General features: G+C 41.3%; 1 protein-coding gene across 1 annotated transcript; it reads right to left on the minus strand.

The window, feature by feature from the left end:
• Positions 1–47063: 47063 nt before the first annotated feature.
• GCH1 (GTP cyclohydrolase 1) lies at positions 47064–100794 on the minus strand. Its single transcript, XM_036842486.1, has 6 exons — positions 99932–100794; positions 73602–73711; positions 61797–61852; positions 51163–51194; positions 49999–50083; positions 47064–49220 (listed from the first exon to the last, which is right to left on the minus strand). Exons 1-6 carry the CDS (start codon positions 100269–100271, stop codon positions 49094–49096), a joined length of 750 nt encoding a protein of 249 aa, XP_036698381.1. The 5' UTR covers positions 100272–100794; the 3' UTR covers positions 47064–49093.
• Positions 100795–144179: the final 43385 nt, after the last annotated feature.

The raw sequence follows: 144179 nt of genomic DNA on the forward strand, positions 1-144179 counted from the left end.
TTTGTTTGTTTTTTGGTTTTTTTTAATAAATTTATCTATTTTTGGCTGTGTTGGGTCTTCGTTGCTGCACGCAGGCTTTCTCTAGTTGCGGCGAGCAGGGGCTACTCTTCGTTGTGGTGCGTGGGCTTCTAATTGTGGTGGCTTCTCTTGTTGCAGAGCATGGGCTCTAGGCATGCGGGCTTCAGTAGTTATGGAACGAGGGCTCAGTAGTTGTGGCTTGTGGGCTCTAGAGTGCAGGCTCAGTAGTTGTGGTGCATGGGCTTAGTTGCTCCGTGGCATGTGGGATCTTCCCAGACCAGGGATTGAACCCGTGTCCCCTGCATTGGCAGGTGGATTCTTAACCACTGAGCCACCAGGGAAGTCCCAACATTTGTTATTTGTGTTCTTTTTGATGATAGCCATTCTGACAGGTGTGAGGTGATATCTCATTGTGATTTTAATTTGCATTTCTCTGATGATTAATGATGTTGAGCATCTTTTCATTTGCCTGTTGGCCATCTGCTTGTCTTCTTTGGAAAAATGTCTACTTAGATCTTTTGTCCATTTTTAATTGGGTTGTTTGTTTTTTTGTTGTTGAGTTGTATGAGCTGTTTATGTATTTTGGATGTTAACCCTTTACTGTTCATATCATTTGCAAATATTTTCTCCCATTCAGTAGATTGTCTTTTCGTTTTGTCAATGGTTTCCTTTGCTGTGCAAAAGCTTGTAAGTTTAGTTAGGTCCCATTTGTTTATTTTCACTTTTGTATCCTTCACTTTAGGAGACAGATCCAAAAAAATATAGCCATGATTTACGTCAAGGAGTGTTCTGCCTATGTTTTCATCTAGGAGTTTTATGGTTTCCAGTCTTACATTTAGGTCTTTAATCCATTTGGAGTTTATTTTTGTATACAGTGTTAAGAATGTTCTAATTTCGTTCTTTTACATGTAGCTGGCTGCTTATTGAAGAGACTATCTTTTCTCCATTGTATATTCTTGCCTCCTTTGTCATAGATTAATTGACCATAAGTGTGTGGGTTTATTTCTGGGCTCTCTATTCTGTTCCAGTGATCTATGTGTCTGTTTTTGTGCCAGTACCACAGTTTTGCTTACTGTATCCTTGTAATATAGTCTGAAGTCAGGGACCATGATTCCTCCACCTCTGTTCTTTCCCAAGATTGTTTTGGCTATTTGGGTTTTTTTGTGTTTTCATACAAATTTTTAAATTATTTGTTCTAGTTCTGTGGAAAATGCCCTTGGTATTTTTCACAGAAATATTATAGTAAATGACCATATTACCCAAGGCAATATCTATAGATTGCCTTGGGTAATATGGTCATTTTAACAATATTAATTCTTCCAATCCAAGAACACAGAATATCTTTCCATCTGATGGTGCTGTCTTCAATTTCTTTCACCAGTGTCTTACAGTTTTCCAGGTACAGGTCTTTTACCTCCTTAGGTAGGTTTATTCCTAGGTATTTTATTCTTTTTGATGTGATGGTAAATGGGATTGTTTCCTTAATTTCTCTTTCTAATAGTACCTGTTAGTGTATAGAAATGCATCAGATTTCTATATATTAATTTGGTATCCTGCAACTTTACTGAATTCATTGATGAGCTCTAGTAGTTTTCTAGTGGTGTCTTTAGGATTTTCTATGTATAGTATCATGTCATCTGCAAACAGTGACAGTTTTACTTCTTCCTTTCCATTTGGTTTCCTTTTATTTGTTTTTATTCTCAGATTGTTGTGGCTAGGAGTTCCAAAACTATGTTGAATAAAAGTGGTGACAGGGCTTCCCTGGTGGCGCAGTGGTTGAGAATCTGCCTGCTAATGCAGGGGACACGGGTTCGAGCCCTGGTCTGGGAGGATCCCACATGCCGTGGAGCAACTGGGCCCGTGAGCCACAGCTACTGAGCCTGCGCGTCTGGAGCCTGTGCTCCTCAATAGGAGAGGCCGCGATAGAGGCCCGCGCACCGCGATGAAGAGTGGCCCCCGCTTGCCACAACTAGAGAAAGCCCTCGCACAGAAACGAAGACCCAACACAGCCAAAAATAAATAAATAAATTAATTAATTAATTAAAAAAAAAAAAGTAGTACAGTTCGTGAATTTAAAAAAAAAAAAAAGTGGTGACAGTGGGCATCCTTGTCTTGATGCTGATTTTAGAGGTATACTTTCAGTTTTTCACCATTGAGTATGATGTTTGCTGTGGTTTTGGCATATACGGCCTTTATTATGTTGAGGTTTTTTCCCGCTATGCCCATTTTCTGAAGAGTTTTTATCATAAATAAATGTTGAATTTTATGAAAAGCTTTTTCTGCATCTATTGAGATGATTATATGATTTTTTTTCTTCAGCTTGTTAATGTGGTGTATCACACTGATTGATTTGCAGATATTGAAGAATCCTTGCATCCTTGGATAAATCCCACTTGATCATGTTTATGATCCTTTTAATGTATTGTTGGATTTGATTTGCTAGTATTTTGTTGAGGACTTTTGCATGAATGTTCATCAGTGATATTGGCCTATAATTTTCTTTTTTTGTGATATCTTTGTCTGGGTTTGGTATCAGGGTGATGGTGGCCTCATAGAATACGTTCAGAAGTGTTCCTCCCTCTGCAAATTTTTGGAATAGTTTCAAAAGGATAAGTGTTAACTATTCTCTAAATGTTTGGTAAAATTAACCTGTGAAGCAATATTGCTCTGGACTTTTGTTTGTTGGGAGTTTTTAAATTACTGATTCAATTTCAGTACTGGTAATTGTTCTGTTCATAGTTTCTATTTCTTCCTGGTTCAGTCTTGGGAGATTGTACCTTTCTAGGAATTTGTCCATTTCTTCTAGGTTGTCCATTTTGTTGGTGTATAGTTGTTCATAGTAGTCTCTTATGATCCTTTGTATTTCTGTGGCATGGGTTGTAACTTCTCTTTTTTCATTTCTGATTTTATTGATGTGGGCCCTCTTTTTTTCTTGATGAGTCTAGCTAAAGGTTTATCAATTCTGTTTATATTTTCAAAGAACCAGCTCTTAGTTTCATTGATCTTTTCTACTGTTTTTTCAGTCTCTATTTCATTTATTTCTACTCTGTTCCTTATGATTTCTTTCCTTTAATTAACTTTGGGTTTTGTTTGTTCCTCTTTCTCTAGTTGCTTTAGGTGTAATGTTAAGTTGTTTATTTGAGATTTTTCTTGTTTCCTGAGGTAGGATTGTAGTGCTACAAACTTCCCTCTTAGAACTGCTTTTGCTGCGTCCCATAGATTTTGGATCGTTGTGTTTTCATTTTCATTTGTCTCCAGGTATTTTTAAATTTCCCTTTGATTTCTTCAGTGACCCATTGGTTGTTAAGTAGCATATTGTTAATCCTCCACGTATTTGTGCTTTTGCAGTATTTTTCTTTTAGTTGATTTCTAGTCTTATAGCGTTGTGGTCGGAAAAGATGCTTGATATGATTTCAATTTTCTTAAATTTACTGAGGCTTGTTTTGTGGCCTAGCATGTGATCTATCCTGGAGAATGTTCCATGTGCACTTGAAAAGAATGTATTCTGCTGCTTTCAGATGGAATTTTCTCTATATATCTATTAAGTCCATCTGGTCTAATGTATCATTTAAGGCCAGTGTTTCCTTTTTTTTTTTTCTTTTTGTTAAAAATTTGTTCAGTTTTTTTTTTTAAAACATCTTTATTGGAGTATAATTGCTTTACAATGGTGTGTTAGTTTCCGCTTTATAACAAAGTGAATCAGTTATACATATACATATATCCCCATATCTCTTCCCTCTTGCATCTCCCTCCCCACCACCCTCCATATCCTACCCCTCTAGGTGGTCACAAAACACTGAGCTGATCTCCCTGTGCTATGCGGCTGCTTCCCACTAGCTATCTATTTTACATTTGGTAGTGTATATATGTCCATGCCACTCTCTCACTTTGTCCTAGCTTACCCTTCCCCCTCCCCGTATCCTCAAGTCCATTCTCTAGTAGATCTGCGTCTTTATTCCCGTCTTGCCCTTAGGTTCTTCATGACCATTTTGTTGTTGTTGTTGTTGTTTAGATTCCATATATATGTGTTAGCATACGGTATTTGTTTTTCTCTTTCTGACTTACTTCAAGGCCAGTGTTTCCTTATTGATTTTCTGTCCAGATGATCTTTCCATTGATGTAAGTGGGGTCCCCTACTATTATTGTGTTACTGTTGATTTCTCCCCTTATGTCTGTTAATATTTCCTTTATATATTTAGGTACTCCTATGTTGGGTGCATATATATTTACAATTGTTATATCTTCTTCTTGGATTTATCCCTTGATCATTAGGTAGTATCCTTCTTTGTCTCCTGTAACAGTCTTTATTTTAAAGTCTATTTTATTTGATAGAGGTATGGCTACCCCAGCTTTCTTTTGATTTTCTTTCCATCCCCTCACTTTCAGTCTGCGTATGTTTTTAGATCTGAAGTGAGTCTCTCGTAGGCAGCATATATATGGGTCTTATTTTTGTATCCATTCAGCCACTCCATGTCTTTTGATTGGAGCATTTAGTCCATTTACATTTAAAGTAATTATTGATATATATGTTCTTATTGCCATTTTGTTAATTGTTTGGGGGTTGTTTTTGTAGGTCTATTTTTGTTTCTTTCTTCTTCTTTTGTTCTCTTCTCTTGTGATTTTATGACTATCTTTAGTGTTATGTTTGGATTCCTTTTTCTGTGTGTGTGTGTGTGTATCCAGTATAGGTTTTTGGTGTGTGGTTACCATGAGGTTTTAAGTTGCTGATCTCTTAATTTCAAATGCATTTTAACAACCCCACATTTGTACTGTCCTTCCCTCATGATTACTGTTTTTGATATTATGTTTTACATCTAATTGTTTTGGGTATCCCTTAACTGCTTATTGTGGATCTAGATGATTTTACTACTTTTGTCTTTTAACCTTTCTACTAGCTTTGTGTGTGGATGATTTCCTAACTTTACTGTATGTTTACCAATGGTCTTTTTCCTTTCATAATTTTTGTGTTTCTAGTTGTGGCCTTTTCTTTTTCACTTAGGGAAGTTTCTTAAACATTTCTTGTAAAGCTGATTTGGTGGTGCTGACGTTTTAGCTTTTGCTTATCTGTAAAGCTTTTGATCTCTCCATCAAATCTGAATGAGAGCCTTCCCGGGTAGAGTATTCTTGACTGTAGGTGCTTCCCTTTCATCACTTTAAATATATCATGCCACTCCCTTTTAGCCTGCAGAGTTTTGGCTGAAAAGTCAGCTGATAGCCTTATGCGAATGCCCTTGTGTGTTATTTGTTGCTTTTCCCTTGCTGCTTTTAATATTCTGTCTTTATCCTTAATATTTGTCATTTTAATTACTGTGTGTCTTGGTGTGTTCTTCTTTGATTAATACTGTGTGGGAATCTCTGGGCTTCCTGGACTTGGATGTCTGTTTCCTTTCCCAAGTTAGGGAAGTTTTCAGCTATTATGTCTTCAAATATGTTTTCAACCCCTTTCTCTTTCTCACTTCTCCTTCTGGAACCCCTATAATGCAAATATTTGTGCACTTGATGTTGTCCCAGAGGTCTCTTAAACTGTCCTCATTTCTTTTCATTCTTTTTTTTTTTCTGTTCAGCATCAGTGATTTCCACTACTCTGTCTTCCAGCTCACTGATCCATTCCTCTGTATCATTTAGTCTACTGTTGAGTCTTTCTAGTGTATTTTTTAATTTCAGTTATTGTAGTCTTCATCTCTGTTTGATTTTTCTTTATATTTTCTAATTCTTTGTTGAAAACTTCTAACTTTTCACTCTGTGTATCCATTCTTCTCTTGAGTTCTTTAATCATCTTTACAATCACTACCTTAAATTCCTTCTTGGGTAGATTGCCTATCTCCACTTCACTTAGTTCTTCTTCTGGGGTTTTATCTTCTTCCTTCATCTGGAACATGTTCCTCTGTCACCTCATTTTTCCTAATTTGCTGTTGTATTTTTATGTATCTTGTAGGTTGGTTTTGTCTCCCAACCTTGCAGAAGTGGCCTTTTGTAGGAGATGTCCTATGTGTCCCAGCAGCACACTCCCCTCGTCACCTGAGTTGTATGCCCTAAGGGTTCCCCCTACAAGGGCTGTGTGTGTCCTTCTATTGTGGCGTGCTGACTATGTGGGTGGTCTGGTAGACTTGGCTGGCCCCCATTCCGGTTGGTTGCCAGGCTCTGCCTCCTGTGGAGGCTGCCAGCTGCTGGTGGACACGACCATGTCATGAGGTGGCTGACTACAGAACCCCAGGAGGTGGCTCCAGGGCTAGTGCTGGCTCACTGATGGATGGAGTCAGGGTCCAAAAGACTCTGTTGTTGTTGCCTGCCCACTGGTGGGCAGAGCCAGGTCCTGGGGTTAGTGCTGGCCTACTGGTGGGCAGAGCCAGGTCCTGGGGTTAGTGCTGGCCTACAGGTGGGCAGAGCCAGGTCCTGGTGTCTGGTTTCAAGGCCCAGGGGTCCCCGAGCTGGTGTCAGATTTCTGGGGGTGGGGTAGGGTGGTTCTTGACACAGTTGGGTACAGTGTCTGGGGTGTCTCAAAGCTTGTGTTGACCTGCTAGTGGGCAGGGTCAAGGCCTAGCTGCTCTCAGGGCAGGTTCTGGCCTGCTGGTGGGTAGACTGGGTTCACAGGTTGTGGGATAGTGATTTTCTTGAGTCTGGTGTCTGCCCCCTGATGGTTGAAGCTGGTAGAGGGGCTAGAGCAGGCTTCCTGGAGGGCTGGATCAGGGCCCAGGAGATTCTGGGGCTGGTGCCTACCCACTGTGGGTGGAGCTGGGTCCTGGGCCCTCTGGTGGGCCGGGCCATGTCCAGAGGTGGCTGTGGGCCTGGGGGTCCTAAGGCAGCCTGTCTGCTGATGAGTGGGGCTGTGTCCCCACCAGTTAGTTGCCTGAGGTGTCCCTGCACCAGCACCTACAGGCTGTAGGGCCAAGGCAAGGCTGGGTCCTGGGGTTAATAAGCTAGAGGGAGGATTCTACGATGGCACTTGCCAGCATCAGTGTCCATATGGTAGAACAAGCTCCCAAAATGGCTGCCACCAGTGTCTGTGTCCCCAGGGTGAGCTGCAGTTGCCTCTGCCTCTCCAGGAGACTCTCCAGGATTAGCAGGTAGGTCTGACTCAGGCTCCTATCAAATTTCTTCTGCCCTGGGTCCCAGACAATGTGAGATTTTGTGTGCACCCTTTAAGAGTGAAGTCTCTATTTTGCCCAGCCCCTTGGGACTCCTGAAAGTAAGCCCTGCTGGCCTTCAAAGCCTAATGCTCTGGGGGCTCATCTTCTCAGTGCAGGACCTCCAGGCTGGGGAACCTGATGCAGGACTCAGACTTCTCACTCCTGTGGGAGAACCTCTGCAATGTAATTATTCTCCAGGTTGTGGATCACCCAAGGGGATATGGGAATTGACTATATCGCGAGTCCACCCCTCCGACCTGTCTCATTGTGGTTCCTTCTCTATGTCTTTAGTTGTAGAACATCTTTTCTGGTAGGGTCCGGTCTTTCTCATCAATAGTTGTTCTGCAAATTGTTATGATTTTGGTGTGACCATAAGAGGAGGTGAGCTCAGGGTCTTTCTACTTTGCCATCTTGGCTGATCTCCTGTTGAGGATTTTTTTTTCCAAAAATATTTAATGAGGTAGCTGAGATCAAATATCAAATCCACAGCATGCACAAAGGTGGTTAATAAGTTCTCAGGCATTTTAAAATATATTTTTAAATGCAGACTATGACAGTGCCTAATAAATATGCATTCTTCCCAATTCCTCAAGAGGAATTGCAAAGAGTCCTCTGCAGAATGAGAGCAGCAAGAGTAGGTGAAGCCAGACAGGTGGAGAAAGGAGGGCGCTCTGGGGCATCCAGCTTTGGTGAAGTGGAGTGCTCCCTAGGGAACTAAAATACAGTCGGTGCAAGAGAACAAACACCAAGTAGAACTCAGGGACATGATGGGCTGAGAAGGGGCCTTGACTCCACGCTGTCAGGGACACTTTCATTAAGATTGAGGCAACACTGGGGACTTCCCTTGCGGTCTAGAGGTTAGGGCTCCATGCTTCCACTGCAGGGGGCACAGGTTCTATCCCTGATCAGGGAACTAAGATTCTGTAGGCCGCACGGTGCAGCCAAAAAAAAAAAAAAAAGAGAGAGAGAGATTGAGGCAATGGTCAGTGCAGCTCCCAATTCCCAGGGTGCCTGGAACTGCCCTCAGGAGTTAGTCGGGCCTCCTGCCATCTCCGCCGCGAACACTTTGGCCACTGCTCAGCTGCTCAGCCCCAAGTTCTCCTCACTGTCTGCTCACAGGCACAGGGAAGTGTAACCCTCCCCTGTGCCCAGGTGGGTAAGGTCCTAGGCTCCCTGATTGGCCAGTGTCCTTCCCCACCTGGGCACATTATCAAGACAAACTCTGGTCACTTCATCTAAGTTCACTGTCTCTCTTCGAGCTCTCAAAGTCTGGAGGAGCTCGAAGTGGCCTCATGGGACCAGGTGGTATCCTGAGTGGCCGGTTGACCTCCTGTCCCACCCGTGGCACACCGTAGAATCGCCAGACCTCAGAATCAGACCCAGCCTCACCTTTGTTAAACTCTCCTCCTCTGTCAGCTCCCACTGGACTCTGAGTAGGCCAATTTCTTTTATCGTACGTCTCCAGCTGGGCTGCAACCTGTGGATCACTCCAGGTTCAAAGACTCCAGAGCAGCGGAATTCAATGCTATGAAAAGTGCTTTTATGAGCAGCGGTTCTCACCTTCCAGGCACACTTGAGGCAGCTCTGACTCAGTCTCCCATTCAAAGGTTGGGTTTAATGGAGAGCCAGCAGGAAGCCAGCAACCTGACCGTTTGAGGGACTGACCCAAAAAATAAAATAAAAAGGAACAGGTGCTAGAGAGCAGAAGTACCTGCAGCGGTCTCTTACCCACTTCCACTGGATGTGCCGGGAGTGAAGAGGCTTCAGCTCAACCCCTCCCTGCAGCCAGCGGAGCCCCAGGAGGACGAGCCGCTTCCTACTCCCGCTCTGCCGCCGACAGAGGTGTGGGAGGTGCCTGGTGCCTCCTGTGGTCTCAGATGTCCCTTCAGGGAAGCTGCCCACAGGACCCTGGCCCTGAGCCGGAAAGGGCCTCCAGCTCTCCCAGATGGGCCCCAAATCCCAACTTGGGCACATTTTCAAGACACTTTGCTTTCCATATTTTTTCTGAAGGGGGTATTCCTTGACCAGGATGCCGAGAAGATCCTAGGAACGCAGAAGCTTTGTGCCCATTTTGGAATCTAGTTTCTCTCACCTTGAAAATGGGATTGCTCCATGTCTGGGTACCTTGAAGAAAGTGCTGCAGGACTGAATAGACTGGCTTCAAATCCCTGGGGCTTCAGAGCCCAATTTCCTGAGTTCAGGTCCCAGCTATGCCTCTTACCAGCTCTGTGTCCTTGGGGAAATTACTCTGCCTCTCTGTGCTTCAGTTTCTTCATCTGTGCAATAAGGGTATAATACCCAGTGGGATTCTAAATACATAGTGAGGTAAATATTTAGTCCTCTGTTCAGAGGAGCAAATGAGTTGATGTGTACAGAGCACCTAGAACAGTGCCTGTCACATAGGTTGTGCTTTTATTGACTGTTAGTGGCTAACATTATTATCATTATTACAAACCCCAAGTGCGGTCCAGTCCAAGCCTCACCAGCCAATGGCAAGAGTCATAAGCTACAAAGTCAGAACTCGGGGTTGTTCCCGGCGCTCTTCCCAGCCTAGAAAAACCCACAAACCCAAGCATCCTATGGACTGACCATCTCTTCATTCCCCTCGGAATCTACAGCCGTGGCTGTAGGCTTAGAGACAGGAACCGTGAGCTCCCGCGATGATGCCACCCAGGGACTGCTGAGAGAAAACGTCCTCTAGCCCCTGTATCTCCTGTGAGCAGGCAGGTGGAGGCAAAGGGCGCTGACACAGCCTATTAAGTGCCCCTGCCAGCAAGGGCTGGGGGACGTCATCCTGCAGAGGGAAGAACATTTGGAGTATGATGAACCTGGGACATGGCATTTCCTTGGGGATTCCTTCCTTCTCCTGTCTGGGCAGAGGTTGTTGACAAAGCCACAGGGAGGTGAGAAATGAGGGCGACTCAGAGCCAGGGAGAGGTCGCGGTCCAGGGTGGGATGGTGGGATCTGGGAACGTAGGCATTCTGACTGCTGGGGGCAGAGAGGCGTGGGGCGGCTTGGTCGTTTCCGGGCAGACTTAACCTCCAGGCAGATGCTAACTGACCCAGAACTCACAACCCAGGGTCCTGCACACGCACACACACACACACGTCATACACCTTGCAAGCCCATGCATGCACACACACACACGTCATACACCTTGCAAGCCCATGCACGCACACACACACACGTCATACACCTTGCGAGCCCATGCATGCACACACACACACATACACGTGTCATACACCTTGCAAGCCCATGCACGCACACACACACACACACACACACACACATACGTCATACACCTTGCGAGCCCACGCATGCACACACACACACACACACGTCATACACCTTGCGAGCCCACGCATGCACACACACACACACCCGTCCCCAGGGGTGTTACTCCAGTTCCTGCATCACCTTGGTGACTAGAATCCCCCAGGCCTAAGTGAAACCAATCAGCGTATTCAGTGGACGTAAAAAGGAAGAAAAGCTCACCTTAAATCTTTTCCCTGGCAAACCTCCTGTCACAGTCTGGCGGCTGAAGAAGTGGTTCCCGAAACAGGAGGGGAGGCAGCGCGGCGGCTGATGCCCTCTGGTGGACAGTCTTGGCTCAGCTGTCCGTACATGTGCTTGGGAACAGCACAGCGCAAATCAACAGCACAACTCAAGTCAGCACACGTTTCTGTGCCTGATGGGGGTGCTGCAGAGAAGGCGAGGGTGAGAAAGAGGCGATACTCGCTTCTGAGGTGCCCACAGCCTCCCCCATCATGTCTCTCCTAGCCTGACTTGTTCTCCCCGACCCGGCATCCGGATGGTAACAGCTTAAACATAACCAATAAACAATCATGGAAGCTCCTCTCACTGAATCCCCATTATGTCCACATCCTGCACAAGGCTCTTCTCATCCACCAGTTCTCACTGTGACTTTAATCTTATCTGATTTTACAGACGAGGCTCAGAGCATGTAAGCAACTTGTCCAGAGTTACACAGCCAGCCCATAAATACCAGAGAAATGCCAGAGATTTTATTTACATGTATTTATTTAAAATGCATACACATGGTGCAAAACTCAAATCTTACAAAGGAGTTCACAGTAAAAACACATCTCCCCCACCACTGTCCCCCCCAGGTCACCACCCCAGAGACAACCTCAGTTTTTAGTTTCTTGCAACTTGTCCACAAATATTCTATGCATATCAAAGGAGTCCTTTTTAAAAAGCACAAAAGGTAGCATGCTATACGCTCTTTTCAACCTTGCCTTTTTCACTCAACAATATCACTGAAAGTCATTCTGTAGCAGTAAATGTATAGAGGTGACTCATTCTTTTCAAGAGTCTATTGTATGGAATAACCACAGGTCATTTAATTGCCCATGGATGGGCATTTTGATGTTGCCAGTCTCCTGCTATTACAAATACACCACAATGGGGACTTCCCTGGTGGCGCAGTGGTTAAGAATCCGCCTGCCAGTGCAGGGGACACGGGTTCGAGCCCTGGTCGGGGAAGATCCCACATGCCACGGAGCAACTAAACCTGTGCACCACAACTAAAGAGCCTGCGCTCTAGAGACGGCGAGCCACAACTACCAAGCCCGTGTGCCACAACTACTGAAGCCTGTGCGCCTAGATCCGGTGCTCCGCAACAAGAGAAGCCACCGCCCTGAGAAGCCCGCGCACCGCAACGAAGAGCAGCCCCCGCTCACCGCAACTAGAGAAAGCCCGTGCGCAGCAACGAAGACCCAATGCGACCAAAAATAAAATGAATTTATAAGTGCATCCATTCTTTAAAAAAAAAAAAACAAATACACCACAATGAACCTCCTTGCACGTATGTCCCTTTCACACAAGTGGAATTGCTGCGTCAAAGGATATGTGCATTTGTGATTTTGAGAGATGTCACCATCTTCCCTCCAGTATAGCTGTACCACCTGACCCCAGCCTCCACCACTGGCAGGGAATGGAACCCAGGGCCTCCTGACTCCACGGCCAAGACTGTCTCTCCTACAGCATGCCCCTCCTCGACAAACCCTCAAAGTCACAACTCGGACCCACTGGACAGCCCCTAAACACCTTTGCCAGAGCTCTGCCAGGAGGCTCTCGTGAACCACCTTGGAAGCACGGGGTTCATGGAGGAGGGGGGCCTTCCCGGCTCTAAAGGTAGAATGTCCCTCCAGCCGTAGCTCCTGGACAGACAAGGCCCTTTGGGGACGCACCTCGGTCTCCCCAAGCATCTAAAAGGAGGCAGAGAAGTGACCTCTATCCCCGGACTTCAGAGTCACCAGCCCCTCCCTCGGCCACTCTCCAAGGATCTGCACACACTCCGGCCCCTGCTGAGAGGAAGAGGCTCCGTTACCAGGGAGCCTTTGAGACTTTGGCCTCACTGCACGGTCTTCCACACGGACGAGCCCGTCTTGCTGGATGCTTCTACCACCAAGCAGCATGCGCCTGGGAGGAGAGACGGCAAGAGAAGGCCCTGGCGACTCGCTGCCCCCTCGTGCAGCCTCCCTCACCAGCAAAGCTCCCTCGCCTCTCTCCCGGTCCCCCACTGGAAGCCAGGGACACCTGGTGAGCCAAGGCCAAAGCAGCCTTACTGCTGAGGGGACTGGGAGGTGTGGGCAAGGACACCTTCACCCGCACAGAAGACAGTCCGCCAAGGAGATCCACACCATACACTTGGAGGGTTCCAGAAGGTGGGGAGGTGAAGCAAGAGTCCCAGCAGGACCTGTGCAGCCCACCAGCCCTGGGGGCTCTGGGTGCCAGGGAAGCCCAGCTGGCTCCTACTCAGCACCTGGAGGAAGCCATGACTGGAGATCTGGGCGTGGAGGTGGGGCCTGGACGGGCTCCGGGCTCTGGGGCAGGCGGTGAGCACAGGCAGGCAGGGGAGAACTCTCCCGGCACGCTCCCCTGGCACAGCAGCTACTGTCATTACTTCAGGCACACACCCCCGCCTGCCGACTGGGGCAGTGCTGCCATCCTTATAACACAGACAAGGAAACTACCCAGCCCTTTATACGGCAGAGCCACAAATCAAACCCCGGTTTTCTGACTGGACATTTGAAACCTAGGCTCATGTCAGGGAGCCCGCAGAGTGACATCAGACCGGCAGCCCTCAAGAGACTATCCCCGATGGAACCCAACATCAGCTGCCCTTTAGGTTAAAATACAAAATTCGTCTGAAAAATAACTAGGGGGCTTCGACTACAAGATGACAAGATTCCTGGGCCTGATACTCAGGGACCCTTGTGCAATGCAAGTTGTCAGCCTGACTTTGCTCTATTTTCTCTTGTGAGTGTGGATTTTAAGAAGTCAGGCTCCTGCCAGCTTCCTCTAAAAATGCCAAGCTTCCTCTAACATGTCAGGCATGGCTCCTGCCACCAGAGGATGTGATCTCCCAGTTGGCCTGTGGTCCTCACCCTTGACTCTGCGTTAGAAACACCCAGAAACCATTGCTCATTTTTTTAGGCGTAATAATGATACTATGGTTATGCCTTTAAAAAAAAAAAGTTATCTCTTAGCCATATGTACTGAGCTGTCTATGGATGAAATAATCGGATGTCTGTGACTTGATTCAAAATAACTTGGAGGGGCATGAGTCGGGGTAGAGATGAAACAAGATTGTCATATTGGTAACTCCTGAAGCTGGGCTGTGGGTAGATGGGGGTTCATGATACGATTCTATCTACTTTTGTACATGTTTAAATGTTTCCATAATAAAAAGTAGAAGGAGGAGGAGGGAGCATGCGGAGAGCTTGGTGAAATGCAGCGTCTCAGGCCCATGCCCGGGGTTGCTGAGTGAAGCTGAGGGCGCAGGCATCTGCCCTCACAGACGCCCTGAGAAAGCTCAGGGTTGGAGCCCTGAGCCAGTCGAGGCTGGGAGGCTGGGTGCCCCTGGAGCACCCCTGCAAAGGCCCGTCTTCTGTCAGCCGCCACTCAGGCTACACTCGGCGTCAGTGCCAGGAATGTGAACCGCCTCGGGCTCAGCCTTTACCTGCTTGCCCCACATCACTGTCAAGATCACAATAAGAAGAGTAGCAGAATCTATGCACGGAGCCAGTTTAATCTTTATTAAAATCTTTTTTGCGCACGATGTTCCCAATTTGTTTCTTTGTTCCTGGTGTCTGGAGTCGCACAGCTTCTGATGTTTGTCTTGGAGATGGAGCTAGTTTAAGTAACACAGCGTGGTGGTGGAAAGACCAATGCCAACCAGCAGGAAACATCCCCACAGCCGGGCTGCTGTGCCTGGTCAGCCTCCGGGGGCCTCGGCTCTGCCGCCAGCCTGGAGGGCCCCAAGGAGAGCTCTGGGCACGGCGGGCAGAGATGCGGGCAGCCCAGGCCTGGCCAGTATCACTGCTCCTGTGATCGACTCAGAACTCAACTGAAAGTTAAATCTGATGAAAGCTGACTCAAACTTGTACCTAGAGTGGTGTCATCACTCTGGGCTCCCCTGGGCCCCGGAGCAAACAGAGGCCTTCAGGCTCCACGCACCTCCCCAACCCTTCAGCCAAACTTCTATCTCCTTATCTGCTTTATTTATTGAGGGTGTAGGTATGACCTTTTTTATTTTTTAAGGTTCTGCTTCTTAAAAATATATATCTATTTTTTAAAGTTTGAAAGAACTGACTTTGATATATGGGGAAGACCAGAAAATGTGGCCAAAGCAACTATAAAACTGAACAGGTGGGGACATCGAATGGGACAACCAGGCTGGAAAACAGTTGGCGGTTTCTTACAAAGTTAAGCACACATCTACCCCGTAATCCTTCCATTCTACTCCTATGTATTTGTCCAGCAAAATGAGCCAGTGACGAGGAAGATTTGAGTCTGGACACCTCAAAAATCCTCAGAAGTGCCTATCATCCAATAGGAGCCATGCGCCATTCCCCATTTCTGACCCGTGCAGAGGCAAGATGACTTGGTCCCAGCCCTTGTGCAACCAGGTGGGAAGTACCTTCTCCCCATCTTCACATGCATAAGCACCAAGCTCAGAGGGTCAGGTCCAGCCAAGGTGGGGGAACTCCTCTGAGTGTTAACATCTTTCAAGGTGAGAGAGAGGACCATCACAGGACAATCCCTGTTGTGAAAGTAACCAGTTTCCAACTTGTCAATTGTAAGCTATAAAGTAGCTTATAATAATAAGCATTTATAATAAGCACAACAACAGACATGAAAACTGGCTTTTATTGAGCCCTCAGCAGATTCCAAGAACTCTACAGATATCATCTGATTTAGTAATTCCAGCAATCCTGTAATGTATTATTCCTATTTTACAAATGAGGAAACTGAATCTCAGAGAGGTTAAGTAACTGGCCCAAGGTCACACAGCTGATAAGTAGCAGAGCCAAGAGTTTGAGGACAGCATCTGCTTTTTCAATTCTTGGGGTCCCTTGTGAGAAGTCACTTCTCTGCTGCCTTCAGTGTAGTTGGAGAGATTAATGAAATTCTCAAGGTCAAGTTTCCCATTTGACCTTTTATTTCATGAATTCACAGGCTTGATTATTTTTCCATCAGCCCCCTCCAGAAGTAGATAGAACCATAGCCCTTTCCCCTTAGGCTGTTCACCATGTCCCTGGCAAGGCCATGAAGGTGTAAAATAAGTATTGGTTGGAACCCTGCTTGGAGACAGGGAAACTGTCTAAGGATCCTAGGCTGCCTCCATCTGTGAAATCCAATATTCATGGTCATCATCATTGTCATTATAATAGCTACTATGCATTGAGTGCAAACTCCCTGTGCTAACTGCTCTTTTTTTTAAGGTATTAACTTAGTTAATCTTCACACAATTCCTTGAGATGGATACTATTATTATCTCATTTTACAAATGAGAACTAAGGGCTGGAGAGCTTAAATAACCTGCCAAAAACAGCAAAGACAACAGCTCTCAGGTGAAAGGATCTCTATTCTAGTTACATATACATCCTGGGGCAGAAAACAAGGTCTCAATGCCTACAAGGCGGAGGGAAGCTAAGCCTCCAATGGCATCTACTGTGCTCTGACTCTGTGATCCTGACCCTGCCGTACTCAGCCCCCATCAGAACTGGGGGTCCATGCCCGACTCCTCAAACATGCACTGCCGTGGCTTGGAAAACACACGTAGCTTCCTCAACATGCCTGTTATAAAACTGCCCATCCATGAGGCTGAGCAGTTGGTCAAATACCGACTGAAAAACTGAAATTAAATAACCCTGTGGAAAATATTCTGTATTAGGAAGATCAAACCAGATCTACAAGAAAGCCCTATGAAAAACACAAAGCAGTTTCATGGTGATTAATAATAAATACTGGCACAGTGCTAAGTCTGACCAAATGCCTTCCAGGAGGCAGTTCTCCTCTCCATGGCAGCCAACTGTGTGTGCCACCCATCCTCCCAAAGCCTCTCCTCTGTGCACTCAACACCAAAAGACCCCACGTCCCTTCCCAGCAAGGAGGGCTGATGTACATCCCCGTCACGATGCTCTGATATTCTTAGTCTCTGACCCTCAAAGAACTACGGGGAGTCCAGGATTATCACCTCAGAAGAGTTCAGAGCTTACCTATGCCAAACCTGCTTTTTCCATTGTGAAAAGTCTTCATCCCCATGGCATCATGTCACCTTGCAGGGCCCTTTATGTCAGCCGACTATAGTTAGCTTTGGCCAAGTTACCTGAGAGTCATAACCCAACGTGAAAGATGCAATTTGAATTCCTCTCAGTTTCCAGCGCCTCAGAAACGAGAGGCGTTCGTGTTTAGTTCTCCTACAGGTTGCTTCTCCGAGCTTATTTATGACTATATTGGATTCTGATGACAGGAAATTATACATGAAACCTCCATCCTCTTTCCCACATTCCGGGTAATGATGCAGTTTCTCTCACACCTTGGCAGCTCTTCTGGGAGAACCTGCCGGTTTGGGATGATGGAGGGGCCATTCTAGCCCAGGCTTCACGGGCGTAGCTCACACCACCTGCTTCGGCTGGAGGGAAACCAGCGTCTCCTCAGACTTCCCTGCCTCCCAGGCCTTGGCCACAGCCATTGCTTTTCTCCTCATAAACTCAGTTATTGGAACTGGGGGCAAAACACCTTGTGATTTTGCCATCCAGATCCATCCCTGGACCTTCTAACTAGAATGAGCTGCACTAAAGTTATTTTTGTATCATGAAAAGAGCACAGAGTAGCTACTTTTCCTCAAAGCCCAGCCACACCACCCCAGGACTGCTAGTTCTCCCCACACATTGCTGGTTACATATTACAGATTATAGGTCTGATTCAGAGTGGATCCCATGCCCACAATGACCACCACCTCCCAAATCTGGCTTCCCTGCTCCTACCTCTCCCCTCACCTGGGCCTGAGGACCTGCGTACACAGAAACACCAGAAGCCTGGCATCCATACAGAGCTGGTCCTAAACTACCTGCTCAACAGATTATCCACCAACCTCAGACTCCAAATATCAACCCTGGTCCCAAACACTCTATTTATTTACCCCATCGTCAAGGGAACAGACACCACAAAACACAATGAAAAAATTTTGACATATGATTTTCTGCATGAATGAGGGGAAGAAAAGGGGGAAAGACTGGAGCTGTAGAAAATCAGTCTATTAGTTAGCTAGGCGCCCTGCCTGCATCCCAAAGCCACCCCAAGCCTCTTGCATCCCATATCATGCTCCATCCAGCCCTGCCCTCAGATTAGAAGGCCCACTCAGGGAAGACTGAAAACAGACACTTAGGAAGATTGGTTTTAGGATCTGAAGGCTACTAGCAACTACTTTAACTGCCCTCAGCTCCCTGGCAGCACGCCCCAATTTCATCTTGCTAAGTGATAACTAACGACGCTTAAATTCCATCGTCTGGAAGCAAGGGAGCACAAGATATCTCTGTTAGCCAATTAACCACAAGGAGAATGTTTAACCTCACAGAATCCAAGATATTAAAATTAACAAGGAGATGCTCATTTTTCACCTATAAAATTGACCAGTATATTTTATTTTCTTATTTAAAAAAAATTTTTTTTAACTTTATAAATTTATTTATTTATTTTTGGCTGCGTTGGGTCTTCATTGCTGTGCACAGGCTTTCTCTAGTTGTGGCGAGCAGGGGCTACTCTTCATTACAGTGTGCGGGCTTCTCTTTGAGGTAGATTCTCTTACTGCGGAGCACAGGCTCTAGGTGCATGGGCTCAGTAGTTGTGGCTCGCGGGCTGTAGAGCACAGGCTCAGTAGTTGTGGCGTACAGGCTTAGTTGCTCCGCGGCATGTGGGATCTTCCCGGACCAGGGCTCGAACCTGTGTCTCCTGCATTAGGCAGGTAGATTCCTAACCACTGCGCCACCAGGGAAGTTCCGACAAGTATATTTTAAAATGCAATAAAAAGCGTCTATACACAGCTGGTCAGGAATATGCACTTTCAGAATAATTTAGGAATATCAATCAAAGTCTTTTAAAATGTGCTTAACTTTGACATAAAGAGGAAACCTCAAGGATGTTCATTACAGCCTTGATTATAATGGCAAAAATATATATATTGGAATCAACCTAAAGTCCACCTAACAGGGAACTGGTTAAATAAATCAGAACGTGTTCATATTGTGAACACTAGGCAATCAAAATGATGATGTAGTATAATCTGATGACATGGGAAAATGTTTATAGTACAATATTAAATGGGAAAAGCAGGTGCAAAATAGTATGATCCCATTTTAAAAAATTATATATATACCTATGTAAATATGAGTATATATAGATATATATATTCTGAGGTAAATGTTTCAAAATGTTATTAGTGGTTATCAATGGGTTAACGTTGGGTTATTGGCGATTTTTACATCTTTATAGTGCTTTCCTATTTTTTCAGCATTTTCCCACCATGAATATGCAACCGTTTATGATCTGAATTTTGTAAAATGTTATCACTGTTCAAGGTGAATCACCATCTCTAGGGTTCTTACCAGTCTTCACTTTGAAGGAAAGGAAGGAAGGGTGGGTACCCTAGACTTGGCCAGGATATTCCAACAGCAGTAGTGATGGAAACAATTCTAAATGAGGTGGGACTGTCTCAAGAATGAAAGGCCGCTCCACCAAGGCGCTGCTCTCCACAGGTGAGAGTGATGCCTTGAAGGCCCTCAGAAAATCGGGATGCCCTGAAGCTGCTCTTGTCCTGGCCTGGGACCCTGCCAGTGGGGGCAGGGCCTCTGGTCCCTTCCCCTTGTCCCTTTACCAGCCCAGGCAATTCAGCTGCAGTTGACAATCTTGGAAATGGGCAAGTACATAGACAGGCAGATGTATGTGCTTAGCAACTCACCAGAAGGTCAGCAGAGCCGTGGAGACACTCAGCTTGGAGCCAGCTCACATTTTGGAAGTTTTTCCAGCAGCAGGACAAACAGAAGTCATAAAGGAACCATCCAAGGAAACACGTCTTTGCAACCCAGCAAGTGTCTGCTCTCCAGAGAAATAAAATGGGCGCTGTTTAAATATAGCCAGCATTTTCTTCCATGGAAATAGTGGAAGAGGAGATAGAAATCATGCAGCTCTTTAACTTATTAAGTAGCCAATTAGTAGTGAAAACAGTTGACAAAAATAGTTATATTAGAACTAACCAATGAGACCCAAGTGCCAAGGCGCATTCATATGAAACAAATCACAGTCCACAGCTACACAAGGTTTGCAAAGCTCTGCAAAGCTCTGCGAAATGGGATTTAGCGGTTGACGATTGAATGTCAATATCTAAACTCAATTATTTGTTAAAACAAAAGGCTGAACTGAAATCTGACCCCTGCTTGGTGAAGTGCTTCCTGGTGTGATATGTGAGGGTGGAACAGGGAGATGTCAGAAAAACCTTCAGACCACTGACCGGCCCAGATAGCCCCCCAGGGCAGTCTGGTTCGAGCAAGGACAGCTCTCTTCCCCAGGGAGATGGCTCCAAGACTGCAGCTGGCCAAAAAAGGGGAAAGAATGCATCCTTATGGAAAGTTTGATTGGGAGACATCCCCAATCTGAACGTCTTTGTCCCCGCTGGGCAAGCCAAGTCTCATATCATACAACAAATGCCAGAAGGGATTCTCTTCCACTTTCTTCTGTTTGGCGACACGGGGACTGGCTCGGCCAGATTATCAAGAGCTCAGATCTGACCGCATCCTCTGTGCTGCAGGAATCTCCCTCCAGGGGGCCTACGAGCCCCACCCTCTTCTCAGCAGCCAGAAGTCCTGTGAGGCCCAGCCTATCTGAATGAGTCTTGAAGAATAATCCTCAGCATTGTGGAGAAGACGTGATTTAAAATACAAATTAAGGAGGAGGAATTTCACCCTCCTGCCCCATCCCAGGAGTCCAAATCAGAGAAGATGGAGGGAGTCCTCCCAGAGAGGGGAGCTGGGGAGGGCTCCAGGTGCCCCAAACCTCTGACCACATGGCCCCAAATCGCTGGACAACTTCCCCACCCAGCGTAACTATGGGGTTGCAGAAGAGCTACGTGGGGTGGGTGAAGATACTAAGATGCTAAGTCCCTACCTGCCTGACCTAAGGTGGCCATGGAGCTACCGCCTCACTCTGGAGCTGTGCCCTCAAGCTCTAAACTTGGTGGATCCAGGAGGAGCCAAACCCTGAAATGGACACAGAGGGTTTGACCGGAGAGAAATGAGGAAAGGAAACCCCTGGACCAGCTCAGCTGCCCAAGCATCCAGGATCCCCACTCTGGGCTCGAGGGCTCCGTTGTAGAAAGAGAAAAGCCCCCTAAAGAAAACACTGCCCTGAGGGAGAAATCGCCAGGAATGCTCCCATCACCTTGGGCCACACCCACTGAGAAGTATCCCCAGGAAGAAGGAAGCCAACTGCCACTCTGCAAACACCTCCAGAGGGCCAGTGCCAGACACAGAGGTAGATTTGACCAGGCCCTCATGGCCCAGGGCAGAGGGGTCCTGAGGGCAAGATGGCTGTCTCTGATCTCCCCCCACCCCCAACCTCAGCCTCCATCAGCCGTAAGCTAGTATCTCCAGCACACACGCACACACACACACACAGACCTACACACACAGACTCACACACATACACACACAGACATACATACACACAGACACACATACACAGACACACAGACACACAGACACAGACATACATACACACACACACACAGACACACACACATACATACACAGACACACATACATACACAGACACACATACACACACAGACACACACACACACATACACAGACATACATACACACACATACACACACATACACAGACACACACACACATACACAGACACACACACACATACACAGACATACATACACACACAGACACACATACATACACAGACACACACACACACACACACACACACACACACACACACACACACACCCCTAGCATCTAGGAAGGGAAATTCTATCTCTTGCTTATAACCAAGTTACCCCATTTTCTGACCTTAAAAAAGAACAGCAGGTTTCCTTTGAAGGTTTCAAACCTTATTAGCCACAGTGGGAAATGATGCTTTAATGGGGCTGTGATGGTCTGAGCCTCGGGTGTCTGTGTATGCAGCCATATTACTTAGCAACACCATAGCCGTTTAGGTTTAATTTCCTAGCTTGCCTGATAAGGAGACTGCAAATGTAATTTGTGACGCCACAAGCTGGGCAAACTCACGGGGCTATTAGATGAGTCACCGGGTGATTGAGGCCACTGTGCCGAGCTCGGCGGAAGAAGGGAAATGAACCCTGATCTGTGGGGCCACTGGCGCTCGGGCGGTCACAGTTTTCTGAAGTGTCTGGGAGTTGTGCTGCCTCCTCTCCTGCTTTCTGGTTTGGTGCCATCATTTATTAAGGGAAGCTTCGCTCACCTCTCAACCCCTATCAGAATCCTCTTCCAGCTTTCTGAAATCCTCATTGCTAGCATTACAAACTCAGAGTCCTGTAAGAACGGACAGCTAATAATAACAACAATAGTAATGACAGCAATAAGAGCAAACATTTCTGAACAACTAATAGACACCGTTCTAGTTGTTTTACATGAGTTATCTCCGTTAATTTTCCTAACAACCCCAAGAGGTAGTACTACTGTTATTCCCATTTTCAAATGAGAAGACTGGGCACTGAAAGGGTAGCCTCAGTTGTAAGATAATAGGGAGTAGTGGCGTGACTGCCCACTAGACAGGGCACGCCCTGCCAGAGGGAACAGCTGTCATTCAGGGCCAATCAGCTGTTACCTGGTTGCCGGATCTGCCACTTTTCTAAAAGAGCAGGAAATCCAGATTTTTATATAAAATGCCATGAGTTTTAAACCTCACCAGCTAATTCAGCTGTTTAATAAATACTTTGAGAACCAAACCAAGGACGTCTGCCTGCCAGATTTGGCCCATGGGCCACCAGTTTGCAACTTCTTCCTCATTAGAACAAGTACACTTGTACATCAATAAGTACACTCCAAAATGGATAACCAACAAGGACCTGCTGTATAGCACAGGGAACTCTGCTCAATATTCTGTAACAACCTAACCGGGAAAAGAATTTGAAAAAGAAGAGATACATGTATCTCTCTTCTTTGAAAAAGATGAGAGATACGTGTAAAAAATAAATAAATAAATAGGTGCGCTCCAGTTTTTCAGCCTTGCTTCCATGTGCCTCTGGCCCCCCAGCCCTTGGATCAGCCTCGTTTAGCTGTGTCCCTTCTAGAGCCTCAGCTCCATTCTTCCAGTAGCTCAGGATAACGGTCTTAGTGTCACCCTCGGAACCTTCTCTTTTCTCACATCTCATAGGCAATCTGTCAACAGGTCTTGTGGGCTCTCCCTTACAATTTATCCAGAATCTTCCACTTTTCTCACCCCCACCAAAACCACCCTGGTCCAAGTCACCAACATCTCTTTTTTTTTTTTTTTAAGGGACTTTTATTTTTTATTTTTAAAATTTTTTATTTATTTATTTATTTATTTTTGGCTGCGTTGGGTCTTCGTTGCTGCGCGCGGGCTTTCTCTAGTTGCAGTGAGCGGGGGCTACTCTTCGTTGCGGTGTGCGGGCTTCTCATTGCAGTGGCTTCTCTTGTTGCGGAGTACGGGCTCTAGGCATGCAGCCTTCAGTAGTTGTGGCACGCAGGCTCAGTAGTTGTGGCTCGCGGGCTCTAGAGTGCAGGCTCAGTAGTTGTGGCGCACAGGCTTAGTTGCTCCGCGGCAGGTGGGATCTTCCCGGACCAGGGCTCGAACCCGTGTCCCCTGCATTGGCAGGTGGATTCTTAACCACTGAGCCACCAGGGAAGCCCACCATCATCTCTTACTTGGAAATCATGAGCCAATGAGCCACCAACTATGCCCAGCTTCCCCCCTTACTCCATTCTCCCCAGAACAGCTCCCCGCCCCTGTAAAACCTAAGTCAGATCTGGCCACTTTTCTGATCACCCCCCTCCAATGGCTCCATCTCACTCAGTGAAAGTCCTAAACGGCCCTCGGACTGGTCCCACCTCCCACCTCTCTCTCCCTGGACTGCAGATACATTGCTTCCTCCTTGCTGTAGCTCAAATATACCAGATTCAAATGCGCTCCCACCTCAGGCCCTGGCACTCCTACTCCCTCGGAGTCTCTCCCCACAGGTATCCTCTTATCTCTCATCCTCTCTTCACTCTGTTCAGTTGCCACCTATTTGGAGAGATCTTCCTGGACACTTACCCCAAATAGCAGTCTCCCCATCACTCTCCCTCCCCTTGTCCTTCTCACTGAGCCCTAGGACATGCCATATATCATCTGTTCCTGTTTTCTCTCTTCCCACTAGAAGGCACCCTTCATAAAAGGTGGGAATTTGTTTTCTTCTCTGCTCTACCCCTGGTGTCTAGAACTGTGCCTGGTATATAGTAGACATTCATTAAAGATTTGTTGAATGAATGAAGAAATGAACACAGTGGGCGCTTATGAGAGATGCTCCCTTCTCAGATCGCTATACACACCTTGGCCCCATCTTCTCTACACTCTGCGTGCACCTGGGGGACTGTTGTCTCCACCACGGCTGCTGCTTAACAATCCCAGCTCAGTAGGGTGCCAGATTGATTGACCAGGAGACAGTCCTCGCTCTCGCCCACCTGCCATGTGGAATAGGAGCTGGTGATCTGGGAGCATCTTGCTCTGGATGGAAGGAGCCACGGCTCAGTCACGATGATGATGAATTTTATAATTACTCTGGATGAGACATGGCAGGTTTTGCGTTAGAGTAGAACACTTTAATCCTTAATTACAAGACTAGATAAAAGCTCTTTACTCATTTATCTGCAGAATGTGTGTATTTGCTTGTTGGCCTTAATTTCATTTCATATTTATTTGAAAGCGCATATATTCTAGGAAGGTAGATATGATTCAGTCCTTCACATTTCTTTCACATAGACAGAAACAGAGAATTATAGACTGAATGATTCCAACTCCATCCAAATCCTCTGGAAAGCCTGGACAGAGCTGCAGTAATTCGACACGTGTTCCCTCCATGGACCTCCGTGAACCCAGCACGGCATGGTCAGCCCTCCACAGGATCCCTAGAGGGCAGGGCCCGCCCTGATTAGCCATAGGTGATGTCTTGGATAGTCATCCTTCCTTGGCCACTAAATGCTCCAGCTCAACAAGAAGGTAAGCCAGGACATCAGGATGACTGGCCCCAAATCTCAGGTTTACTTGGGAAGGAAGCCTAGCCAAGAGGCCCAATAAGACATACCCATGTGTGGCAGGGAAAGGCTTCATCTAGCAGCACCAACTCTAAAGCTGATGGAAGAGGATCTAGGAAGGTGTACAGACGTATAGCTTAGTCCTAAGCCATGGGTGGGGGATGCACTGGACCATTTATCATTTTGCTGAGGGACCCAGCATGTGAAAAAAGCATCTCCATTTGGCTACCTTCTCTGTATCCCACAGTCTTGCTCTCTCAACATCTTTTCATCATTGTCTCAGAACTTGCAAGTCCATGTTTTTTCCTTGAATGTTTGTTGAAAAGGCCCCACTTTGGGCATGTATGCCCCACCCATCATCACTACCCTCTCACTCACAGCTGCTCTTCTAAGGATATGATAAGATCTTATCATGAAAGTGTCCACAGCCTTGCCTCCTCTGCCAGCCTGCAAAAGCCAAGCCTGCAAGTGCCAAGAGACTTCCCCTCTGCCTCCCCCTCCCAAACAGGGAGGGTCCTTTCCTCTGGAGGAATGGGTGACAGGAGGGAGAGAGGAGCAGTACTTGGGGAGAGTTTGAATTACAGGGAAGGATGTTCTTGGGCAGTTGGAAACACTGTGCATGTGGTAGATGAAGGCAAGAGGTTTTATCATTGTTTCTGTGATTTATGATTTATTATGTGATTTATGGAATCGTCTGGACAGTTTTATTTTTTTTAATTTATTTTATTGAAGTATAATTGATTTACAACGTTGTGTTAATTTCTGCTGTACAGCAAAGTGATTCAGTTATACACATATATATATTCTTTTCTATTATGGTTTATTATAGGATACTGAATATAGTTCCCTGTGCTATACAGTAGGACCTTGCTGTTTATCCATTCTATATATAATAGTTTGCATCTGCTAATCCCAAGTTCCCAATCCATCCCTCCTCCCAGCCCCCAGCCCCCTGGGCAAACACAAGTCTGTTCGTTATGTTTGTGAGTCTGTTTCGTAGATAAGTTCATTTGTGTCATATTTTTGATTCCACATATAAGTGATATCATATAGAATTTGTCTTTCTTTTTCTGACTTACTTCGCTTAGTATGATAATCTCTAGGTTCATCCATGTTGTTGCAAATGGCATTATTTCATTCTTTTTTATGTCTGAGTAGTATTCCATTGTATATATGTACCACATCTTCTTTATCCATTCATCCGTCGTTGGACATTTAGGTTGTTTCCATGTCTTGGCTATTGTGAATAGTGCTGCTATGCATAGGGGTGCATGTATCTTTTTGGATTATAGTTTTCTCTGGATATATGCCCAGGAGTGGAATTGCTGGATCATATGGCAACTCTATTTTTAGTTTTTTGAGGTACCTCCATACTATTTTCCATAGTGGCTGCACCAATTTACATTCCCACCAACAGTGTAAGAGGGTTTCCTTTTCTCCCCACCCTCTCCCACATTTGTTATTTGTAGACTTTTTTATGATGGCCATTCTGACTGGTGTGAGGTGGTACCTCACTGTAGTTTTGATTTGCATTTCTCTAATAATTAGCGATGTTGAGCATCTTTTCATATGCCTGTTGGCCATCTGTATGTCTTCTTTGGAGAAATGTCTATCTAGGTGTTCTGCCCATTTTTCGATTGCGTTGCTTTTTGTTTTGCTTTGTTTTTTTGTTATTGAGTTATATGAGCTGTTTGTATATTTTGGAAATTAAACCCTTGTTGGTCACATCATTTGCAAATATTTTCTTCCATTCAGTAGGTTGTCTTTTCGTTTTGTTTATGGTTTCTTTTCCTGTGCAAAAGCTTATATGTTTGATTAGGTCCCATTTGTTTATTTTTGCTTTTATTTCTATTGCCTGGGGTAACTGACCTAAGAAAACATTGATACAATTTATGTCAGAGAATGTTTTGGCTATGTTCCCTTCTAGGAGTTTTATGATGTCATGTCTTATATTTAAGTCTTTAAGCCATTTTTAATTTATTTTTGTGTATGGTGAGAGGGTGTGTTCTAACTTCATTGATTTACACATGGCTGTCCAGCTATCCCAAAACCACTTGCTGAAGAGATTGTCTTTTCTCCATTGTATATTCTTGCCTCACTTACTGAAGATTAATTGACTGTAGGTGTGTGGGTTTATTTCTGGGCTCTCTATTCTGTTCCACTGATCCATATGTCTGTTTTTGTGCCAATACCACGCTGTTTTGATTACTGTAGCTTTGTAGTATTGCTCTTGACAGTTGTAAAGAAGGCTAAGCAATGGACTTGAGCTGTTTTTAAGTTGCCTTGGGATCCTGGATACTGTTTCTTTTACCATATCACTCTTCACTTGGGCCCAGGCTTTGAAAGGGTTACAAACAGATTTACTCACTCTGGGATGTTCAAGGAGAAAAGTTTGTCATCAAACCTGCCACTAACAGTTGTGTGACCTGGGACAAGTCAGTCAAGCTCCCCCAGTTTCTTCATCTACAAAATGAGTGACCTGAAAGGAATGAGCTCTGAGGTATCAGCCCTAAAACTTTATGATGCTTGAAAGTTCTATTCTAGGCAGTCAGGGAATGATGGTGATGAGGTAGCATTCACTGAACGTTCATTCTGTGCCAAAATCTTCAAAAGCATCATCTCAAGAAAAAAGGTCTTAAGTTTTTATTCTGGGTACTATAATTACATGAGAAGATGAGTTTCTAAGAATGATGCCCGGCTGCTGGGGTGGAGAATTGGACACCTGAGCAAAGCACAAATGTGCTGATTCTTCCCCAAATTATCATTCTACTGTGATTTCAAGCCCAGAGACTCCTCGGCCCACAGAACCTCTGGACAGCATAATACAGGGATGGGGGGGTGGTAAAAGGGGGGCTCAAGTGGTGCCACAGCCCACTGTTTACTGCATGTTTCGATGCTATTGGCCCAAGATTACTTAGGGGGTCTGCGTTCAAGATTCCCTTCTTTTTTAAGGTGTCTAGTTTGGCCACTGAACCCTTGCTTCAGAAACAGCCAGCCATTTGTAGCAGGGACTTGCCCTGGGCCCCTTCCTGCCCAGAGGGGCTGGGACAAGAATGAGGTAGCCAGGAAGCTGAAGCATCTACTGGTTGGGATGCAGGGGTAGGTAAATGGAAACAGTTGGGTTAATAGCCACAGGTAGGAGTCAGATCAGACTCAGCAGCTATCCTCAGGTAAGAAGACTGCTTTTTAAATATTTAATTTTGGAACGTTTTGAAAGTTCACAGAAGTATTTAGGACTATATGGTGAGCCGCCATTACCCAGCTTCAACGATTATCAATAATTTACTAATCTTGTCTCATCTATCCCAACCCCCCATCCTGACCCCACCCACCAACAGAGTATTTAAAAGCAAATCCCAGACATGAAGTCATCTCACCCAGAAATGCTTCAGTAGGTACCCGGCTCCACCCTTGCTCCCCATACTCATACACCATCAAATGTCTTTGCATTCTTTCCATCCTCTTTCCCATATCCTGCCCACAAGTCATCCCTAAAATAAGTTCTAGACCCTTCCTCCTTCCTTCTCCTTGAGCCCCTAGCCCATCAATAATCCCGTCTCATACCTGTAACCCTCAACATCTCCCTAGAGACTAATTCTTTTCTTTAACCTATGAACCTGGTCAAGACTCTCCTACCTGAATAAGTAGTCCCCTGACTCCTCATCCACTCTAGATATGGCCCCTTTATCTCACTCTCCCTTTAGAACCAACCCTCTTCAAAAAGGAATCTACACTTGCAGCCTCTACCTCCTCTGTTCCCATCCGCTCCTCGAGCAGTGTTGGCGCTACCAGGTTAATGATTTCCCCGGTACTAGACCCAAAGAGCACTTCTGCAGTGTGGTCCTGCCTACTTATATGGGTGTGCTTATCAATGCAATACAAGTTCATGGTATATAATTTGAAAAAGAGAAGAGGTAAATAGGAAAACTTGTATGAGTACTAAATAAATAATAAAATAGAATTTTCTATTACTCACTTTGGTATATTTGCTGCTGATGTTTTACATATACATTTTCATATTTTAACAGCTGCATGGTAGTCTACCATAGGGTCATGTCATGATTTAGTTCCTGTTGTTGGATATTTAAGCAATGTCAACTTTTCAATATTATGAACAACTCCAGAATAAACATCCTCACAGACACATATCTATGCACACATCCATCTTGATTTCCTCACATTCACTCTTTTTGGAAACCCCATCCTTGGCATTGGGCACACCCATCTCTCAGGGTTCCCTGAGTCCCTTTGTGGATGGTCTCTGGGGAGTTCTCACGTCTCCAGTCTCCCTACTCTGTATCCTCTCCCTGGCTGACCTCGGCTCCACTGGTCTGCACTTGACTTTCACATCTCTGCCTCCAGCCCAGACCTCACTCCTAAACTTTATTTACTAGACATCTGCCTTCGGATGTCCCATTTCAACGGTCATGTCTAATCGGAGGCTCCACAGCCACCTTTCTCCCCACTCCCAGTACCCACCGAAGCCCATTTCTCTTACTATCATTACCTCAGAGATCAGTGATGCTGTGATTCCCAGACACTCAAGCCCCCCAGACTGGGGGTTGTCCCGCACTAATTGTCTTCAGCTGTTTGCAGACAAGCTCTTTCATGTTCTACCTCCTAAATCTGTCTGCTATCCCCTTCTCAGCCTCCACTGCCACTGATCTAGTTGAGGCCTCATTATCCTCTCTGAATTAATGCAATAGCTCACCTCACTGTCCTCCAACTCTGATGACAGCCCACACTTCCGCCAGCTTTCCACAGCTTCCAGATCAGTTCCTGGGCAGGACATAGGCAGGGACCTCTGTGATTGGACCTCTGCCTACCTCTTCCACCCTCTTTCTCCACTCTCCCCTCTCCATTGTGGGTTCCACATATATTGGAGCTCTTTATGTGCTTCAAATATTTATTGACATGCATCCTTCACTAGGTTTGAGGACAGGGCAGTCTCACTCATCTTTATATTCCAACACACAACACAGACTGAAGGGAACAAAGCCATGTAGGGAAGATCTGTGTCCTCCCCATTGATGGCAACTATGGTGACGAGGAAGGGGGCTATGTGCTGTCTCTAGGGAGGTCTTCTCAGGGCAGGCAGGACCTCACTCCCAGGACTCACCTGGGCTGGTCACCTGTGGGTGGAGACAGAGCCTGACATCCATGAAGCCTCCTTTCTGCCCAACCCTTCAGAAGCTGCTGGAGCCAAGGTGGCCCAATCCAGCTCTCCTGGAGCAAAGGGAACTCAGGGCTCTACGTCTATGACCACCTTATTATTCCTATCTCTGGTAATGAAATTTCCAGCAATGATGGACTCATTGAAATATAGCTTCATTCACAGAGATGTTTCTATAATTAGACATTAAAAATAAATGAGAATAAGGGAGGAGGAGACAAGAAACAGAGTTTAACTCTTTACAGCCTGTGAGGAATTTAAAGATCATTTCCGTAGCTGTGAATGCTGGGGAACCGACGCTGACCTATTCCATGACAATTCCTCCTTGAAGCCCAGACGGCCACAGCTCTTTGCTGTGCTTGGGGGGAACCACATAATTGTGTTACAGCTAGAGCAGAGGTCGGCAAATTACAGCCTGCTGGCCAAATCCTGCCCACAACCTGCTTTTGTAAGGTCCAGGAGCTAAGAATGATTTTCACATTTTTTAATGATAAAGAAGAAAAACCAAAAGAACACTAAGTTATATGTGAATATTAGATATTCACATAAAAATGATATGAGATTCAAATTTCAGTGTCCATAAAGTTATACTGAAACACAACCACACTCATTCACTTATGTATTGTCTAGGGCATCTTTCATACTATAATGAGTGGCCGCAACAGAAACCATGTAACCTGCCAAACCTGAAATATTTACTATTAGGCCCTTTGCAGAAAAAGTTTGCCAAGCCCTGATCTAGAACACAGAGGGCCCATGAATTACAGAGAAATAAAGATGTGAAAATTCAGGCCAACTAAGGTTAGATGAAAGCAATGTTTCCTTTATTTCATCCAAGAATTCACATACTTCACTTCTATCTTTTTTCCCCCAAAACTTTACTTTAGTTGTAACATTCAAAGATATTTCAAATAATCATTACAGACACTATAGTCACCCTATTCTCTTGGCTCTATATATGTAGATAAAGATATAGATATATTTTTAACTTTTAATGAAGTACAGGCATATGATTTTTTAAAAAGTCAAATAGTGACAGAAGGCTTATAATTCAAGCAAAAGTCCTCCCCACCGCCCCAGTTAAACAGACAACTCCTTAAAAGTCGCTGTTAAATCTTAATAGCTGAAAAGTTAGCTGTTTCTCCTGTATTTACTTACCTAAAAATTGAGCATAATTGCTCTTTCTTGATTGTTCAATTTAGATGTTATCTAAGCTGCATCATGACAGATGAGGATTTAACTCATATTCCTTCCTCTAAGAGAAGTTTTCTCACAATTTTTAGATACCTCAGTAATCAGTGTTTACATGATGAGTACGTAAATATTTCTCACCACAGAGACAAGTAGTATTCCATGGTTATATTTCTAAGTTATACCTCATTTTGTTTTGTTCCATGTATTTAAAAGCTAAGAAGGGGAACGCTGTGTCCCAATACTATCAGAAGTTCTAGACCTCCAACAATGATCTTCCCCAAACTCAGGACACTGCAAATTATGAGAGCAATTACATGTCTTTAAAACAGAGTGTGAAACACAGATGTTGCTTAAAAAAATAAACAGTCTGTTCAAAATTACAGGAACTCAGGCCTGAACTTCCCTTCCAAATTGTAATATCTCATGTGGCATTTATATAAGGTAGATTTTGGCCTTTTGCTTCTGATCCTGAGGGAAAAGAAGGAAAGGATGATGAAGACAGTTCTTCATCCCTCACTTCCTCTGCTTACAGAACATTTTATCAAAGAACAAATTCCCCCAAACCTCCTTGCTCGAATCTCTAATGTAAAATACAGTCAAGGATGCCACAGCGCCCGGCCACATGCTACACTTATAATGAAAAGCTAACTAACTCCTTGAAGGGTTCTCAAAAAGAACCAACCAAGAGTCCTGCCCAACCTCAGAACTTTGTTCCATGGGAGCCCAAGGGATAAAAACGGACAGTGGATCAAACTCTGATCTATCTCTGGGTAGAAGGATGCTAAAAATCACAACCCAAACTTCATGAGATCATTTCACATATTTTGGGTTCAGAGCTGACTTATAAATAAGAGCTTTCTTATTACAAACAATGCTGCAACAAATAACCTTGTACACATATGTCAACTTCACATGTATACAAATACATGTAGAGGATAAATTCCCAAAAGTAGAATTGCTGAGGCAAGGGATATATGCATTTAATGTTTTAAATTTAAATATATCTCTATGGAGAGAGAGAGAGAGCCTTTCAGAATCAGATCTTCTTTGCTTATATTCCATATATGATTTCTAGATCTAAAATATTCACGACAACATGGCTAAAATTAAATTGTATCTTCTATGCATTGTATGTGTTCATTTTTCCAGGCTAACTGGGGAATGATTTATCCTAAATTGCCTTTCTGGCCCACGTAACTCCCCATGATGTATTTGTTTGAGGACAGTCCCTTCTAATTCCACCTATCCCCCCCTACACTGTTCTTTAGATCCCTTCTAGTCCAAGTTCATCCCTATATTGTTGTTTATGATCGCCTCAATTCCAAGTTCAGCAATGCTCTGCCTTTAGGAGAAATGATAGCTTATAATAAAAGGTAGATCCCCACTGATTCACTTTAGACCAGTAAGAATTCTGACCCCACAAAAGGAGCCTGCTGCCATGATGACCTGGATTACCCTGACCAGTAACAAGCAGAAACAATATGCTCATTTCTCAGAGACAGAGACTTTGAGGGCCCCTCCTCCCAGAGATTACCTCCCACTCGAAGAAAATAAAACTATTTTTCATTAAGGTGTACTTAGAAAAGGTAAATATCCTTTGATTTAGATCAAATCCCTTTTAGAAATAATTTTAGCAAAGTCTTCCAGTCTGTCCTTAGCCAGAAAACCCCATTAAGCAAAATACTATTGTCTCAACTCCATGAAAAGAGTTCCTATAAAGTTAGTACCAGTTTTGTTGAAGGTAGAAGTCTGTATGCTTATTGCATTTGGCAGCTTCAGTGACTTGATTTTTGCTGAAAATAATGTTTCAAAGTATTGGATAACCAGAGAAATGAAAGAAACGGCTGTCCCATATTCTCTAGGAGAGGATTTATAATACTCTTTGAGACCCAATTTGATAATAAATGCATTAAAAGACTGTTAAGGTCTTTTATGTTAAATAAAGGTAGGACAGTGAAAATATTGTCCCCCTAGTAATATATTACATTTTTAAATGATACCCAATTCTGGTAATACCTTGCCAGGAAGTAATTTGGAATATTTATCAAGAGTCTTTAAAATGTGAAGGGAGGAGGTGTGATTACAATAAGGGAATACAAAGGATTTTTTAAAAAATTTTTATTGGGGTATAGTTGATTTACAATGTTGTGTTAGTTTCAGGTGTACAGCAAAGTGAATCTGTTATACATGTACATATATCCAATCTTTTTTAGATTATTTTCCCATATAAACCATTACAGAGCATTGAGTAGAGCTCTCTGTGCTATACAGGAGGTCCTTATTAGTTATCTATTTTATATATAGTAGTGTGTATTTGTCAACCCCAATCTTCCAATTTATCCCTCCCCGTTTACCCCCTGGTAACCATAAGTTTATTTTCTACATCTGTAACTCTATTTTTGTTTTGTAGATAAGTTCATTTGTAGCCTTTTTTAAGATTCCACATATAAGCGATATCATAATATTTGTCTTTCTCTGTCTGACTTACTTCACTCAGTATGACAATCTCTAGGTCCATCCATGTTACTGCAAATGGCATTATTTCATTCTTTTTTATGGCTGAGTAATATTCCATTGTATATATGTACCACATCTTCTTTATCCATTCCTCTGTTGATGGACATTTAGGTTGCTTCCATGTCCTGGCTATTGTAAATAGTGCTGCAATGAACATTGGGTTGCAAGTATCTTTTCGAATTATGGTTTTCTCTGGATATATGCCCAGTAGTAGGATTGCCGGATCGTATGGTAGCTCTAGGTTTAGTTTTTTAAGGAACCTCCATACTGTTCTCCATAGTGGCTGTACCAGTTCACATTCCCACCAACAGTGCAAGAGGGTTCCCTTTTCTCCACACCCTCTCCAGCATTTATTGTTTGTAGATTTTTTGATGATGGCCATTCTGACCGGTGTGAGCTGATACCTCATTGTAGTTTTGATTTACATTTCTCTAATAAATAGTGATGTTGAGCATCTTTTCATGTGCTTTTTAACCACCTGTATGTCTTCTTTGGAGAAATGTCTATTTAGATCTTCCACCCATTTTTTGATTGGGTTGTTTGGGGTCTTTTTTTTGATAATGAGCTGCACGAACTGTTCATATATTTTGGAGATTAACCCCTTGTTGGTTGCTTCATTTGCAAATATTTTCTCCCATTCTGAGGGTTGTCGTTTCGTTTTGTTTATGGTTCACTTTGTTGTGCAAAAGCTTTTAAGTTTAGTTAGGTCCCATTTGTTTATTTTTGTTTTTATTTTCATTACTCTAGGAGGTGGATCGAAAAAGATCTTACTGTGATTTCTGTCAGAGAGTGTTCCGCCTATGTTTTCTTCTAAGAGTTTTATAGTATATGGCCTTACCTTTAGGTCTTTAATCCATTTTGAGTTTATTTTTCTGTAAGGTGTTAGGGAGTGTCCTAATTTCATTCTTTTACATGTGGCTGTCCAGTTTTCCCAGCACCACTTATTGAAGAGACTGTCTTTTCTCCATTTATATTCTTTCCTCCTTTATCATAGATTAGGTGACCATAGGTGCGTGGCTTTATCTCTGGACCTGCAGCATTGGAGCCATTCAATATCGACTATGGTGGTGGATACACCAACCCAAACGTGTGATAAAATTGCATAAAACTTGGGCTTCCATGGTGGCACAGTGGTTAAGAATCCACCTGCCAGTGCAGGGGATGCAGGTTCGAGCCCTGGTCCGGGAAGATCCCAGATGCCGTGGAGCAACTAAGCCCATGCGCCACAACTACTGAGCCTGTGCTCTAGAGCCCACAAGCCACAAGTACTGAGCCCATGTGCCTAGAGCCCGTGCTCCGCAACAAGAGAAGCCACCGCAATGAGAAGCCTGCACACCGCAACGACCCCGCTCGCCGCAACTAGAGAAAGTCTGCGTGCAGCAATGAAGACCCAATGCAGCCAAAAAATAAATAAATAAAACAAATTTATTTAAAAATATATAAATAAAAAAATAAAATTGCATTAAACTTAATACACACATGTGTCAGTACAAGTATAAGTGGAGAGAACTTAATAAGACTGGTGAATTCTATCAATGTCAACATCTTGGTTGTGAGAGATTGTATGATAGTTTTGCTAAACTTACCACTGGGGAAAACCTGGCAAAGTATACAAGGGATCTCTGCATAGTGTTTCTTACAACTGTATGTAAATCTACAATCGTTTTGATAAAATGTTCCATTTAAAAATGTGAACCTGCCAAGATAAATGTGGCATAAGGTACCCTTAGGTAAAGAAAGAAATTAATTTGTGTGCTATAAAAATTTTAGCTATAAGACAGAGGATAGCTATACATTGCAGGGGATGAGCAGTGAATAGCTCATCCTAAGCCATCTATTCTTGTCACTTAGGGGAGGGGAAGAGAGAAAAGGTGGTGACTTCTTTGTCCCAGTTAAATCTGTATCTAGAGCCTTATTCTTGAGAAATAGAGATGTTTACTGTAGCATTATTTATAGTAATAAAAAACCAGAGACAACCTAAAAGTCCATCATTATGAAATTGATCGTGACATTAGGACATTTCTACCATGGAATGTCATGTGACCATTTAAACAAATCTACAAGATAAGGTACCAAGATAAGAGAGGGAAAGGCTATCTGTACTTTACAGTATCCAAGTATTGTAGACAGTTACATGGGGAGAAGCAGGAGGCAAAGACTGGCAGAGTAGCTATCAAAGTGTTAATAATGAACGCTAAAAGGAAATTTGAGACAATCCAGGGAGTCAGTGCAGTATGGGTATGATATTAAGTAATCATGGTAGATTTTTGTTGGGTGTAATAATGTGTGTGTGTGTGTGTTTTAAATCCTTCCTTACCCTTTATCCATTAGTGTTACATACTGAAGCACATACAGGTAATGTCTGGATAGATTTGCTTCAATACTCCGGAAGGGTCCATATATTATTTGCACAATTTAAAAAGTAAGTAAAATAAAACAAATGTTAACAGTAGTTCTTTCTGGGCTACGTAATTATGGGTACCTCATCTTTTTCTTTATGCCTTACTATATTTTCTATGTTTTGTATGATGAACAACTAAAAATCAGAGGAAAAAAAGTAGGATATGTTTAGAAAAATCAGGCCAGAGAACTAAGTGATTTATACACAGGTAATTGCAGCACTGATTATATTAATCTGGAGACAGTCCCTTTTAAGGGGCAATTTACCTTTAGACTTATCAGCTGAGTGGTTGCAGACGCCCTTAACCCTGGGTGGTGGAACCTATCTATCACAGAGTGATCCACGCAGCTGTTCTCCAGCCCAAATCGCCTGGTTATGGGCCCAGTAGCTTCCTGGTGGGTTCCACGGGTCTGAATGGTTGTTATCTTAGGCTGGTGGTTCACAACTGGGGGAGCCCACCAGAATAATCAAGGGCAATTTTTAATACATTTATTTATTTATTTATTTACTTTTGGCTGCATTGGGTCTTCGTTGCTGCGCGCGGGCTTTCTCTAGTTGCGGAGGGCGGGGGCTACTCTTCGTTGTGGTGCGTGGGCTTCTCATCGCAGTGGCTTCTCTTGTAGCAGAACACTAGCTCTAGGTGCGCAGCCTTCAGTAGTTGTGGCACACGGGCTCAGTAGTTGTGCCTCTCGGGCTCTAGAGCACAGGCTCAGTAGTTGTGGCTTAGTTGCTCCGTGTCATGTGGGATCTTCCCAGACCAGGGCTCGAGCCCATGTCCCCTGCATTGGCAGGTGGATTCTTAACCACTGTGCACCAGGGAAGTCCTGTGATTTATTTCAAAATAACAATTACAAATAGTGAATAAGTCCTCCTAGGGTGCAGGCACATGGATTATCTAAAAGTTCCCCATGTGATTTTGATGGACACACATGGTCAAGCACCCCTGATTTAAATAAGCAAACAGATATGTAATATATATAATATAGAAATAATTTTGTGTGTATGACTTTTCTTACATGTGCCTTAAATATTTTTGGAAGTATATTTAAGAAGGTGATACAAAAATAGTGGTTTTGGGTGTCCCCAGCAGTGGCTGGGAAAAGAGAGAGACTTTTCACTGTATATCCTTTTGTGCTTTCACATTTTATGCAAACGAATGTATTGCCTATTCCAAAAAAAAGGGTGAAAAGTGAAACAAAACCAAATTTTAAAAGAGTCTCTGCTTTAGACACTCGGTTCACCAGAAGCACTTTTCTTTTGCTAAGATAGTCAAAGTTCTGTAAAATGAACACATTTGGGGGGCAGAAGTTTTTGCTAAACAATTTTTTGAGAACGCACCTAACATTGACTTAAAAAGAACACTAGAAATAATCATTGTAGCGCATCTTACATTCTGACAGTTATGGAGACCACTCACCACTTTAGAGCCACGCAGCCTACCATCGGGAAGAACATACAGTCAGCCGGCTGGAGAAGGGAAGGGTTCTTGTTGTGCAGGAATAGTAAAGCATTTCATAAAATATCCCTGGTGATAGCAGTTGCCTGGCTCACTCAAGGGTGGAGGTGGGTAAGCTTCCCCTTAACATCCTTTTGTGCTGTTTGAATTTTGTGCTAAGTACACATATTACCAGTGTAAAATCTCTACACGGTATTTTTAAAATATGAGCATTTAAGACTGTGTGATCAGATGGAACTACAGGTGGCCAGTTCACGCCCCCTATCTTAAAGTTACTCCCAGCAGCACTTTTGAGTTCAAAGGGCAAAGCCAATTGCATACATCTTCAAAAATCTGATTCCACAGATTGAGGCCAATACATTCTGTGGACAGGAAATTCAGTGTTAGCAAATACCACACAATAATTAAATGTGGCTGGGCCATGATCGCAAAATCTAAAATTTAAAAACAAATCTGATTCCAATTCAAAAAAGTGGGGCCTCAGAGTTACAGAGGTCAACTGGAAAAGATTAACCAGCTACAATGGTGAGCTAGAAGTGACCTCATGGTTTAGGCCCATTGGTTAACAAGATGACCAACAGATGGAGAGTCAAGACAGGAACCTCCACTCTAACCCAGTGGCAGGAACGCAAGTCATTTAATCCTCCCGGAGGCCCAACTTGCTCACCGATAAAATGAAATAAATATTCTTAAGAAAACTGTTGAGGAAATACTACTTGTGGAAAGTACTATTAAAAGTTTAATACATCCCATAAAAGAAGTAGCACTTTATAACAATTTTTCCAGATTTAATGTAGGGTACAAACACACACGTACACATGTACACACATACACACATAATACACGTGTACACACATATACACACACACACACACACACACACACACACAACATTAAATCTGGAAGATTTCTCTTCCATCCTCAAAAAAACTAAAATGCAGGAAACGTAAATTATCAGTTCTCAGGATTCAGGGTTTCACCTTGATTTTATTTATTTTTAATTAATTTATTTATTTATTTATTTTTGGCTGCGTTAGGTCTTTGTTGCTGCACACGGGCTTTCTCTAGTTGCAGAGAGCAGGGGTCACTCTTCGTTGCGGTGCATGGGGTTTCTCATTGAGCCTGGAGCATGGGCTCTAGGCGCAGGGGCCTCAGCAGTTGTGGCACACGGGCTCAACAGCTGTGGCTCGTGGGCTCCAGAGCACAGGCTCAGCAGTTGTGGCACACGGGCCCAGTTGCTCCGTGGCATGTGGGATCCTCCCAGACCAGGGCTCGAACCCGTGTCCCCTGCATTGGCAGGCGGATTCTTAACCACTGTGCCACCAGGGAAATCCTTTGGTTTTAACTTAACACGCTTTTACAGTGTTCTAGTTAAAAAGGCCATGAGAATTCATTGGTGTTCTTTAAATTTTATTTATTTATTTATTTTTGGCTGCATTGGGTCTTCGCTGCTACGCGCAGGCTTTCTCTAGTTGTGGCAAGCAGGGGCTACTCTTCGTTGTGGTGCATGGGCTTCTCATTGCGGTGTCTTCTCTTGTTGTGGAGCATGGGCTCTAGGCACGCAGGCTTCAGTAGTTGTGGCACACAGGCTCAGTAGTTGTGGCTCGCGGGCTCTAGAGCACAGGCTCAGTAGTTGTGGCACATGGGCATGTTGCTCCGCGGCATGTGGGATCTTCCCAGACCAGGGATCGAACCCGTGTCCCCTGAACTGGCAGGCGGATTCTTAACCACTGAGCCACCAGGGAAGTCCCGAGAATTCATTGTTGACCTATTGATACTTTAAGTGCACCAGATACTTTTAATGTTCTAATTATTTTCTAAATATTAAATTTATATGGAAATTCTGTTAAAATAATCAAGCATTGACATAAGAAGTCTCTCTTTCCTACCCCTTCATTAGGAGGTGATTTTGACAACTGTTAAACAAGAGAAGGTCAGATAAGATTTGGATGAGAACTTCAAGCTCACATGTTGCTTGCTCACAGATGAATCAGCTTTCAGAAGGACCCAGAAATGAGAAATTTTTCTCTGAGATTAGCTGTCCTTAGTTAAAGGTACTTTCCAAATGGCCACTATGAAATAATTCTGTGGTCCCTGATCGTTTTAAACTGATTTTTATCTACTAGCTTTTCTGTTTCCTATTCAGTTTATCTCTGGGTTTTAGAAGTGAAATGGCCCTCTAAAAAAGAAAAATCCCCATAAAGAAATTTACCAGTCAAGATCAAATATGACTTTAAAGATTAGTGTCATCACATGGGTGACATTGGAAACCCCGCAAAAAGACAAATTAGAAAGAAAAGTATCTCATTTGTCTATTCATTTGGCACATTTTCAAACATGAAAAGATCCAGGAAAAGGAGAATGAAGAAGAAACTCATTCTAAAATCAGGAGAAAATCAACAAAGCCTAAGTGTGACAGCCTCAGAGGAAGTTTTCATACACGCCCCGGCATTTCATCACAGCTCTCCCTCAACACAGCCTTCTCAACACTGATCAACAGCCAAACCATGGCTCTCTGGGCAGCACGGTCAGTTCCTGAAGTTCAAGGATTTCTCAAAAGGTCAGAGTTGTGGACACATTGCTTAAACCAAACAGGAGAATGTAGAAATAAGAGGAAAAGCAGATGGATGCATTAGGGCTGTGTACTGCATGTGCTAGGAGTCATCCCAACAGGATTTGTAAGCAAATCATAACTACCCTGTTATGGAGCATAAAAGAAGCTACTTAAATACAAGGCTGGGTGTGTCACTTCCCTCCCCACCCCAGTCAGCCAGAGCCTGGTATTCTTACTCAGAGGGCCATGGACATGTAACTGAAGTCAGGCACCCAAACACTCCGACCATCCAACCCAAACCTTGGAATTCCCCAGGAATAGGCCCACAAAGTGATGTCCAGTCTTGTGGGATTCACCAATTCCAGTCCTACAATAACACTTCCTCCTTAACCCAAATCTTGACAGCCAAGAAACACACCACGATGAAGCCAAGGAAGGCATGTGGTAGATGTTTTAAAACTGAAGCCTGTCCAGAAAGGACAGACCCTCCCAAAAAAGGAAAGAACTCTGTTCCATACCTGGGAGGGTGACTCTGAGTTACAAAACAAAGGAGAGCTGTGTCCAAGGTAAAGGCTGAGCAGGACCAGGCTGAGGGGGGTTGCCTCAGGAGTAGGAATACAAGGTCATGGAGGAGTATTGTAGAAGAGAACAACCCTTTCGTCTTCTGGTCAGCTGAAGTTTCACTTAGTTGGACAGCCATGGACATTCCAGCATTTGACATTCCTTGGGGTAAACATAGGGCTTCTCAAAAGCAAATGACCAAATAAATTGTAAAGGAGAATATGGGACTGAGGGAGCAAGAGGTGAATCTACAGCTTTAAAAAAGGCTTTGAGGAACTTCCCTGGTGGTCCAGTGGTTAAGAATCCGCCTTCCAGCGCAGAGGACGCGGGTTAGATCCCTGGTAGGGGAATTAAGATCCCACATGCCATGGGGCAACTAAGCCCTCATGCTGCAACTACTGAGCCCGCGCTCTCTAGAGCCTGTGCGCCACGACTAGAGAGCCCACATGCTGCAACTACTGAGCCTGTGTACCCTGGAGACTGCACCACAACTAGGGAGAAGCCTGCACACTGCAATGAAAAGATCCTGCATGCTGCAACAAAGATCCCACGTGCCACAACTAAGACCCAACGTGGCCAAATAAATAAATAAAATATATTTTTTAAAGGCTTTGAAAACACATCAACCAATGAACAATCTAAAGAGGAAATTAACCTCTCACAGTATACACAACAAAAAGTGGCATTTTTGACATCTATATGAATGGCAACTGCAAATGAATGTCCTTGAATTTGCTATGAATAAATATAAAGTTAACTCATAAAAAAATAAAGAAGAAATTAAGAAAATACTTTCATTTACAATAGCATCAGCAAGAATAAAATAGATGATGACTGTGGAACATGAATGATTTTTAGGGCATTGAAACTACTTTGTATGACGCTATAATGGTGGATACATATCATTATACATTTGTCTGAATCCATAGAATGTACAACACCAAGAGTGAAACCTAATGTAAACTACGGACTTTGAGTGATTATGATGTGTCAGTGTAGGTTCATCAGTTGTAACAAATGTATCACTGTGGTGTGGGATGTTGATACGGGAGGCTGGGCATGTGGTGGGGGCAGGAGGTATATGGGAAATCTCTGTATCTTCCACTCAATTTTACTGTGAATCTAAAACTGCTTTAGAAAATAAAGTCTGCTAATAAAAAAGAATAGAATACTTAGGAATAAACTTAACTAAGGAGATGAAAGACTTGTACACTGAAAAACTATTAAAAATTGATAAAAGAAATTAAAGACATTAATAAATTGAAAGATACCCCATGTTCATGAATTGTAAGACTTAATATTGCTAAAATGTCAAGCAATCTACAGATTTACTGCAATCCATATCAAAACCCCAATGGCTGGGCTTCCCTGGTGGTGCAGTGGTTGAGAGTCTGCCTGCTAATGCAGGGGACACGGGTTTGAGCCCTGGTCTGGGAAGATCCCACATGCCGCGGAGCAACTAGGCCCGTGAGCCACAACTACTGAGCCTGCGCATCTGGAGCCTGTGCTCCGCAACAAGAGAGGTCTCGGTAATGAGAGCCCCGCGCACCGTGATGAAGAGTGGCCCCCGCTTGCCGCAACTAGAGAAAGCCCTCGCACAGAAACGAAGACCCAACACAGCCAAAAATAACTAAATAAATAAATTTATTAAAAAAAAAAAAAAAACCCCAATGGCATTTTTTTTTTCAGAAATAGAAAAAAACATCCTAAAATTCATATGAAATCTCTGAGACCCCAAAGAGCCAAAACAATCTTGAGAAAGAAAAACAAAGCTGGAGGCCTCATCTGGTTTCCAAACATATTATAAAGCTACAGTAATCAAAATAATGTAGTACTGGCATAAGCACAGACATATAAACCAATGGAACAGAATCAAACAATCCAGAACAAATCCTCAAGTGTATGATCAAATGACCTTTGACAAAGGTACAAGTGCTACACAATGGGGGAAAAACAGTCTTTTCAACAAATGTGCTGGGAAAACTGGACAGCTACATGCAAAAGAATGAAGTTGGACCCTTACCTTACATCATATGCAAAAATTAACTAAAAATGGATTAAAAACCTAAACCTAAGAAATGAAACTATAAAATTCCCAGGAGAAAACAGAGGGGGAAACTTCATGACATTGGAATGGGCAATGATTTCTTGGATATGACACCAAAAGTATAGGCAACAAAGGCAAAAAGACAAATGGGGCTACACCAAACCTAAAAACTTCTGTGCAGCAAAGGAAACAATCAACAGAGTAAAAAAGGAAACCTACAAAATTGGAGAAAATATTTGCAAACTATTTATCTGATAAGGGATTAATATATAAAGAACTCCTACAACTCAACAACAAAAACATCAAATAACCTGATTTTTAAAAAGTACTTGAATAGACATTTCTCCAAAGATACACAAATGGTCATATGCACATGAAAAGATGCTCAACATCACTAATCGTCAGGGAAATGCAAATCAAAACCACAATGAAATACTACTTCACACCCATTCCGATGGCCACTATCACAAAACTGGAAAGTAACAAGTTTTGGCAAGAAGGTGGAGAAATTGGAACCCTCGTGCATTGTTGGTGGGAATGTAAAATGGTACAGCAGCTATGGAAAACAGTATGGCGTTACCTCAAGAAATTTTAAAGAATTACTATATGATCTAGCAATTCCACTTCTGGGGTATATATCCAAAATAATTGAAAACAGGATCTTGAGATATTTGCATAGTTATGTTCATTGCAGTATTATTCACAATAGCCAAGAGGTGGAAACAATCTAAATGTCCATCAGCAAATGAATGGATAAAGAAAATATAGTATATATGTATATAGTGGAATATTATTCAACTTTTAAGAAGAAGGAAATTCTTTAAAAAAAAAAAAAAAGGAAATCCTTATACTACAAAATGGATGACTCTTGAGGACATTATGCTAACTGAAATAAACCTGTCACAAAAAAGACAAATACTGCTAATTCTACTTATATGAGGAATCTGAAGCAAACTCTTAGAAAGTAGAATAACAGTTACCAGGGTCTGGAGGAGGGGAAAAGGGGGAGTTGTTCGATGGGTAGAGGGTTTCAATTTTGCAACATGAAAAATTCTAGAGATCTATTGTACAATGTGCATATAGTTACTACTGTACCATACACTTAAAAATGGTTAAGATGGTAAATTTTATGTGTTTTTAACCACAGTTTTAAAAACCCAGATCAAGCAATTGCAGTGTATAGACCTCATTTGTACTTTGATTCAAATAACTATTTTTAAAAATTATGGGACAATAGACAAAAATTGAATGCCAACTGAATATTTTATATTAAAGCATTGTTTTGTGTGATAATGAATGGTATTTGGGTTATGTGATTCCTCTTCTTTTAATTAATTAATTAATTAATTAAAATATTTATTTATTTATTTAGGCTGCGCCAGGTCTTGGTTATGCCACACGGGATCTTCATTGCAGCATGCGGGACCTTTTAGTTGCGGCGTGCAGGCTTCTTAGTTGCAGCATGCAAACTCTTAGTTGTGGCATGCATGTGGGATCTAGTTCCCAACCAGGAATCAAACCGGGGCCCCCTGCATTGGGAGCATGAGGTCTTACCCACTGGAACACCAGGGAAGTCCCTCCTCTTCTTTTAGTTAATCTGAAATATTTATGGGTGAAAGGATGTCTGTGATTTGCTTTGAAATCCAGATGGAGGAATCACGAAGACCATGAGTTGAGACTTACTGAAGCTGGATGATGGGCACGCAAGGCTCATGTACTCATGTACTGTCTACTGTTGTACTTTTTTTCCGTAATAAAGACTAAAACACAAAGCAAGTGCCCCTGGAAGGGTTGGGGCTGTCAGGCATTTACACTGTGCCCTTGAGCTCGTCTACTGAGACTTTCCTCCTCACCATCAGCAGGACCAGGCCCATCATGGTGAATCTTGGGTGTTCTGTGTTGATGGACAGCCTTCTCTAAAACCTTTGGTGTCTGCAACTGCTCTTCCACTAAGTGATAAAACAAGGAACTCACCCAATTTAATCTTTAAAAAAAATTTTTTTATTGTAGTCGATTTACAATATTGTGTTAGTTTCAGGTGTACAGCAAAGTGATCCATATATATATATTTCAGATTCTTTCCATTATAGTTTATTACAAGATATTGAATATAGTTCCCTGTGCTATACAGTAAGTCCTTGTTATTTTATATATAGTAATGTGTATATGTTAATCCTAAACTCTTAATTTATCTCTCCCTCCTCCTTTCCCCTTTGGTAACCATAAATTGGTTTTCTATGTCTGTGAGTCTATTTCTGTTTTGTAAATAAGTTCATTTGTATCATTTTTTTTTAGATTCCACATATAAGTGATATATATTTGTCTTTCTCTGTCTGACTTACTTCACTTCGTATAATAATCTCTACGTCCATTCATGTTGCTGCAAATGGCATCATCTCATTCTTTTTTATGGCTGAGTAATATTCATATATATATATATACCACATCTTCTTTATCCATTCATCTGTCCATGGACATTTAGGTTTCCATGTCTTAGCTATTGTAAATAGTGCTGCTATGAACATAGGAGTGCATGTATCTTTTTGAATTAGAGTTTTCGTATTTTCTGGTTATATATGTCCAGAAGTGTGATTGCTGGATTACATGGTAACTCTATTTTTATTTTTTTGAGGAACTTCCATATTGTTCTCCATAGTGGTTACACCGATTTATGGCCACCAACAGTGTAAGAAGGTTCCCTTTTCTCCACGCCCTCTCCAGAATTTATTATTTGCAGACTTTTTGATGATGGCCATTCTGACTGGTGTGAGGCAATACCTCATTGCGGTTTTGATTTGTATTTTTCTAATAATTATTGATATTGAGCATCTTTTCATATGCCTGTTGGCCATCTCTATGTCTTTTGGGAAAATGTCTATTTAGGTCTTCTGCCCATTTTTTTATTTTTATTTTTTTGATATTGAGCTGTATGAGCTGCTTGTATATTTTAGAAATTAATCCCTTTTCAGTCACATGGTTTGCAAATATTTTCTCCCATTCCATAGGTTGTCTTTTCATGTTGTTTATAGTTTCCTTTGTCGTGCAAAAGCTTTTAAGTTAATTCGGTCCCATTTGTTCATTTTTGCTTTTATTTCTATTACTCTAGGAGACAGATCCAAAAAAAATATGCTGAGATTTATGTCAAAGAGTGTTCTGCCTATGTTTTCCTCCAGGAGTTTTATAGTATACGGTCTTCATTTAGGTCTTTAATCCATTTTGAGTTTATTTTTGTGTATGGTGTTACAGAATGGTCTAATTTCATTCTTTTACATGTAGCTGTCCAGTTTTCCCAGCACCACTTATTGAAGGGATTGTCTTTTCTCTACTGTATATTCTTGCCTCCTTTGTCATAAATTAATTGACCATAAGTGCATGGGTTTATTTCTGGGCTCTCTATTCTGCTCCACTGATCTGTTTCTGTTTTTGTGCCAGTACCATACTGTTTTGATTACTGTAGCTTTGTAGTATAGTCCAAAGTCAGGGAGCGTGATTTCTCCAGCTCTGTTCTTCTTTCAGCCAATTCAATCTTTAGTGAAAAAACTCAGGAGCAGCAACTTGGGCTTATTGAGTAGCTCATTGTTTTATTGACACGTGTGAGTTGTGGTTTCAGGAATGTTTTAGGAATTCCCTGGTGGTGCAGTGGCTAGGACTCTGTGCTTTCACTGCTGAAAGCATGGATTCGATCCCTGGTTGAGGAACTAAGACCCCACAAGCTGTGTGGTGGGGCAAAAAAAAAAAAAAGGAATGTTTCTTGCATTCCTAGTTTAGGTGATTAGGTTCACTACCTACAGGCTACGGGGTCCTTCAAAGAGCAGCAGGCCACTCCAGTGGCCCCAGCACCTGGACAGGTTGACAGTCAGTGACGGCTGGGGCCTCTGCCTAGGTGGAGCAGGGAATGGGAAGACCACCCAATAGAGGGAATTATGTGGTCACCAGGCATGGACAGAAAAGAGGCAGCAAAACCCTTGCTCCTACTTGGAAGTTTTGCCCAGGCAGGCTTTTCCCTATAAAAGGGAGGGAAACTCTTCCACTCCCTGCACTGCCCAGCTCCCTGCCCCAGCCAGCTCTTCCCTCCTCAGCTGCTCCCACACAGAAAGCAGTGGAGTTCTCAGGAGCTGCAGTTATGCAAAGTTAGGCTTAGAACAGGGACATGAGGGCCATTCAGATTCCTTACTCTTACCCCACATCTGTCCTTCCCATTACTGCAATAGGGTGAGGACAGTAATACCCAAACTGAATACCAAAGGGAAACAGAGAGCCTGGGGTAAATTTATGTCTGGGATTTATATTCTAATAGATTGATGGCTGAGAGAAGCCCTTATGAAGGGTATCTTTGCTAAAACAATGCAGTAAAAATAATTGAATTTATTGACATATCTGTAGCAGTGGTTCAAAAAGAAACTACTTTCACAAGAACAAAGTCATAACACTTTAATAATTTGAATAAAACCAACTTCAGGAACAATATACATACAATTTGAACAATTAAACTGAACAGTGTATTTAAATGCATCGAATTCTTAAAAATCCCCAAAATGAACTCAAGGCCACGGATATGAAAAGGTAATTTTGAAGTACTACAGACCAGAGTAAAACAGACAAGGTAATTACTTTGCATTTATCAATACTCTAGACCAATATTGTGGATACTGTAGACCTTTATGAGAACACTTCTAAGGAATGTTAGAATAAAGAGTCATTAAAAAGGAATACAATTGATCTCAGAAAGATGAATTAACAGCTAACAATTTCTTTGGTCCTCCAAGTCACAGGTGTAAAAACTTTAAAATACCAAATGTGAGCTGAATGTTTAATTCTATCTCTAAATGTTAAGCAGGATAATGTTTATATCAGGTTAGATTTTAAAAGGAACTCAGAATCAACCACCACTCTACTTTAGAAACTCCAAGTAAAAAAAATATATATAGGAACTAGAAGTAGGGAAGATTTAAAATTCAAAAAACAAACAAACAAAAAAACTGCCATCTGGCCCTAGCGTAAGCCAAATGGCATCAGAGTGGCAGAGACAGGACTACCAGAGTTACAGCAAGCATTGTAGTTAATCCTTGCTAAGGTAACGGGATAAATTTGAAGAGCACAATGTCAACCAAATAAGAGACTTCTCCATGGAATAATTGTGTTTGTTTTTGCAGAGAGTTGGGGTTTTTTTCGTTTGTTTGTTTTAATTTGGCCCACACTGCCCCAGTGGAGGAAATTTTAAGATAATCATTAATAAGGCAGCAGCTTCCTGGACTAAAAGACCTATCCCACTTGAACAGTTACACAGAAGACAAGATCCATGTGGACCACAAGGGAAACCAGAACACAGGCTTCCAGTAGCTTCCAATCACTCCAGAAAATGACGGTGCATTTTTACAGACACCAACAATACAGCTTTCATTAGACATGGGACATAGCTCAACACAGTCCACAGTGCAATTCTGCATTCTCTCATATTCACAGAAGCTATGGTTCTGCAGACCTGAAAATGATGGACACTTTCAAAAGTTTCTGTAAATACTTAGAAAAATATTTGATAAGTTAAAAAAAGAAAGTTTTGAGGCATCTACAAGGAACTCACAAAGTAAGGTCCCAAGAAACGTGTAAAGGTAGAACTGTGAGAGCTAGTTATCTGCAGTGTCAGTACTAAGTCTTATAAAATAATGGCTTTTAAAAAAAAGGCGAAGGTATCTACACTCTAAATGGTGTGATATTCTCATCAAGGCACAGAGAGTTAAATGTCTAAATCCCTGTATACTGACATGAGAATACACTCGTAAACAACTCCAGGAACTAATTCCCTGTACTTGAATTTTAAAAAGAATAGAAGGTAGAAATTGCCTTTTTAACTCACAGTGAAATTAAAAAACATAGATATTCCACCACCTTCCCTTGGTGACATATGTTACAACTGGATCGTTAAAAAATAAATATATAAAAAATAAAGTGTCACTGGCAGTTAAATAAACATGATTAAAGCGGAGCCTGTTGGACTTTGAATTTGCAGAGCAATGCCGCACTCTGTACATAAGTTATTTTAAGCACTACGCCATTTTTGCTTGGGGAAGATAAAATAAATATATTGGTCATAGTTTTCTCCCATTCCCAACACTCCTGTGCTTCTGAATCAAATTACCATACTCCGAACAAAACACACGAATTCTTCTCCCTTCCCAGCACCCTCAGGTTACCTGAAAGGCAGTGGTTTTATGCAAGTAACTTACACTATTGGCAGTTTGCTTGAATGTTGCCACTAAAAGGTGGCAAGAAGAAAGTAGATTAATTACCCCTTTATGAATTACCTTTATTTGACTTGCTTTAAATAATTATTAAATACAGTTAGTGACAAGGAATAAGCAACAACTGGAAATGGAATGTACAAACAATTAAGACCAAATGATGCTGCTAGCTGCACAATCTGTAAACCATGTGGCACACGCTGAGGTTCAGCTCTTAATGAGAGTCAGAAACTCTTCCCGGGTCTTCGGGTCCTCGCGGAACACCCCCAGCATCGTGCTGGTCACGGTTCTGCTGTTCATTTTCTGTACCCCTCGCATTACCATACACATGTGTCTGCAAAACAAGGCAACAAACGTGGCTTCAAGGAGTAGACAGTTGCTGGTTTGGTATTTAAAATAAAAGCAGCCTGAAAGATTAAATCTGACTCAACTGAGTTCACAGTTACCAAGTATATCAAAATGTCGCTTCTTAGACAAATTTGGTTTAAAACTTTTTTTTTTTTTTTTAAGTTCCTAAGCTTTATAGCTCTTATTCTTATCAGTGGTTGAGTCCTTAAGGCATCCAGCCGGAGGGGGAAAAATAGAATTTTCTTCCTGGGTGAAACTAATACAAAGTGTCTACAGAGATACACAACTTCTACATAAAAAGAAATTCAGGATTCTCACTTGATCCATCTTCAGGATCGAGACAGCACTAAGCTAGCTTAGGTGTTCCAAGAAATACTGAGGCACGCTGGTCTCACCAGGCAGAATCCAGAGAACGGTGACCACAGTGGGTGAAGCTGGACAGCACCCATAGTGCACAGTTCACGCCATGACAAAAAATGGGTGAAAACTGCCCACAAGATGTTCGCAATTCTCATAATTCATTCTAACTTAAAGAAGTGTCTTCAGTTGCCCTTTGTACCTATTCTTAAGTACAACTCTTTATTTTTCAAATGTGTGACAAAATATTGGGAAAACTCTGCTCTTAGGAACAAAGAGCTAAAGAAGAAATCAAGAGAAGACTGATTTGCACTGTTGTGCAAATTCTCTACACCTAAGCCTATGACTCTCTACACCTCCAGCCCAAAACACCACTGGGACATTATTATAAGCAAACACGGACTTACGTCGCTTCAACCACTACCCCCACTCCAGCAGGTCGCAAGGCCTCTGTGATTGCTACAGCAATTTGTTTCGTAAGGCGCTCTTGAACTGTGGATATGACAAGGAGCTCAGTTTAAGAGTCTGACACAAACAGAGACCTGGAAGCTTTTGTTGTCTCTAGAATATTTGAAATCTTAAAAAGCAAGACTTCGGTGAGGTTTAAGAGCCAAGACACACCACCTTTTACCAGTTTGCTTGCTCTGCTGTCTGGGCCACAGGACGCCCCTGTTCAGTCCCCTCACCTGCAGTACAGGTGCCAAGGGGAACTCAGGAACCCCCGGTGCCCTCCAGCACCACTGGAAGGAACAGATCAGAATGACAACTGTCTCTTTAGGTGTGCGGAAAGACTGACCCAATATTGATAACAAGCACCCCCGTGGAGGCAGAGTAAAGTAAAATAAATAAATATTATTAAATAAATATTTAATAATAAATAGCTTGAAGCAGGGTTAACAAAGGAGCTACAGTCCAATTATTGAATTGTACTTAGAGCAACGTTGAAAACCAACGATTTAACCTAAATAATGTAGTTCCTGTGCTGAATAAACAACATCTTTGAAAACATTAAGTGTTCAGCACTGCATCTATTTGAAAACCAACAAAATCCCCAAATATCAGAGCAGGAACTGGTTAAATCAAGCCACAGCGTAGCTGTACAATGGAATGCTGAACAGTCAGCAAAATGAATGAGATGGTTACATGTATGTGAAAAAAATGTTTAAGATTTGGTAAGTGAAAAAGTAGGGAAAAAAGGTGACAACAATTTTCAAATACTATAAAAAAGTAGATTGATTTTTTAAATGTTGGTATATGCAATAAAATGTGAAGGAATGTGCAAATACAATGATTTGTTCTGGAGGCTTGAAACACAGCAGACTTTCTGTTTTATAATTTTTTTTTTTTTTTTTTTTTTTGGTCACACCACACAGCTTGGGGGAATCTGAGTTCCCTGAACAGGTATTGAACCCCGGCCACCGCAGTGAACGCACCGAGTCCTAACCACTGGGCCGCCAGGGAATTCCCTTGATTTTTATAAGCCATATGTATTACACTTGTAATAAGAACAAAAAATACTTTTTCCTTAATAAAAAATGTTTTTCTGTAAATAAAATAGTTTCAAAGTTTACCTTGTAATCTTCTACTATAGATTTCTACAATCCTAGAAAAGAAAGAATTGTTTTAGTTAATTATAAATTGTTTGAAGTGAAACTGGCAAGGCTTCCCCATAAGTCTAAAGAATAATTGCTTTATTGAAGTAAATGTAGGGTCTGGGCAGGAGATAAATGCTTACAGGAGAAGGATAGAAAGATACAAAAACTACAAGTAAATGAGAAGAGGGAGGGTCTAAAGGAGACCACCAACCATGACACAGTGGTGCTTCCCTAAGTCCCCAAAGACAGAGAGAAGTAAGAGTAGCATTCACTTAGGAAAAACAACAATTAGAGGTGAGTAATTTTCAAGCTCCCACATGATCAATTTTAGGTCACATCTCATGTGTTCTAATTAATCATATTGTTTAATAAGAGCTTAAAGCTCAAGTTAAAAATAAAGACTATTTGTTAATTAATAGCAGACAAATATCAACTATGTACCAACTAAACCTATTAGGATAATCAGATTAGACCTAAACAGACTTCTTCAGACATCTCTTTATAATACAAGTCTACGTAAGCACTCAGTAGGATTAACTGGCCCCTCCAAATAAAAGCCCCTGATCTTAGCTCATAACACAATCTGTCAAGTGATGAATTTCCCCTTTCAACATCTTTTACTCTGGCTGTAAAATATAAAGATGGCTACAGAATTACACATTTGAGGATTGCAATTCACGTGAAGGGTCTTTTCTTTAAAATTTGGCCTTTTAGTCATGAATTTGGACTCAGTTTAAGGATCAGCTTACCTATGAGGTAGGTTATGGCCCTTTCCCCCACTGTGCCACTCAGACAGAACTGATGACTTGCTTCTTTATACCTGTGACAGCCAATGAAGTCAGTTACAGGTGGGCCACCTACCCTAACAGGAATGCCTCTAACATTTCACTGCCAGCCCGGGTGTCTGCCTGTTGCTGGTGACCGTGCCAGAAGAGGGTCCTTCGTTATTGAGTGCCTACTGTGCATATGATTATGTGGCGAACAGGGCCCCTGTGCTCAGAGTTTATCATTTCTAATTCCTAGTTTGTTTTTCTTTTTCAAGTAAAGAATAGGTGTCGGATTTCTGTCTTCTCAGCATTAAAGATAATCACATAGTGTATGAAGGCCATTCAAGATGGCTGTTGTCTTGCTCTCTCTACATCTCCTGCTTGATGAGTCCCTGCTTCACTCACATGACTATCCAATCCTCTTCATTACAGGGCTTAATCAGTAACTGCCTCCATGCTTGCCTCCTGCCCCAGCCGCTGGTTTCCCTGGTAACTGATGAACCAACCTGATGTCAATTCCCCCTATAAATGGTAGCCTCCTTCTCCCCGCGGGGAGTGAAGGTTGTTGCCGCGCACGGTGAGGTGTTGCTCCAGGACCTGGCTTTGGACTGGTAAGATCCTCCTCTCCACTAAACCGTTGATGTCTCTGTCACTGATTTGGGGCTCGTTCTTCAGTCTTGAGGCTGGGCAATCAATCATAAGGCTTGCAGGCCTTCGAGGCACAGCCCAATAATTGCTGAGCCAGCCAGGAGGCCGAGGAAACCCCCGTGAATGCAGAGGTGTCGAGAAATACGGGTGGGGAACGGAAAGCTGGGGGTGGGGGGGAGGAATCGCGAAGTGGCTGTCCACTAGCCATGTGGGGCCCTGTGGCAGCCGACTACCATGAGAAACGCCTTCTTCTTCCATTATAATGATAGCCTGTTATCCTCAGAGTCTCTTTCCAATTTAAAAGTAGCAGCCCCACGCTCATAGCTCATCTGACTGCACTGGGCTGGCTGGTGAACGCAGACAAAACCCAAGGACCTGGAATAGCTAGAAAATAGAAGTATACCCCAACTCACCATCCCTAAACAATTACAGACACAGGCTTTAGGGATACTAACTCAGGGGCAGGCTTGCGAATTGGACGTGGCCAGTTACCTGGGAGGATTTGGTTGGGGTCTGTGGCAACGGCAAACTAATACGAGTACCCATGGGCTTCTGGTCCCAGCTGTGGAAGGGGGCGGAGCAACCATATAGTGTCATGGAACAACTGCCATATGCAGTCTACAGTGCATTACAGTAGGTGGAAGACGCTACAAAAGGCCTACCCGAGTCATCGAGCAATGCACAAAACCATGATTTGGGGTCTAGAACAGCTGCTTGTGACACACAAGACCCTCGTGGACATCGATAGTGACCAAGGAATCCACTTTGCCAGCTGTGAAGTTCAGGAATGGGCTGATAGAAATGACACGCTGGCATTTCCACCTGCCCTACAACCTCACTGCTGCCGGCTAATTGAAAGGCTGAATGGACTACTTAACAACTGAGATGGGAAACCGGCTCTCTCAACGCATGGGCCAGGAGGCTAACTCAAGCTCTACAAACTATAACTGAACTTCCCAGGATCAATGGTCCCAGTGCCTACGTCATGTTCGCCCAGAGGTAACCAGTCAACACCATCTGAGTTCAGCTGTTGACCACAGGACAATAACTCATTTTTGCCCTTGTCACAGGATCTAACCCCAAGGGGAACACATTATAAAATGGCCCTGGAACTGACAGTAAGTCCCAGGTGGTTTGGGTTTGCCGCCCCATTGGGGAATAGGATTAGAAAGGGACTTAGCGATTTCACCTGTCTCCTACACAGCCCCACCTAAGACTGCTGAGGTAAGTAATCTGGGCCCCTACTGGAGAAAGGCAGCGTTGTTACACCACCTCTCCGATACTAGGCATGGCTGTGGGGACTGAGGGTGGACAGGCGGTGTGGTCCTGCAGGCCAGGACAAAAACCACGTTATCTCAGGATGCTATTATTGCTTATGTTTTGCTTAATGGTCATGACCTCCCCTGTATTGTACCTGTTAAACGTCTTATATTTTGTCCCTTGCCTGAGGGGAGGGAATCCATTCCAGGGCTGGGTGACAACAGTGGGCTCGCCGCAAAATGAGTCTGCCCCTGAGTTAGTATCCCTAAAGCCTGTGTCTGTAATTGTTTAGGGATGGTGAGTTGGGGTATGCTTCTATTTTCTAGCTATTCCAGGTCCTTGAGTTTTGTCTGTGTTCACCAGCCAGCCCAGTGCAGTCAGATGAGCTATGAGCGTGGGGCTGCTACTTTTGGAAAGAGACTCTGAGGAAGAGGGGTGACCAAGATTGTAAGGGTCGTGCAGTGTATGTAAGGGTAGAGGGTATGGTCGGGCCATTCAAGATGGCTGTCCTCTTGCTTGATCAGTCCCTGCTTCACTCACATGACTATCCAATCCTCCTAAAGGGCTTCATCAGTTACCGCCTTTGTGCTTGCCCCCTGCCCTAGCCGCCAGTTTCCCTGGTAACTGATGAGCCAACCTGACATCAATTTCCCCTATAAGTGGTAGCCTTCTACCCCGAGTAGCGAAGGTTGTTGCCGAGCACGGTGAGGTGTCACTCCAGGACCTTTCTTCAGACTAGGAAGATCCTTCTGTCCACTAAACTGTGGATGTTTCTAGGTTCTTTCTTCAGTTTTGAGGCTGGGCAACTACAGGGCTTGCAGGCCTGTAAGGTGCAGCCCAACATATAGCATCACTGAATTTAAAAAAAAACTTTATTTTGCCCTCATCTGTCAAGATAACTTGCTGAGAGGTACTTATTGGGAATAGAATTCTAGTTTGACACTGACATTTATCTGCCTTTCAATACTGCCATAGGCAAATCAATGGTCAGTCTAATTGCTGTTACCTTGTAGGTAACACTTTTCTGTGTGGCTGCTTTTATGGTATTTGAGTATGTGCACTCTTGCCTATGTTGTGTCTAGACGGGGATTTCATTTCATTTGTCCTGTTTGGGATCCATTAGGCTTCCTGAATCTGAAGACTGATAGGCTGCATGTGCTCTGGAAACATCTCAGCTGTTAACTTCTCTAATACTACACCTACCCCATTGCCTCTTACCCCCAGGAATTTCAATGAATGGCATATTATACCTTCTTAGTCTTCCATGTCTTACACTCTCATTCATACTTCCCACCTGTCTGTGTTGTATTCCATGCAGTTTCTTCAGACCTTTCTTCGGGTTAACTCATTTTCAGCTGTGCCAAATCTGTTTGATGTGAGTGTACTGGACTTCGGATTCCATTATCACATCTTTTCTTCCTACAAGTTATATTTGGTTCCTTTTCCAATCTGCCTAGCTAATTCTGAAAGTTTCTTGCCCTTTGTCAAACTTTCAGTACTCTTATTTTTCTAATACACTTGTATATTCTGTATCTGATACCTCTGGTATCTGCCCTATTTGACCAATTGTTTTAGCTGAATCTGGCTCATGGTGACTTTCTTTTACTTTCAGTGAACACATGCTCTTAGGAACATTTGTGGGAATTCTTTGAAGCCTGGATAAAACTATCCAAACATGCACTTGTTTCTGCTAGGTGCTAGAAGGCTACCTCCTTAGTGACATCTTAAATAATTGCCTTGGGTTTTTTTGAGGACCACACAGGTAATGTGAATTGTGACCCCACACCTGAGTGACTATGTGCCTAGGGTGGTTCTTCCTGCTCTCCCCAGAATATTTAGGGGAGAATAGAGAGGACAAAACCCTGACTTTGGTCCCAGTGCTGGGTAATTCCTGTGGATTCTTACATAACTGCTTCATATTTCCCCCAATGTGTGAAACGTTAATACACATTATATCTTAGTATGCTATACCAAGATATCATTACAATCTACTTTACCATACTCTTGGAATCAGTAGTTCTCAAATTTTTAATGTAACCTGTTTTTGTATCTTGAAGTAAAGCTCCTTGGATGATGAAAAACAGTACTTGTAGCCTACTGAAGTAGGTTTTTTTGGATTTAGGATTTTTATGACTACTCATAATTGAGGGTAGTCTATAATTAACAGCTTTATCAGGCTTTGTTATCAGGGACAGACAGCTTCATCTAATTAATTGTATAGCTTTTCAGGTTTTTCCATGCTCTTGAATTACTTACACAACATGAAAACTAGTGGTTACTTAGAAGTTTGAAAGAATGCCTAGTAAATTGACTGGGTCCAGCCCCTTCCCCTCCACCCCTCTCCCAACATTAATTTGACTTTTTCTAACAGTTACTAGCTGATCCAGGTTTTCTAATGCTTGCTTCATTCCTGTCCATCTTTTTCTTTAACCTGTTTTTTAAAGTTTTTAAAGCATATTCTTAGTTATATAACCCCTCATTTCTAAATAGAATGATTCTCTCAGACTTATAAGCAACTTATGATAGATTTTCATGCTTTCAGCTTGTCACCATTGAGTAAGATGTTAGCTGTGGGCTTGTCATATATAGCCTTTATTACACAGGCAATGAGGTAGGTTGCCTTTCTACTCTGAGTTTTTATCATGAATGGATATTGAATTTTGTCAAATGCTTTTCTACATCTAATGAGATATGATTTTATCCTTCATTTTGTTAGTGTGGTGTATCACATTGGTTTGCAAATGTTGAACCATCCTGCACCCCTGGAATAAATCCCATTTGATCATAGTGTGTGATCCTCTTAATGAATTACTGATTTCAGTTTGTTAATATATTGTGGATTTTTGCATCTATATTAATCAGGGGTATTGGCTTGTAATTTTCTTCTTGTAGTGGCCTTGTCTGGTTTGGTATCAGGATAATGTCTTGAAATGAGTTTGGAAGGGTTCCTCTTAAATCTTTTGGAAGAGTTTGGGGAGGGTTGGTGTTAGTTCCAAAGAATGGCTTTGTAGTAAAGATTGTATACAATTTATATAGTGTTAGCATCATGATTTTTTATCATGTCTAAGGAATTTTTTTAAATTTTGACTTCTAAATAGTTGGGTTTTTAATCTTGAATTTCTAGTTTTCTTGTTACACAACAGCCTGTTCAATTTTCTTAAGTTTAAGCTTACCTTTTGGCCAAAATTCTATTACTCTGCTGTGTATATCCTTTTTGTCCACTTTAAAGACAGAGGTAAGTAGTGTTCCTACTCCTTCCAGGTTTGTCAGTTTCTCTATGCATTTCAGCCAGTTCATGTTTTGTTTTGAACCCATTTGATGAAGATTCATGACCACTTTTATTATACAACCTTCTCAAAATAAGAGGACTCACTTTTTCCCCTTTGACAAATTTTGCCTTGATTTTTATTAACATTTTATTATTTTAAAAGGGGGACACGGTTGGAGACTAGATTTAACCCAGTGGACAGCTTATTTAAATAGCCTACTCACTGGTCTTATAACCTCTGTGCTCGATCCTCTGTTTTCTCTTGCATTATGCTTTCTCTCCTCTTCCTCCTCTGGCAGCTGGGAAAGTAATCTGGTGATACTTTTGCAGGAAGAACCCATGGATGGTATAATTTAACCCTTGCAAACCTCAGAAGTATTCCTGATGCCTTCATATAACTTGACAAGCTAGACTTGACACTGGGCTGCAAATTCTCAAGCGTGGCTAGAGCAAAAAGTGGAAGAAGAGCGAGAAATAGAGCCAGATCACAGTGGGACTTGTCAGCTAAGGTAAGAAGCTTGAACTTTATTAAAAGCTATGGAGCTGCGAAGGGGCAGCATGGTCAAATCCACACTTGAGAAGGAACATCCTAGCAGCATATGAGAGCAGATTTAAGGATCCTAAGAGATGAGAGGACAGGAGTTAGGAATTTAACACATAACCCAGGAGGAACATGAAGGCCCAGAGAGTGGCAGCGAGGATAGCAAGAAGGCAGCACGGTGGTGATGCGAGGGGAGTGGAGGTGTTACAGGGGGTCAGTGAGCATACAACAGCAATGGATGGGCTCCCCCTTACCCCTTGCCCCAAAATACATTTCCAGATGAAGCAAAGATCTAAATATAAAAATAAAGCCATAAAAATAACCCCCCAAAAACATGAGTTTATGGCTACATAAGTTTTAAACTTCATGAAAAATACTACTAGAAAACAGACAAATGACAAGCCTGGAAAAATTATTTGCAGCTTTAATATTCAGAGAGCTCATACAGATCAGTAATAAAAAGACAAGCAACCCAATGGAAAAATTAGCAAAGACTAAGAGCAGGAAGTTCCTGAAAAAAATTCAGCCTCACCCAATTAAACGCAAATTAAAACAACGGGTACCATTTTTTACTTACCTGTTTGGGTTTCACACTCTTCAATGTTTGCCAGTGTTGGCAAAAGGGTAGAGACAACACACACCTTTAATCTTATTATTAGAGTATAGATCAGTATGATCTTTTCTGGAGAGCAATTTGGTAATATCAAAAATTTAGCTACCCTTAACCCAGCAAATCCTACTCCGATGTTACAGACTCAAAGTAAGGAAATAGATAAGAACGTGTTCACCAAAGTTCTTCTTTTTCCCATTTTTGACAGTAGTCTCAAACTATAGGCTATACTTATATCAAAGACTGGTTAAATTAATTATATTAAAGAAATACTATGTAGCCATTAAAAGGAACTTTTTTAGACTAAAAGATGTCCAAGGAATTTCAAGGTATTTTAAGTTTTAAAAAAAGAGTAGTATAGAATGTAGGATATGATCCCCTTTTGCCTTGTTTAGCTAGTAGTTTTAAGGCTACATGTTCGTGCTTGCGTTGACATCTTCCAGGAGGATAGCGAAAGATCTCTAGTGGGGGCATGGGAATAGGAAAGAAAAGTTTTCCCTTTACTCACTCACTTGTATTTAAGTTTAACTGGTATGTTACTTTATAGCATAGAGAAACAGGAAAACAATGTTCCCTTGTAATCTAATGTTCCCTTTTGTGATCTAATCTACCCTTGTTAACTATCTCCCAGTCACCTCTGCCTAAATCTCTTCTATCAATCAACCTGCTCCCCATCCACTGCAAGATGCCTTGCTCCTACCCTCTGATTTGCCTTTGTTTATGCATTCACTATACCTACAGGAATTTCTCTTCTGTTCAGAATTCTGTTCAGCCCTCTACCTCTGGGTCTCCTCAGTCCTGCCAGGCCACCGCCATCTTGCCTTCTCTGAACTCAGACCTCCTAACCAGGCACCGTCTGGGCACCTGCTGCCGAGTTTTGTCCGCTCTCCTTGAGGGCAGTGGCTCTGTCCTACTTCTCTCTAGCGGCCACGATAACTGGCACATTGTCCTTTCACAGTAGGTGCCCAACAGTTGAACCACGGCTACCTGAGGCACTGCAATTCTATATTCAAGATTTAATTGTGTTCACTCAATTTTCTAATTCAAGAAAATGAATACATGTTCAATGGATTTTCAGCAACAAAGGAATTTCTATTTCAAACTAAATTCACTCTAGAATTCTACTAGAGTTAAACCAGATCAACTCACTTTTGGCATTTCTTGTTAATTAAAGCTTACTGTTTGATATTTGACTTCCCTGGCACTGACAGGTCATTCGTTTATAAAGCAAGCATATAACAAACTTCACATACAAGATTAAAATGAGCAGTGAAGTTTTTGCTAAGAATTTAGCCTTATTTATTCCTCTTCATTCCCTAAATATTCCAAACTTTCTCGTAAGGAATAAGAAGTTGGATAATATCTAGTCTCCTGTTTCATTTAATAGACCCTTTATTCAAAATTTTTACAAAATATCTGAGTTTCAGTTCTTTGGTTTACTGCTCCATTTTTTTTTCTTACGTTTTAATCCTATTAGTGTTAAGGACAAATCCCCATGCTAATAATTAACTCCTTTGTATTGTTCATAAAAGCTTAATTATTGGAGAGCTTTTCCTTTCACTAGGAAAGGAAATAACCAAAGACTATTCCCTTCTACCCCAAGTCACCCACTTTTTCCAAGATCTCACTAGATCACTCTCACAATCCATTTCTATAACAGTGTTACCCATGGCCTACATAGTGTGGTCTTCTAGAGAAGACGGCTTACATTAAGACCATGGCCTAGTGTGGTCTGCCAAGCTTTTTATAATATGAAAACTGTCTATGCTACACCTTTCACACATGGGCAGTCTGATACAGGCAGGAGCAGTGCCAGGATTTCTATATAAGGTGTAGGATTGGCAATCTTGCTGGAAGAGAGTGGAACCAGGGAGTGAGCCTACAGCTATGTTTGCCCAGCAAGCCTGCTGATCTTAGACTATGTATTATAAAACAGTAAGAATAATCAATTATAATAAAGACACTTGTATTCAGCTGATATAACTTATCGCTTGGAGTAAGTTATTGGAGAGGAGGTTGCTAATAGAAATTATAATAAGGTTGATTACCCCCATCACCACCAATACTATTTTCAGCCACTCCTTGGCACCACCATTGGGTACAGATCACTGAAAGGCACCAACATGTTTGCGTATTTGTATTAAGAGCCTGATTGCAGTGAAGCAATTATAGTTATGATGTAATAACATCCTTTCATGGTACCAAGTAGTCCTGTCTGGTAGTGAGATTGCCGAGTAGGAATAAAACTAGGGAAACCAGTCAGAAACTAGGGAAGTTAAATTTCTCTCTTCTACCTACTTTCTCCTTAATCCCTAGAAGAAATGAGTAAGAAAGTGGAAGTGAAAACAAAGTAAAAAGAACAGCTGTGGAGAGCAGGCATCAGATTGCAGGGGTGGTGTTTACAGAGTCCAACACAGAATTGAAAAAGATCTGGACCACCATTTCAGGATTGTCTAAGTGGAGAAGAAGCAGGAACATATCAGAGCCACAGAGAGTCAGTTGGTCACAAAGGTATGTTTATTCCAATTTTGATATGGTCACTTTCACCTCAATCAAGTTATCCAAACTTAGCTTGGCTTATTTTTAGAAGGAGGGGGACTCTTGACAGCATTTCATTACCTACTCCTTCATTTTAACTCTCTTTTAACACATACACCTCCCAATATTTTCCCATCACCCACAACTCGCTAACTCTATACAAGGAAACTACACAAAAGGGTATTTAGGTCTAGTCCCCAGTAGTTTATTGTCCCTATCAGAGATATATGAACACTGACCCTCAGTTTGACTTCTAGTTAAACACAGGAGACCATGCTTGTATATATCACCACTCTTTCCTAAAACTCAAAAATGATAGCAAAGGCCAGAACCCACAGGATAAAGAATGAAAAAAGACTGTAGCAGAAAGAAATAAAGAGAGAGTTAGTATTGTCCCAGAATAGAGCTGAGGGGAAAAAAAAAAGAAGCTGAAAAAGCCAAGGAAGGCATGGTCTTGGGTCTGTAGAAGCAACAGAACCAGATGTGAACCAACTGGCCCTACAGGATGCAGAGATGTGTGGAGGGGTACTGAGGTACAGTGGAAGGCAGGGTTGAGGCCCCCACTTCAAAGTGAGTGCAGTTAGACCTCTGTGCCGGTTTTCCTTTCCCCGCAGTTAGCTAACCACCCTTAAAGAATGGGGGCTGAACTGAATGCACCCTCAGGTGCTCTCCAGTCAGCGAAGGCTCTGCTGAGAGAAGTGTGAGGTAAGGCTTCAAGGATGTGCAGGTGGGAGGTGGAGAAGGAAGGCAGGCAATAGGGGAGCAAGAAGGAAAGGGCATTTGTGTTTTCAGGTCCTCTTAGTCTGTCTTAGACTATACTTTTTGTCTATATATTGTCTCTGCAACTATGAAGTAAGTTGGAATGTACCTTCCAAGTTAGATCCACACTGATCAAGAGACAAAGCCTGATAAGATTCTCACCATGTAGGGGCAGGTCCTGTACACCTGTCATCTTATTCACTACACAGTCATACTTACCTAGCAAGTTTGCTGAGGCCAAGAACTTGCTTGTTAGGAAGATAACCGATATGGACCTTCAGAGAAGAGACAGAAATCATGAGCTAAGTGAAAACACAGTACTTCTTTGTGACGAAAGGAAACATAATACAGTATACTTACAATGCAGTTCAACACAATGAAAACATATTTTTAAAACATTTAGAAGCTTTAAGACATAGAAAATGAAGCACTTACATAAGCAGTTTAAAAAAATCACATAAATTAAGTAAAGGAAAATAAGAATGACTATTAATGACAAAATTTTGAAGTACAGTCGTGGTATTTCCTGTGAAGTTAAGCTCTTGATGCAATTCTTAAAATCTTTCCTCTGTTGAGGGGAACTTTCTCAGGAAAGTGCTAATTATCCCACAGCAATTAAAATGTAGCTAAGAAAACCTCCTTTAAATGGCTGAAACTGTAAGTATAAATATTGCCATTCTACACATCATGGTGGCCTTAAAAATCTTGCCCTGTTGCACAGAAAGAGGGTCTCTGTGCTCTTTGCCATCCTGGGCAGTCCCATTTCTAAGCTGCTAGAGAACACCATCCTCCTGACAGGAAGAAAAGGACACAGCTACAAGTTGTGACTCAGAAAGAATCTGGATCCTAAGACCTAAGTTCTTGTAGGACCTACTATAAGGCAAAGCCATTTTTATAATCTTAAAAAGCACTGATTAATATCTAACATGAAGAAGTTACATGTCTTTCAGCCAAGTGTTAAGTATGAGAGAATATTAGTTCTCCAAAAAGATTAATAAATGGTCACTTATAGGCAATCAATTTACCTAATATAAAATGATCAACTCATTTGCATCATGGTTTGCCAGCATTTGTTGCATTTGTTCACCTAATATTTACTGTACACTTGAATAAGCCAGGAGTAATTAGTGGTTTTGTGGGTTTTTTTTCATCTATTAGGCACTATGCTTTGGGAGTCTGAGAATACCAATTCATTGCCTTCCTGCTCAGCAGAAGGAGAAAGTTAAGTAGCACCTGAACACTGGGTATTTCAAAGAAAAATTAGAGTTGAAACTTTCCCATAGAACCAAGGTACAGAAGTACCACTTGAAATTTATACACTTATATACAGAGCTATAATTTATTTGTTTATACTATTTTTAGTCTTCCCAAAGATCCTGTCATCTAAATGGTCACTTTTTATTTTTTTTGCCCACGCCGTGCAGCTTGTGGGATCTTAGCTCCTTGACCAGGGATCGAACCTGGGCCCTCGGCAGTGAAAGCGCGGAGACCTAACCACTGGACCACCAGGGAATTCCTGTAAGTGGCCACTTTAGGCAATCATCACTGAACAATATGTTTAAAAGCCGAGTTAGTAAGAACACAGACACAGAAGTAATCAGAGCAGAAGGTAGGAGGATATAGTGGAGAGAGGCTGAGTATAGGATCAAGTTCCTGGGTCTGACCCCAGCCAAGTCACTAACTCCCTATGTCCTCTTGGACAATTCACAGCTTCCTGGGCCTGATATTCTCACTTAAAATAAAAGGTAGCCATGAGCTCAAAGGTTCCCTCATTTCTGAAAATCCTTAGCCCTGCTGTCACGGCCCAGCATCATTAGTTGGGGGACTACCAGACCATATATACCTCCTCATGTGATGGAACATGGAATCCTCAGCACCCCGATGAACTACTCTTGTCAAATATGTTTAACCTTAAACTTAGGAAGTTTTAGATCTAATCCAGTTTCTAGAAAAATGCAGAGATTGAATGGAGCAAATCCAGAAACTGAGACACTCTACAGAACAACTGGCCTAGTTTCTCCAGTAAAGAACGTCATCGGGGTGGGGCTGGAGGTGGGGCTGGCAGAGGAGACTATTGTAGATTAAGAGACTTAAGATGCATAACAACCAAATGCAATGCGAGTGCAAATGTGTAACCCTTATTTGGATTCTGGTTTAAACCAACAAGACAGCTGAGACACCTGGAAACATGTAAATATCAGTTAGTTATTAGATGCTATTTAGGAATTACCGTTACTTTTGTCTATGGTAGTGCTACTGAGGATAAGTAAGAATATTTTAGAGATAGGTAGTAATAATTAGTAATGAAGAGTCATGTTGTCTATAACATACTTCAATATATTGAAGGATTTACTGCCAACTTTTTAGGTTGATAATCAAATCAGTTATGTTTCTTAAAAAAATCCTTATCTTTTAGAGAAATATGCTGGAAGAAATTATAGAAAAAAACCAATGTTATCTAGGATTTGCTTCAAAATAGTCCAGTGGGGGACGTATATAGAACAAGATTGGTCCTTTACTGATAACTGTTGAAACTGGTTGATGGGAACATGGAACGTTATATACTAATATACCTATTCTTAGATATGTTTGAAATTTTCTGTAATAAAAGGTTTTAAAAAGAGATACCACTACACACACATCAGAATACTAAACTTAAAAAGACTGAAAGTGCCAAATGTTGATGAGGATGTGAAGTGACTAGGACTCACTCATGAGAGTATATGAAATGTAAGCTGGTACAACCAATTTGGAAAACTAAAAGCCTGTATTTAATAAGTTGAACACAGGTATACCCTGTATCCCTGTGCATCCACTCCTAGGTATATTCCATAGAAATGCATGCAAGAGGAGGATCAAGATGGCGGAGCAGGAGGACGTAGAGCTCATCTCCCCCAACAAGCACATCAAAAATCCATCTACACATGGAACAATTCATACAGAAAACCAACCGGAAACTGGCAGATTTCTTATATAACCAAAGCTACAAGAAAGTTCTCTGTGTAACCAGGTAGGATGGGGGAAAAAAAAAGGCATCAGGACAGGACCGGTGCCCCTGGGAGGGATCTGTGAAGAAGGGAAGGTCCACAGGGGCAGGCCCAAGCCCTGAGGGGCCCCCTTGCCTACTGGGAGGTTTGCTGGAATAGACAGAGGGGCTAGAGGGGCCTGGACTCTGCTTGCAAGGAGTGCGCAAGCTGGCCGGCCAGCAAGCAATCAGGGGAGAGAAGGCACCACTGGCTTCTACCTGGCCACACTTCCAGTCCAAAACGGTTGCCAGGGCTGGGAGGGGTGCTGCTAGTACACACAGGGCTTAGGCACTGAATCCCGGATGGACAAGTCCTGAGAGAGGACCCAGCCTAGCTGCAAAGAGACAGTCCAGAGGGCCTGGGGTGTGGTCGGGGCCAAACCTCAAAGTCTACTGTCAGCATTCACATGGTAGGGGCAGTCCAGCCATGGCGGGCTTGGTCAGCACACACACTGGGTGGCACCACAGAAACGTCTTGGGTGGACAGCCTCTGGGGAGGAGTAAACAGTGGCTCACTACCGGCCAGGAGCACTCCAGGTCCGCCCACCCCACACTACAGCTTGGTGCCAGATCTGGGGCAGATAGGTCCTGGAAGAGGTCCACCACAGAGGCAGCCCAGGTCCCAGGCAGCAGCACAACCACCTGGATCCTGCAGTCATCGCACCCTGGCCCCCTGCACCAGCCCACTTCACATCACAGCCTAGAGCTAGGCCTGGGACGAACACAACGGAGAAAGGGACATGGCCTTGGCTGTTGCTGAGCAGAGGTGCGGACCACCTGCGTGGGTGGTGCCTGGGTTCACTGTGACCATGTGGGCTTCACCTGCTTCAGCAGCCACATGCTTTGAGACAGGGCATGCATTCAAGGGCCATGGAGGCTTACTGAACCTGACCCTCTGGGCTTCTGCTCCAACAACTGGGGAGCACACCCCACCCCGTGTGTCACAGCCACGGAGCAAAGAGGAGACCCCACCCGACATCCAGCTCAGGCTCTGGACACACCACCAATCACATCCGCTATCAGGAGGATGATGGCCAGTACACTTTGAGGAAAGACGTGGCTGGCATGCATACCAAAAACAGCCCTTGCATCAAAAATACAGGACTCACACAGTCTACACAAGGACACTCCCACATTAAAACAGCCCTTCAAGACCACAGTAGATTAACTTTATGAATTTAGGAGAAACAGTTAAGTAAAATGAAAAAGCAGAGGAACTACTCCCAATTAAAAGGACAAGAGATAGCCCCTGAAAGACTATAATGAAACAGGCTTTACCAGTCAACTAGACCCCAAGTTTAAAAAATAGGTAATAAAAATGCTAAAGGATTATAGATGGAAATGCAGATCACTGTAACAAGGAACTAGAAACTATAGAGCAATCAATCAAAATTAGACAACTCAATTCCCAAGATAAAAACCAATCTAGAAGCAATAAAACAGAACAAATAAGTGATCTGAGAGATAGAATAATGGAAATCATCCAATCAGAACAGCAGACGGAAAGACAAACAAACAAAAAAAAGAAAGCACCATATGAGAACTATGGGATAATATAAAGTGTGCCAACCAACTCGTAACAGGGGTTTCAGAAGGAGAAAAGAGAGAATATCAAAAATGTATCAGAAATTATGGCTGAAAACTTTCCATACCTAAAGAATGAAATACATTCAGGTACAGGAAGGATAGAGGGTTCCAAACAAGATGAACACAAACAGACCCAGACCAAGATATATCATAATTGAAGTGGCAAAGGTTGATGCAAGGATTCTAAAGGCAGCAGGAGAAAAATAGTTACAAGGGAACCCCCATAAGGCTAGCAGCAGATTTCTCTGCAGAAACTTTGCAGGCCAGAAGGGAGTGGCATGATTGATATATTCAAAGTCCTGAAAGGGAAAAACCTGCAACTCTACCCAGCAAGAATATAATTTAGAATAGGAGAGAGAAAGAATTTCTCAGACAAGCAAAAACTAAAAGAATTCAGCAATACTAAACCTACCCTTAAAGAAATATTGAATGGTTTTCTCTAAATAGCAGAGAAGCAAGGATCTATAAGGGGACTTCCCTGGTGGTGCAGTGGTTAAGAATCCACCTGCCAATGCAGGGGATATGGGTTCGAGCCCTGGTCTGTGAAAATCCCACATGCCGCGGAGCAGCTAAGCCCATGCACCACAACTACTGAGCCTGTGCTCTAGAGCCTGCGAGCCACAACTACTGAAGCCTGCGTGCCTAGAGCCCATGCTCCGCAACAAAGAGAAGCCACCACAATGAGAACCCCACGCACTGCAACGAGTAGCCCCCGCTCGCCGCAACTAGAGAAAGCCTGTGTGCAGCAGTGAAGACCCGATGCAGCCAAAATTAATTAATTTAAAAAAATGTTCTCAATTAAAAAAAATCTATAGGATAGGGAAAAATCACAATAGGAAAAGCAAATATATGGGACTTCCCTGGTGGTCCAGTGGTTAAGAATCCACCTTCCAATGCAAGGGACATGGGTTCGATCCCTGGTCAGGGAACTGAGATCCCACATGCCATGGGGCAACTGAGCCCATGCTCCACAACTAATGAGCCTGTGTGCCGCACCTACAGAGCCTATGCGCTCTGGAGCCTGTGTGCCACAACTACAGAGAAGCCAAGCGCCACAATGAAGAGCCTGCATGCCGCATGAAAGATCCCACATGCTACAACTAAGACCTGATGCAGCCAAAAATAAAATAAATATATAAAAAAAGAAAAGCAAATATATAAAAGGATTGAAGATCACTTAAATAAGCCAGTACATAGATTAAAAAACAATAACTGAATCACTGTGCTGTACACCTGAAACTAAGATGACATTGTAAATAATGTTTACATTATTTACACTGCAAAAAAATCAAAAAAATTTGTAAATGCAATTATAACTACAATTAACAGCAAAAGAATAAACATGAAGATGTAAAATGGGACATCAAAGCCATAAAATATGGGAAAGGAGAGTATAAAAATGTAGATCTTTTAGAACATGTTCAAACTTATATGATATGACTATCAGTTTAAAGCAAGTAGATATAGTTATGGGTCAACATACTTGAAAACCAGGATAATCACAAATCAAAAACATATGACAGATTCACAACAACCAAAAAAGAAAGGAACTCAAGCATAATATAAAAAAGAACCATCAAACCACAAAAGGAAAAACATAAAGAGATGAACAAAGAAGAACTACAAAATCAACTGGAAAACAAGGTTTCAAATGGCAATAAGTACATACTGATCAATAATTACTTTAAATGTCAATGGACTAAATGCTCCCGTCAAAAGACATAGAGTGGCAGACAATAAAAAGACAAGAAACTAAAATGCGCTGCCTACAAGAGACTCACTTCAGGGCAAAATACACACACAGATTGAAAGTGAAGGGATGAGAAGAGATATTTCATCCAAATAGAAATGACAAGAAAACAGAGGTAGCAATACTCATATTGGACAAAATACACTTTAAAACAGAGTCCATAAAGAAAGACAGGACATTATATAATAAGGGATCAATACAAGAAGAGGATATTATACTCATTAACATATATGCACCCATTCTGGAATACCTAAATATATAAAAATACTAACAAAGGGAGAAAGTGACAGGAATACAATAATAGTAGGAGACTTTTAACACCTCACTGACATCAATGTATAGATCTTCCAGACAGAAAATCAATAAGGCAACAGAGTTCCTAAAATGACACTAGACCAGTTGGCCTTAACTGATATCTATAGGATGGACATTACATTAAAAAAAAAATTCTTTTCAAGCACACATGGAACATTCTCTAGAATAGACCATATACTAGGTCATAAAACAAACCTCAACAAATTTAAGAGGACAGAAATTATTTCAAGCATCTTTTTTGACCACAATGGTATGACATGAGAAATCAACCACAAAAACAGGAAAAAACAAAACAAAACAAAAACACATGGAGGCTAAATAATATGCTACTAAAAACCCAATAGGTCAATGATGAAATCAAAGAAGAAATCAGAAAATACCTTGTGACAAACAACAATAAAAACACAACCTTACAAAAATCTATGGAATGCAGCAAAAGCAGTTCTAAGAGAGAAGTTCATAGCAATACTGGATTTCCTCAAATAAGAAAAATCTCAAACAACCTAACCTATCACCTAAAGAATTAGAAAAAGAAGAACAAACAAAACCCAAAGTCAGCAGAAGGAAGGAAATCAGAAAGATCAGAAAGAAAATAAATAAAATAGAGATTTTTAAAAAACAGAAAAGATCAATAAAACTAAGAGCTGGTTTTTTGAAAAGATAAAATAGACAAACTTCTAGCCAGGCTCACCAAGAAGAAAAGAGAGAGGACCCAACTATACAAGAAGTGAAAGAGGAGAAATAACAACCAATACTGTGGAAATACCAAAAAAAAAAAAATCATAAGACAATACTATAAACAGTTGTTATACCAACAAATTGGACAACCTGGAAGAAAAGGACAAGTTTCTAGAAACCTATGGCCTGCCAAAACTGAGTCAAGAAGAAAGATAATTGAACAGACCAATTACTAGAAGTGAAACAGAATCTGTAATAAAAAATTTAAAAACAAAACCTCCCTGCAAACAAAAGTCCAGGACTTGATGGCTTCACTGGGGGAATTCTACCAAACATACAAAGAAGAACTTACACCTATCCTTCCCAAACTATTCCAAAAGACTGAAGAGGAGGAAACACTCTCAAATTCATTCTAGGAAGCCACCATCACCCTAATACCGAAACCAAAGACACTACAAATAAAAGAAAATTACAGGCTAATATCTTTGATGAATATAGATGCAAAAATCCTCAACAAAATGTTAGCAAACTGAATCCAATAATACATAAAAAGGATCATACAACATGATCAAGTTGGATTCATTCCAGGGTTGCAAGGATGGTTCAACATACAAATCAATGTGATACACCACGTTAAGAAAAGGAAAGACAAAAACCACATGATTATCTCAATAGATGCAGAAAAATTATTTGATAAAATTCAACATCCACTCATGACAAAAACTCTCACCAAAGTGGATATAGAGGGAACATATCTCAACATAATAAAAGCCATTTAAGACAAACCCACAGCCAGTATAATACTCAACAGTGTAAAGCTTAAAGCCTTCCCACTAAATTCAGGAATAAGACAATGATGCCCACTCTCACCACTCCTATTCAACATAGTATTGGAAGTCCGAGCCACAGCAATCAGATAAGAAAAAGAGAAGGTACCCAAACTGGAAGTAAAGAGGTAAACTGTCACTATTTGCAGATGACACAGTTCTCTATATAGAGAACCCTAATGACTCCACACAAAAACTATCAGAATAAAAGAAATCAGCAAGGTAGCAGGATATGAGACTAATATACAGAAATCTGTTGCATTTATTTACACTAACAATGAAATATCAGAAAGAGAAAGTTAAAAAAATTCTGTTTAAAATCACATCCAATTAAAAAAAAAAACAAACCTAGGAATAAATTTAACCAAGGAGGTGAAAGACCTATATGCTAAAAACTATAAAACATTGATAAAGTAAGTAAATTGAAGATGATTCAAAGAAATGGAAAGATATCGCATCCTCTTGGATTAGAAGAATTTATATTGTTAAAATGGCCATACTACTCCAAGCAATCTACAGATTTAATGGCAATCCCTATCAAAATACCCATGACATTTTTCACAGAATTGGAACACGTAATACTAAAATTTATATGGAACCACAAAAGATCTAGAATTGCCAAAGCAATTCTAGAGGGAAAAGAGCAAAGCTGGAGGCATAACTCTCCCAGACTTCAGACAATACTACAAAGCTACAGTAATCAAAACAGCATAGTATTGGCACAAAAACAGACACATAGATCAATGGAACAGGACAGGAAGCCCAGAAATAAACCCATTTACTTATGGTCAATTAATCTACGACAAGGAGGCAAGAATATACAATGGAGAAAAGACAATCTCTTCAAAAAGTGGTGTTGGGAAAGCTGGACAGCTACATGTATATCAATGAAATTAGAACACTCCCTCACACTGTACACAAAAATAAACTCAAAATAGTTTAAAGACCTAAATATAGGACATGACACCATAAAACTCCTAGAAGAGAACATAGGCAAAACATTCCCTGACATAAGTCATAGCAATATTTTCTTAGATCAGTCTCCCAATTCAAAAGAAATAAAAGCAAAAATAAACAAATGGGACCTAATCAAACTTACAAGCTTTTGCACAGCAAAGAATACCATCGACAAAACAAAAAGGCAACCTACCTAATGGGAGAAAATATTTGCAAACGATGTGACCGACAAGGGGTTAATATCCAAAATATACAAGCAAGTCATACAACTCAATATTGAAAAAAAAAACCCAATCAAAAAATGGGCAGAAGGTCTAAATAGGCATTTCTCCAAAGAAGACACACAGATGGCTAACAGGCACATGAACAATGCTCAACATGTTAATTATTAGAGAAATGCAAATCAAAACCACAATGAGGTATCACTTCACATTGATCAGAATGACCATCATCAAAAAGTCTACAAATAATAAACGCTGGAGAGGGTGTGGGGAAAAGGGAACCCTCTTACACTGTTGGTGGGAATGTAAATTGGTGCAACCACTATGGAGGTTCCTTCAAAAACCAGAGTTACGGGCTTCCCTGGTGGCGCAGTGGTTGGGAGTCTGCCTGCCAGTGCAGGGGACACGGGTTTGAGCCCTGGTCTGGGAAGATCCTACATGCCGCCTGCGCGTCTGGAGCCTGTGCTCCGCAAGAGGAGAGGCCGCGATGGTGAGAGGCCCGTGCACCGCGATGAGGAGTGGCTCCCGCTTGCCACAACTGGAGAAAGCCCTCGCACAGAAACGAAGACCCTACACAGCCATAAATAAATAAAAATTTAAAAAAACAAACAAACAAACAAAAAAAACTAGAGTTACCATATGATCCAGCAGTCCCACTCCTGGGCATATATTCGGAAAAGATTAAAACTCTAACTCAAAAAAATACATGCACCACAATGTTCAGAGCAGCACTATTTACAATAGCCAAGACACAGAGACAACCCAAGTGTCCATCAACAGACAATTGGTTTAAGAAGGTACGGTATATGTATACAATGGACTATGACTCAGCCATAAAAAAGAATAAAGTATTGCCATTTGCAGCAACGTGGGTTGACCTGGAGAATACAATACTCACTGAAGTAAGTCAAACAGAGAGAGACAAATATCATATGATATCACTTATATGTGGAACCTTAAAAATAATACAAATGAATGTATAGACAAAACAGAAACAGACTAATAGACATAGAAAACAAACTTATGGTTACCAAAGGGGAAAGGGATAAATTAGGATACAAACTATTATACATAAAATACATAGGTAACAAGGATTTACTGTATAGCACAGGGAACTATATTCTATATCTTATAATAATCTAGAATGGAAAATAATCTGAAATACATATATATATACACACACACACACACACACACACACACATACATACAGCTGAATCACTTTACTGTACACCTGAGACTAATACAATATTGTAAATCAACTACACTTAAATTAAAAAATAAATTAGTGAGTTCCCTGGTGGTCTAGTGATTAGGATTCTGGGCTTTCACTGCCGTGGCCCAGGTTCAGTCCCTGGTCAGGGAACTGAGATCCCGCATGCTGTGTGGCTCGGTAAATAAATTAAAAATAAATAAATAAATAATTTCAGAAAATTAAAAAATAAATAAAAATTTAAAAAAGAAATGCATGCATCTGTGCACCAAAAGAATGCTGGTAGCAGTACTGTTTGTAATAGCCAAAAACAAAAAAACCACCACCACCAACAACCAAAAAACCCAAACAGAGAGAGAGAGGAAACAATACAAATGTCCTCCAAGAACAGAATAAATTGTGGTATGTTTGTACAATGGAATTATATATAGCAATGAAAATATAATGACAGGCAATAACCTAACATCAAGGACTCTTTCAATATGGAACAAAAGAAGCGAAACACAAAAGAGTACATTCTGTAGACCCCACCTATTTATATATAGTAATTGAAAAACAAGCAAAACTAATCAATCTATAATGTTACAAATCCATATACTGGTTACCTGTGGGGACAAGATGGGTTAGGGATTAACAAGGGGCACAAGGTGAGCTTCTAGGACACTGATAATGTTCTAGTCCTTGATCTGTGAGGTAGTAGGAAATACCCTAATGATTTGTGCATTTTTCTACGTTTCACTTCTATAAAAAATGAAAAAATACTTTACCAAAAAAATATAAAGCAAATGTTAACACATTAAATTTAGGTGATGGGTGTTTAGATATTCATACCACTATTTCCTGTAAGTCTTCTATTTGAAAATTATTAACAAAAAGTCAAAATAAAATAAAATTATGATATGCGGGGAGGGAAGAGAAAAGGACAACTCTTGGTAACCCACATGTTCTCAAAAGTAGGTTTAACTACAGCAAACTAGATAACATTATCTAGCTCACAGATTCATTTTTCCTAAAATAGAAAGGGTTGGAAACAAATTAAACCCACTAATACTATAACCTCTGCCACAAGAAATTCTGCAATCATTACTGCTCATGTCATATTATACAAAAGTATATCTTGGATCAAGTCAAAATAAAGGGCAAAGGTTTTCAGAGCCTGCAGCAGCTACCTAAAAAAAAAAGATGGTCTTTTTAATCTCATTATTTTAACCTATTAACATGGTATTTACTGTGAAAAGCTTGCCCAGAGGGCCTTCTGCTACTTTGTTTTTATTTTGTTAATTTCCAGCTATTAGATTAGTAGGGTTGATAAAGAGTAAATGTTTATGTGTAATTCTAAATATCTGGGATATTAGGAATTAGCAGGTGACAATTTAAAATATAATTATCCTAACTTTAAAACTGTGATTGTGCTTTTAAACACTGTTAGGAGACAACATAGAAAAACTTACCTTTCCAACAAATGGAACTAGATGATGTTCACACATGGAAAACATGTCTATGTCCTTCACAATCACCATCTCATCATGATCTTCATCAAATATAGCATCATTTAGGACATCTGAAATCAGAGGCTTGCTTTAGTAATGTTTCCAATTTTATAGTAAGATAAAGAATAGAAAAGCTAACACCCTGTAGGTACGTGTAAATTGACAGTCAACATAAGAATGTTAATCCTAACTAAAATATTAATGGCATGCAAATTAAAACTAGTTATTTTTCTCCCACCACATTAGCAAAGTCTTTTTCTTTAAATGGTGGGGGAAATCCTTATGATGTGGTATTACATAAAAAGTGCAGGATTACCAATGTATTTGTAGCATAGGAGAGGGAGAGAAAAAGAGGGAGGGAAGAAAGGAGATAGATTATGCAAAACAAAAGAGTGGGTATTTCTGGTGATAGGAATGGTCTACTTTCACTTTCTTCCTTACATTGTCCTGTACCTAACACTTTCTCTATAACAAATGTGTAGAAAACTATGTCTGAGAAAAAACCAATTCTTACCTCTCTGATTTCTGAAGCGAGATCCAGATACCCATAAACTTGACCTCTGTTATTACCGCCCCAAATAATTATCTATTCTTATAAAATTTTCTAGTTATTGTATGCAAGCATCAGACTCATTCTAAATAGTTGCCTTCCTCCTCCCTTCCTAAGGAAATTAATTCTATAGTTTCTATGTGTGTGCCTGTCCAGGTTGGCTTTGGGTGATGAACAGTGTCTTGTTTAACCTGTGGACTCTGTCATATATGGCCAGGCTTACAACAGACATTTAGAAACAAAAACTTTATTTTTAAAAACTGCACTCATATCTGAACAACTTGGCAGACCAGATACATTCAAGTCATCTAGGTATGTGGTTTCAAGCATTTGGGGATACCCAATCTACACAGCATGAGACAGAAGGGAGGAGATGAACAGAGCTTTGTAGCCACATACTGCTGTCTCCCCTTGGAAAGGCAGGCTGCTGAGTGAGTCACAGGGAAGATGTGCAAATGTCCACCCACACAGCCTGACCTTCAGTGGCTCCGTTGCTACCAGAAGAGAGGCTCACAGATATTGAGTTATCATTTAACCACAGTTGTCATCCCCTGATTTAGGCTATCCAAGGACACATCTGACTCTGTAATACAGCAGTTATTAGTGTGGTAAACAAAAGTGAACATGTGGGGTTTAGACACACAGATAAACATGACACTCTGGTTAAGAGAGGCTAAAAAAATCCAGGGAGGAGAAGGCTCAGGGCCATTCTTTAAGTAAATACTCCTCCAAAAGCAGTTTTCTCTTCTGAATACTCTGTCCTAACCTTCAGTCCTATTTTTGAAAGAAGTCCAAAAATAGATCCTCAATGCTCCCCAAAGTATCTTGGAGTTCTCCATGATTTTAATGTAATGTTACTGCCATGCATAGCTGACTAAAATCTTTAGTCACACAAGGAATCTTCCTGAAAGTAAAAACAAAAAAATTTTTCTTAAAGAACAAAAGAGAATTGTCAAATATAGGAAGTGTTCATTTGTTTTCTCTGGCAAAAAATGAGAGCATCCCCATTCTAAGCTCTGACAACAACCATATGGCACGTGTTAAATACTGGCCCTCAAGTTAGGCTTATGTTAGCATCTGGCTCCACTGCTAACTGCCGAACCTTGGGCAAGGCACTCTGTGCCTCAATCTTCTCAGCTATAAAATGGGCATGAAAAAAGTATCTACTTCAAAGAGGTATCCTGAGGATTAAATGAGATAATCCACTTGTGTTTAGAAATATGCAGGTGGGGTATGCGATAGATAACATTATTACTATTACTATAATTAAGATTAAGAGAGTTGCTAAACTATGTTCCCATGCACATTGATGTACACCAGAATTTAAAAAGCAATAATTTGCTTCTAAGGAACAGACTGCAGAAAAGGAAAAGTAATAAATTTACTATGGAGAAACCTGGCAGACACTGCTTGAATCAAATAATTAAGGTTAACTTTACCAGTAATAAGACATACTGATATCATGTAGCTCCTGACATAAGACCATGAGAAGGGCACATCACCTCTCTGGAATTCTTCCCCAAAATCTGTAACTGCAGTCTAATCACCACACAAATTGACGGACATTCTACAAAATACCTAAACAAGAACTCTTTTTAAAAAGACATGGAGGGAATTTCCTGGTGGTCCAGTGACTAGGACACTGCACTCTCACTGCTGTGGGCCTGGGTTCAATCCCTGGTCGGGGAGCTCAGATCCCACAGGCCACGCGGCGTGGCCAACAAAATAAATAAATAATTAAAAAATAAAAAGACATGGAAAGACTAAGGAACTGTCCACGCTAGAGGAGACTAAAGACACATGACAACTAAAAGCAACAGATAAACTAAAATCCAAATAAAGCCTGTAGTTTCGTTCATAGTGTTGATGATTGCACCATGGCCATGGGAGATGTTAGCATTAGAGGAAGCTGGGGAAAGGGTATATATAGAATCTCTCTTACTATTTTTATCATTATTCTGTAAGTCTAAAATTATTTCAGAATAAAAACTTTAAAAAAACACAACAGAGGGACTTTCCTGGTGGCGCAGTGGTTAAGAATCTGCCTGCCAATGCAGGGGACACGGGTTCAAGCCCTGGTCGGGGAAGATCCCACATGCCGCGGAGCAACTAAGCCCATGCGCCACAACTACTGAGCCTGCGCTCTAGAGCCCACGAGCCACAACTACTGAAGCCCGTGCACCTAGAGCCCATGCTCCATAACAAGAGAAGCCACCACAATGAGAAGCCCGCACAGCGCAACAAAGAGTAGCCCCTGCTCGCTGCAACTAGAGAAAGCCTGTGCACAGCAACAAAGACCCAATGCAGCCAATAAATAAATAAATTTTTAAAAATTAATTAATTAGGGCTTCCCTGGTGGCGCAGTGGTTGAGAATCTGCCTGCCAATGCAGGGGACACGGGTTCGAGCCCTGGTCTGGGAAGATCCCACATGCCGCGGAGCAACTAGGTCCGTGAGCCACAACTACTGAGCCTGCGCATCTGGAGCCTGTGCTCCGCAACGGGAGAGGCCGCGATAGTGAGAGGCCCGCGCATGACGATGAAGAGTGGTCCCCGCTTGCCGCAACTAGAGAAGGCCCTCGCACAGAAACAAAGACCGAACACGGCCAAAAATAAATAATAAATAAATTTTTTAAAAATTAATTAATTAAAAAAAAGACACAACAGAACAATGTCCATCAACTGGACTATATAAGCAATGGACTACTACTCAGCAATAAGATGGGATAAAATAATGATACATGTACTAAGATGGTTGAACCTCCAAAGAATTATACTAAGTAAAAGAAGTCAAAGACATACACACAAAAAAAACTATGTGAGATTCTAGGAAAAGCAAATATAGTGATAGAAAGCAGACAGAAAGTTTACCAGAGACCCCAGAGGTGCGACAGAGGGATTGGCTGCAAAAGGATATGAAGACATTTTTTTTTGGTTGATGGAAACCATCTAAACCTTCGTTGTACTGGTGGCTATGCAACTGCATGAGTTTGTCAAAATTCAAATTGTGCATATAAAGTTGGTAAATTTTATTGAATATAAGTTACACCTTAATAGAGCTAACTTTAAAAGAAACTGTGGTATACAGGGACTTCCCTGGCAGTCCAGTGGTTAAGACTCCACACTTCCACTGCCGGGGTCACAGGTTCTATCCCTGGTCAGAGAAGTAAGATCCCACGTGCCGCACAGTGCGGCCAAAAAATAATAAAAACAAAAAAAGTTTAAAAGCTGTGGTATATTATGAAACCTTTTGCGTAAAAGTCGAAAGGAGATACGAACATATACACACATATATACACTTATCTTCAAAAGGAAACACTAGAAGAATAAATCAAAAAGCAAATAAAAATGATTACCCATAAAGGACTAAAAGAACAGGCAAAAAGGGATATGATAAAATGAGACATCTTTGAATAAAATTTGTTACATAATTTTGACTTTGAAATCATGTAAATGTTTTACACACTCAAAACTAAACTAAAAAGAAAACAACTAGCGACCCCATACGTTGTGATGCTTTGTGTGATAATGGGGCATTGATGCTTTGCCTATATCCCATTTCATTAAAATGGACCCAGACTATAAACTTGACCCAGCCTAATCATTTTTCTTCAGTAATGAAGTCTCCCTGCTATATTTATTTATGTTTTGCTCCAACATATCTGAAAGCTACCATCTGTGGCTAATAAGAACAAAACATTATCACGGATTGTTTTAATTTCCTGTCTGTTATCAGCAGCAAGGAGGTAACCCTGGAAACAAGGATTTATGGCATTCTATTTCCTACTGTTGGTCATAACCAACAAAGGAAACCAAAGCCACCTCCAAAAGTTAAAGGCCTATCTATAACAACACCACACACAAAAAGTATAAAAGTATACCTTTCTCATGTCATTAATGACTAAGCAATGACAACAAACAACCCTGCCGGGCAGCCATCCCTCAAGCATTCTGTCCCTTCCTGAAAGTGCATTAAGGCAGGCCCACTAATGACCCAGAGTAAGCATTTAAGCACCCTCTGAAGCAGGAGTTCTGACTCCCCCAGTGAGCTTGTTAAAACACAAATCCCTGGACCCCACCCCCAGAGCATCTGATTTAGGAGGTTTGGGTGAGCCTGATAATTTGCATTTTTAACAAGTTCCCGGAAGATGCTAATGCTCCTGGTCTGGGAACCACACTTTGAGAGCCGCTGTTTTGAGGTGTTCCATGTTCTGTGCTGCTACATAGAATCTTTACACCTTGAAAATGCTCCTACTGATACATCATATATATTAAGGAACACAGGCCTGTTTCTGCTGCGGTAAAAGGAAACTCCTAGGGGAAATTCCACACAAAAGGAAAATTATATCTAAGGAACTTTCTTTTGCATGAGTGGTAACAGTAATTAGCACTATCCTGGATGTTTTGTGATCAGCACCAAAAAATTAGAGATCTCTGAGGAAGTCAGAATTGCACAGATGACCCATCTTCCTGGAGGACAGCATTTAAAGACAATGGAAGAACACCTGGAATGCTGAACATGCGTCCATCCTAAGGGACAGGAAAGAGAGAATGGGGTCTGCTTACTGGTTTTCAAATTAAGAGAGAACAAGATGCAGAGAGTGAGACCTAACAAGGCATCAGGCCTCTTCGCTCTTGGCTGGAATTAAATCAACTCAAGGGGCTAACAAAGACAAGCCCACCTGATTTAGTGGAGAAAGATCTGAATCACTGGCCCAAACCCTCTAACATTAGAGCTGCCTCAACCAGCATAGAGTACTTACTTCATTGTACTTCCTGGTACCACTGTTATCTGTGCTGATTTCTCCCAACCTTGGAGGTAAGTGTTGTAGCTGAAGGCTTTGGAGTTTCCACACAGTACCCTACACACCACGCACAGAGCCAGAGCTAAACAGAGATCTTCCATTTTATCTAATTAATATCTCAGTCTTTACCCTGTGATTTACTTCCTTAAAATAGAAGAGACTCCAAAGAAACTCATGTGGCCAAGGGAACGTAAGAATTCTCATTGCAACATTATTGGTAATAACAAATATTAGGAATTTAAATGTGCATCAGAAGAACAATTATACATCTTACTTAGAAAAGCACTAAAACCATTAACTAAGGTATTTCTTCCTTGTGAGTAGCAGTAACCTTCGACCAAGAGGTGTGCTTGATTATCCTTTGTCAAAATCACATATGTACTGACCTCCCCGCTTACCGCTTCAGAACAGTTCTCAAAGTTCTCTGAGAGACTGTCTCTCAGGTTGGCTCAAATAAAATTTTCCATTTCTTACTTAGATTGACTATTGATTAATTTTTTTCATTGACAAGAGTATGTCCATTTAAATGAAGTAGAAACAATACTACCTGTTGTTTGTGGACACACACATAAAATGAAAGTATAAAAACACGCATGAGAGTAAGAGATCAAATTCAGGATAGTGGTGAACTCTGCGGAGGGAGGCTAGCAGGATCAGAAAGAGATAACTATGAGCTTTATCTGTATTTTTTAAAGCAATTATAGCAAAATATTAAGGTTTGCTAAAATTGGATGAATGTTGGCTAAATTAGTTCTTTATACTTTTTCTTGTATATTTGAGATATTTCATTAATAAAAAAAAGATTTTTTAAACTGAGGAGTTCATACACATGCTGGTGTTTTGTTTTTTTTCCTGAAAAAAACAGCAAGCAACTGAGGTTGCCCTTGCACAGAAGAACTGGGAAAGGGTTCCACAGGAAAGGCACAGCCTGCTTCACGCAATGCTGCAAACGCCTTCGGAAACCTCCCTAAATCACACTCTGCCATTAAAACAAAGGCTTCTGCCCTGAGTGTGGCACTGAAACTTTTTGCTTTCTACCTCCTGTTTGAAAAGTTTGTCCTACGAGTAAGAGCAACATTAAAACAAATTAAAAGAGAAAAGAAAATCACTATCTCTGCTTTCATTTCCATCATGGTAATACACCTCTTGTTAGTATTCCAACAGGCACAGCTTTTTGCACTTAACAAGACAGAGCTAACATTTATAAACTGGCCAAAATAAGCATGAACCTGAACATTCCACAGACTGACATAATGACAGAAACTAAGATGACTTTAGACTACCATTCGCACCATCTGCTGAAGTAGGCAGAGCTGCTGCACAGCTTTGATATGCTCCATGAACTTACTTCGTAAACTGCAAGTTTGTCAGCAGGAAAGATCCAGTGCATTGCACAGAAAGTCAAAGTTCGGTTATTTTGGAAATTTTCCTTCCTGCCATCCTTGGCAGAGATAAATTCCCATGTTGCAACTAAGCAACTAAAATATAGCTAAGACAACATGAATGGACCTTGAGGGCATCATGCTAAGTGAAATAAGTCAGATGGAGAAAGACAGTGTATGATCTCACTTACACGTGGAATCTAAAAAAGCCGGACTGGTAGAAACAGAGAGTATAATGGTGGTTACAAGAAGCTGGGAGGGTGGAGGAGATGGGAAGAGGTTAGTCAAAGAGTACAAACTTCCAGTTAGAAGATGAATACATTCTGGGGATTTAACACACAGCTTTCTAATTATAATTAACAATACTGTATTAAATATTTGAAAGTTGCTAAGAGAGTAGATCTTAAAAGGGTGGTAATCATATTGCAACATGTAAGTGTATCAAATCAATACATTGCACATCTTAAATTTATACAATTTTACATGTCAATTATATCTTAATAAAGCTGGGGAAAAAATACAGAGCCAAGGCTATGGAAATAAATGTGCTGGCTGCCCTCAAAAGAGTAAGGATATGCATGTTTCAGCAAATACAGTAGCAATATGCTCTTCCCATCCTCTCAGCAGCCGTTGTAATGAACACAACATCTCTCCCTGAGAGACAAGTTTCATATATGAAGTTAATTAAGACCTTTTTCTTGATCACAACAGTAATGTTTGTTACAGTTTATCTACAAGACATTAAAACACTGGAATGAGAAAATGGAAGCACATAAAATCTCTCTACCCACAATGACTTAACTGGCTCTTAGGGAACCACATGCACAGTCGTTCAAGAAGTAGTATGGTAAAGTAGAAGGAATGAGTTAAAAGAGTCCAGAGACCCGAGTTCTCTTTCAAGCTCTGTGCACACTGTGACCTGGGTGGCCGGGTCCTCACAAGTAAGAGGATGGTTTTGAAAAAGGAATTCAACATGACTCCCAGGTTCCTGGTTTGCACAACTCTGCGAGTGTTGGAAATCGATGCCAAATTACAACAGAATTACCCTCCCACTCCACTGGTCAGCTTCTGAGATGTGCACAGCAACGGCTAGTGGCTTTCCATACTGAGGAAGAGAAAAGCACCTGTTTTAAACTATTCAGATTTATTCATGGATAAAACTGAAGGTTCCCAATCATATACACTATTAACTCTCAAAGTTACCTAAGCCAAAGAACTCTCATTCTGGTCACAGTTTAATACTCTGAAAATCTGTGGTAAAAGTTTCTTATTTGTGGAAAATAAGATCCTTAAAAGGCTGTTGAAAGAAAGAAACACAGTGTATTCAAGGAATCATTAAAAAAAATACACACCTGTCAAATTTAGTTTTTTAATTGGATAATTCTGTATACCTTTCACAATCCAGCTGTTAAACAGAAAATGGAATTTACAAAACAGATGGTGGTAACAAGGTCTGGTGTACAGTTCTAAAGAAAGAGCACACCAATCTGATAAACTATCCATTTGCTTCAAAGCCTTTAATAGGCTCATCCCTTATCATCCTACTTTCACTTCTGCCATGAGATTTCACACTGACAGATGTTATGGAACCATTTGTAATGCTATCCGACAAATAAGTACCAGCAGGGTGTGCAAGTCTCTATCATTCATGACAAATGATTAAGGGACAAGGGATCACCTTTTAGAACAGTGGCTCCCAAATATAGCCAATCACAGGGAGCCTTGGAAAATACAGCTTCCCAAGCCACCCTGACAAAGTCCGATTCACTGGGTGTTGGGGTGATCCCAGGATTACGTCTTTTAAAAACCCAAACGATTCCGATAACCAGTCAAGCTGGGAGCGTAGGCTTTTAAGGGGTGAGAGAGGATGAAGGTTGAAAATGGACCCACTACTGGCTCTAATTTGCTGTTCAGCAAGGCCGAACGGTGGGCAATATAATTCCTCACCATAAACCCTCACTACAGTCACCAAGTCACAGGGTGACAACTTGCACGGAACACTGTGAGCTCTGCACAGGAGGCCTGGAAGACAGACTGAGGTTGGAGGTGGTGGGGTGAGTGATGAAGAGAGACAAAGGGAAGAAGCTGGAGCCACCTTCAGAGCGGGTGGCAGAGAGGACCACATAGCCCAGCAAAAAATAGAGGAAGGAGGACCTCACACAAGAAAGTTGTACCCATCTCCCAGAAAAAATATCAGCCATTTAAGAAACCAATTGGCCCCTACAGCCAATGCACTAGAAATCAGTTTCAAAGGTAACGTGATCATGTTTTCATAGAACTCCTGTACTAATTTCCAAGCTGGACACAAATATATCAGACTGTGACCTCAAGAACCTTAAGATCTGAGGAAATAAGTCTATGTGTAAAAATATTTGGAGAATGACTATAGCTAAACTACAAAAGCAATAGTTTACATAAAGGGAAAATTATGGGCCAGGAGAAGAAATACAGCCGTACAAAATTGAAGATAAAGATTTGAGCCAGGCCTTAAGGATGGATACGAGGAAAGGAAGAGAGGGTTTTCTAGAGGGCGCGAGGGAAGGAGGTACTATATGAGATGAAATACAGAGGTGAGAAACAATAAAAGGAGAGGTACACTGCCTGAATGGGTCATGCACTGGGCAGAAACCAAATTCCCTTCTGCTTTAGAGCATTTTTCAAGTTAAAATTTACATTTAGTTGGTAACCTCTTTCAAGTCCTGCCACACTCTGCATTGGTCAAAAGTTATTATCCTCATTTGACAGATAAGGAAACTGATGCTCTATTTGGAAACACTAAGTGCCTGCTGAAGAAGAGCCAACTGCTGGTTTGAGGGCTGGATTTTGACCCCTGTCCTCTGACTTCCAGAAGCCACCAGAAGTCTGAACCTGGTGAGCCCAGTGGCTGGAAAGCCAAATCAGGAGTTGCTGCAGCCATGAGGTGACAAGGCCTAGAACAGCAAAGGAAATGAAGAGAGCAAATCTGATTCTTTAAAAGAAAAATAAAATATCAATAGTTAATGTATATGGAGGCTGAAGGAGAAGAGAGGGTCAAGCTAACTGCCAGCCCAGGAGAGCAGCTAGAAAGAGTGGCCTGATACCAACCATCTGCTAGAGCCCAGAGCTGGTGCACCTCAGTAGCAAAATACCGTTTAACCAACTATTTATTTGGTTTATATGCAGGAAAATTCAGTAATTTAATGCTACTTTGACCTTTACTTTTCGAAATCAAACTGGAACAGTTTCAGGGGAAAGGAGAATCACATTAAATCTTCAAACTAATAAAAAGGCTTTTTTTAAAAAAAGGAGCTTCTCTATGGAAGTTTATCCTAGGAAACCAGTAAAAGATAGCTTTTCAAACCAACTAGAGTCTTACAATCTTCAAGATCCAAATATTGTGTCTCTCCTGATTGTGATATTGCATGAAGAAAACAGCATTCCTAATGAAAATGTTTTCCCTGAATTTAATCAAGTCTTCAGACCTAACTTCCAGTTTCCAGGAATATGAGGGATAGAGAAACAAATTAAATGAAAACAAGAAGAAAAGAATCACACAAATCTCAAAGGTGGAATATCTTACAGGATAGCTGACAATCTCTGATAAATCAGGGGGAGGAGGGTAGTAGGAACTTTTCTAGATTTAAACCTAACAATCAAATGCAAATGTATGGATACTGAGTGGGTCCTAGTTTGAACAAATCATGAGTGAAAGACATTTGGGACAACTGGGGAAATCTGAATGTAGATTAGGTACTAAATGATATAAAGGAATTAATAGTTAGTTTTACTAAGGATAGTATAAACGGTTAAGAAGAAAAACATCTTCAAGAGTGACATTTCACCTCTAAATACACATCTCTGATTTGCTCTCAGTAAAAGAATAGACCATACCAATATGACAAAACGTTAATTTTAAATTTAGGTAGTAAGTATACAGCTGTCCCTCATACAATTTTGTCTACTTTTGTGTTTGGAAATTTTACATAATAAAAATTAAAAGTAAAATAAAATGTCATGATTCTAACAGAATATCAGTTTTCTTGGTATTACTGTTTAACCAATGAATCCAACAATTCCTCTTCTAATTTATATAAAGCTTTATTAATAGACTAAAACCTCAAGTGCTAGTATGACTAGCAACTGCTTACTCTTCTTGGAGAAGTGTCTACAATACTCCTGAGGGGAAAGTCTTTAAATAAATGTTTTGTCCAAGCAAAGGGGCTATAGGTTAGAAGATCACCAACCCTAAAGAGCATATCGACGAAGCACCTTTTAAAAAATCTGCGTCACAAGAAAAATAAGAGAGACCTGTTACCATAGAAACTATCTGTGTGGCTTGAATGTTTCAAAGGAAAACAGCACCTCTAGCAACAAAAGAAGCCTGAGGTCCTTGCTAGGACCTCACCTGTCAGCTGCTGGAAGTCAACAGAGTGAGCAAAGAGAGAATGCCGACAAGCGTGCCCATACTACAGAGACCTCAGCGAGACAATCCAACTCTAGCGTAACTGCCTTTCCCTGCAGACCAGATCCACAGTAGTCTTGAAAGTGACTTGTGCAGGGTCATAAACTAGTTAGTGCAGATGCTGTGACTAGTCCAGACTAGTTGTTCTTCCCGTTATACCAGGATGAGTCTTTGTTAACACACTAAAATGGTTTGAGAAACACCAAATGGACGCTTAGCATCAATATTATATCAGTGAACATTTCTAACATGCTAAATATGTAGCTAAAAGACTTGTCCCTCTTATAAGCTACTTTACTTGTAAAGGGCCACCCTTGAAAAGGCTCAGTTTGTTGTGCTGGAGGGGTATAGAAAGAAAGAGTTAAGATATTAAAATGAGAGAAAAAAACAGCATGGGCTAAGCTTGGCCTCCATGGAGGCAAATCCTGAAGGCGCTGACAGCTGGGGGCTGTCAGCTAACTGCACCTTACCCTTATGGCTGAAAGGCAAATTGTTTCTGATGGGCAACCGGAGTGGCACTCCTCCACAGTTGCCTGTGCATTAACAGAAGCACTTGTATCTTGAAGGGGTGGTGAGCTGGAGAGGTGTGATCTACAGCAGCTCTACCTTAAAGTGGTCTGGAGTTCTGCAGAGTCCTCGCCGAGTTAACAGCCTCTCAGTTGAACTCCAGCACCCAGTACCTTCATCACTGCTCAGGAACATCTTACTGCGAGTGCATAAACTATACCATCGGTGTAATTGTATCTTAAGCTATTTTAGTTACAAATTCCTTGTTTGGGACATTTGTCAATGGCCTCTGTTGAACTGGGCTCTGATTCCTACTTAGAATAAAAACTGGGCTTCCCTGGTGGCGCAGTGGTTGAGAATCTGCCTGCCAATGCAGGGCACACGGGTTCGAGCCCTGGTCTGGGAAGATCCCACATGCCGCAGAGCAAATGGGCCCGTGAGCCACAACTACTGAGCCTGCGCGTCTGGAGCCTGTGCTCCGCAGCAAGAGAGGCCGCGATAGTGAGAGGCCCGCGCACTGCGATGAAGAGTGGCCCCCGCTCGCCGCAACTAGAGAAAGCCCTCGCACAGAAACGAAGACCCAACACAGCCAAAAATAAATAAATAAATAAAGAATAATTAAAAATAAATAAATCCTTAAAAAAAAAAAAACTAATACATGTATGATCATGCCTCACATCAATAGCCAGGAACTTCACTGAAACAGCATCTGGACCAACCAGATCTCAAAAAAATTCAACCCAGAACTCAGCAACTGCCAGTTTCCTCACCTGAACCTGGGTGCTTGTTCACAGAACTCTAGAGAGGCAAAAGGTGTTGAGTGGTGGAGGTGGCAGGGGAGTGGATTCTCATGGTTAGCAGCCAAAGCTTAAAAAAAAAAAGAGGAACAATTAGAGGTAGAGAGCAGGCATAAGGGCCAAATATTGCAGAACAAGCTTCATGTAGGACTTCTGCCTCAGTCTCCAGCTCCAGTGTGAGAAGGAGACAGAGTGGATTTTCAAAACAGGCTATGCGCTAAGCTATGCACTAAACTAAAATGCTAACTTGCCCTCGTGAGGAGGTGGTGATGGAAGAGAATTTAAAAATGCAGGCAAGAGGCTGGAACACAACAAAACATTACAGCCATGGTGAGGAAAGACAGGAGGAAATCAGTCAAGTGTTTCCGGAAGGAAGAGATCTACTCGATGTCTGTAAAATCACTCTGGCACTGATGGATGGGAGCAGGACAAGCTAGGAGGCAAGACAGCCAGTAAAGAAGTGAGAGATGACTAAGAGTCAAAGCAAGAGAAGGTAAGAGAGTCTAGAAATAGTCAGGAAGTATAAGAGTCAGGACTTGGGGCACGAGTAACCAAGGGGATTAATGAGAAGGAAGAATTGCAAGATGAAATGAACGACCAGATTATAAAGCCTGGACAAGCAACATGTGTTCAGGTAAAGTTGTTCATCAGAAGGGCTGACTGGTCAAAATGGACTTTAGAAACATCAGAGAAAGAAGCCAGCCCTAATACCTTCCCATGCTGATCTTTAAAAAGTTTAAAATAAACCTGCTTTGAGGGCTTCCCTTGTGGCGCAGTGGTTGAGAGTCTGCCTGCCAATGCAGGGGACACGGGTTTGAGCCCTGGTCTGGGAAGATCCCACATGCTGCGGAGCAACTGGGCCCATGAGCCACAATTGCTGAGCCTGCGCGTCTGGAGCCTGTGCCCCGCAATGAGAGAGGCCGCGACAGTGAGGGGCCCGCGCACCGCGATGAAGAGTGGCCCCCGCCTGCCACAACTAGAGAAAGCCCTTGCACAGAAACGAAGACCCAACACAGCCATAAATAAATAAATAAATAAATTAAAAAAAACAACCTGCTTTGAAAGCTTCATTTAATTTTAGCTCTATGGTACAGACAACTATGAATATTAGTGTATTCTTTTTATTCCAGAACACCTAAGAGCGTAATCTTCTCTTAACTATCATGGACTATTTGTTTAAAAAAAAAAAAAATTCAAAATGAATTTCCTTCTAGGTTCAGCTCAAAATCTACCTCCTCCATAGTCATCTGTGGTTTCAAGTCTCTCCGCCATAAGAACCCACCTTCATTCTGACCACACAGCACCCCACTTGCTCCGCTCTGCAGGAACTTAGTGTCTGGTCCCAGCTAGCACAGACCAGAGGCTCCCTGAGGGCCAATCCAAGGCCAACCAGTTTTGCTTCCCTTTCAACAGTTAGCTCAGGGTCATTCACAGGCCTGATGTTTGATAAATAAATATGCACACAGTTAATATATCTTCAATTCTGAAGATTCCTTAAAATAAGAAAATAAAATACTTACAAATTTAAGAACATACAACATTCTACAGATGAGTTACTGGCTCAAACAAGGACCAAACGGTTCTTCTCTAACTTTAAAATGATGCTCTTAACATGGACGAACCTTGAAGACATTATGCTAAGTGAAATAAGCCAGACACAAAGGATAAAATGATATGATTCCATTCATATGAGGTCCCTAGAATACTCAAATGCAGAAAGTAAAATAGAGGTTACCAAGGGCTGAGAGGAAAGGGGACCAGGGAGTTATTGATTGATGAATATGGTTTCAGTTTGGGATAATGAAAATGTTCTGGAAATAGACTGTGGTGATGGTTGCACAACAATGCGAATGTACTTAATGCCACTGAACTATATACTTAAAAATGGTTAAAATGCTAAACTTTATGTCGTGTATGTTTTAAAGCAAACAAATAAAAAAAGAATATACAACATTCAACTGTATGCACTTCAACACAGTTGCAAACATGCAGTAGGAAACACAACTGGGTAAGTTGGTAGAGATGCAACATAATTATGTTGTATTATTCTGCCTAATTATTCAAAGAGAAGATAAAATAAATTGTATCTCTGAAATTTACATACCATTGTAGTTACAGAAAAAATTACTTCAAATAAAAGGAAAGATTAAGAATTTATAACTGCATTTAAGAAAAAGTACAAACCCTAAAAACAAAGATTTAAAACAGAACTGAAAAGTTTCCAAATAGTAAAACCATTAAAACAGACTCACATTTGTAAAGTATAAATGATCAAAATATAATTAAATGTGCTTTAGACAAAATGTATAAAAGTTTGGTTTTCAAATATCTCCCTCAAAAGATTAAGTGGGGAAAAGTTTGTTAGTTATTAATCTACCTTTGAACTGAATGTAATTTAGCTAAATTTTTTGCAATTATTCACAAATTCCCCTGATTAAAAATTTCATGAACTATCTTAAAGTCAGGATGTTAAGAAATGCCTCAAAACTGAAACTACTTGGCTTTCTGTTTGCTAGAATTCAAGAAGAAAAACAGTATGCCTATGGATTACACTGCTCACATCTTAATTAAATGGATCGTCATATGAAAATGTAACATAGGCACTTAAAACCTGAGGGGGCACCATGTCCATTGGAACATGAGCTCTGTCGTCACACACACCTGGGTTTTGCTCTGTGCCCTCTGGCAAGTGACTTGACCAGAGGCCTCTCAGTTTCCAACTCTTTATAATGAGTACGGCCTCCAAGTTGACAGGAGGATCATATGAGATCACACGCATACAACCTGGCCCACTTCCCAGGGTTTGGGTGCCCATGCTCTTCTCTTCAACACCTAACACTTTCATTCACCAGCAACCAGCACACTGCTGCCTTGATACACACCAAGGGGAAGCTCACATGATCCTACCGGTCAGGGAAAAATACCTCAAAAAACTTCTTATTTTCTGTAATTTGTTAAATTACTCCCTGAAGTCCTACAATCTGGCTTCTGAGCACATTAAGCTATTGAAACTACTAACACCACCTTCAAATAAAATCTCAGTACTCATTGCTAACACAGACAAAATGTCTGTAACACTTCATACATGCTGGGCATTTCTCTCAGCACTTTATGTGTACTAACTCACTTAATCCTCACAATAACCCTATAAGATGGATGATTACTATTAACTGCCCCATTTTACAGATGAAGCAATTAAGGCACAGCTGGTCAGTAACAGGATTTGAAGCCAGGCAATCTGACTCAAGTCTACTATGTCTCGGGGCATTTTCCTTCTGTTCCACGTTCCTTTTAAAACCATTTTCTGCCAACACTTACACTCCTGGATCTCCTGCCTCTCACATCTCCCTTTAGGGCGGTCTCTGCTGGTTCTTCTCTCACTCTCCTTAGTGTCAGAATGCTGACGTCTCCTCTTCTCACTCCTCTGAGGAGCTCAGGCACTCTCCGAGCTTAACTCTCAGCTTTATACTGATAATTCACAAATTTGAATTTCTAGCCTTAAACCACCATGCCATCTCTTGGCCTGTTTAAGTCACTCCCTTTTCCTCTGCACAAATGCAAATTTTAACCACCCTCATCTCAAACTCTGGTCCAGTTGCTTTTGGTGCATAACAGAACATCCCAGAATTTAGTGGTGTACAACTATTTTATTATGTCCTGGGATTCTGTGGGTCAGGAATTCAGACAAGGCACAGGAGAGATGACTGGCCTCTGGTCCACAACGTCTGGGGCTCAGTGGGGACGACTCGTTGGCTGGGGGCTGGAATCACCTGGAGGAGTCTTTACTCGCATGTCTAGTGTTTGGTGCTAGCTGTTGGGTGGGACCTCAGCTAAAGCCATCGGCTGGAACACCCAGTTGTGGCCTCGCCACATGGCAGAGCTTCCTCACAGCATGGCAGCCTCAGAGTAACTGGACTTTTTACATGGTGGCTCAGGGCTCCAGAGTATCCCACATTCTTAAAACACTTTCCAATTAATCCAACCCCATAGTTCTTCCTCATCATAAAAGCAGGAATATATTAAGCATCAGGTGCTTTTCGCATACCTTCTTAATTCTTGTAAGAGCCCAGGCAAAGCAGGTATTACCATCCTTTATAAAAAGAGAAAGATGAAAATTAAGTTTGGAGACATGCCAGTAATTATACAGATAGTTAAGGGACAAGGTCACATTCAAACTCAGTCTCTTTCTTTACACAATATGGATCACAATGAAGATCAAGCTTGCAAATATATACATCTAACTATTTTTCTCTAATTCCAGGGTAAAGGTTTTCAGTAACCAGATTTTTCTTATTAGCTAGCCCTTAAAAAGTTGTATTTCCTTTGCTCCTAGATTTGAAACAACTCTGTCACAATGTTTTTAATTTATCTATTTGAAAATACATGTACATACTTCAAAGATCAAAAACTGAAAATATAGTGAAAAGTCTTGCTTCTACTCTGGTCTGCCATCTGCCCAGTTCATATCCCTGATTAACATATAACCACTTGTGTATCCTCCAATTCTTAATGTCAATATAAACATTTTATTGTCCCCCCCAACATAACTCCTCTGCGTCATTTAGCCATTCTAAGGGACTAGACATATAGGATGGTTCTTTTCATGGCTGCAGTGACTAACCTTGAGCATATGTCATTTCGTGTATGCAATTCCCAGAGGCAGGATTTTCAAATAGGATATATGTATTTGTATTTAATAGATGTTGCCAAATTATCCTCCATAAAGATAGCTACACTCTCAACAGTAATATTTGTTTCCCTATAACTTCCATAATGTAATGCAGTATCAAGTTTCTAGACTTTGGCCAATCAAACAAGGAAAAAGTATATCTTTGGGTGGTCTGTGTGCATTTCTCTTATTGAAGGTGAGGTCAAGCATCTTTCCATGTATTTAAAAGTCACTTGTATTTCCTTTCCTGTGAATTGTCTGCTCACATGTCTTGCCAATTTTTCAATTGTGTTTTTGGTCTTTCTCTCACATTAATTTCTAGCATCTCTTTTATATTAGTATGATTATCCTGTTGTCTACAATATGAATTGTAAATATTTCTTCCCAGTTTGTCATTTCTGTTGGTATTTGACCTGTGAAAGTTCTTAGTTTTTATATAAAGTAACAATTATTTTCTTTTATGGCTTCTAGATTGAGGCATAATTAGGTCAATCTCCAGTGCAGAATTAAAGAAATATATTAGAGAAATTAACAACCTTATATATCTTTAAGCTTTATTTAAAATACTTTTAAACTTACTGAATAGTTGCAAAGATGGCCTAAAGAGTTCCCATGTATCTTCTTTATAGAAGAACTCCAGTTAATAAATTCAGAAGGAATTAAAGAACCAAACATCATTATTTTTCAACCTCTAAAAAATACTGGATCTAGGCAATCACCAATGGCTTCTAAAGTCCAGTGAAATGCTGGTGAGAAGCTCTGTAATGGACAACTTAGGCTGATAACACTTAAAGCTAATCGATTATAACATCACAAAAAGACAACTAGATATTTAACTGCTTACCGATGGAAGCACATGCCACCACCTATGAAGTACCCTTGACTAAATTTAAGAGTTATTTGGTGGGGGTGGGAGTGGGGAGAGGCAGGAAGGCAAGTGTCTAAATCTAACTGCTAGTATATAAGCAACACAGGAGCTAAAGGAACATGTTAAATTAAATCGTGAGAAAAATAACGAGCAGAACCCAGAATGTGGGAAATTCTATAGGACAAATGACCCTGGTTCTTCAACAAATTGTTAGGGGATAAAAAAGAATACCAAACTAACAAATTTTTTAAAAACTTGAAGACTTTTATCAAATATAATACGTGAATCTTGTCTGAATCCTTATTCAAACAAACCAATTTGTAAAGAGATACCTATGAGAAAAATCAAAGAAATGTAAATATTGGTTAGATATTTGATATTAAGGAATTACTGTTGATTTCAAGTATGACAACATTTTTAAGTCTCTATTTTCGAGGTATAGTAAAGTATTTATCAATGAAGTGACATATTTAGGAATTGCTTTAAAATAATTCAGTGGGGGGAAGGTGTGTGACAAGAGGAACGAAGCAAGACAGACCTATGTTTATGTTAAAGGTTGGGTGATGGGCACATAGAAACTCATTATACTATTCTAATTTTGTGTACATTTGAACACTTCTACAATAATTTAAAAACTGACTGCAATCCTGACAGATTTTCTAGAGATTCTTCCCCATGAGAATTTTGATGTGCCAGGGAAACACGCCAGTTGCTTCAATTGATACCTTGGAATAATATGTTGACTGGATATAGAAGAAGCCATCTCGCCAAATAGGTGAGTTTCTACAGGCGCAGGACTCTGTGAAGGACACAAAGATGTCTAAAGGATGACCTCTGGCCTAGAATAGAAGTGTTCAGGAGATCCAGTAGAAATAACTTCCATGGCTTTTCCATGAAGCTAATCCCCTACGCTTTTCTTTAGTGTGTAAAAAAGCCAGCATTTATTGAGCACCTATGCACAGAGCACGGTGGTAGGAGAAAGACAAGTGTTAAGAAGGGGTCCTTGTCTTTTTTTTTTTCAATATTTATTTATTTATTTATTTGTCTGCGCCAGGTCTTAGTTGCTGCACACGGAATCTTAGTTGCGGCCTGCAGGATCTTTAGTTGCAGCATGCAGGCTCTTAGCTGCGGCATGCGGGATCTAGTCCCCTGACCAGGGATCGAACCCGGGCCCCCTGCATTGGGAGCGCAGAGTCTTAACCACTGGACCACCAGGGAAGTCCCAAGAAGGGGTCCTTGTCTTTAAGAAATTAATTCAAACATTCATCAAGTCATCTACATGTGCTGGGCAATTTGCTAGGCATTCAAACGTGAGTACAGACAGTCCCTCTTCTAAAAAACTGTGACTGAGGCTATAACAGAACCAAATTCTAGTGAGTAAATGTCCTCTCAATCTTGAGTATAACAAATTTACCTTGATTCAGACAATCTTTGATTAACCCCAATCTAAATTATCCCTCAATCTAATTGCCATAAACTCAGTAGAGAATGTATAACCATAGGGAACATATTCATTACATAAACTGGAGTTATGAATTGTTCATATAATCTAGGATTCATAACCTAAGATTCATCAAAGATTAGATAGTTGCCCTCTCCTGGCAAATTTTATTACTGCAGTCTGACTCAACCAAATAGTGGACTCAAATAGAGGTATACTGCAAATGAGTCAGTGGGGGAATGCCCAGGCATAGAAGAGTTTCGAGAGCTGGACAAAGAAAACAGCAGAGGGCTTCCCTGCTGGCACAGTGGTTAAGAATCCGCCTGCCAATACAGGAGACACGGGTTCAAGCCCTGGTCCGGGAAGATCCCACATGCTGCGGAGCAATGTGCGCCACAACTACTGAGCCTGCTCTCTAGAGCCCGCGAGCCACAACTACTGAGCCCACGTACCACAATTACCTAAGCCCATGTGCCTAGAGCCTGTGCTCCACAACAAGGGAAGCCGCCACAATGAGAAGCCCACGAACTGCAACGAAGAGTAGCCCCCGCTCCCTGCAACGAGAGAAAGCCTGCATGCAGCAACGAAGACCCAACGCAGCCAAAAATAAATAAATAAAAGAAAAGAAAAAGAAAACATCCGAGAAGATACAGAAAGGGAAGGGGAGGGGAGGTGATTCAAATAAATCAGTAAAATATTATGATTAAAATTAAATAGACTATGAGAGATGATGATGATTCTCATTCTCTATCATTCTCCCAGTGCTGCTATTTTTCAGATATGATCTTGTGCAAGTTCTCTCTGTGCCCCAGTTTCCTTATCCCTAAAAACAGGGCTAATATTACCTACCCAGTAGGGTTATTGTGAGGGTCAGTGAGGCAATACATGCAAAGAACTCACAACTGTGCTCAGCACATAGTAGTCAGGAGTGTTTGTTGTTATTCAGATGTCAGCTCAAGCATCCACACTTCCCATCTCCTAGCACAGATCAAGTTCCTTTGGTAAATGCTCTCACTGAGCTGTGTTCTTTTTATCACTAGATTTCTCCATCTATAATCACACTAATTCATGTGATTCTGATGAATATCTGTTTTAGCCTAATAGACTGTCTGTTCCATGAGGGAAGGAACCATATCTGGTTTTGCTGAACCTGTTTCCCAGCATTCAGTGCAGTAGTTGGCTCTCAGTGAATAAATTAAATGAAATTATAAAGCTCCCAGTCAGTCTTATGAATAATAGCATTTAACACTGGTATAGGTTAAACTGTGTTGAAGGTTAAGTTGAAGTCCTAAATCTCAGTACCTCAGAATGTGACCTTGGAAATAGAGTAACTGCAAACGTAATTAGCTAAATTAAGATAAGGCATACTGGTGTAAAGTGGATTCACTCCTATGTGACTGATGTCCTTAAAAGAGGAAAATTTGGACACCGACAGAAGCAGAGATGGGAGTAATGCAGTTGCAAGCTAAGGAACACCAAGGATTGACAGCTACCACCAGAAGCTGGGAAGAGGCAAGGAAGGACCGCACTCCCCTCCCCATTCCCTGTGATTTTCAGAGGGAGTATGGTTCCACCGACACCTTGATTTCAGACTTCTAGTCTCCAGAACTGTGAGACGATAGATTTCTGTTTTTTAAACAGTCCAGTCTGTGGTACTTTCTTATGGCAGTCCAGTGAAACTAAAACAAGTACCAGTTTGTTTAGTATTTCAAAGTTATGTGTAGGACTTTTCCTCCCAGGCCAGAAACAAATGTTAACAGATAATACATTTTTAAAAGAAACTAGTAAGACTAGATTTTCTCCTCCATTCTCAGTGACTCTTAACAGCTTTAATCAACTTTGACTACTCCCAAGTTCCAGTCATATACTTCAATAGTCTTGTTATTTTTTCTTCTTTATTCATAGTACCTTTTCTGGCAATACACAGAACTAAGTCCTATGTAAGAAGTATTCATTAACAAAATGAAAATGAAACTTATTAGTGAATCAAGATTTAAATGAACTATACACATCTAAAATAGCACCTCTCAATAATGACATTAACTCTTCTACAACCTACTTTAAAACATGGGACATAAACTCACCTTTTGCCCACAATATGGGAGGCTATGATAAATAAGTATTATCACATCTTAGAAGTTGTTACAATTCTTAGTTCATCATGGCAGTCTGATTTGGTAAATCACAGACGTTCATGATTCAAAAAGAAAAACCTTTTGTGAGTGCTGGCACATTTCAGTATGAAGTGGCTAAGACTCATTTTTGTGTAAATAAACTATCTAATTGCCTCGCTTTAGCTTTAGAGAATAGTTGTCATCTTGCAGTGAACATGGTTGAGGCAGGGTGGGGAAACAGTCAAGAAGTCCATCACTGGGACTTCCCATGTAGCACAGTGGTTAAGAATCCGCCTGCCGATGCAGGGGACATGGGTTCGATCCCTGGTTCAGGAAGATCCCACATGCCGCAGAGCAACTAAGCCCGTGCACCACAACTACTGAGCCCGTGTGACACAACTACCGAAGTCCGCACGCCTAGAGCCCGTGCTCCGCAACAAGAGAAGCCACCGCAATGAAGCCCGCGCATCGCAATGAAGAGTAGCCCCTGCTCGCTGCAACTAAAGCCCGTGCACAACAACGAAGACCCAACACAGCGAAAAATAAATTAAAAACATAAAATAAATTTATAAGAAGTCCATCACCTGTGATACCATCTCCACTTCCTGCATTATATACAGGCTCACAGGCTTCCCAAATTTGGAACACTGTCAACTTGATTTATGAAAACTGCCTTGGCATCCTGGATAAAACAAGCTAAAACCTACTTCAACTAGAAATGTGACAGAAGACTCAAGACTCTTGTGTACTCCCATAAACTTATAAAAAGGACAATTGATGAGACAAGTTACATTCACTTAACCTTTGATGGATAATACTATCTAAGAGGTTGTTCCCATTTACACCCAGGAGAGGACAGGGAAAGGGAAGGGTCAGACACAAGGACACGAAGATCAAAGACCTCAGGCAACAGCAGACCCTCCAATTTAATTAGGATTCTGAATTTTAAAAATAGTGGAAATACAGGAAATATATAGAAAAGAAGACCTCATCAAAGGTTCTCTGAATATGTAAGAGAACTAGGATATGGTTAAATTGAAATGGGATAGCAACAGATAAAGATGAGCTGGTCCAAGGATCACCCTGTGATGCTATTCAAAGCACAGCCATTCCTGGGAGAGGTGATAGTGTCTCTTCCAGCACCCCCTCCACTACAAGCTACAGCCCAGTGGTGAACAGTAACCAGGAGACTTGCACAACCTTGACAGAGCCCCATTACAGGTGACCACAGATGCACCCATTATAAGGTACATACTGGAAAGTAAAGAAAGGTGTACCACGCAAGGGTCATGAAAATACGCTGCAGTGCAGGGAGAACTGACAAATTCCCCAAACACCAGAAATTAGCATCAATTCACTCAAGAGGAACTTAAAAAAAATAACAATTTGGGGAATGTAAAGTACCAACTTATTTTATTTATTTTATGTTTTACAAAACTTAAGTCAACACTAGTAACAAGTAATTAATATACAGAGATATAAAAGATGTTAAGTAGCTTATCTACAAGCACAGAAAAGTGACAGTTTCAAAGAAGTTTGCTTCTATCCAAAATAATCTATAGTGGTCATTGACTTATACTCTCTAAAGAAGTAAAAATTAGGGATTGGGTAGGAGTGTTTTCTCTATTACTTACTTCTGTATTTTCTATAGATTTAAAGTATCCTTCCTTCTCCCACCCAGGTTGGTCCAAGGCCTGGACCACCACCATTTCAGGTTCATTCCTTTAAGTTCAGTATCGTCCTTGTCATCCTCTCCTCTCTGTCTTCTATTTATGTACCTCTAAGTAATCAATGTTAAGTCCTTAAGTGTGATCCTCTAGACAGAGGCTTTCAAACTTTTGACCACAACAAATACAAGAAATACTACATTCTACAACTGCAGCCAGTACATACCAGAAAAAATCATACCTATAAAACCTACTTGTAAGCTTCTCAAAACATTTACCCTTACTACATATGATAGACTGATTTTCTCCATTCTACTCCACCTTATTTTAATGCTGGTGACCCAAGTATTAGGTCAGAACTCAGTTTGAAATGCTTAGTAGAGAAGATACATTGACATATCTCACTAAGTAGCAACATAAGGAAGCAGGTAAGAGTTCTGCATTCAGGCTGCATAGATTCCAACACCAGCTCTACCACCTGAAGCTGTCAACCTCTCTGCCTCAGTTTCTTTATCATGGGGTAAAAGGACAGTGTTTACCTCAAAAATGAGGATTAACCAAAGACCATCCACATAAAGCACTTAGAGCATAAAAAGTATTCAATTAATGGCTATTAATAACTCTTAAATGGTCTGTGACATTTTCACTGTCGTAAAATACATATAACACTCATCATCTTAACCATTTTAAAATGTGCAATTCAGTGGCATTTAGCACATTCACAATGTGTGCAACCATCACCACTCTCTAGTCCTAGAACATTTTCATCATCCGAAAAGGAAACCTGGAACCCATTAAGCAGTCACTCCCCATTCCATCCTCTCCCCCAGGTCCTCTTGGGTAGGGAGATTAGAGTCCCCCTAATCTGATTTCTGTTCCTAGGTCCATGGACTTTTTAAATAAGAAATTAACACTTGACTAGAACTGTCTTCTAAGGTAGAATGAAGTGTTCTTTGCAGTCATTAGTCCTATGGCTCATGAGACAAACTTCTGCTAATCATTTCTTAAGTAAACCTTTTGAGACACTTTAGGTCTCAAAAGTCAGGAGGACCCCCCCTACTCTCGAGGTCAGAAATCCCTCTCTCCTGTGAATTCCATTAGGGCAAGATTCCCAAAGCCTGACCAAGTGCGGTGGACACTTTCAGTGTCCACAAGAGGCAGACTGAGCAAGGCCCTAAGAAGATGTTTCTTCATTACATCGTGGAATATCACCAAACGGTAGAATACTCACCAAATGAAGAATGTTTATTCTTCAGTCTTTGCATTTTGAAATTCTGTATTTTTGGCCCCAAACTTTTACCAACAAGGGTTTAAAAAGTAAACTTGGACACAGAACTAGATATCCATTTCTTGGCTTTAAGATGTAGTGTCATTTCCTTTATGTGCCTCACCCCTCTCACACTGATTTCCCACCCTTCCTTTGGGGTGGGGGAGACTGGGCAAAAATAACTGTTTTTCCCCAGAATCTATTCAGGAAGCCTCCAGAAACCTGATGGGGGAAATAACCTGGGCAGGGAGGTTACCTCGCAAAGCAGCAGCACTGTTATTCTTTGAGAAATGGTGACGGCAGAAGGCTTCTTAGGCCAAAGGAATAAATGTCACCAAGAGGTACAGAAGATGTGAACTGGAAAACAATGCCCTTGGTCCGAGCTGTGCAAGACAGAGCTTTTTTAACTTTTTTTTTTTTTTTTTTTTTTTTTTTTTTTTTAATTTTTTTTTTTTTTATAGCTACCTTATTTATTTATTTATTTATTTTTGGCTGTGTTGGGTCTTCGGTTCGTGCGAGGGCTTTCTCCAGTTGCGGCAAGCGGGGGCCACTCTTCATCGCGGTGCGGGGACCGCTCTTCATCGCGGTGCGCGGGCCTCTCACTATCGCGGCCCCTCCCGCTGCGGGGCACAGGCTCCAGACGCGCAGGCTCAGTAGTTGTGGCTCACGGGCCCAGCTGCTCCGCGGCATGTGGGATCCTCCCAGACCAGGGCTCGAACCCGTGTCCCCTGCACTAGCAGGCAGATTCTCAACCACTGCGCCACCAGGGAAGCCCCCTTTTTTTTTTAATTAATGACCAACATCGCTCACCCAGCAATTAGGCAGCGAAGTTCTCAATCATTTTCCACCGCCACCCCGCACCCCCTGCTTCCCGGCCTCCTGGGCAAAAGCCTGACCCTCCTCAGGCGCCGAGGGCACTGGGCCAACCCCGCTCCTTTGGGATGCGTGGGTGGGAGGTGGGTGATAGAGGGACTCCGGGTCCCACAGCCCAGCGAACCTCCCCGACTCCCAGGAAGTCGCTTTCCTGCTTTGGGGTTTGGGGAGTGGGGGAGAAAAGGGGGAGAAGGCTTTAAGCAGCAAACTAACCCCCCCAAAACCTCACACTTCAAACTCCAGGAAAGCCCATGCCCAGAACTATGCCAAATTCTGGCAAAGTCCTGAGCTTGAGTGAACTGGATGTGAACAAAAGAGAGAATTACGACTTTCGGAACACCTGGGTACCCTGGCAAGTCAGCGAGAGTAAGGGTCCCCGAGTTTGCAGCAAAGGATCACCCCCGGCTCCAGACACACAAAGCCAAGGCTTCACCCCAGACCTACCAAAAATGAGACCTCCAGAGCAGAGATGACCTAGGAAGCCGTCACGTCCACAAGCCCAGGTGCACGTTCCTCGGGCATCCGGCCCTGGGCGCTCAGGCGAGAAGGGCTCCAGGCTCCCACCCGGGGGCGGGGGTAGGGGGCGTGGGGAGGCTCTGTGACCGCGGTCCCGCCAACCCGAGGCTGGAGGAGAGGGCCGCGTGCAGTGAGCGGGGAGGACCCCGCGAGGGCCGCTTCAACCAGTCCCCGGGTGGAGAGACCGCTGACTCCCACCGCGCCCAAAATGCGTCCCACGCAGGGCCCTCTCCTTGGCCAGACGGCTGGGCCAGGGCCGAGGGCAGGGTTCGGAAAGTGACAGCACTCGGCTTCCTCCGCCAAGAGTGAGCAACTCCGGGAACTTCCCGGAGCCGGCGCGCGCTTCCTGCAGCCACCTCCCCAGTGCCCGGCACGCCGGCCGGCGGGCGCACTGACCTGAGATGGTCTCCTGGTAGCCCTTGGTGAAGAACTGCATGGCCGTGGCCGCCCTCCAGGGCGTCTTGAGCAGCCCCTGCCGCTGGGGGTCCTCGCCCAGCGAGCGCAGGATGGACGAGTAGGCGGCCGCCAGGGTGGGGAGGTTCAGCTCGTTGTCCTCCTCGCTGCGGGGCCGCTCGCCCTTCCAGCCGTCCGCCGGCTGGACGCTCTTGCTCTCCGGCCGCGGCGGCTTCTCGGTGGGCGTGCTGGGCCTGGGCCGCGGCGGCTCCCCCTCGGGGAACCCATTGCTGCACCGGGCGTCCCGCGGCTTCGCCTGCACCCGCCCCGGGCCCTTCTCCATGGACCTGCCGCAGCCGCCCCGGAGGGATCCTCGGACGCGTCAGGGGCTGCAACTGAACTTCGCCGGCGGGCAATGGGCTGCGACCGGAGTCACCTGAAGAAGGTAGGCCTCGGGCCAGGGGTACGCTCCGAGCCCGGAACAGACGAGACTGAAAAGTGCCGGAGCGCCTCCTTTTTATGGGCTGGCGGCTCGGCCGGCGCCGCGGGGCGTTTCCATTGGCCGAGGCTCCTGGCGTCATGGCTCTCACTCCGCCCCCTCGCCCTGCCCTCCGCCGGGTGCTCTGGTAGCCGGCGACTGTAGCGCGGACTTTGTCTGAGTCCCTCCCGCGCCAGGCAGGAGGATTGGGTTGGACCCCTCCGGCTATTGCCGGATGAACCGAATCCTAAAGGGGGCAGGTGTCCGGAGCTGGAACCTCGGCGAGGGGAGGCAAGGTCTGGGTGCCCCGTCAGCCCTCTCCTCTTAGGGCAAAGAGTACGCTGCATCAGAAGTGTTCTGGTCGCCTCGCCCTGTGAAAGATGAGCAAACAGGTGGCCTCGCTGGGGAAGAGACTGGGTTAAAATGTAGGTATGGAAACCAACTCATACTTTTAGGGCAAGAGAATAATATGAATTGAAACGACTGCGTTTGTTAGTTAAAAATATGTCCAACGCACCGGCCTCCAGCTGCTGTCAGGAGGAATGTTACACCAAGTGGTCCTTAAGTGAGTCCCTATATCTAGGAGGACGGTATCTGTGGTGGCCAGAACTTTGACCCTGCAGAAATTGGTTTGCGAGCGAAGAAAAATTAGGGCTCTCATTAAAAACCCATTTGCGTTTTGTGAAAACGCAATTGTGGAAATTTGGTGCTGATCGTTTTAAGAGTGACATGCTGAGTGCCTTTCTCCTGATGCTGACAGAGATTGTGAAACGTTATTGATCAACTGGACTCTTAACCAGTGACATCTGCTTTGACTGTTTAAGATTTTGTAAATGGACTTTTTTTTTTTCTCACTAGAGGGATTATTTCATAACACCAAAGGTGAGTTTTAAAGCATGTATCAAATTAATATTTTATGATTTGCCCCAGAGAGTTTCCAATGCTGATTTTCTGACATATAAACACGTATTTAAAGGCTTAGGATCAGACAAACCAGGAGGGAAGCCCCTGGAATTATTCTATACTAATAAAGCAGCTCAGTTATTTTTATTAGTAATTTGTATTTATTGGATGTCTGCTCCAGGCATATTCCTGTTCTAAACATTAAGGAAAGAAATATGGGAAATACCTAGCCTCCTAGGTACTTTTAGTCTAAAGTAGAAGGATTATTGGTGTAAGTGGGGTTTTTCAAAATAGATATTGGATTTCTATATACATTAAATATCAAATTACATAGATCAAGAAATATGAACATCCCTTGGAAAGCCTCTTTGTCACTCTCCTAATATTTATTGTCAGTGTCCCCCCCCCACCCCGTCCCCATCGTTAAGGTCCTATAATATTTTTTCCCTCTAACTGCTCTGCCCACTGTCCAATGATACTTCCTGGTCAGAATTATCCACTGGGTCTCAAACTATTTCAAGCTGGAGACAACATTAAAGGATGGCCTTGTATTTAACAGATGAAAATAAAGATACCAAATGAAGTATTTTTAAAACAGAGGGATTCAATGGAGATGCTTTCCATGAGATTTTCTTTTTTTTAGTGGCAATCATTTGCCTTCCTTTAAAAACACTTGTAAACATTAACTAATATATTTCCCAAAGCAATTTCTAATGAAATTTTTACTCTAAAAATTAACATTGTCTTATGAACACTGCCACTAAGGCATTAGCATTTTTATTGCCAGTTACCAGTACAAGGTCTCTGGATTTGTTCTATATTTACTTGTAAATTGGAGGCAGTGTATTTCAGCCAAATGCCCAAAGGCAGTACAAGGAAGCTTTAAAATCATGAACACTATGCAAACAGTTTAACAGTGAAATGTAGGTAATTGGCAGGGATGGTTATAAGTAGAAATGGGAGAAGAAGAGGGAATAAATTAAGACAGGAGGGATATATCCCACAGAATTAATTAGCATAAAATGGTTCAGCAGTGAAACTCTGAGCATTCCAACCAGGAATTACAACAGCATTCATGTTTTTAACCCAGTAAGGGGACTCATTTTCACCTTGGACCCAACCTGGGAGCTGCTTTCTATCAAAAAGCCAGGAATTTTTTTTTTTTAAGTTCTCCCATTTCTAGGGCAGTAGCAAAACAGAGAAGCAGATGAGTGAGATACACAGCACCAAAGACTGAAAATACTGCAGGGCTACAGACATATGTAGTCACTTGCCAAGGGTAACAGGTAAACTAACATTAGGCATTTGGCAATGGTAATTGGAAAAAAGCAAATTTCTCTAAGTGTGCTTGATGAAGGTTCTTTATTTGAAATCCAAACTTTGGAGGAGATTCTGGATCAAGATTGGACATAGGGCTTCCCTGGTGGTGCAGTGGTTAAGAATCCGCCTGCCAATGCAGGGGACAGGGGTTTGAACCCTGGTCCGGGAAGATCCCACATGCCGTGGAGCAACTAAGCCCGTGCGCCACAACTACTGAGCCTGCGCTCCTGAGCCCACGAGCCACAACTACTGAAGCCCGTGCGCCTAGAGCCCGTGCTGCGCAACAACAGAAGCCACCGCAATGAGAAGCCCGCGTACTGCAACAAAGGGGGTAGCCCCCACTCTCAACAACTACAGAATACCAGCGTGCAGCAGCAAAGACCCAATGCAACCAAAAATTAAATAAATGAATAAATAAATAAATTTATATAAATAAATAAATAAAAATAATTTAAAGATTGGACATAGATAATAACAAGGTGGACACAAGAAAGGTGTCCTTGTTCCACTCCTAACTTCCAGAAGCTAGCCTGTGGAGTCAATGCAATCCTGAGATGTCTCACTAAATCCCCCAAATGTAGGGAGAAGCAAAGTGAATGGAGGCCCTTACGTTTCTTCTCTTCTGAATGAGGAGGAATGGAACAAGAGAGAAAATGGGAGAATGTGAACACTGAGCTGACTTTCTGAGATGGAAGGGAAGGCTTGAGGGCACCTCACTGAGTTGAGAAAACTATCCACAGCCCAAAGGTACCTCACAAGGGAAGAATAGACATACCCCAGATAGTCACCTGTCCCTGGTAGAGGATCTTTAATACCACCTCGGAAGAAAGGGCAGATGCTAAAAAGGGGATGTTAATGGAGAGTCCAGCCACCACAGCTGAATTCTGTCCTAATCATCACGATCCCTCAGGGAAAATGAGATACAACACAACCTCCTCCAGCCCCAAACTGTAGCAGAGTGAGGGAAACAAACAGGCTTCCACTGTAATAGGAAACACAAAGAAGTCACCCTCAATAATATGAGGCATGGACAGGAGGCAGAGAATCAGCATGGCAACCGTGCAAACATACTGTACAATGGCCAGATGGAACAAAACTAAACAAAGAGAGATAACAATGTAGCATGTAAAAAACACAACATCAAAAAGTGCAACTGAAAACAAACTCACAGAATAGAAGAAAATTCTTCACAAATGTTTCGCTTGTTTGCTTGGTGTTGGACACCCGTTTAATGCGGACACTCAAGGCCTGGGCAGACTAGGGAGCACACAGGAGTTGGGCAGGCAGGCAAGGTGGGTGGGTCACTGGCCCACACCTGGCCCCAAGAGGGGATGCTGGAGGTGGGGGCTGACCCAGGCACGCCAAGGGAAGTACCAGAGGGTGGCCTAGGCAGGCAGACCCCCCAGGAGACCCGTAGGCCAGCCCTGGAGAAGGTGTCTAAGCCAGAGGATGAGTGCTCAGGCCAGAGCCTGGCCCAGGGAGGCAGGGCTGGGGCCTGGCTGGGGTCTCCCGAGCTTAGGGGCTGGAATCGCTGGGTGCCTCCCCAGTTGGATTCAAGCAGCTCCTGGAGGCTTTATTCTTTCTTCTTCTTCTTTATTGAAGAAGTTCCCAGAACTTCTGCTGCCAGGGTCCTTGTCCCCACCATGAGCCACAGCCACTGCCCGCCTCTGCAGGAGACCCTCCAACTAACAGGTAGGTCTGGTTCAGTCTCCCATGGGGTCACTGCTCCTTCCCCTGGGTCCCGATGCGCACACTACTTTGTGTGTGCCCTCCAAGAGTGAAGGCTCTGTTTCCCCCAGTCCTGTCGAAGTCCTGCAGTCAAATCCCACTAGCCTTCAAAGTCTGATTCTCTAGGAATTCCTCCTCCCGTTGCCGGACCCCCAGATTGGGAACCTGACGTGGGGCTCAGAACCTTCACTCCAGTGGGTGGACTTCTGTGGTATAAGTGTTCTCCAGTCTGTGAGTCACCCACCCAGCAGTTATGGGATTTGATTTTACTGTGTTTGCGCCCCTCCTACCGTCTCATTGTGGCTTCTCCTTTGTCTTTGGATGTGAGGTATCTTTTTTGGTGAGTTCCAGTGTCTTCCTGTCGATGATTGTCCAGCAGCTAGTTGTGATTCTGGTGTTCTCGCAAGAGGGAGTGAGAGCACGTCCTTCTACTCTGCCATCTTGGTTCCTAATCTCAACTGATTTTCAACAAGGGTGCCAAGACAGTTCAATGGGGTAAAGAAGAGCCTTTTCAACAAATGGCACTGGGACAATTGGATATCCTTTTGCATGTAGCAAAAGAAATAAGTTGGGACTTCCCTGGTGGCACAGTGGTTATGAATCCGCCTGCCAATGCAGGGGACACGGGTTCGAGCCCTGGTCCAGGAAGATCGCACATGCTGCGGAGCAACTAAGCCTGTGCACCACAACTACTGAGCCTGTGCTCTAGAGCCCACGAGCCACAACTACTGAAGCCCACATGCCACAACTACTGAAGCCATGGGCCTAGATTCTGCATAACACAACGAAGAGTAGCCCCCACTCACCGCAACTAGAGAAAGCCCGCACACAGCAACGAAGTCCCAACGCAGCCAAAAATAAGTAAATTAATCAATTAAATAAAAAAAGAAAAAGAACTAAGTTGGATCTCTGTCTCACGCTACAAACAAAAATCAGCTCAAAATAGATCAAAGACTAAATATAAGAGCAAAAATTATAAACCTTTTAGAAGAAAACATAGGCATTAATCTTCATAACCTTGGATTAGGCAATTAGATTTACTAGAAATGACACCAAAAGTGGAAGCAACAAAAGAAAAAAAAAAAAAAAGATAAATTAGACTTCACCAAATTAAAAACTGTTGTGATTCAAAGGACACTATCAAGAGAGGAAAAAAACAACCCACAGTTGGGAGAAAATATTTGCAAATCATATATCTGATATGGGACTAGTATCTAGAATATATAAGAACTCTTACTACTTAATAATAAAAGGACCAATAACCTAATTTTAAAATGGGCAAAGGATTTGGATAGACGTCTCTCCAGAGAAGATATACACATGGCCAATAAGCATGAGAAAAGATGCTCAACATCATTAGCCATCAGGGAAATGCAAATTAGGGTATGACTGAATACTACCTCATACCCACTAGGATGGCTATATTCAAAAAGATAGGTAATAACAAGTGTTTCTGAGAACTAAAGAAATTAGTATCCTGGGCTTCTCTGGTGGTGCAGTGGTTGAGAATCTGCCTGCTAATGCAGGGGACACGGGTTCGAGCCCTGGTCTGGGAAGATCCCACATGCCACGGAGCAACTAGGCCCGTGAGCCACAACTACTGAGCCTGCGCGTCTGGAGCCTGTGCTCCGCAACAAGAGAGGCCGCGATAGTGAGAGGCCCGCGCACTGTGATGAAGAGTGGCCCCCGCTTGCCACAACTAGAGAAAGCCCTCACACAGAAACGAAGACCCAACACAGCCAAAAATAAATAATAAATATATAAAATTTCAGTTTAAAAAAAAAAAAGAAATTAGTATCGTTATACACTTCTGGTAGAAATATAAAATAGTCCAGCTACTTTAAAAACAGTCTGGCAGTTCCTTAATGGTTAAACATAGAGTTCCCATATAACCCAGCAATTCTACAGCAATTCCAAGAGTAATAAAAACATACATCTATACAAAAACTTATACATGAATGCTTATAGCACCAGTATTCATAATATCCAAAAAGTGGAAACAACCCAAATGTTCATCAACTAATGAATGGATAAACAAAGTGTGATATATACATGCACTGGCATATTATTCAGCCATAAAAATGAAGTACTGAATACTAACATAGCCTATAACATGGATAAATCTTTTTTTTAAATGTATTTATTTATTTATTTGGCTGCATTGGGTCTTTGTTGCTGTGTGCTGGCAGCAACTCTTCATTGCAGTATGCGGGCTTCTCACTGCAGTGACTTCTCTTGTTGTGGAGCACGGGCTCTAGGCGCATGGGTTCAGTAGTTGTGGCTCGCGGGGTCTAGAGCACAGGTTCAGTAGTTGTGGTGCACGGGCTTAGTTGCTCTGCGGCATGTGGATTTTCCTGGACCAGGGATTGAACCCGTGTCCCCTGCACTGGCAGGCGGATTCTTAACCACTGTGCCACCAGGGAAGTCCCACGTGGATGAATCTTGAAGACATTATCCCAAGTGAAAAAAGTCAGGTGCAAATGGTCACGTACTGTGTGATACTATTACATGAAATGTTCAGAATAAGCAAATGCATAAAGATAGAAAGTAAATTAGTGTTTGCCATGGCCTGGGCAGAATGGGGAATAGGGAGTGACCACTAACAGGTATGGGGCTTCTTTTGGGGGTAATGAACATTCTTTAGAATTAGATAGTGGTGACGATTGCATAATTTTGTGAATATACTAAAAGTTACTGAACTGTACACTTGAAAAGGATGAACTTTATGGTGTGTGAATTATATCTCAATAAAAAAAAATTAGTTCTCTTAAAAATACAGTTGGCAAAAAATACATATATTTGATTGGCAAAAAAAAATTCATTCGGGTTTTTCCATAAGATGTTTCAGAAAAACCCGAATGAACTTTTTGGCCAACCCAATAGTTTTCTAGAATATACTGTTCTAGAAAACATTGAAACAGAAGGCTTAACTTAACTCCAAGCTAGATAAAATTCAAGGATAAAGACAGCTTCAAGGATAGAGTGTTTTAAGCATCCAGGCAAAAACCAAGCCAAACCAAAACAACAAATTGCCTAAAAGAAAGGGGTTGGGAGTAAGGACATAGGCTACCCTCCAAATTTTCCACAGCAACGTCCATTGCCAAAAAACAAACAAACAAAAATTTGGAGGAGACAGCTTTATAGCTTTAAGGAAAGTAAGCTATACTCAGTGAAGAAAGCATTCAAGTTATAAGGGTGCACCATCTCAAAGATCTATGAACTCAGAAAGCACAACTCCTATAAGTTTTTATTGAGAAAACCACTTGACATGAGATCTTGCTAACTGAGATAATCAAAATAAAGAACTCAAGAGTGAAGAAATTATGGTAAACATTTAAGTGTAAAACCAATTTAAAATATTTAAATATGAAAACAGTGCTAAGTATAAAGCCAATACTAAATAACTTTGATAATCATCATTACAAACAGAAGAACATGAACAGTGTGAACCTGGACAACGTAAGAATAAGAATACAACCAACCAAAACTAAGAATTGGAGAAAAGGAGATAGGCACAGTCTTCACCCTTCATAAAAAGAAGTCAATAATATTAGTTAAACTGAAACATAGTAGTAAAAAAATCAAAATTAAAAAAAATCTTCATGGAGTTTATAATTTCTTTTTTTTTTTTTAACTTCAGAGAGATTGTTAAAGAAATATTACTGTGGTGGGGGTGTGAAGAAATTTTGTGTCAACTTGACTGCGCTAAGGGATGCCCAAATATCTGGTAAAACATATCTAGGCATGTCTGGGAGGGTGTTTCCGGAAGAGATTAGCCTTTGAATTAGTGAACTGAGTAAAGAAGATTGCCCTCCCCAATGCGAATGGGCATCATCCAACTCCTTGAGAGCCCAAATAGAACAAAAAGGCAGGGGAAAAGCAAATTCACTCTCTCAGCTTGAGCTGAGAGATCCATCTTCTCCTGCCCTGGGCCTCAGTCATCAGTCAGTGCTTCTGGTTCCCCGGCTTTCCAACTCAGATCATGGCTTACACCATCAGCGCCCCCTCACTCCACCCCTGTTCCCAGGCCTTTAGACTCAGACTGAATTACAGCACTGGCTTTCCTGGCCTTCCAGCTTGTAGATGGCAGATCATGGGACTTCTCATCCACCATGACCGTGTGAGCCAATTCCTATAATAAATCTCCTCTTATATATATATATTTATATCCTATTGGCTTCGTTTCTCTGGAGAATCCTTACTAATACAGATTTTTCAAAATAGATTCCTTCAGATTTGCTTCAGATCCCTTTTCTTCTATTAAATTCAAATAAAATGAATTTAAGTGTTTCTATTAAAAATAGCATTTCTGGTAGGATGCCATTTGGCAAAGGGTTTCAACCAGTTTGTAGTAAAGAATTAGAAATTCACATTGGGATGCCACTGCATGGTATTCATAGTTACTGATCCAATAAACTGTATTTGGTTCTCATCCTGCTGGGTAGGTTCAGTTATAAATCACTTTAAAGTCCCAAGTACGTCGGAATTCCCTGGTGGTCCAGTGGTTAGGACTTGGCGCTTGGGCCGGTTCAACCCCTGGTTGGGGAACTAAGATCCCCCAAGCTGCAGCACGACCAAAAAAAAAAAAACAAGTCCCAAGTACAGAAGAAGCCATGTGGAACCCCAACCGAAGATTGGATCCTGATGCCCACAGTCAGCAATCAGGTAAATGCCACTGATTTAAAACACTGAAGGCTGTTTTAGCAATGATTCTTCTCTGGGTGTACCACGTGTTAATTGCAGCACAGGAAATATGGTCAGAGAGGACAAAATCCAAGCTTCTGTTTCCAGATGAGCTATAAAAAAAGTCAGGCAACACAAGCTGTCACACCCTGAGGTACCTTAGGGAGAATTCATAGGGAGAGCTGAATGTGAAGCATTCTTTAGTCTGCTTGATGATGGGGGCTGGGAGTGGAGCTTCAGTCCTGGGATCCCTTCCTCCAGTTACTGCCCTGGTTCAGGACCACCTGCCCACCCACAGGTGTGTTACAATACAACAAGCCTCTTTCCATCCATATTCCATCTAACCTTGTCCATATCAGTAGGCACAGATAGAAGACTCCCTGGAGACAGTTTCCCCTATTCTATACTGGATCCCAAACCAGATGTGAACATTGAGATTGAGAATCCAAGCCAAGAAGGAGATATTTAAAATTTCATATAATTGTCCAAATGTTTTCACTTTGAGCCAAGTCACTCAGGATTTCAGTCAGTTCGAGTCAGGTGTTTGTCCTTTTTGGTCTATCACCTGCAGTGTGCAAAATATTTGTGGTTTTAAATACTAACAAAAATTAAGCTTGTACTCTACCCTGGCAGAGTTAAATTTCAGAGAGGGGCTCTACTGCCATGGAGAAAGAGTGCCCTCATGATGCCATCAGGATTAGGTGTCATTCAACAAATATTCAGTGACCATCTGCTACATGCCAGGGTCTGTATAAGGCATAAAGGAGTACAACAGTGAACAAAAGAAACAAAAACTCCCTGCCTTCAAGGAGCTTCCATTCATTCATTCAACAGGTTCTTTGATGTTGTTACCTCTAAGGCATATGTGCTTTTTTTTTTCTTCATTGTTTTTGGAAGAATTCTAGGGGCTTTATTGCCACTTAAAAAGCAAAACTGGGGATTTCCCTGGTGGCATGGTGGTTAAGAATCCTCCTGCCATTGCAGGGGACACGGGTTCGATCCCTGGTCCGGGAAGATCCCACATGCCACGGAGCAACTAAGCCCGTTAGTTGCTTCGTGGCAACAACTACTGAGCCTACGTTTTAGAGCCCGCAAGCCACAACAACTGAGCCAGGGCGCCTAGAGCCCATGCTCCACAACAAGAGAACCCACCGCAATGAGAAGCCTGCATGCACACTGCAATGAAGAGTAGCCCCTGCTCGCCGCAACTAGAGAAAGTCCGGGCACAGCAACGAAGACCCAATGCAGACAAAAATAAATAAATAAATTTATTTTTTTAAAAAAAGTAAAACTGGGTAAGCTCACAAATTAGAAAAAATAAGGGCTATGTCATGTAGTGGTTAAGAAACAATCTGAGGTGTCACCCTCCCTGGGTTCGTGCCCTTGCCTCCATTGGTTATCAGCTTGTTGACCATGGGCACATTTCTTTAAGCCTCAGTTTCCTCATCTGTAGAATGAGTATACTAATAATAGAATATTCTTCATAGGCTTGTTGAGGCAGTTTGAGATAATCTATGTAGAGAATTTAGCAACAGTACTAGAGACAGAACAATTGAGTGATAAATGTTAGCCATTGTTAATGGCAAGAGTGTTTAAAATACGAAAAGAATATTCTGATTATAGAAAGATCCCTTGGAAAATGAGTATTTAACTGCTAATTTACTTAAGGGAACCTAAGTACATACCAGAAAAAACTTAGTGTTATATCTTACTAACTGAAAACTAATCAGAAGTTGAAATAAAATATTTCTGTAATTATAATGTAAATCCATAAGAATATGATTTGTTTCAAGCTTTTCAGTAATAGATTGTGTTAAGTGAGGTAAAACTGTATTGTAAATACTGTGAGTTTGGTTTGTTTTTTTTTTTTAAGCACACTGTGCAACCCCTGATCATGGAAGTACAGAATTATACTTTAGACAATGAATTTTGCTGAATATTGTTTCCTAGTAAACACCTATTTGTTGAGTTCCCAACCAGGAATTGTGAAATGGCACAGTTCAATAAAAGGTTGTCAGACTCATGTATGATGAGAACACTGGGCTGGCGCTCTGTCATCTGAGACAAAGATGATCTGAACACTGACCAACATTTATCTGCAAAGAGTGCCATCTCCAACACAGCCGTGTCTGATGGCAAGGCTATACATCCAGCCACATATTTCCACTGCTCATGCCTTCTCCCTGATCCCCTCTATCAATTAGTGTGGGAGTTATTTCTGGAGGATGCCTAGTTTATCCAGAGTAGAGGATTTGTTTTCTAGTCAGCAGATGCTTTCAAGTGGTAATTTAACTGTCAATGAAAAATAAATAAATGGTGTTGCAAATTCTGGATGATCTTAGCAATTCTTGGAAGCTCTGAGTTATTGAATGTATCTCCCTCTCAGTTGCCTGGGGAACTGCATTTTAATGTCACACGTCAAGCAGTTCTTTCCTGAATGTAATTGTAGTTTTTCTGATGCCATGCTTAAAGCTGTTCAAATGTTTGGCTTCTGGCAAATATTTCCTAACATCATTCATGACAGTGATGGATCTGAAGCAATTTTAATACATTTTAAAATCCCACTAACTTGTTAAATAACCAGAGAAAGAATCCTATATAAATTGAAAACATCTTTATTACCAGAAGAGATGTCTGGGAAGATATATGCGAATCTGTATTGATCTGATGTTTTCAAGACCATGGTTGGTCCTTTGCAGGATCAAATCTTAGAAGCCAGTCATGCATCTTCATATAGTGAGATGAAGCCCAATACTGGGTGGACCATTGGTTTCTGGAAGTCACTGCTAGATGCCTACCCAATATTCTTTCTCCCCTTCTTTTTTTACTGAAATATCTCCAACTTAGTTCAGAGAGGCAGTGTGCCTGGACTTGGCTAAAAACACAAATTTTCCAAGTTTCCTGGAGCTGCAATGATCACATATTCTGTCCAATGAGTTATCCGTTGCTAGGTGGCACTTCTGGGAAAGGCCTTTGAAAGGGTGAAGATAGGTGCTCAGCCTATACATGCCTCCTGCTCTTCACATTCTTTCTCTTGCTAGGAATGCAGAGGTCATGCAGAAGTGGATTAGCCATCTTGTGCCACAAGCACATGCTCAGGATAACTGAGCAGAAAGATAGGAAGATCCTGAGTCCCCACTGACACAGCAGAACCTCTGTTCCAGCCCTGGATCACCTCACCCCAGCTTGCCATTACTTGAGAAAAGTGAAACAATTTACTGAGCCACTGGTGTTTGAGTCCCTGTCATTAGAAGCCAAACACAGTTCCTAACCTGTAGTGGAATGCTACAAGTAAAATGGGAAACTAAGTGTTTGACAGAGGGCTTTAAAGATCCACCTACTGGAGCCTGGAAGGCTAGTGGTCCCTGTTTCAGCAAGGTAAAGCATTTGGTCAAACTGTTCTCTGCTATACCTTTCTTGCAGTACTTCAGTCGTCACTCTGATAGCAGAAGAGGAAGAGAGATGGGACCTTGTTCATTGATAGTATTGCCAAGTCATTCTAGACCAGCTCTGCCACCCCTAGACCTCTTATTGGGTAAGAAGAATGATCCTTTATATTTTCTTTGCATTTTACATTATAGAGTGCATTCTACTTAAGGCATATAAATGAGAGGAATAATTCCAAATACCCTGCATGGTACCCGGCATATGGAAACTATTTAATAGAAATTTGTTGGGGGGGCGGTGGTGGTGGGATGAATTGGGAGGTTGGGATTGACATGTATACACTGATATGTATAAAATAGATAGCTAGTAAGAAGATGCTATATAAAAATAAGATAAAATTAAAATTTAAAACCCCTGATTCCTGAACAAACTGGGATAGTTGGTCACACTGTTACACTTAAAATATGTTATCCTATTTCTTTTCTCAGAGCTTCTCAGTTTTTATCTACCGCTACCTTTCTACTTTCCTTCTTACTTTCATTCTCATGTGTCATTTGTTGTCCACTATGTGTCAAGTATAATGTTAGGTGTTGGAGAAGTACAACAAAGAGTAGTCGGATCAGAAAGTTTCCATCTACTAAAGGAGACAGATGTATAAATCTAATTATAATACAGTATAGTACATTCAGTTGAAGAGGTAAGTGTGAAATATTTTGGGAATGCAGAAGAAGTAATTTAAGGTACTGAGTGATTTAGGAAAGGGCTTCATAGAGAAGGGGACATTTGATGTGCATCTTAAAAATGATTAGATAGTCATCAAGCAGGGAAGTTGCTGAGTAGTTGCCTCTTACCACTTAAACCTTCCATTTTAATGGAGCTTTAATCTGAACAAAAGATCAGTATAAAATAAATCCAGGAAAAGGATGCTCATTATTCATGATTTCTTATCTTTTATGAAATTTTTATCTGAATCTTTCTCCCACACAGAAACAAGTTCTAGTAGTTCTGGCTAAAGAAATGCAAACAGAAGTTGTTGGATGGGTGGGAAGACTGATTGAAAGGGACAGACAGAGTGTCCTTGTCCCCATGGTGAGCTACAGCCAGCACCTGCCTCTGCAGGAGACCCTCCAACACTAGCAGCCCTGTGGCTGACAAGGTCTTGGTGCTCCAGCTGGGTATCAGGCCTGTGCCTCTGAGGTGGGAGAGCCGAGTTCAGGACATTGGTCCACCAGAGACCTCCCAACTCCACGTAATATCAAATGTCAAAAGCTCTCCCAGAGATCTCCATCTCAACACTAAGACCCAGCTCCACTCAACGACCAGCAAGCTAGAGTAGTGGACACCCTATGCCAAACAACTAGCAAGACAGGAACACAACCCCACCCATTAGCAGACAGGCTGCCTAAAATCATAATAAGGTCACAGACACCCCAAAACACACCACCAGTCGTGGTCCTGCCCACCAGAAAGACAAGATTCAGCCTCATCCACCAGAACACAGGCACCATTCCCCTCCACCAGGAAGCCTACACAACCCACTGAACCAACCTTAGCCACTGGGAACAGGCACCAAAAACAACGGGAACTACAAACCTTCAGCCTGCAAAAAGGAGACCCCAAACACAGTAGGTTAAGCAAAATGAGAAGACAGAGAAACACACAGCAGATGAAGGAGCAAGGCAAAAACCCACCAGACCAAACAAATGAAGAGGAAATAGGCAGTCTACCTGAAAAAGAATTCAGAGTAATGATAGTAAAGATGATCCAAAATCTTGGAAATAGAATGGAGAAAATACAAGAAACGTTTAACAAGGACCTAGAAGAACTAAAGAGCAAGCAAACAATGATGAGCAACACAATAAATGAAATTAAAAATTCTCTAGAAGGAATCAATGCAGAATAATTGAGGCAGGAGAACGGATAAGTGACCTGGAAGATAAAATAGTGGAAATAACTACCGCAGAGCAGAATAAAGAAAAAAAGGAATGAAGAGAATTAAGGACAGTCGTAGAGACTATGGGGACAATATTAAACACACCAGCATTCGAATTATAGGGGTCCCAAAAGAAGAAGAGAAGAAGAAAGGGACTGAGAAAATATTTGAAGAGATTATAGTTGAAAACTTCCCTAATATGGGAAAGGGAATAATCAAGTCCAGGAAGCACAGAGAGTCCCATACAGGATAAATCCAAGGAGAAATATGCCAAGACACATATTAATCAAACTATCAAAAATTAAATACAAAGAAAAAATATTAAAAGTGGCAAGGGCAAAACGACAAATAACATACAAGGGAATCCCCATAAGGTTAACACCTGATCTCTCAGCAGAAACTCTGCAATCCAGAAGGGAGTGGCAGGACATATTTAAAGTGATGAAAGGGAAAAACCTACAACCAAGGTTACTCTACCCAGCAAGGATCTCATTCAGATTCAGCAGAGAAATTAAAACCTTTACAGACAAGCAAAAGCTGAGAGAATTCAGCACCACCAAACCAGCTTTATAACAAATGCTAAAAGAACTTCTCGAGGAGATTAACCAAGATGGCGGAGTAGAAGGATGTGCTCTCACTCCCTCTTGCGAGAGCACCAGAATCACAACTGGCTGCTGGACAATCATTGACAGGAAGACCCTGGACTTCACCAAGGAGGATACCCCACGTCCAAGGACAGAGGAGAAGCCACAGTGAGACGGTAGGAGGGGCGCAATCAGAGTAAAATCAAATCCCATAACTGCTGGGCGGGTGACTCACAGACTGGCGAACACTTATACCACAGAAGTCCACCCACTGGAGTGAAGGTTCTGAGCCCCACGTCAGGCTTCCCAACCTGGGGGTCCGGCTACGGGAGGAGGAATTCCTAGAGAATCAGACTTTGAAGCCTAGTGGGAATTGATTGCAGGACTTTGACAGGACTGGGGGAAACAGAGACTCCACTCTTGGAGGGCACACACAAAGTAATGTGTGCATCGGGACCCAGGGGAAGGAGCAGTGACCCTGGGGGAGACTGAACCAGACCTACCTGCTGGTGTTGGGGGGTCTCCTGCAGAGGCGAGTGGTGGCTCTGTTCCACCGTGGGGATAAGGACACTCGCAGCAGAGGTTCTGGGAAGTTCTCCTTGGCATGAGCCCTCCCAGAGTCTGCCATTAACCCCACCAAAGAGCACGGGTCGGCTCCAGTGTTGGGTTGCCTCAGGCAAAACAACCAACAGGGAGGGAACCCAGCCCAACCCATCAACAGTCAAGTGGATTAAGGTTTTACTGAGCTCTGACCGCCACAGCAACAGTCAGCTCTACCCACCACCAGAGCCTCCCATCAAGCCTCTTAGATAGCCTCAACCACCAGAGGGCAGACAACAGAAGCAAGAAAAACTATAATCCAGCAGCCTGTGGACCAAAAACCACAGTTACAGAAAGATAGAGAAGATGAAAAGGCAGAGGGCTATGTACCAGATGAAGGAACAAGAAAAAACCCCAGAAAAACAACTAAATGAAGTGGAGATAGGCAACCTTCCAGAAAAAGAATTCAGAATAATGATAGTGAAGATGATCCAGGACCTCAGAATAAGAATGGAGGCAAAGATTGAGAAGATGCAAGAAATGATTAACAAAGACCTAGAAGAATTAAAGAACAAACAAACAGAGATGACCAATACAATAACTGAAATGAAAACTACACTAGAAGGAATCAATAGCAGAATAACTGAGGCAGAAGAACGGATAAGTGACCTGGAAGACAGAATGGTGGAATTCACTGCTGCGGAACAGACTAAAGAAAAAAGAATGAAAAGAAATGAAGACAGCCTAAGAGACCTCTGGGACAACATTAAACGCAACAACATTCGCATTATAGGGGTCCCAGAAGGAGAAGAGAGAGAGAAAGGACCAGAGAAAATATTTGAAGAGATTATAGTCGAGAACTTCCCTAACATGGGAAAGGAAATAGCCACCCAAGTCCAGGAAGCGCAGAGAGTCCCATACAGAATAAACCCAAGGAGAAACACGCCGAGACACATAGTAATCAAAGTGGCAAAAATTAAAGACAAAGAAAAATTATTGAAAGCAGCAAGGGAAAAACGACAAATAACATACAAGGGAACTCCCATAAGGTTAACAGCTGATTTCTCAGCAGAAACTCTGCAAGCCAGAAGGGAGTGGCATGATATACTTAAAGTGATGAAAGGGAAGAACCTACAACCAAGATTACTCTACCCGGCAAGGATCTCACTTAGATTTGATGGAGAAATCAAAAGCTTTACAGACAAGCAAAAGCTAAGAGAATTCAGCACCACCAAACCAGCTCTACAACAAATGCTAAAGGAACTTCTCTAAGTGGGAAACACAAGAGAAGAAAAGGACCTACAAAAACAAACCCAAAACAATTAAGAAAATGGTCATAGGAACATACATATCGATAATTACCTTAAACGTGAATGGATTAAATGCCCCAACCAAAAGAGATAGACTGGCTGAATGGATACAAAAACAAGACCCATATATATGCTGTCTACAAGAGACCCACTTTAGACCTAGGGACACATACAGACTGAAAGTGAGGGGATGGAAAAAGATATTCCATGCAAATGGAAATCAAAAGAAAGCTGGAGTAGCTATACTCATATCAGATAAAATAGACTTTAAAATAAAGAATGTTACAAGAGACAAGGAAGGACACTACATAATGATACAGGGATCAATCCAAGAAGAAGATATAACAATTATAAATATATATGAACCCAACATAGGAGCACCTCAATACATAAGGCAACTGCTAACAGCTATAAAAGAGGAAATCGACAGTAACACAATCATAGTGGGGGACTTTAACACCTCACTTACACCAATGGACAGATCATCCAAAATGAAAATAAATAAGGAAACAGAAGCTTTAAATGACACAATAGACCAGATAGATTTAATTGATATATATAGGACATTCCATCCAAAAACAGCAGATTACACGTTCTTCTCAAGTGCGCACGGAACATTCTCCAGGATAGATCACATCTTGGGTCACAAATCAAGCCTCAGTAAATTTAAGAAAATTGAAATCATATCAAGCATCTTTTCTGACCACAACGCTATGAGATTAGAAATGAATTACAGGGAAAAAAACGTAAAAAGGACAAACACATGGAGGCTAAACAATACGTTACTAAATAACCAAGAGATCACTGAAGAAATCAAAGAGGAAATAAAAAAATACCTAGAGACAAATGACAATGAAAACACGACGACCCAAAACCTATGGGATGCAGCAAAAGCGGTTCTAAGAGGGAAGTTTATAGCTATACAAGCCTACGTAAAGAAACAAGAAAAATCTCAAGTAAACAATCTAACCTTACACCTAAAGAAACTAGAGAAAGAAGAACAAACAAAACCCAAAGTTAGCAGAAGGAAAGAAATCATAAAGATCAGAGCAGAAATAAATGAAATAGAAACAAAGAAAACAATAGCAAAGATCAATAAAACGAAAAGTTGGTTCTTTGAGAAGATAAACAAAATTGATAAGCCATTAGCCAGACTCATCAAGAAAAAGAGGGAGAGGACTCAAATCAATAAAATCAGAAATGAAAAAGGAGAAGTTACAACAGACACCGCAGAAATACAAAGCATCCTAAGAGACTACTACAAGCAACTTTATGCCAATAAAATGGACAACCTGGAAGAAATGGACAAATTCTTTGAAAGGTATAACCTTCCAAGACTGAATCAGGAAGAAACAGAAAATATGAACAGACCAATCACAAGTAATGAAATTGAAACTGTGATTAAAAATCTTCCAACAAACAAAAGTCCAGGACCAGATGGCTTCACAGGTGAATTCTATCAAACATTTAGAGAAGAGCTAACACCTATCCTTCTCAAACTCTTCCAAAAAGTTGCAGAGGAAGGAACACTCCCAAACTCATTCTATGAGGCCACCATCACCCTGATACCAAAACCAGACAAAGACACTACAAAAAAAGAAAATTACAGACCAATATCACTGATGAATATAGATGCAAAAATCCTCAACAAAATACTAGCAAACAGAATCCAACAACACATTAAAAGGATCATACACCACGATCAAGTGGGATTTATCCCAGGGATGCAAGGATTCTTCAATATACGCAAATCAATCAATGTGATACACCATATTAACAAATTGAAGAATAAAAACCATATGATCATCTCAATAGATGCAGAAAAAGCTTTTGACAAAATTCAACACCCATTTCTGATAAAAACTCTCCAGAAAGTGGGCATAGAGGGAACCTACCTCAACATAATAAAGGCCATATATGACAAACCCACAGCAAACATCATTCTCAATGGTGAAAAACTGAAAGCATTTCCTCTAAGATCAGGAACGAGACAAGGATGTCCACTCTCACCACTATTATTCAACATAGTTCTGGAAGTCCTAGCCACGGCAATCAGAGAAGAAAAAGAAATAAAAGGAATACAAATTGGAAAAGAAGAAGTAAAACTGTCATTGTTTGCGGATGACATGATACTATACATAGAGAATCCTAAAACTGCCACCAGAAAACTGCTAGAGCTAATTAATGAATATGGTAAAGTTGCAGGAGACAAAATTAATGCACAGAAATCTCTTGCATTCCTATACACTAATGATGAAAAATCTGAAAGAGTAATTATGGAAACACTCCCATTTACCATTGCAACAAAAAGAATAAAATACCTAGGAATAAACCTACCTAGGGAGACAAAAGACCTGTATGCAGAAAACTATAAGACACTGATGAAAGAAATTAAAGATGATACCAACAGATGGAGAGATATACCATGTTCTTGGATTGGAAGAATCAACATTGTGAAAATGAGTATACTACCCAAAGCAATCTACAGATTCAATGCAATCCCTATCAAATTACCAATGGCATTTTTTACGGAGCTAGAACAAATCATCTTAAAATTTGTATGGAGACACAAAAGACCCCGAATAGCCAAAGCAGTCTTGAGGCAAAAAAATGGAGCTGGAGGAATCAGACTCCCTGACTTCAGACTATACTACAAAGCTACAGTAATCAAGACAATATGGTACTGGCACAAAAACAGAAACATAGATCAATGGAATAAGATAGAAAGCCCAGAGATTAACCCACACACCTATGGTCAACTAATCTATGACAAAGGAGGCAAAGATATACAATGGAGAAAAGACAGTCTCTTCAATAAGTGGTGCTGGGAAAACTGGACAGCTACATGTAAAAGAATGAAATTAGAATACTCCCTAACACCATACACAAAAATAAACTCAAAATGGATTAGAGACCTAAATATAAGACTGGACACTATAAAACTCTTAGAGGAAAACATAGGAAGAACACTCTTTGACATAAATCACAGCAAGATCTTTTTTGATCCACCTCCTAGAGTAATGGAAATAAAAGCAAAAATAAACAAATGGGACCTAATGAAACTTCAAAGCTTTTGCACAGCAAAGGAAACCATAAACAAGACGAAAAGACAACCCTCAGAATGGGAGAAAATATTTGCAAATGAATCAACAGACAAAGGATTAATCTCCAAAATATATAAACAGCTCATTCAGCTCAATATCAAAGAAACAAATACCCCAATCCAAAAATGGGCAGAAGACCTAAATAGACATTTCTCCAAAGAAGACATACAGACGGCCATGAAGCACATGAAAAGATGCTCAACATCACTAATTATTAGAGAAAGGCAAATCAAAACTACAATGAGGTATCACCTCACTCCTGTTAGAATGGGCATCATCAGAAAATCTACAAACAACAAATGCTGGAGAGGGTGTGGAGAAAAGGGAACCCTCTTGCACTGTTGGTGGGAATGTAAATTGATACAGCCACTATGGAGAACAATATGGAGGTTCCTTAAAAAACTAAAAATAGAATTACCATATGACCCAGCAATCCCACTACTGGGCATATACCCAGAGAAAACCGTAATTCAAAAAGACACATGCACCCGAATGTTCATTGCAGCACTATTTACAATAGCCAGGTCATGGAAGCAACCTAAATGCCCATCAACAGACGAATGGATAAAGAAGTTGTGGTACATATATACAATGGAATATTACTCAGCCATAACAAGGAACGAAATTGAGTCATTTGTTGAGACGTGGATGGATCTAGAGACTGTCACACAGAGTGAAGTAAGTCAGAAAGAGAAAAACAAATATCGTATATTAATGCATGTATGCGGAACATAGAAAAATGGTACAGATGAGCCAGTGTGCAGGGCAGAAGTTGAGACACAGATGTAGGGAATGGACATATGGACAGCAAGGGGGGAAAACTGCGGTGAGGTGGGGATGGTGGTGTGCTGAATTGGGCAATTGGGATTGACATGTATACACTGATGTGTATAATACTGATGCCTAATAAGAACCTGCAGTATAAAAAAACAAACAAAACAACTAGTACTAAACTTTCATTGGGTTATTTGTATGGAAATATGTTAATGTAAATGTTTCAGACATTACATGAAATTTCTAAAAATCTTATATCTGTATTTGTATGGAAATATGTATGGAAATATGTTAATATAAATGTTTCAGACATTACATGAAATTTCTAAAAATCTTATATCTGTATTTGTATGGAAATATGTATGGAAATATGTTAATATAAATGTTTCAGACATTACATTAAATTTCTAAAAAAAAAAAAAAAAAAGAACTTCTCTAGATAGGAAACACAAGAGAAGGAAAAGACCTAATAACAAACCCAAAACAATTAAGAAAACGGTAATAGGAACATACATATCAATAACTATGTTAAATGTAAATGGATTAAATGCTCCAACCAAAAGACACAGACTGGCTGAATGGATACAAAAACAAGACCCATATATATGCTGTCTACAAGAGACCCACTTCAGACCTAGGGACACATACAGACTGAAAGTGAGGGGATGGAAAAAGATATTCCATGCAAATGGAAATCAAAAGAAAGATGGAGTAGCAATTCTCATATCAGACAAAATAGACTTTAAAATAAAGACTATTACAAGAGACAAAGAAGGACACTACATAATGATCAAGGGATCAATCCAAGAAGACATAACAATTGTAAATAACTATGCACCCAAGATAGGAGCACCTCAATACATAAGGCAAATGCTAACAGCCATAAAAGGGGAAATTGACAGTAAGACAATCATAGTAGGGGACTTTAACACCCCACTTTCACCAATGGACAGATCATCCAAAATGAAAATAAATAAGGAAACACAAGCTTTAAATGATACATTAAACAAGATGGACTTAATTCATATTTATAGGACATTCCATCCAAAAACAACAGAATACACTTTCTTCTCAAGTGCTCATGTAACATTCTCCAGGATAGATCATATCTTGGGTCACAAATCAAGCCTTGGTAAATTTAAGAAAACTGAAATCTTATCAAGTATCTTTTCTGACCACAACACTATGAGACTAGATATCAATTACAGGAAAAAATCTGTAAAAAAATACAAACACATGGAGGCTAAACAATACACTACTAAATAACCAAGAGATCACTGAAGAAATCAAAGAGGAAATCAAAACATACCTAGAAACAAATGACAATGAGAACACGAGGACCCAAAACCTATGGGATGCAGCCAAAGCAGTTCTAAGAGGGAAGTTTATATCAATACAATCCTACCTCAAGAAACAAGAAACATCTCAAATAAACAACCTAACCTTACACCTAAAGCAATTAGAGAAAGAAGAACAAAAAAACCCCAAAGTTAGCAGAAGGAAAGAAATCATAAAGATCAGGTCAGAAATAAATGAAAAAGAAATGAAGGGAACAATAGCAAAGATAAATAAAACTAAAAGCTGGTTCTTTGAGAAGATAAACAAAATTGATAAACGATTAGCCAGACTCATCAAGAAAAAAACGGAGAAGACTCAAATCAATAGAATTAGAAACGAAAAAAGAGAAATAACAACTGACACTGCAGAAATATAAAGGATCATGAGAGATTACTATAAGCAACTATATGCCAATAAAATGGACAACCTGGAAGAATTGGACAAATTCTTAGAAAAGCACAACCTTTCGAGACTGAACCAGGAAGAAAGAGAAAATATAAATAGACCAATCACAAGCACTGAAATTGAGACTGTGATTAAAAATCTTCCAACAAACAAAAGCCCAGGACCAGATGGCTTCACAGGTGAATTCTATCAAACATTTAGAGAAGAGCTAACACCTATCCTTCTCAAACTCTTCCAAAATATAGCAGAGGGAGGAACACTCCCCAACTCATTCTACGAGGCCACCATCACCCTGATACCAAAACCAGACAAAGATGTCACAAAGAAAGAAAACTACAGGCCAATATCACTGATGAACATAGATGCAAAAATCCTCAACAAAATACTAGCAAACAGAATCCAACAGCACATTAAAAGGATCATACACCATGATCAAGTGGGGTTTATCCCAGGAATGCAAGGATTCTTCAATATACGCAAATCAATCAATGTGATAAACCATATTAACAAACTGAAGGAGAAAAACCATATGATCATCTCAATAGATGCAGAAAAGCTTTTGACAAAATTCAACACCCATTTATGATAAAAACCCTCCAGAAAGTAGGCATAGAGGGAACGTTCCTCAACATAATAAAGGCCATATGTGACAAACCCACAGCCAACGTTGTTCTCAAGGGTGAAAAACTGAAACCATTTCCACTAAGATCAGGAACAAGACAAGGATGTCCACTCTCACAACTATTATTCAACATAGTTTTAGAAGTTTTAGCCACAACAATCAGAGAATAAAAAGAAATAAAAGGAATCCAAATCGGAAAAGAAGTAAAGCTGTCACTGTTTGCAGATGACATGATACTATACATAGAGAATCCTAAAGATGCTACCAGAAAACTACTAGAGCTAATCAATGAAGTTGATAAAGTAGCAGGATACAAAATTAATGCACAGAAATCTCTTGCATTCCTATACACTAATGATGAAAAATCTGAAAGAGAAATTAAGGAAACACTCCCATTTACCACTGCAACAAAAAGAATACAATATCTAGGAATAAACCTACCTAAGGAGATAAAAGACTTGTATGCAGAAAACTATAAGACACTGATGAAAGAAATTAAAGTTGATACAAAGAGATGGAGAGATATACCATGTTCTTGGATTGGAAGAATCAACATTGTGAAAATGACTATACTACCCAAAGCAATCTACAGATACGGTGCAATCCCTATCAAACTACCAATGGCATTTTTCACAGAACTAGAACAAAAAATTTCACAATTTGTATGGAAACACAAAAGACCCCGAATAGCCAAAGCAATCTTGAGAAAGAAAAACGGAGCTGGAGGAATCAGGCTCCCTGACTTCAGACTATAATACAAAGCTACAGTAATCAAAGACAGTATGGTGCTGGCACAAAAACAGAAATATAGATCAATGGAACAGGATAGAAAGCCCAGAGATAAACCCACGCACATATGGTCACCTTATTTTTGATAAAGGAGGCAAGAATACACAATGGAGAAAAGATAGCCTCTTCAATAAGTGGTGCTGGGAAAACTGGACAGCTACATGTAAAAGAATGAAATTAGAACACTCCCTAACACCATACACAAAAATAAACTCAAAATGGATTAAAGACCTAAATGTAAGGCCAGACACTATAAAACTCTTAGAGGAAAACATAGGCAGAACACTCTATGACATAAATCACAGCAAGATCCTTTTTGACCCACCTCCTAGAGAAATGGAAATAAAAACAGAAATAAACAAATGGGACCTAATGAAACTTAAAAGCTTTTGTACAGCAAAGGAAACCATAAACAAGACGAAAAGACAACCCTCAGAATGGGAGAAAATATTTGCAAATGAAGCAACTGACAAAGGATTAATCTCCAAAATTTACAAGCAGTTCATGCAGCTCAATATCAAAAAAACAAACAAGCCAATCCAAAAACGGGCAGAAGACCTAAATAGACATTTCTCCAAAGAAGATATACAGATTGCCAACAAACACATGAAACGATGCTCAACATCACTAATCATTACAGAAATGCAAATCAAACTACGATAAGGTATCACCTCACACCAGTCAGAATGGCCATCATCAAAAAATCTACAAACAATAAATGCTGGAGAGGGTGTGGAGAAAAGGGAACCCTCTTGCACTGTTGGTGGGAATGTAGACTGATACAGCCACTATGGAGAACAGTATGGAGGTTCCTTAAAAAACTAAAAATAGAACTACCATATGACCCAGCAATCCCACTACTGGGCATATACCCTGAGAAAACCATAATTCAAAAAGAGTCATGTACCACAATGTTCATTGCAGGTCTATTTACAATAGCCAGGACATGGAAGCAACCTAAGTGTCCATCGACAGATGAATGGATAAAGAAGATGTGACACATATATATGATGGAATATTACTCAGCCATAAAAAGAAACGAAATTGATTTATTTGTAGTGAGGTGGATGGACCTAGAGTCTGTCATACAGAGTGAAGTAAGTCAGAAATAGAAAAACAAATACCATATGGTAACATATATATATGGAATCTAAAAAAAAAAAAAAAAAGAAAAAGAAAAAATGGTTCTGAAGAACATAGGGGCAGGACAGGAATAAAGAAGCAGACGTAGAGAATGGACTTGAGGACCTGGTGAGGGGGAAGGGTAAGCTGGGATGAAGTGAGAGAGTGTCATGGACATATATACACTACCGAATGTAAAATAGATAGCTAGTGGGAAGCAGCCACATAGCACAGGGAGATCAGCTCAGTGCTTTGTGACCACCTAGAGGGGTGGGATAGGGAGGGTGGGAGGGAGACGCAAGAGGGTGGAGATATGGGGATATATGTATATGTTTAGCTGATTCACTTTGTTATAAAGCAGAAACTAACACACCACTGTAAAGCAATTATACTCCAATAAAGATGTTAAAAAAAATTAAAATAAAAAATTAAAAAAATAGTCAAATTCAAGGAGACTGATTAGTAAGTGAATAGAAATATATCTTTTAAAATAAAATATTGGCTGTCTATAAAAAAAAGGGGGGGGACAGACAGCTGGGCAAGCCCTTTTGCCATTTCCTCTTTGTTTTGTTGGAATTCGGAGGTGATGACTAGCACTCCCGCAGACATCTTGGACCATGAGGCATCTTTGAAAATGAGTGCACTAATGGTGGCAGATCAGAAAGATATAAGGAATCTGGTCCCTGATAATTGTGGAGCAACCACAGACTCCTGAACTGCCTACCTCAGAACTTTTACAAGAGAGGAAACTAATCTTCTGTGTATTTATAACAATTGCTATTTAGGGGTTTGGGTTGTATGAAGTTAAACCTAAACACAACGGTTATAAGTAACAAGTCAAATTTTTAGTGATAACTTTAGTGTATTAACAGTCATATACCCACAACTACTATTGAGTAAGAATTTTCTGACATAGTACAAAATATGCAGACATCATTGTAGATAATAGCAGACAACCTTTGGCCATATTCCTCTTCAGTCCAACTAGGGCTCACACCTCCCTCCAGATGCTGGATCCCTCTCCTACCACTTCCCCTCTTCTCAAGGTTAGCTTTGTTTGCCTACCACCTCAACCATCTCGTTCCTGTCCGTTTATTCTGTGAATTAGTTAATCTACCACTCCAGACCTCAGCCTAGCTCAGCGCTGATGAACATGTACTTTCTACTCCCCAAAGATATTTTGCTTATTGTAGGTAATTTTCCTCCCTAAAAAGAATTCCGATTGTAAATCAACTATATACTCCAACCAAAAAAATAAATAAATAAGAATATTGTATTAACTCAAACTGATATTTTTCCTCTACTACATATATTTTTTTAAAATTTTTTTGTTTAAATATTTCTTTATTTAGGCTGCACCGGTCTTAGTTCCGGCACACAGGATCTTCATTGTGGCATGCGGGCTTCTTAGTTGCGGCATACGTGTGGGATCTAGTTCCCCAACCAGGGATTGAACCCAGGCCCCCTGCATTGGGAGCACAGATTCTTACCCACTGGACCACCAGGGAAGTCCCTCCTCTACTACATATATTATCTGAAAAATTCCAAAACTTACTCAACCAATTTTTACCTATTTATTGAAGTCCTGTGTCATTTACTATCCATGGAAAAGCTTGGTCCACGAAGGAAACTCCTAACCAAAAATGTATAGATTGAGTTTATCGTGTTAAAAGATAAACTGAGGCATATTAAAATTTTAAGTTTATTTAAGCAAAAATCAATTCCAGTTGGGCAGTGCTAAATCAGCAGTGGTTTGGGTGCACCACAGAAAGGAGCCAGCGAAAAGACTTTTATAGAGAAGTCACAGAAGCAAAGCAAGGAATTTATTTGATTGGTTATAGCTTAAGCAGCTGCCTTATTTGGGAAAGATTAGCTGGCTGTTTGTGATTGGTTGTCCTTAGGTTTTGATTTCTTAACCTTGAGGCATTTACAGGTTTAGGATTTGGTTTTCTTACTTAGGCTACTAAGGCATTAAAGCCTCCTCAGTCTAATGACCTCCTTGTTTAATTAATTTAACAATCCAAAGCCCTAACAATTTCTCCACACTCCATCTGCATAGCACAAGTTGCTTTCTAAATCTCAGAAATGTGATAAGAAATATGACATACCCATCACGTCCCAGAAAAAATTCTGAGTTAATGTGCAGTCCTATTCATGTCTTACATTTTCTTGATGAAACCTAGAGACAAAAATGTTAAAATTTTAGGCTGGTAAGGAGGTATTTTTGAGCAGGTAAGCCTCAGTCCCCCCTCAGTTTCCAATGTACAAGAAGTACCCCTGACCTTCAGCCTCTGAATAGATCTGTCTTTGGCTTCCATGTACTGCGAGGTATAGGGGAGATGAGAGACACTTCAATGGAATTGGACAAAGGGATATCCTAGCAAGAGTAGTGAATCCTAGGTCTTGGGAAATAGCATCAGGTGGGTCTGTGTATTTGCAAAGTTGTGGAGAATCTAAAAGGAAAATTGTGGAAACTGGGACTTCCCTGGTGGTGCAGTGGTTAAGAATCTGCCTGCCAATGCAGGGGACACGGGTTCGATCCCTCGTCTGGGAAGATCCCACATGCTGCGGAGCAACTAAGCCCGTGTGCCATAACTACTGAGCCCACGCGCCACAACTACTGAAGCCCACACGCCTAGAGCCTGTGCTCTGCAACAAGAGAAGCCACCACAATGAGAAGCCCGCGCACTGCAACGAAGAGTAGCCCCTGCTCGCCGCAACTATAGAAAGCCCATGCGCAGCAACGAAGACCCAACAAAGCCAAAAATAAATAACTAAATAAATAAAATAAAAGGAAAATTGTGGAAAATTTCCTCTCCAAGATCACCTCATTTTCCTTTTCTTAACTCCCTAGTTTTGCTTGACCTGTTTCTTTCTTCTTTTGGCTTCTTTCATACCCGCCAAAGTCTGCTCTTCTCACTTTTATCATATACATAATATTAATTATTATTTTAAAAAATGAAACATTTCCAAACTGCTGAGATTATATATATATGTGTGTGTGTATGTGTATATATATATACATATACATATTTTTTCTTATTGAAATCTACATAGAATAATATAGAAGCAGACAGTTGTAAAACTTGTGAATGCATTTGGGAGATATAGTTTAAAAGATATAGCTGAAAGATCAGTGAGACTTTCCAGAATGTTAACATGATAGGAGCATGTGTTTAAACTGTATATTGCAAGCTTCAATCATTCAAATACTATCTGGCTGTCAGGATTGTCCCTGTTTCTCAGGATGTTTTAAAAGCTCCGGGATCCACCCCATACAACCAAAAACTTGGAGGGAATTTCAAAAATGTTCCCAGCCTTGTATGTTATAATTGTTGCAGGAAGGGAGACCCCTTCCAGGGCCCGAGAGTGGGCTCTTGTCTAACACTCGGTAGTGAATTGTCCGAGGAGACACATGTGCTGACAAAGCAAGAGACTTTATTGGGAAGGGGCGCCTGGGAGTAGAGGAAGAGGGTAAGGGAACCCAGGAGGACTGCTCTGCCACGTGGCTCACAGCCTCGGGTTTTATGGTGATGGGGTTAGTTTCTGGGTTGTCTCTGGCCAATCATTCTGACTCAGGGTCTTCCCTGGTGGCGCGCGCATTGCTCAGCCAAGATGGATTCCAGCGAGAAGGGTCCTGGGAGGTTGGTAGGACATATGGGCTGGTGTCTTCTCTCTCCTTTTGACCTCTCCCGAATTCTTCTGGTTGGTGGTAGCTTGTCAGTTCTGCGTTCCTTACCAGGACCTCCTGTTGTAAGATAACTCATGCAAATGGTTACTATAGTAACCATTTGGCCAGGGCAGGCGGTTTCAGTCAGTGCTTCCCCTAACATAATCACCAAACTTAAATAGATTCAAACCATGAAAGAGAACAGGCCTTTTGGTAGCCAGGCTGGAGAATGGTATCCATCTGAACAAGGATGAGACAGAAATAACCAAATGACCAGAAAGCAGAGAAACTCAACACTTACCCCAGGTCCCTTCACCACACTTGCTCGAGGTAAGGGAGAAGGCCACAGCCAAGCACCAGTCTAATCCAGTCTTTGCAGGAATTGAAAGGACAGGGATTCTTTGGGAAGAGCCTCTGAAAGGCACTGGTTCTGGTCTTCTGATCAGAAGCTGAATTGATAGATTGTTCCATCTCATTAAACCAGTCTCTTAGTCTTGACACTAGGGCAGTCCAGTTAAATTCATTTAAGGAGGCAGTGATATAGGTGGGCTTTCAAAGTTAGGCCTATAAAGTGCAAGCAATCAGGTATTTAATAAGAGGCATTTCTGTGGAGACAAAAGAAAAACAAAGGTTAATGATTGGAGCAAATTATAAACCAGTTTCTGAACCTGGGGGCAGTCATTTGAGAAGAATTCTAGATGTCAGAGCTGAAGCATTTTGCAATTTAAAATGTCTCTGGGGACTTCCCTGGTGGTCAGTGGTAAAGAATCCACCTTACAATGGAGGGGATGTGGGTTCGATCCCTGGTCAGGAAACAAAGATCCCACGTGCCGCAGGGCAACTAAGCCCATGCGCCGCAACTACCGAGCTTGCGCGCCTCAACTAGAGCCTGTGTGTCGCAAACTACAGAGCCCACGTGCCCTGGAGCCCAGGCGCCACAACTAGAGAGAGAAAACCCACACACCACAACTAGAGAGAAGCCCACGCACCACAACGAAGATCCCACATGCTGCAACTAAGACCCGACACAGCTAAAAATAAATAAAATAAATAATAAATTTAAAATTAAAATTAAAAATTAAATGTCTCTGATGATGTCATCAGGTGTTCAGGTAAACTTTCTGAGTGGCTTACACAGCAACAAGCATGAAGATTGTGTAAGCATGGGCTATTGTGGTAATCTCTATCACGTTTATATCAAGTTGTTCAGCTTCAGAGGGCTTCAGGAAAAGGGCAGCTTTAGTTCTCAATGATTCCAAGTCAAAAGTGGGAGAAAAATTGGAAATGTTACTTCGGAGAGTTGTAGTTAAATTTTTGAGGAAACTAGAAGAATTTAGAATCCAGTCCAGTTTACAGAAAAAGAAAACCTCAAAGATGATTAACAACTAGAATCTAATATCCACAAGTGTCTATTATAGTTTCTGCTGAAACACAATCTTTTCTCTCTAAAATCACCCTCAGTTCTACCAAAGATAGCCAAATTAAGACAAATTTGTTTGCAAAATAAGTTTAGTCTCATTAAACTTGGCCTGCTTATTTACATAAGTCCAGCAAGAAAAGCAATTGACCATAGAGGTTCTTTTGAATCTGCTTTGCGTGCACATTTCATACGGAATCCCCAGATTGAACTTTTACATGCCTCTCGAGACCAGGAGACCATACCAAGAACATGCCATCAGACTTGTCTGTAATACCTATAGATTTGGGTGAATTCCTCTCTTCTTAAGGTCCCCCAAATATCCTGAGGTTCCTGCATCTGCTGGGAAGTGGCCTCCCTTACTCACCTGGTAAGGCTGCTGGGAACCCTGTAATCAAGGTACCAGGCTCTTTTTCCAAGGGGCTTTATGGCTTCATAAAGTCAACCTTAGTTCCTTAAAGCCATCCAGTCATATCTGAGTCTATGCATGTCTTTCTCAAATATGACATTCTAGTCAAAGCCTTGGTAATATAACCAATGTTCCCAAATGTGTCCTATTATAATAAAGAAGACAGATTCTTAATGAACTTATGTAAATAACTATATTGCCATGAGAATAAGAATATTCACTAAGAGTTTCCAAATTCTGGAGGAATCAGGTAGGGATAAATGTTTCAATTCTGTTTACAAATGCATAATTTACTAAATTGCTGTAAGTCATAGTATAAAAGGAAATGTTTCTTTATATCTGGAAAACAAAAATTTAGTATTTCAGACAAAGAGTCATAAAAATTATAATCATATTCATCAGTTTATTCAGTCCCATGTGATTAATTCTTGTTGATCTTGGTCTTCTATTAGCAGTTTTATGGAGCCATCAAGTTTTTCATTAGTGTTCTGTAATTTCTTGCCCAATTCAATGGTATGATCTGAAAGTTATCAGAAAACTGTATATGTCAAAAAGTCCATTCTATGAATCTTCTTGAAGATGAAGGTTTTTTGCAAAAGCATCAGAGTAAAACAATAACTGTTTATAAATAACAAAAATGGCATGGTTAAAGATCTAATTGCAATGCAGTTGACAAAGAAATTTGGTTATTTCTGCAATATACAATATTTTAAGATAATAACTAGAATTGTGATGGGTAATATTATATCAGGACATATCTGAATTTTAGAAATTTCATATAATTTCTAGATCATTTATATTAATAATGTTTATCCACACAATATAACCTAAGAAGGTTTACCAACACCCTTTGACAATGCTTCCCATGTAATTTAACATACCAAATAAAACTAATTAATTTAACATTGCTCTTTTGAGATGTTTCAGGGCCCTCTGAAACATCCCAAAGTTAGCTAGAGGTCAAAAGGACTCCATTTAGAATTTGATTGCAGAAAGTTTGTCAAAGATATCAAAATTTGGGCTTCCCTGGTGGCGCAGCGGTTAAGAATCCGCCTGCCAATGCAGGGGACACAGGTTCGAGCCCTGGTCCAGGAAGATCCCACATGCTGCAGAGCAACTAAGCCCGGGTGCTACAACTACTGAGCCTGCGCTCTAGGGCCCGCAAGCCACAGCTACTGAGCCCATGCACCACAACTACTGAAGCCTGCATGCCTAGAGCCCGTGCTCCAAAACAAGAGAAGCCACCGCAATGAGAAAAGCCTGTCGACACAACTAGAGAAAGCCCATGCGCAGCAACGAAGACCCAACGCAGCCAAAGATAAATAAATAAAATAAATAAAAATTAAAAAATAAAAGATATCAAAATTTGTTTAAACACTTGGTCAAATAGGATCATAGGTCACTGTGAAACAATATTTATTCATGTAATCAAAGTGACAGTAAAAGATTTCAAAGGCAAATAAAGAAAGTTACAACAGATTACTTAAAAGGTAAAAAAACTTTATAATCTGTTATCAAAAGCAGATCAATATTCTAAGAAAACTCTGTCCTCTTAACAGAAAGAAAATCAAATTCTAGTTTTGTACCAGCTTATCTTTAATATTAAAATGCATTCACTCACCAAAGCTATCTTGAGAAAGAAGAACAGAGCTAGAGGTATTCATACTCCCTGACTTCAGAAGATATTACAAAGATACAGTAAACAAAACAGTACAGTACTGACACAAAACAGATACACAGATCAATGGAACAGAAATAAACCCACACACGTATGGCCAATAAATCTACAACAAAAGAGGCAAGAATATACAATGGAGAAAAGACAGTCTCTTCAATAAGTAGTGCTGGGAAAACTGGACAGCTATGTGTGAAAGAATGAAATTATAACATTCTCTAATACCACATACAAAAATAAACTCAAAATTGATTAAAGGTCTAAGTGGAAGACCAGAAACCAAAAAACTCCTAGGAGAAAACATAGGTTAAACAATCTTTGACATAAGTCATAGTAATATTTTGGGGGCCTGTCTCCTAAGACAAAGGAAACAAAAGAAAAAATAAACAAATGGGAGCAAATCAAACCCAAAAGCTTTTGAACAGTAAAGGAAACCATCGACAAAACAAAAAGACAACCTACCAAATGGGAGCAATATTTGCAAATGATATGACCAATAAGGGGTTAATATCCAAAACATATAAACAACTCATACAACTCAATATCAAAAAACCAAACAACCCAATTAAAAAATGGGCAGAAGACCTGAATAGACATTTTTCCAAAGAAAACATACATATGGGCGACAAGCACATGAAAAGATACTCAACATCACTAATCATCAGGGAAAAGCAAATCAAAACCACAATGAGATCCCCTTGGGAGATCCCAGTGACTGGGGCAGGACCCTGAGAGGTATTTCTGGGTGCTAGTCATGTTTTATTTCTTTATCTGTGAGCAAACTACATAGGTGTACTTACTTTTTGACACCCATGATTTGTGTACATTTCTTTATGTATGTTACACTCAAATAAAAAGTTTGCTTGAAAAAAAAACACAATGAGATATTATTTCAAACCAGTCAGAATGGCTATCATCAAAAAGAACACAAATAACAAATGTTGGCGAGGATGTAGAGAAAAGGGAACCATTGTACACTGTTGGTGGGAATGTAAATTGGTGCAAACACTATGGAAAACAATATGGAGGTTCCTCAAAAAACTAAAAATAGAGCTACCATATAATCCAGCAATTCCATTCCTGGGTATATATCCAAAGAAAATAAAAACACTAGTTCAAAAAGATTCATGCACCCCATGTTCATAGCAGGATGATGATGATGATTATCAATAGCCAAGATATGGAAGCAACCTAAATGTACATCAGTAGATGAATGGATAAAGATGTGATATATATATATATCACATATATATATAGGAATATATATTCCTATATATATATATAGGAATACTACTCAGTCAAAAAAAGAATGAAATTTTGCCATTTGCAACAACATGGATGGACTTGGAGGATATTATGCTTACTGAAATAAGTCAGACAGAGAAAGACAAATACTGTATGTTATCACTTTTGTGTGGAATCTAAAAAATCAAACAAACAAATGAATATAACAAAATAGAAACAGACTCCAATATATAGAGAACACACTAGTGGTTACCAGTGCGAGAGGGAAAGGGGTAGGGGCAAAATAGGGGTAGGGGACTAAGAGGTACAAATTACTATGTATAAAACAAGTAAGCTACAAGGATATATTGTACAGCACAGGGACTCTATAGACAATATTTTATAATATTGGGTTGGCCAAAAAGTTCGTTCAGCTTTTTCCGTAAGATGGCTCTAGTAGCGCTTAGTTGTCTGTAACTTCATTTGAAACAATTTTGTTAGATTGTATTGTGACAGCTGTCATATCAGCGTGCATTAAAAAAAAAATTATCAAAGTTGGTGAATCTTTGTGTAGCCATTTTACTATTAAAGATGGAAGAAAAAAAGCAACATTTTTGGCATATTGTGCTTTATTATTTCAAAAAAGGTAAAAACACAACTGAAATGCTAAAGAAGATTTGTACAGTCTACGAAGAAGGTGCTGTGACTGATTGAACGTGTCAAAAGTGGTTTGCGAAGTTTCATGCTAGAGATTTCTCGCTGGATGATGCTCCATGGTCGGGTAGACCAGTTGAAGCTGGTAGCGATCAAATCGAGACATTAATTGAGAACAATCAACGTTATACCACGTGGGAAATAGCCGACATACTCAAAATATCCAAATCAAGCGTTGATATCATTTTTCCAGCTTGGTTATGTTAATCGCTTTGATGGTTGGGTTCCACATAAGTTAAGCGGAAAAAAACCTTCTTGACCATATTTCCTCATGCGATTCTCTACTTAAAACGTAACGAAAACGTTCCGTTTTTAAAACAAATTGTGACGGGCAATGAAAAGTGGATACCGCATAATAATGTGGAAGAGAAGAGATCGTGCGGCAAGTGAAATGAACCACCACCAACCATACCAAAAGAAGGTGATGTTGTGTATATGGTGGGATTGGAAGGGAGTCCTCTATTATGAGCTCCTTCCACAAAACCAAATGATCAGTTCCAACAAGTACTGCTCCCAGTTAGACCAACTGAAAGCAGCACTCAACAAAAAGCGTCCGGAATTAGTCAACAGAAAACGCATAATCTTCTATCAGGATAATGCAAGACCGCATGTTTCTTTGATGACCAGGCAAAAACTGTTACAGCTTGGCTGGGTAGTTCTGATTCATCTGCCCTATTCACCAGACATTGCACCTTTGGATATCCATTTATTTCGGTCTTTACAAAATTCTCTTAATGGAAAAAATGTAAATTCCCTGGAAGACTGTAAAAGGTACCTGGGACAGTTCTTTGCTCAAAAAGATAAAAAGTTTTGGGAAGATGGAATGATGAATTTGCCAGAAAAATTGCAGAAGGTAATGGAACAAACAGTGAATATGTTGTTCAATAAAGCTCTTGGTGAAATGAAAATGTGTCTTTTATTTTTACTTAAAAACCAAAGGAATTTTTGGCCAACCCAATATTTTATAGTAACTTTAAGTGGAATATAATCTATAAAATTTTTGAATCACTATGTTGTACAACTGAAACTAATATCATATTGTATATCAACTATACATCAATAAGGGACTTCCCTGGTGGCGCAGTGGTTAAGAATCCGCCTGCCAATGCAGGGAACACAGGTTTGAGCCCTGGTCTGCGAAGATCCCGCGTGCCATGGAGCAACTAAGCCCGTGTGCCACAACTACTGAGCCTGCGCTCTAGAGCCCGTGAGTCACAACTACTGAGCCCACGTGCCGCAACTACTGAAGCCCTCATGCCTACAGCCCATGCTCTGCAACAAGAGAAGCCACCGCAATGAGAAGCCCATGCACTGGAATGAAGAGTAGCCCCCGCTCACCGCAACTAGAGAAAGCCCTCACACAGCAACAAAGACCCAACTCAGCCAAAAATAAATAAATTTATTTAAAAAATTATACACAAATTCTTTTTGCACAGAGGCTTGACAAGGGCAATCAACAAGAGACTTTCAAAAAGAATGTTTGAATAAAGTTTCAGTAGAGGGAAGAGAAATGGACATATAAATTTAAGGAGAAAAATGAAGAAAAAGAAGAGCTTATTCAATAATTTGTTTAACTGGATGGTGGTAACAAACTACTATGTATTTACATTCAATTGGCTACTCTCAGAATGCTGTTCTGGTTTTGTTTTAAAGTTCGTGTTTAAAATACACCACATCTCCAAAGAAGGCATACAGATGGCCACTAGGCACATGAAAAGATGCTCATCATCCCTAATTATTAGAGAAATGCAAATCAAAACAACAATGAGGTTCCATCTCATACCAGTCAGAATGGCCATCATTAAAAAGTCTACAAACAATAAACTCTAGAGAGGGTGTGGAGAAAAGGGAACCCTCCTACACTGTTGGTGGGAATGTAAGTTGGTGCAGCCACTGTGGAAAACAGTATGGAGGTTCCTCAGAAAACTAAAAATAGAATTACCATATGATCCAGCAATCCCACTCCTGAGCATATATCCAGACAAAGCTATAATTCAAAAAGATACATGCACTGCTGTGTTCATAGCAGCACTATTCACAATAGCCAAGACTTGGAAAAAAAAAAAAAAGACTTGGAAACAACCTAAATGTCCATCGACAGATGAATGGATAAAGAAGATGTGGTACATATAAACAATGGAATACTACTCAGCCATAAAAAAGAATGAAATAATGCCATTTGCAGCAACATGGATGAAACTAGAGATTATCATACTAAGCGAAGTAAGTCAGAAAGAGAAAGACAAATACCATATATCACTTATATGTGGAATCAAAAATATGACACAAGTGAACATATCTATGAAAAAGAAACAGATTCACAGACATAGAGAACAGACTTGTGGTTGCCAAGGGGGAAGGGGGAGGGGGAGGGAAGGATTGGGAGTTTGGGATTAGCAGATGCAAGCTAGTATATATAGGATGGATAAACAACAAGGTCCTACTGTATAGCCCAGGGAACTATATTCAATATCCTGTGATAAACCATAATGGAAAAGAATATGAAAAAGAATGTATATATAACTGAAACACTTTGCTGTACAGCAGAAATTAACACAACATTGTAAATCAACTATACTTCAATAGAGTAAAAATAAAAAATAAAATAAAATACACTGCAAATATATCCTTTACAACTACAATCTTATAAAACTTTTAGTAATCAGTCTAACAGTGTATGTGTGAGGCAGGGAAAAAGTAGACGGACACATAGATTTCCAAAATTCTTTTGGAGGTACTTGAGCAAAAATGTTTGGTGACAACCACTGTGGGATTTGGAGACTTAAGTGGCAGCATGTAACCTCACTTCCCCTCAACCTGTGCTGTGCAGTGCAGTAGCTACTAGCCAATATCACTCTTGAGCACCTGAAATATCGTTAGTCTGAATAAGAAACAAATGCTGTAAGTGTAAAATACATACTGGGTTTCAAAATTTAGTATTAAAAAATGTAAACTATCTCATCAATAATTTTTATATTGATTACATGTTGAAATGATAATATTTTGGATATACTGGGTTGAATGAAATATATTATTAAAATTAATGTCACCTATTTCTTTTTTAATGTGGCTAACTAGAAAAATTTTAATTGTATAGGTGCCTTGCATTTGTGGCTCACATGATATTTCTATTGAACAGCTCTGTGCCTAGACAAATGTTTCCCACATCCCAGGCATCCCCAGAGCCCTGTAAGATTTTTGCAATATCTGCTATTACTGGTGGTATTATTATTATGTACTTAATATTGACTCACATTTTTACTTAAAGTTATTTTTAAAGGAAGCTATATATCATGGGCTTAATATATGAGCTCAAGTTGTTAATACACATTAAGTAAATATGTAACCCTTAAAATAAAAATTGCTTGTGTCTCGGGACTTCCCTTGTGGTCCAGTGGTTGACTCCGCCATTCCACTGCAGGGGGCATGGGTTCCATCCCTGGTCGGAGAGCTACGATTCCACATGCCGTGTGGTGCGTCCAAAAAAGAAATGTTCTGTCTCAGTGTACCTCTGAAATCATGTTATGATGTGGTAGTAACAGACCCACATGTGTTGGGAAACTCTTCCTTGGACGAAGGAAGAGGAGTTTGGGGGGAATTTCCCCAGGTGGTAGAAGTTCTAGGCCCACTCCTGAACAGTGCTATTTCCGGCCACCCAAAGACTGGCCACCACGAGCCGTGGCCCTGGAGGCAGCAGTGAGGCAGAGTGGGATCTGAGCTTCCGAGGAGGCGTGGAGCTGCCTCTCTGATGGGGATTCAGACAGCTTAGATGGCAAGCATCTCAGTAGCAATCAGGTGGACTGAGCAATAAAGACCTTTATTTTCCATACCCCCTCAAACACCCACCTCAACACCCCATTCTGGTGTAGTCCTCCAAGAAAAGAGTGCCCCACCTTGACATAGGGGTTGAAGTCAGGTTAAATTTGATTTAGAAAACAACGTGATTTCTTTTTTTTTTTTTATAAATTTATTTATTTTATTTATTTATTTTTGGCAGTGTTGGGTCTTTGTTGATGCGTGTGGGCTTTCTCTAGTTGCGGCAAGCGGGGCCTACTCTTCGTTGCTGTGTGCAGGCTTCTCATTGCAGTGGCTTCTCCTGTTGTGGAGCATGGGCTCTAGGCACGCGGGCTTCAGTACTTGTGGCACACAGGCTCGGTAGTTGTGGCACATGGGCTTAGTTGCTCTGCAGCATGTGGGATCTTCCCGGACCAGAGTTCGAACCCATGTCCCCTGCATTGGCAGGTGGATTCTTAACCACTGTGCCACCAGGGAAGCCCCAAACAACGTGATTTCTGCCTCCAGGATTGTGAAGTAAAATTCAGATCCCTTATACACCTCTGCAACATGGGTACTGTTATCCTTATATGTAGATGAAACTCAGATGATGCAAGGGACCCCCCCCAAGGTCATGCAGCTAGCAAGTGACACCTAGCTGACTTCAACCTTGGAGGCTTTGCTATTTCCCTCTGCTCCCATTTTGCAATAGGCATCATGGACACAAGAGAGATGTGATCCTACCCTCTACACACTTGAAATCTAATTGGGACCCAAAATATTTTCCCCTCATATTATCAGGAAAACATCAGAAAAAATTTTCACTGGCAAACATACATCCAACTCATTTCCATAAACAAAATTTAAAGCCATATTCAACATCTTTTTGGGCCCACAAAGTAATTTCTTTTATTTTTTAATTTTTAAAATTTATTTATTTATTTTATTTTATTTTTTATTTTTGGCTGTGTTGGGTCTTCATTGCTGCACACGGGCTTTCTCTAGTTGCGGCAAGCAGGGACTACTCTTCATTGCGGTGCATGGGCTTCTCATGGCGGGGGCTTCTCGTTGCGGAGCATGGGCTCTAGGCGCGCAGGCTTCAGTAGTTGTGTCATGTGGGCTCAGTAGCTGTGGCTTGCAGACTCTAGAGCTCAGGCTCAGTAGTTGTGGCTCACGGGCTTAGTTGCTCCACGGCATGTGGGATCTTCCTGGGCCAGGGCTGAAACCCGTTTCCCTTGCATTGGCAGGCAGATTCTTAACCACTGCGCCACCAGGGAAGCCCTAGTTTCTTTTATTTTAATATTTTCCTCTGACCACAAGGAAATGACCATTTGGCAGATATGGTAAAAATAGTCCAGGCTGATGTCTGACAGACCTGGATTCCAAATCCTAATTCTGCCCTTTACTGTGTGACCTTGGGGAAATAATCTCTCTGGGCTGCAATCGCCTCACTTGCAAAAAGGGAAAAGTTGTTTTGAGAATTAGAAATAATGTATGCAAAGGACCTTGCAAAAGTACCATAAGTAATAATTATGATGATGATTATAGTAAATGATCATTCCTTACGCCTCTTTGTCCTCAAAATCTTCCTTCAGCTTTAATACAAAATGAGACCAAGGCTTTCGTCTTTCAAAGAAAAAAAAAAGCCTAAAGGGTGTTCATGTGGCTGCACCTGTCTGCTCACTTACTTAGTGTCATCGTTTCCTGGGAATCAATATGATTATTTGCCCCTGGACATAGTTTCCCGGCAACACACATCTTGAGCCAATTCAGGTGAATTTTCTCTGTCATTATGGTCACCTGGCTCCTGCATCAAGTGGCTCCTTGCAACCTTCCATAAATATGAGAATTACGTTGGCTAGAGGGAAATTGAGCAAAGGTTATGTTTATACACCGTCTTTCTCTTGGGATTTTACAACACTGAGCAAAGAGTCATCAGCTGAGGCCACCACAGTCTCTTTGAAAGCAGCTGGGTGGGTATTTTTGTGCCATGCAAACAGAGCAGAACAGATTTATTCCCAGGGTTTTCTGACCAGAAGGAAAAGGAGTACCCTCAGTGAATCCTCAACAACTATTGTTGATGATCGGGAGAGACCCAGGAAATAATCTGATTTTCCTGAACAAGGGTCTACCCTGACATTTTCTCTTTCTTTCCACTGGGAGCAGGCTGGCAAATACGTTTAAAGCAAAATAACAGTCAAGTTATTGCTAAACCATTTAGCAAACAGTATATGAATTTTCCATGTTTTAAGTGTAAATATTCTTCACTTTAAATTCCCTTTATCCTTCCAAGTCTGATTTTTAAAAAAATTTTTATGTTGTTTGAATTCCTGCAGGCAAGACTTTTACTTTGATATTCATTAAATAGGTTTTTGTGATTGCTAAGCAAACATATCATATTTTTAATAATGATGTATAGGTTTTCTAATCTGAAAAATAATGATGACAACTATTTTTGATAGGATTAAAATATTCCCTAATCTCGCCACCATGTTATCAATTTGCTATATTTCTTTTTAATAGTTTTCCTATGTACAATTGGTGGTTTTATTTTGTATTTTTATATTCCATTGGCAACATACTTTTTTCTTTTACCACTATATTAATTTTTCCATGTTACAACAAAACTTTCATAACTACTTTTTTAAAAAACTGGCTTACTACCCAGTTAATTTGATAAAAATCTATTAACGATAGAGTACTTCATCACTATCACTCAAGGACAATCACTTTAAGAGAACAAATGTATGGGGCTTCCCTGGTGGTGCAGTGATTAAGAATCTGCCTGCCAATGCAGGGGACACGGGTTCGAGCCCTGGTCCAGGAAGATCCCACATTCCATGGAGCAACTAAGCCCGTGTGCCACAAGTACTGAGCCTGCGTGTCACAACTACTGAAGCCCACACACCTAGAGCCCGTGCTCTGCAACAAGAGAAGCCACCACAATGAGAAGCACGTGCACTGCAACAAAGAGTAGCCCCCACTCACTGCAACTAGAGAAAGCCCGTGTGCAGCAACGAAGACCCAACGCAGCCGAAAATAAATAAATTAATAAATTTTTAAAAAGGGAGAACAAATGTATGGACACCAAGGGGGGAAAAGGGGGTGGGATGAATTGGGAGATTGGGATTGACAGCCATATGTACACTACTATGTATAAAATAGGTAACTAATGAGAACCTGCTGTATAGGACAGGGAACTCTACTCAATGTTCTGTGGTGACCTAAATGTGAAGGAAATACAAAGAAGAGGGGATATATGTATACGTATAGCTGATTCACTTCGCTGTACAGCAGAAGGGTCTTCAATTTGTATTGATAAGTAAATTACTGTTTGCTTGTAAGGTATTTTTCCTTATTCTGTACTTACATAAAAATCTAAAGTACAAGCAATGTGACCTTGTGTAAGTTATTTAGCTTCTAAACTCTGCCTCTTTATCTGTAAAATGGGAATAAGAGAACCCAGCTCAAGAAGATGTGAGATCAGTGCCTCTCATACGCTAAGCCATCAATAAATGCTATTGATAAATGTATGTTTTAAACAGGATTCATTTCCCATCAAAATAAACGGAAAAGGAACAGTTGGACTTTTCCTAACAGATGTCCAATTAGGTTACGATCTTGCCCAATGTGTAGGGGGCAGCTAAAGGAATGTAAGTCGTACAGTCAGTGGAGAATGTTATCTCCTGATCCAGCAGTGTCAAGCTTGCCTTCGTCAGCCCCTGCCAGCTCTGTCTCTGGCAGAGTCACAGACCACAGCACAGCGGCACCACGGGGCTCTGCACTGGTCAGCTCAGTGCCTCCCCCCAAGCCTGCCTGTCCTGTCCCTCTCAGCTATCAAGCAGATCTTAATGCTTTCCTGCAAAGCACAGGACCTGTTATTTCTCTTTAGCCTTCAAATATCTAGATGTTATCCCAAACACAATTTTGTAATTTGGAGCGCACATTTGGAATTTATTGAAAGCTACTTTTCAAAGATTCTGAAATGCCTTTTATGGGGAAGAGGAAGAAAAACTATCTGATTTTCAGAGTTTTTTAAAACATTTTATACTGAAATCATTTTAGATTGAAGTTCACAAAAATAGCACAAAAAATTCCCCTGTACCCTTCTACAAGATCCCCTAACTGTGAACGTTTTACCACGCTTGCTCCTTCCTTCCTTCTTAAAGTCACTCAGTACTGTGTATGAGTTCAACACATTTCCTTTACAGCTACTTCCTTCATGTGAACTGAGATGTTCTCTATGATATTTGTCCTATAATTTACCACTCAGTGTATGCTTTAAAAATATCTATCTATATCTACACACACACACATTTATAATTAAAGTGATACACACATATAGTCCAAAAACCAAATAGAAAAGATGACCTTATGATGTGGGAAGCCACAGTTCCACCCTCAGCTCTGCTCATCAGAGGCATATATATTTATTTATATATTATATATATATATATATATATATTTTTTTTTTTTTTTTTTTTTTTTTTTTTGGCTCCGTTGGGTCTTCGTTGCTGCGCGCGGGCTTTTTCTAGTTGCAGCGAACGGGAGCTACTCTTCGTTGCGGAGTGTGGGCTTCTCACGCCGTGGCTTCTCTTGTTGCGGAGCACAGGCTCTAGGTGCATGAGGTTCAGTAGTTGTGGCATGCGGGCTTCGGTAGTTGTGGCTTGCGGCCTCTAGAGCGCAGGCTCAGTAGTTGTGGTGCACGGGCTTAGTCGCTCCGTAGCATGTGGGATCTTCCCAGACCAGGGCTCGAACCACTGCGCCACCAGGGAAGCCCAGAGGCGTATTTTAAGCAACACTTTTTGCTTTGGGTTTTTCCCAAACCCACACATCTCAAAACAATATGCTTCTACTGCTATTTCTTACTAATCAACTTTGGACATTTAGTTTTAACTTCCCACCATGAAAGACAAGAATTTAGCCCATTTAATCCCTCTCTCCCTTAGTGATATCATTGTTCTTAGTTCTTACTCTAGTCACCTCTGTATCTTCAATCAACATACTTAAGTCTCAGCTTTGGCTCCAGTCACCAAGGAAAGTGAAATGACCTGCTTAGTCAGCAGAGGATATTAACATTCTAATTCCTTACCCTCTTCCCTTCACCTAAAGGCTGTACCTTTACTTTTACATTGTCAATATATAACATTTTCATTCTGTTCCAGAAGCACCATTCAAACGTCCATAATTTGTCTATGAGTTCACCTTACAAGGTGGACAGCTAATAATTTACATTTCCATGACGATGTGACCAAGTAGCATGCTAGGAGTCCTTCTCCACAGGGCAGGATCATGACCACCTGTCACTTAGTGGAGAAGTTCCCTGTGTCAAACTGAAGTGGGATTCTACCTTTTACCTCCACCAAATCCCTGAATCGTATCTTTGTGATTTTCCAACTCCTGGCTACTACCTGATCAGTCATTGTCCTGGCATCTGTGTTTTGTCTCTGGCTTATTCCTTCCTTCTCAGTCTTTGAGACCATCAGGAACGCCACTCCCTTACCCTCCGCCTCCCCCTCAGCCCCCCACCCCTGCCTTCGGAATACCAGAACTCACTGCTCTGGTTCCCCCTAGAAAATTTGCTCACTTTCTTTAGAATAGCCTTCCATTTTAATTAGTTGCCAAAAATGAAACAAATTCAGGAGACTTCACACAAATTCTAGATTTCTGTCTTCTACCGAAAATTGTAAGATTGGGTAACTCTGGGCTCAAATTCTACAGCAATGGCCTAGGGTGCAACTGTACTAGCTTTCTTCCCTTCACCTGTCTGGACCCTATGGTAATGGGTTCTCAACCCTTGAAATACAGACTTACACTTAATCTCCTTGGTTCCAGCCCCACGTCTCACTCCTGCCCTGATCGGAAGCCTCTCTCATGTTCCACAGGGCAGGCTGTGCCCTCCTGGGCCATAGCCCCTCCTTATATATTCTCCCTTGTTACTTACTCAACAGGTGGTCCTCGGACCAGAACAGCCTCAGCGGCATCACCTGGGAGCTTTTTAGAGATGCAGAACCTCATGCCACACCCTAGACTTACTGAACCATAATCTGCAGTTTAATGAGATCTCTTGGTGATTAGTAGGCCAGTTAAGAAAACAGCTGGCCTAGGTTATAATTTCCCTGCCTTGCTTCATTGGGCATCCCTCTCTCTTTGTCCTCCTAAATTTACTGAATTCTGTCATGCATGGATGTCCCTCATCCCTTTCACTTCATCATTGATTTTGTGGATTTATTTACTTTCTATTTTCATTTCTTTTTCATTGTTTTGTGGGATCTCTGGAGGCAAAGGGAAAAAATTTTGCATGGTCAGTAATTCAGCAAGCAGTTTGACAGTTTTCAGACACAGGTC

Source organism: Balaenoptera musculus, chromosome 2 (assembly GCF_009873245.2).
Source record: "Balaenoptera musculus isolate JJ_BM4_2016_0621 chromosome 2, mBalMus1.pri.v3, whole genome shotgun sequence".
NCBI lineage: Eukaryota > Metazoa > Chordata > Mammalia > Artiodactyla > Balaenopteridae > Balaenoptera > Balaenoptera musculus.

Coding starts and splice junctions, on each gene's coding strand:
- GCH1 (XM_036842486.1), bottom strand. CDS start 100,271: ATGGAGAAGGGCCCGGGGCGGGTGCAGGCGAAGCCGCGGGACGCCCGG. Junction 61,853..73,601: donor TAGTTCCATTTGTTGGAAAG/GTAAGTTTTTCT, acceptor TCTTCTCTGAAG/GTCCATATCGGTTATCTTCC. Junction 49,221..49,998: donor GGGGTAGTGGTTGAAGCGAC/GTAAGTCCGTGT, acceptor CTTGTTTTGCAG/ACACATGTGTATGGTAATGC.